At 37.2% G+C, this 139333-nt stretch overlaps 2 protein-coding genes across 2 annotated transcripts; both read left to right on the top strand.

Moving 5' to 3' along the window:
• The first annotated feature begins 57413 nt into the window (after positions 1 to 57413).
• Positions 57414 to 121571, top strand: LOC105035624 (type I inositol polyphosphate 5-phosphatase 13). The gene is made up of 11 exons (XM_010911235.4): positions 57414 to 58392; positions 64952 to 65204; positions 65344 to 66154; positions 68676 to 68800; positions 68963 to 69047; positions 99569 to 99734; positions 99921 to 99958; positions 100060 to 100315; positions 100555 to 100678; positions 100751 to 101111; positions 120858 to 121571. Exons 1-11 carry the CDS (start codon positions 57564 to 57566, stop codon positions 121188 to 121190), a joined length of 3381 nt encoding a protein of 1126 aa, XP_010909537.1. The 5' UTR covers positions 57414 to 57563; the 3' UTR covers positions 121191 to 121571.
• On the top strand, positions 93158 to 98614 carry LOC140851534 (uncharacterized). Its single transcript, XM_073243119.1, has 3 exons — positions 93158 to 94067; positions 94195 to 94289; positions 94372 to 98614. The coding sequence occupies exons 1-3, from the start codon at positions 93488 to 93490 to the stop codon at positions 94498 to 94500; spliced, it is 804 nt and encodes a 267-aa protein (XP_073099220.1). The 5' UTR covers positions 93158 to 93487; the 3' UTR covers positions 94501 to 98614.
• Positions 121572 to 139333: the final 17762 nt, after the last annotated feature.

Raw genomic sequence — 139333 nt, forward strand, 5'->3', positions numbered from 1 at the left:
GCTACTGTGTGATTGAGTTCCTCTATCATGAGTCCCGATGAATTAGGGTTAAGGTGAACTCGTCAAACCAACATCAGTCATATGAATCAATCGATTGATCCGAGTCCGATGTGAAACCCCAATAAAAATTTTTTCCATTATTTCACTTTGCCATGGCCATGGGCTTAAGAACTCGATCTTTCAATCATCATAGGACTACTCCTTACATCTATCAAGGTTGATAGATCCCATCTTAGTGCGATCTGATTCCTACAATGGATATGCTACAGCCAACATACACCTCAGGATTTTGAATGGCTAGAAGACCGAGTTATGGTGTAGTCAAACTATAACACACTCAAGGTGAACCATCGATGCACCTCAGGTCAAAGAACTAGACACACAACTGCGGCATTAAGCTAGTCATCGACGAGAAGGTAGACTTCCTTATGACTGCTCGAGGTGGTCATGCTCAGTACTCTCATTCTCAATGAATACCTGTACTCTCGCTCCGGTGTCTCCACATCGTAGACTCAAGACTCATCTACCCTAAGAAAGCGATCGTACACTAACCTTCCAGATCGATCACCATCCTCTTGATGATCCTATGGTCAAGAGCAGTTTATGAGTTAGTTATGTAAATTCATGCCTTAAATTTTCAACTCTTGAAAATATGAATTGACATTCTCACTAACTCAAAGGATGTATCACAGACACTATGTACATAATGTGATAGAAGAATAACTCTTTTATTTATTTATAGTCAAAATTATAATTTTGCCTTAGATTTGTACAGAAATGTGTCAGTCATCTGGCATCTAGGGCACACATCTAACACTAATTGAGTCCCATGTGATTTATAACTTCCTTTTATCCATGTGCAACAAGGAGTCCCACATTAACTAGATTTTGTGCGCCCAAATAAACCCACACCTACCAGGAATTAATGCCACTTCTCCTCCCTTATTTAGCATGTAAGAAAGAAAGATTTTTTTCTTGATTTACTGTGTAAAAATTGGGTTGAGATATGATTGTATATGGGCAGCACAAAGAGGATAGAGTCCAAGGCTCTTTGGACTCTATCTCCTATTCAAATTGAAACTCTTTTATACCTATAAAATATCACAACCTTGGGACAGCTAAGAGGAGATTTCTATCAGATTATGATGCCCAAAAGAGAGGTCTTGTGCATGGAGAAAAACAAAAAAAAAGGGGGTGGGGGCGGTGAAGAGGTCTTGGCGTGAGGTAAGGTATGAGTTCCCATATCTCTTCTTTCTTACACAACCAATTGTTGGTTGTTTGGACATCTTCCTCTATCCCTCTTGTCTATGTTTAGGCATGGATGTCTCCTCTCCCTTTGTCCAAAAGTTGGACAAAGTTATTATATCTCTATTGTAGAAATTTGGTGCATGGATTTTAGGAAGAAAAGAGAAAAAAGAGTTCTTCTCATGATCTCTAGCGTAGAGATCAAGATCCTCCTACATCTTATTGTTCTCTAAGAGTGTCTTAGGAGAAAAAAAAATTTCAACCATCAAGATGTGATCTCTGCAAGGTAGCTAGCACCCCAGTGAGATCAAAAGGCTTCTGATCAGATCAGAGTCTTGTGTGGATATCCGTAGAGGTCGGATGCTTGTGCAGCTACAAAGGACCTTCGGAAGACATCCATGATCATCAGTTCGCATTGAAGATTGATCCATGTCTAAGTATATTTTAAATTTATTTTTTTCTATTTATTTCTATATTTGAATCTTATCTCACATATGACGATCCTGTTTATGGTTTGAAAATTTGATCTTATGCATGCTTTGATTAAATTAGATTTAATCGAAAAAAATTTTAAATTCTGCTGCGTACTTGTTTTGAAAAATCATACATGCATGAAACTATAAAACTCCAACAGTAATATCAAAGCCACGTCATATGCATAGGATTAAGATATAGATTTAAAATCTGTAGAGAAAAATTTTAGATCTAAAAATTTTTGATGTCGTTCTGGCATAAAGTTGTCCTGACATAACTTGTTATGCTGAATGATTGTCCTAAAATGATATTAAAATTTCTAATTAGATTGAATTTTTTAGATCTAATTTTTACAGTATATATGTAATATATATTTTGTTATTTAGATCTGAAAAGAATTTTGAGATCAGTTTTAATTCATATATATGATATATGGAAGCATGTTTAGGGCTAAAATTTATTTCTATGATCTGAACTTATTTATATATGTGATACATATTTGTATGCATGATCTAAAATTATTTCGAGATCAAAATTTACTCTTCATGTAAAGAATTTAGATCTAAAAATTTTGATTTAAGATCTGAAATTAGTATTTGTATATGAGAGATTGGTCATGGGTAGATCAAATTAGGTGATGTAATTAGATTACATCAAAGGATTTCTGATTTGATCACATTAGGTTAGAATCGATTTAGCAGTTGATCAAACCAAGTCAAGTGTTGATTAAAGTAAGGTCAATAGAGCCTAAGATCATATAATTATTATTGATTGAATCGATTGACACCCATATGTAGAATCGATTAACCTAAGGATCTAATTCGGCTCTGTGGCTCGAGTCTAATTCACCTAAGCTAACTTATTCGAATCAATTATCCAATTGGTGTCTAAGATAAGTAATTGAAAGATGATTATTTAATTAATTCATTTATTTATCTGGCTAATTTATTGATGTCTAAAGAAAGCAACGAGGGGACCCCCACCAATCTCAACTTACTTGGTCAATTAGGAAGATTGAGTCTCAAATATGGTTGCTTGGTGGTTTGATTTAGTCCATGCCAATTACATCAGTCATGTGATGACGATTAGATGAGACCTAAACTAAAATCTCTCCACCAAATATTAAGTTCAGGGTCTTCCACCATTATACATGTGCGGGCGTGCTACCGACGTTGATTGTTCTCGGTTGGTCATAGTGGTTTAGTTGCATCGAAAATATGCAACCACTCTATTAGCAAAGAGTTGTTACAGGGTAAAGATGGGATTGGACCTAATAACTATTAGGTGAGGGACCCAATGATGGCTTTGCACCTGCTTGTGAATGGTGGGTCTGGCTTAACTAAGAAGTGCAGACAATAACGTTAGGTGAGCCCCATGACTTAGAGATCAAGTGGCTGCAATATGCTTAGAGAAGCATCGAGGCAAAGAGTTATCCATGCATCGGTGTACATTCGTGTTACCAATAACTGTTAGATGAGGTGCACGACATCGGTGGGACCGTAGCACCCACTAAAAACCTAATTATCGCATCAGGGTTTTCATTTCTCTATCCGAAGAGTGTGGAAATCTGATAAAATAGTGGGAGTCTCTTTTTTATTTAAAAGTCTCTAGAATAAATTACAAAATAAGTATAAATATCTAATTAGAATCTTTGCTCTCTGTTGTTCATTATGTCAGCTTCCAACCTTCTAGCTTGAATCCTAGATATCAACTGATTAACCGAAACTGATTACATAGACTGGCTCACAAACTTAAAAATTATTTTTAATTTTAAAAAATTAAGCAATGTTCTCTACCAGATTATTCGATGTTAACAATACATCCAACCCATAGTCAACGAGCTATACTTGATAAGTGGATGGACAATGACAATTAAGATAGGTACTATGCATGAGCACAAATTCACTGTGAACGATACGTTGATTCATCCATAAGTATTTGAGATGATCAGAGTCATATAGCACATGTGATGCATGATGGGCAGTCAGTCTATGATCATTATTTGGTAATGATTAAAGATATTAAGGAGCTTAAAGGCTCGACATGATCATGCATAAGGAATTGCTTATGGATTTGATCCTGCAATCTCTGATTAGTTTATATAAATAGTTTATGGTAAACTATCATATGAAAGACCATCATGGTATCTTATCTGAATTGATCAAAGTGTTGATAACAAAGGAACCTTGAAAGAGTTTAGAAGTAAATACCTGAAGAGCCTGAAGAAACAAAGACACGCCTAGAGTAGGCATGTCAAGATTGCTCAGTGCTATCCTTACAATTTTTTCTTCTCCCAGTTGAGCTGTGGACTCTAGTGTAGAGTCGATGGGAAGATAGAGGACTGAAGAAGTAACCCTTGAATTGGCTATAGGGCAACAGTTGCTACTGCGGCCATGGGTATCTATCCTTCGCAATCATCGTTTAGATTTAGTTCTTAGAGACAGTCTCTATCATTTGCATGGTGATGCATCTGTGAACTTATTGAGCAATTAGTGAATGCCATTGGATCTGAGATATCCAGAATTGAGATAAAACTTAAAGTATATGTGGACCCTTATGGCTAAGTTATATTGGAAAAGAAATGATTAACAAATTGGAGAATTACGAGCCTTTGGGCTCATTGACTATTGAGTCAAATCTAGTTTGTGTATTATCTCTTTGAGAAAATATGATCAAGCTATTCTTGTGAGATAAGAGAAAAAGGACCACTGTGATACTTATCCTTGTACACATTTGATGTGTATAGCCCATGTGATGTGTTAACCAAAGAGTGGTCTCACTTAGTATGTGAGATACAAATCTAAAATTTTTGAAAGGTTCAAAAAATTCAGATATAAGTAAAAAATAAATTAAAAAATTTTTAAAGGTACTTCAATCAGATCGAGGATGCAATACTATTGAAAAAAATTTTTTGATTATCTCATAATATGGCATAGTTTCATATTAGACTGCTCTTAGTATCTCAGCTCAATGAGATAGAAGAGTCATAGGACTATATGAGATATGTCTGGTCCATAATGAACTTCGCTGATTTATTTATGTTTTTTAGGGATATACTTTATTTCTATGAAATTGGGTTCTCTCTAAACCTGTTCCTACCATACCGTATGAGATATGGCATGGTGAGAACTGAATCTTGATCATTTCGAGATTCAAGGATGTCCTGTCTGTATCTTGGATAGCAGGTGGATATGTTAGAGGATAGGTCTATAAAGCTCATCCTAAAAGAGTTTGAGATATTACTTTCCGAAAGGATTACAATGTGATTGTGATCCGACATGCTATCTTCTTGAAAAATTATTTAATCAAGATAAAGTAGTGAGAGAAAAGTTAAGCTCGAAAAGAGTGTCTCTGTAGAGCAGCGAGCCTTGGAACCTTAAAAATTTATTTATCATGATGAGTCAGTAAACGTATATTCCTCCTCCACCTCGTACACATAGTAGGTCTCCAATCCTCTCGAAAGGTACTCAGGTATGCTTAACAGAGGATGTAGAGAAAGTCATTTATCATGGGAGATAGGAAGCATAAAGATGATCTCAGAACCTATAACGAGATGATGTACGACATCGACTCCAAGAAAAATATGTGAAATAGCTTTCCTGAGAAGAGATCTTCTAAAGATTTCTGCATGGAATAGTCTATGAATTTCACTTCTTGTGATGGAAGATCACAAAGTTTATAATAATCTTAGAGTTAGAACTATTATTTTGATGATATGATCAAATTGTTTAATCAGACATGAGGAATTATGGATTTCAAAAGGGTCAGTGGGAGTATCCAATACTGATATTGATTAAAATATGGTTGAATATAAATTTTTTCATAAAAGACATAAAATGAGTGTCCTAAAGATCTATAGTGATAGATACAATTGGATGCTTGTGTTTTCACAGATAAAATACAAAAACTGATGCTGAAGGGGTTCAGCATAGAAATCTCGAAGAGGGGTCTGCTACCCTCTCGGGCATAGTCGTATGCCATAAAATATTTGAATTGATTATACTGTGATTATCACAAGTAATATCAGTTGTATCCAGACTGTGAGAGCTGGATTACTGTGAAAATATCCTTAAGCTCTTAAGAAAAACTGAGGATATGTTCTTAATTTGGAGAAGGATCAAAGCTAGAAGTAGGAGGATATACCAATTCAAATTTTATGTCTGATATTGATGGTAGAATGTCTGCATCATGAGGTGTGTTCCTATATCGATATTTTGAAAATGTTCCAAATAATCGATCAATGGAAGCTGAGTACACTGTAGATGTGTAAGATATATTCTAGTTCTAATATTAGTTGCAGAATTGATTGTCATGCCATCAAATATCGTGACACTATACTACAAAGATAATGACATCATAGCCCTTGCTAAGGAGCCCAAATCTCGCCAGATATCCAAGCACATAGAGCAGCAGAACACGTGACTACCTCAAGTAGAAATACATAGAGGTACAGAGAGCAAACTCCACATGTGATGTGGATGACCCACTGGTAAGTCATTTAGCCAGCCTAAGACTAAAAGCTTATCTTCTGAAGATAGGGCTTGGTAAATGGCCGATTGACTTTAGTGCAAGTGGAGATTGTTGGATGTATGCCCTAGAAGCCAATCTTGGCTAACATATTTTATATTTTTAAAATATGATTTTGTACTTATTGAGCAGTTATATTACCATTCATATTTATGTGTCTATGAATCATCCAAAGGATTAACAAGATGATGACACATATTCTCAAAGAGTTAAAAATTTGAGACTTGTGTCATTCATAGTTGATTTTAAATTGCTCCTGATCATAGGATCATCATGGGAATGATGATTGATCCAGATAAATCAGTGCATGGATCACTTTCTTCAGGCAAATAGGTCTCGAGTCTGCAGTGTAGTGACACTGGAGCGAGAGTGCAGGTGGTTGTTAGAGAACAACTAGCACTGAGCATGACCAACACGAGAAGTCACATGGATGTCTGCTCACTCGTTAGTGACTTTCTCGATGCTGCAGTTGTATGACTGATCCTTTGATCTGAGATGACACTACTGCTCACAGTGAGACTGCTGAAGTTTGACTGACGCATTAATATGAATCTCAAGGAGTCCTTGTAGTGGATGTTGACGATAGTTGATCCACCATAGGAGTGGGGTGTGCATTAAGATGGGATCTATCGATCTTAGTAGAAGGGAGTAGTCCTATGAAATTTAAGAGGTTGAGTCTTTAAGTCTATGGCCATAGCTTTGTGATTGATGAAAAAGAGTTTCCATAAAGTCACATATGGACTCAAGCTGATTGAATCTATCATATGACCGATGTTGAGGTTTGACGATTTATCCATGATCTGTCATCTGGTTGGGACTCACGATAGAGGGACTGTATCATGTGTTAACTGCACCTAGAGGTTCATCTTTTATTCTACTGGATTACCACTATATACTGTAGGTATCACTGGTGGATTGTGGGACTCACAAGCATCATCTTGATGATCGATGATCCTTGGTGGGCTGAGTTAAAATTGTTGCCACCCATTGAAAAGAGTTTCAATGATATTGTGATGAGATCACAATATATCTCACTACCAGACAGAATAGAATCTATGGAGTCACACACAAAATAGGTTTTTGACTGATCAGATGGTTGAATTACGATTATGAATCATAATAGGATTTGATTATTAATTTGATTGATAATTGATCCAATGCAAATATTGCATTATGTAGCTTACTAAAGATTAGTGAGTTATAGAAGAATTAATTAGCAATAAGATTACTAATTCACTCAATTTGATTGAGCAATGAGGCTTGTATCAAGTTCAATTTGATTAGATTTAATTTGACTCATTATGTGTTTGATTTGATCAACCCTATAGATTATAGGATAACCCCAAAAGGATCGAATGATTAGTCCCAGTTGAATTAAGATTTGGATTTGATCTAATTTTTAATTAGACTAGGATGTATGTATGCTTAATTGGACTAGAAATCTTCATTTCATAGTGCACCAAATTTTAATTGGATTAGGATTAAAATTGAGCACCAAGAAAGAATCCAATAGGACTAAGATTCCTCCTCCAATTAAGAGACATCTAATTTAAATAAGTTGGCCTCCAAATCAGATTTGGTTTTCTATATTTTTGAGTCTAATCTGGTCCTAATATGATTAAGACTCATTGGTGTTTTATTTGATTTAAAACAGCCAACTAATTGAGTCCCACATGATTTATAACTTTCTTTTATCCATGTGCAACAAGGAGTCCCACATTAACCAGATTTTGTGTGCCCAAATAAACCCATGCCTACTAGGAATTAACGCTACTTCTCCTCCCCTATTTAGCATGTAAGAAAGAAGGATTTTTTCCTTGATTCATCATGTAAAAATTGGGTTGAGATCTGATTGTATATGGGCGGTACAAAGAGGATAGAGTCCAAGGCTCTTTAGACTCTATCTCCTATTCAAATTGAAACTCTTTTATACCTATAAAATACCACAACCTTGGGATGGCTAAGAGGAGATTTCTATCAGATTATGACACCCAAAAGAGAGGTCTGAAGCATAGGAAACAGTTTCTCTTCAGAATGCCCAGGTTGCATCTAAAAAATTTTTTTAATGTTCTACTTGTTTAAGGATCAAATCCCTACCTGAATCGCAGCAGAATCAGGAATCAAATCTCAAATTATCTAATATAAACCTTGCGGAGGTCTGGATATGCAGACCCCCTACTTCACATGCACGTCAGACGCCGCAGAAAAGCAGGATGAACTCCAATCCAATTGGCTTCGTAACTCAATCAATCGAAGGATGAGATGTGATGATGTGACACCTCACACAAGCAGATAAGATGCCCAAGAAGGATCCACACCCAAAGAGAGGAGGTGGCAATAAAGGGAGAGATGTAGAAGATGAAGGACCTCTCTCTTCACATGCCTGTCTCTCTCTCTTTTTCTCTTCTCTCAATTTGATTAGTTTGCTATTCTATTCTCTTCTTTCATCTATAGGTAGAAATCCTCTCTATTTATAGATATTTTTATGATCCAATGAGAGGAGGACTCTTTATTCAAATATGATTTGAATTGATCCAATACTCATAAAAGAAGGACTCCTATATGAGATATAATTGCCATCACTTTGACATCCACTTTACACCCACTCCCACACCCAATTAGGACGTCCCAAATAAGCACCAAACCAATTTTTGATCATGCTTCATGAGTGGGTATTCTCAGTGCAAGTAAGAATACTCATATCTCATCCAAAATATGTCTGATTCGAATTTGATTCGAAGTCGGTTCGAAATAATTTCGAAAGGCTATCAATCCTAAACTCTTTAGGACTTTTGTACCAAGTCTAACTTGGATTTTGAACCTATTTAAGTCTAATTAATTTAGATCTAATCTAAAATTAATTAGTACTTAAATCTAATCTTTCATATATTCTATAGATCATAGATAAAAATTGTTCATCCCTGGAATTGAACCTAAACCTCATATGTAGTGCTAGCTAGACATAGTCAACTCTTCGATCTCGTTTGATCCATAACTCAATTCTTAATCAAGTTAGCTTATATGTTTAATCAAGTCAGGTACTTTCAGATTAGATATATAAACATAGATCAATTTCTTCCTACTTTGTCTGACTTATGTGTGTGACTACATAGATTCAAACACTAAGCTGATAGCACAGAAATCAATTTCTATACTAATCAGATACCATCTAGCAATGATTTTCAATGTTCAGATAGGTCAAATTATTGTAAAAAAATATTTCAAAACCCATACTCATGGTTACCGCATAATTCATCCTTTTGACCCTAGATGCCCTAGGATGGTCTCAAGTTAACTGTCAATCGAGATTGCTTCATCCACATTGTATTTTAACTTTTCAAATTCATCTCATGGATTACCCTAGTCAAGACTTTACTAAATTGAAATACAGTGATACATCAACTCCAATAATTCAGAGGGATCAATCCCATCTTGATCCACACACAGACTTCGCAAGTACTTGACTGTACCCATAGCCTTTCATCATAGCATTAAAAATTCAGGTAGTTTGGCACCAAAGCACAGTGAGTTGCTTGCAAGTCACTATAGTGATCTCAGGTCTGAAGGATATTTATATCTATGTGTTTCGCAAGCAGCTCTTGACAGCAAAATGCTCAGCAGGCGAGTCACTTGTTCAGTAACAATGTACCCTTACATCTCACCTGTATGTCATACCAGTGTCACCACACTCCTTGGTTAAGAGGACAACAACCCATATGGCACACAACGACTTTCACTCGATAAACGTCATCATCCCGTAATGACGTATCATTTGATCATAAACTTATTTAAGAATTATACTATAAATCTTCTCTTTGTCATACACTAGCATAGTTCTAGAGACTTCATCACAGTACAAGAGTTCAAGGAAGATGTCACTTTATGATGAAAAATATCAGAATAACTATTATTCAATAATTAATAATTCATATACAAGGATGAACTCAATCATCACATGATTGGTTTTAGGACACAATTGCCAACAACTTCCACTTGGACTAAAACCAATCGAGGTAGTATCTTATACCCATCTTCCATTTGAAGTCATCGAACTCTTTGATCCCGAGAGCTTTAGTGAAGGGGTCGTTAGGTTCTCCTTTCCATCGATCTTCTGAAGCTCGATGTCATCTCAGTTCACGATCTCTTGCACTACGTGATAGCAGTGCAGAATATGTTTAGTGCGATGGTGTGACTTAGGTTCTTTTGCCTGAGCTATGGCATGGAGCTGTCACAATACAACAGGACAGGACCATTAATGGAAGGTACAACTCCCAGCTTGATAATAAACTTTCACAACCACACTGCTTCCTTTGCAGCATCCGATGCAGCAATATATTCTGCTTCACATACAGAATCGGCTACAGTATATTGCTTGAAATTTTTCCAACAAACAGCTCCTCCATTCAAGGTAAATACGTAGCCCGAGATGCTTCTACTGTCATCACAATCTGACTGAAAATTAAGATCAGTACATCTCACAAGTTTCAGATCAGAGTCTCTATAAATAAGCCATTGATCTTTAATATTTCTCAAATACTTAAGAATTGCTTTTGCAATCTTCCAATGCTTCTCACCTAGATCTGACTGGTACCTACTCACTACCCCTAGTGAATAGGCCACATCCGACCTCGTATATGTCATAGCATACATGATAGATCCTACTGTCGAAGCATATGGTATTCTACTTATGCACTCTCTCTCCTCAGGAGTTGTCGGACAATCCTTCTTGGAAAGAGTAATTCTATGGCCTATCAGAAGATAGCCTTTCTTGAAATTATCTATGTTGAACCGCTTCAACAAGGTATCAGTGTACGTGGATTGGGACAATCCAAGCAACCTTCTAAATCTATCCCTATAGATCTTCATCCCTAGATGTAGGATGCTTCTCCCAAGTCCTTCATGGAGAACTGTGATGACAACTATAGCTTCACACTCTTCAAAGTCGGGATATCATTTTCTAGTAACAGTATGTCATCCACAGACAGCACAAGAAAAATGACCACAAAATCGCAAGTCCATTTGTAGATGCAAGGCTCTTCTCCGTTCCTAATGAAGCCATACTTTTGATAACTTTATCAAAATGCATGTTCCAACTCCTCGATGCCTGTTTAAGTTCATAAATTGATCTTTTCAGCTTGCACACTTTCGACTCATCTGTAGATGTGAACCCTTCAAGTTGTATCATATACACCTCTTCTTCCAACTCTCCATTAAGAAAAGTGATTTTGACGTCCATCTACCAGATCTCATAATCTAAGTGTGCAGCGACAGCAAATATAATCCGGATGGACTTGAGCATTACCACAGGAGAGAACGTCTCGTCATAGTCAATATCATAATGCTGACGGTAATCTTAGCAACTAGACAGGCTTTACAAGTCTCTACCTTCCCATCCGCTCTTCTTTTTTTCTTGAAAATATATTTACACCTTATGGATTTTATCCCTTCGGACGGATCAACTAGTGTCCAGACACTATTAATCTCCATGGACTCAATCTCAGACTTCATAGCCTCAAGCCATTTTTGAGAGTTCGGCCTTTGCATGGCCTCTATATAGGTGATCGAATCCTCATCATTCTCATCAAGTTCAATAAGATCACCGTCCCAGGCCAGAAAGCTATAGTATCTATCTGGCTGACGTGGTACTCTACCAAATCTCCTTAATGGTGCCTCTACTGGCTCCAGATTTGATTCACCAATCAAACCCAATTCTGTATATATCAGTCCTTCCACCTCATAAACTTCATCAAGTCAAATTTTACAAGCATTAGCTCCTTCACTAAGGAACTCTTTTTCCAAAAAGACTGTCCAACTGCTAACAAACACCTTTTGTTCTACAGTGAGGTAGAAATAGTACCTTTTAGTTTTCTTTGGATACCCTATGAACAAGCATCTATCGGACTTCAGTCTAAGCTTATCTATCTTTAAACGCTTGATATAAGCTGGATACCCCCAGACCCTAAGATGTGAGAGCATCGACAGACTTGCTGGACACCTTATTCAAAATATAGCAGGCATCTCTAAAGCATATCTCCAAAAAGATATTGACAGACTGAAAAAGCCTATCATGAATCGACCATATCTAACAAAGTTTGATTTCTCCTCTCGGACACACTATTATTTGTAGTGTTCCAGAAGGGGCCCATTATAAGAGAATTCTATTCTCTTTCAGATATGTCAGAAACTCATCGATAAGGTATTCACCTCCTCGATCTGACCGAAGGATCTTAATACTTTTTTCAGTTTGTTTCTCTACTTCAGCACGGAATCGTTTGAATATTTCAAATGCTTCTGACTTATGCTTCATTAGATAGACATACCCATACCTCAATAGGTCGTCTGTAAACATAATGAAGTAGTAGTATCCTCCTCTGGCACTTATGTTCATAGGCCCACATACTTCAGTATGTATTAGACCTAGGACATCACTGGCACTTTCATCTTTTTCTTTAAAAGGTGACTTAGTCATCTTACCAAGTAGACAAGATTCACAGGTAGGCAATGATTCACAATCATCTATCTCAAGAATAATTCTTGATCAACCTGTCAATCCTATTCTTGTTCACATGACCAAGCCTACAATACCAAAGGTAGGATTTGCTGACATTATCTATTTTGGGGCGTTTACTAGGTGTGCACATTACACTAACAGGCCATGATATTACGTATATGCCATATTTTAATTATCCTTATATAATTGTAGTATCATTTATAATGATATCACAAAAATTATCTTTTATTATAAACTTGTAACCAACTTTGGCCAAAAAGCCTACGGAGATGATATTCATCATAAAGGAGGAACAATAATGACAATCATCTAACATGACACTACTAGACTCAAAGACAAGCTGCAACAGAAAGTCAATTTGCTAAGGCGTTCAATTGCTCAATCATGTATAATACATGATCGGTGACTGAAGCTCCCTCTCACATACGGGCATTGAACACTGCACAGGAGGTTTTATGTCTCTCCGTATCCTCAAGGGTGCCTAAGGACTCATTCAACATTTGAATCATCTCCTCAGGCTGTGCATCCTCGAACTTACAACTAAGTTCATCGTTCATAGCTGCCCTCATCACACAACGCACAGTCGTACAATCATTGAGCCACTTCATGTAAGTGTCTCTCGCAACACGAGGAGCATTGGCTACAGTTTCTTCAGGTGCCTGATTTGTAAGGATATACAAAATTCTCTCATGCTCCAACACGATCTTCAACTTTCGATACCAGCTATCGAAGTTGGGTCCGGTGAGCTTGTCGCTGTCCAACAGCGAACGGAGGGATAGTGTCTTGACCATAACTAAAAGGAAAAATATTAGCCTATTAGTATATAAATTATTTTTTTTTAATCCTGAAGATATGGATTTTAATCTAAAAGTCCTCTCACTATTTTTTGTGAATTGGTAGCCTCTATCTCTAACTTGAGGAATTACATTAATTTCTTAGCGGGTACTAGATGTTGGGAATAATGTCCAAAGCAATCGTCAGCCTGTTGACGATTGTGCTTCTTTTTATATTAGTATATGAATTATAAATTAATAAAAATTATTTTGGTATTTTTCATCACAAATTGTTTCATCTTCTAATGAACTCCTGTGTTGTGGTGAAGTCTTTAAGACTATTTAGACTCGACAAAGGAGGATTTTCGTTTAGTCCTTAAATCTATTCACGATCAAATAATATGTTGTTACCAAGAACAATAATGTTTATCAAGCATAGTTCGTTGTGTGCCATATAGGTTGGTTGTCCTCTTAACCAAGGAGTGTGGAGACACTAGTATGGCATATAGATGAGATGTAAGGGTACATCTACACTGAACTGACCGACTCAGAGCTATTTTTGCTGTCAAATTTTGCTCTGATGGGATATGGGTATAACTGTCCCTCCGATCTGAGACTGTCACAGTGATTTGTAAGCAACTCACTGCACTTAGGCACTGGACTACCTGAATTTTTAATTCAGTGACGGAAGGCTGCTGGGTGTAGTCAAGTACTTGACTTATCGGTGCGTGTGTCAAGATGGGATTGACCACTCCAGTTCAGGAGCTGTGTATAGTCGTATTTTAATTTAGCAAAACTTTGGCCAGTGTAGTCCTAGTGAGGAGTCACAAGACTTTGAATTGAGCACGATTCGGATGATCTAATCAGGATTGACAGTTTAACCCTGAGTGTCCTATACACAGGGTCAAAAGGGATGAATTATATAGTAACCATATTCATGTAGGTTCTGAATGTTGTGATTGCAACTATTCGACCTATCCAGACATCGGGTATCATTGCTAGATGGTCACTTCGATTAGTACAGGAATTGGTTCCTGTGCTACCGGCTTAGGATCGAACCTACGGGGTCACACACATTAGAGGTTCCTATCTGATCTGATGACTGGTGATGAGTCCTACATGTCTGAGACTCTGTGATCAAGAATCAAGATTCTCTGATCATGAGTCCCACACATTTTGGGTACCGGGGTCAAGAGTCCCACTGGTTTGGACTCTTCGATCAAGGTTTCATATCGATGGACTTTGATACCCGATTTCCCATCGAATTTGGACTCAGTATTTATGAGAGATTTAATTAGTGATTTGATCGCTAATTAACTCAGTTTGATTGAGTAATTATTTTTGGATCAAGTCCAATTGAATTGGATTCAGTTGGGTTTGACCCGATTAGGTTAAGTGTTGACCTAATCGTCGAAGTGGTTTGGTCCCTGATTTGATCAGGGGTTGGACTTAGTCAATTCCTGATTTGATTAAGATTTTATTAAGCCTAATTAATCCTAATTGTATTGGATTTAAATTAGTCTAATTGGACCTAACTTATTTTAATTAAGTTGGTTCAATTAGGTTGATTTAAAATTAGAAACCACCTTGACATCAACTCCCTGCGCCACCTCACTTCTTCTGCGCCCATTTGAATTCATGAGAAATAACTTTTCATTAATTTTTTTCCCATGCAAAGGCCTTCCCACGCCCACACTTGTGCCAATTATTTGGATAAACATGATTTGTTAGCCATTCAAATTCAAAGGGTGTTTGAATTTAAATGGATAACTAATCCCATGCACCATGTCCTTATCCTTTTGTGCGCCATTTTCTTTACACGAGAAAGAGTTTCTCGTGTAAACTCTCCATGCACAAGAGAGCTCACGCCCCTCTCTTCTCACATGTAGAGTGGATAGGAATGAGTTGGTTGGCATTTGAATTCAAATTCGATTTGAATTCAAATGAGCAACCACTTATCTTTATCCTCTCACGCGGTAAAAAACTGCAAAGATGCGGTCTTGCATCATTTTAAAAAGGAGATAAGAGAGGGCATGCACACGGGATATCTGAGAAAAAAGGGTGGTGTGCAAGAGGTTTCTTGCATGAGAAAAGAAAAGAAAAGGAGAGAAAAGAAAGAAACAAATGGGCGCTAGTTTCTTCGGAGTGTACCCTAGGGTTTTGGCTTAGGGTTCGGGAAGTGAGAATGTGAGCTACGAGTGTCGTAAGCCCACCAAACTTCAGGAAGAGTATCATCAACCTCTCTATCATCTTTGCTGATGATCTGGAGTATTCGAAGAGTTGGCAGACATCGATCGAAGAAATTCGATCAACATCGACCATCAAAAAGATGCAGTCACGAACTAGCATTCATGAGGAGCCGATCAAATCGAAAGCTTCATGTGGATGATCCACAGAGGCCAGACATACTGTGTGGATATATTACGATGATCAAACTCTCCGACAGTGATCAGATTGCAGTGATCGACTATCCGCACAAAGATAATGTATTCTGGACACATAACAGTAAATTATTTACTGTAGAAGTTTGAATTTCAAATTTAAATGCATGCATGTTATATATCATATTTAGATCTTAGTGTAGGATAAATATATATTAATTAATTAGATTAATTAATAATTTTCACTGTAAAATAGTATTTTGAAAAAGTTTTAAAATTATCATTTTACCCCTGCATTAAAATTCACTACAAATGGTATCAGAGCAGGTTCTAAAATATGATATACATTTGCATACGTAGATTAAGTTGTAATCTAAAAGTTTAAATTTAAAATTTAAAATTTAAAATTTAAATTTAATTTAAATTTAATTTTAAAATTTATTCAAAATTCAAGATTTAGAAATTTGAAATTCAAAAATCGAAATTCAAAATTCAAAAATTTGAAATTCAAAATTTGAAATTTAAATTTAAAATTTGAAATTTGAAATTTATTGAAATTTCAAATTTGAAATTAAAATTTAAAATTCAAAATTTGAAATTAAAAAATTTGAAATTTGAAATTTATTTGAAATTCAAATTTAAAATTTAAAATTTAAATTTAAATTTTAAATTTTAAAATTGGTATATTTAGATATACTTGATCCAAGTAGCAAGTAGTCTAATTGGGTTGGTTGCCATGATCGTCCGGTCATAGGAGAAAAGTAGGGTTTAAAGGTCTCTCCTCCCATTTGATGGGGTTCTCCTATGGCGGTAGGGGTGCCGCTGCAATTATATCCCATGCAGATGAAGCAACGAAAGGATTTAATTATAAAGGTTCAATTGTAAAATTTATCATGAATGTGTTAGATTAGATCTAAAGAAATATTCATGATTTATTTTGATTGAGTTATTTTCTATTATGTAATTAGCAATAGGATTGCTGTTTATGAAATGTGTGATCTATTTGTGAAATGAGTCAACACATTTGGTGAACAGAAAATAAAACCTTTCAAATTTAAAAATTATTTTTGAAATATCAAATCCTGACCCATCAGTCCAAATACTTAATTAAAAGAATTAAGTGTTGTCTAGTTGGTCTAGAATTATGAATTAAGACCTAAGACAATTGCATAAACTTATGGGTCAATGGGTTAGATGGATTAGATCCATAATTGGGTTAGACCTAAGGTTAGCTTAAAGAAATGGACTAAATTAGAGTAATTGATCAAATCTAATCAAAAGTTGAATTAGATTAGGTCAAGGATACTCTAGACTCAACTCCAATAGTTGTAGTTGAATGGGTCCATGTCTTTAACTAGACCAAGATAGACTTAATTCATGACTACACGGTGGAACCCTATTTACTAAGTTGATCAAATTAAAACTAATGAACCAGTTGGTGTCTAAGGTAAGTTCGGCAGTTTGACCAGTGATTTTTAAGTGGGAGCTACTCGCATTGATTCGATCTTTGACGAGTTAATGGCATATCCCCACCACTGATCTCACTTACTAGCCAACCTGGTGAGTTAGTTTTGATTAGATCACTTGGTGATTAGGGCTCACCCATGTCATTAGGTAAATCAGTGTGATTGATTTAGGTGCTCCTAATGCCGGCTTTAATTAAATCTTTTTAATCTGACTTGGTGAAGTCAGTGGGAGGATTGAAATTGGTTGGTTAATTTCTTCTCTTCTATCCTTTAATAAAATCCTCAAAAATTATTAGTCCTTAAAATGATTAAGTTATAGTGATAACTAAGTCATAGCCTCCTATTAAGTGAGTGATAATGAGTCCGTTAGTTTAATAATCACTGGAGGCCCAAAGGCCTGGTGCTTATTGACTAATGAAATTATCATTCATAGTATGATAATTTGGTTGAGTCTTTCTAATGGTGGTCAGGTTGGCTGACCAAAGTCGGGCTAGATCATTTATTGATCCGATTCACCAAATCAAGTCATGTTAATGGTTGGACCTAACCAGATCTTTTCAGTGGAGGCCAAAGTCTACTGATTAGGTTCTGGGGAAAATAAATTACTAGAAGTTGTTTGGAGAAACAACTGGTTATGAACCTACCCATAGATGCACATGGGTTGACCAACCAAAGTTGAGCTCGTGTGTAGTCTGTGTGAATTCTAGTACGCACTAAGGAATTAAAGTAATTTCTCGAATTGGAGGTTGAGGCTATCAGTTTGTAAAAATACTGAGAGAAACTTTAGACTAAAGTCCAAGTCTTTAGTATTAATAATTTATGTACTAATAAGATCTGATTTTCTTTTATGCAGCTATGGCCACTACCCTGTCGCTTCAGTCATTATTAGATAATGACAAGCTCATGGGATCTAATTTCGATAGCTAGTATCAAAAATTAAAAATCATCCTTGAGCATGAGCGGATCTTTATGTAGTAACGGATCCGCACCCGAGGAGCCAGCTCCGAATGCTAGAGGGACGGTCTGAGACACTTACAGAAGTGGCTCAACGACCGCACCATCGTTCGATGCATAATACTGGGGCAATGAATGATGAGTTCAGCCGCAAGTTTGAGAATGCCCAGCCACAGGAGATGCTTCAAATGTTGAACGACTCCTTTGGCACGCCTGACGATGTTAAAAGGCACAAAACTAATTGTGCCATTTCAATGCTTGGATGAGGGATGGGGCTTCAGTCATGATCATGTACTGTACATGATCGAAATGATTGAGCGCCTAAGTAAACTGGGCTTTCCCTTGCATGAGTAGCTCGGTAAGGATGAGATCCTTAATTCTTTGCCCAAGTCCTTCCTCTCCTTCCTTACTCATTTTCGAATGACAAAGCCTGCAATGAACTACTACGGCTTGTTGGGGTTGCTGCAGAACTTTGAGAAGGACTACCAGCTCCATAAGGAGTCAGTGAATGTTGTGGGAGGGTCTTCTTCTGATCGTCGACCCTTTAAGAAAGGAAAGAAGAACAAGAAGAAGAAGAATAAGAAGGTGCAGTCGCATACTGGGATGTCTGCACAGGGTCAGACCAAGAAGTACAAGCCCGATCAGAGCCAGGCGGAGTGCTTCTTTTGCAAGAAGTAAGGGCACTGGAAGAGGAACTGTCCTCTATACATTGCCTCCCTGGACCCGAACAGGCCGAAGAAGAAGCAAGGTAATTATATGATAACACCTTGCAACTTTTCCATTTGTGATACAACTGCCTGGGTATTGGATACCGGAAGCCCTTATCATATTTGCAATTCGATGCAGGGTCTGTAGATCAGTAGGAGATTTGATGAAGATGAGAGGTTCCTGAACGTTGGAGATGGAAGCAAAGTTCCAGTTCTAGCTTTAGGAATCATGAACCTTGTAATCAATTCTCGTAATATAATTCTGAGTGAATATCACTATTGTCCAAACTTTTTATTAAATATTATTTCTGTAAGCCTTTTGGCCATGTACGGTTATGAATTTTTAATAAAAAAAAATATTTGCAATATCATTTTGAATGGTGTTACAATGTTTGTTGGACAACTAAATAATGAAATTTACTTACTATCACAGCCTGTTAATGTGGTTCAAACCTCCGGTAAACGTCCTAGAATAGATAATATGTCAGAAGTCTACCTTTGACACTGTAGACTAGGTTATATCAATAAGAACAGGATAAACAGGTTGGCTCAAGAAGAAATTTTTGAAGTACGTGATTGTGAATCACATCCAACCTGTGAGTCATGTCTTCTTGGGAAGATGACCAAGTCACCTTTTACTGGAAAAGGTGAGAGAGCCAGTGAACTCTTGGGTCTGGTACATTCTGATGTATGTGGACCCATGAGTTCAAATGCAAGAGGTGGATATTTCTACTTCATAACCTTCATAGACGACCTATCTAGGTATGGGTATGTCTACTTAATGAAGCATAAGTTGGAGTCGTTTAAAATGTTCAAACTATTCCGAAATGAGGTAGAAAAATAAACTGAAAAGTGTATTAAAACTCTTCGATCTGATCGAAGAGGTGAATACATTTCCAATGAGTTTCTGACATATCTTGGAGAGAATGAGATTCTCTCTCAGTGGACTCCTCTTGGAACACCACAGCATAATGGTGTATCTGAAAGGAGGAATCGGACCTTGTTGGATATGGTTCGATCCATGATGGGGTTTGCTGGTCTGCCGATCTTCCTCTGGGGATATGCACTCGAATCGACTTGTTACCTTCTAAATAGGGTTCCGAGTAAGTCTGTAACCAAAATGTCATATGAGATATGGATAGGACGTAAGCCAGTACACTCGCACCTTAGGATTTGGGAGTGTCCGGCTTATGTTAAACGTTTAATTACGGACAAGCATGGACCTAGGTCTGACAAGTGTTATTTCATAGGGTACCCAAAAGAGATCAAAGGGTATTATTTCTACCTAACAGATGAGCAAAAAGTGTTTGTCAGCCTTAAGGCAAACTTTTTGGAAAAAGAGTTCCTTGGTGAAGGGACTGTTGCCTCTAAGGTCGAACTTGAGGAAGTTCGACAGGTGAAAAAATCGACACAAGTAGCTGAACCTGAACCAATTTGGTTAGATCAGATCCGGAGCCCATTGTTCCTGCACCCTTAAGGCGATCTGGTAGAGTACCATGCCAACTGGACAGATACTATGGTTTCTTGGTCCGGGACGGCGATCCTATCGAACTTGATGAAAATGATGAGGATCCGATCACCTACATGGATGCAATGCAGAGACCTGACTCTGAGAAATGGCTAGAGGCCATGAAATCCGAAATGAAGTCCATAAAGATCAACGATGTGTGGACATTGGTTGACCCATCCGAAGGAGTAAAACCCATAGGGTGTAAGTGGGTCTTCAAGAGGAAGAGAGACCAGACAGAAAGGTGAAACCTATAAAGCCCGTCTGGTTGCCAAGGGATATCATCAACGTTATGGTATAGACTATGACGAGATTTTCTCCTATGGCAATGCTCAAATTCATTCGATTATGCTTGCGATAGCTGTCCATCTGGACTATGAAATCTGGCAGATGGATGTGAAGACAGCTTTTCTAAATGGAGAGCTGGATGAAGAGGTGTATATGATACAACCTGAAGGATTCACATCCACAGATGAGTCTAAGGTGTGCAGGCTATAGAGGTCCATTTATGGACTTAAGCAAGCATCCCGGAGTTGGAACATACGTTTTGACAGGACGATCAAGACGTATGGCTTCGTTAAGAATGGAGAAGAGCCTTGCATTTATAAGTGGGCTAATGGTCTAGTAGTGGTATTTCTTGTATTGTATGTGGAAGATATTCTCTTAATTGGGAATGATGTCCCTGTATTACAGAAAATAAAGATTTGGCTGTCGTCACAGTTCTTCATGAAGGATTTGGGAGAAGCTTTCTACATCCTAGGGATGAGAATCTATAGGGATAGATCTAAAAGGTTGCTTGGATTATCCCAGTCCACGTACATTGATACTATGCTGAAGAGGTTCAGCATGGAGAATTCTAAGAAAGGCTATCTATCGATAGGCCATGGAATTTCTCTCTCGAAGAGGGATTGTCCGACAACACCTCAAGAGAGAGAGCGTATGGATAGAATTTCATATGCTTCGTAGTGGGATCTATCATTTACGCCATGACATGTATACGACCAGATGTGGAATACTCACTAGGGATAGTGAGTAGATACCAATCTGATCCATAGGAGAATCACTGGAAGATTGTTAAGACCATCCTGAAGTATTTAAGAAATACTAAGGACTAGTGGCTTGTTTATGGTGAATCGGACCTGAGACTTATAGGGTTTACAGACTCTAGTTTTCAGTCTGATCATGATGATAGCAAGAGTGTGTCGGATTTATTTTTACCCTTAATGTGGGGCTGTCTGCTGGAAGAGTTCCAAACAGCACACAGTGGCTGATTCAGTTTGCGAGACGGAATATGTCGCTGCATCAGATGCTGCCAAAGAAGCGGTGTGGCTGAGAAAATTCATCACCGAGCTCGAATAGCACCCTCCCTTGTTGGTCCAGTTCTGCTCTACTGTGACAGCTCTGGAGCCATTGCTTAGGCAAAGGAACCAAAGGCACACCAGCGGACGAAGCATATTCTGCACCGCTATCATCTGATCCGAAAAATCATGATCGAGGTGACGTCGATCTTCAGAAGATCGATGGAAAGGAGAACCTAGCCGACCCATTCACTAAAACCATTGTGGTGAAGGAGTTCGATGACTTCAAATCGAAGATGGGTATTAGATACTACACCGATTGGCTTTAGGCAAGTGAGAGATTATTGGAAATAGTATCCCAAAGCCAATCGTCAGTCTGTTGACGGTTGTGCTTCTTTTTGTATTAGTATATGAATTATAAATTAATAAAAATTATTTTGATATTTTTCATCACAAATTGTTTCATCTTCTAATGAACTCCTGTGTTGTGGTGAAATCCTTAGGACTATTTAGACTCGACAAAGGAGGATTTATCATTTAGTCTTAAACTTGTTCGTGACCAAATGATACGTTGTTATCAAGGATAATAATGTTTATCAAGCATAGGTCGTTGTGTGCCATATAGGTTGGTTGTCCTCTTAACCAAGGAGTGTGGAGACACTGATATGGCATACAGGTGAGATGTAAGGGTACATCTGCACTGAATATGACCGACTCCGGAGCTATTTCTACTGTCAAGATTTGCTCTGATGGGATATGGGTATAACTGTCCCTCCGATCTGAGACCGCCATGGTGACTTGCAAGCAACTCACTGCACTTAGGCACTGGACTACCTGAATTTCTAATTCAGTGACGGAAGGCTACTGGATGTAGTCAAGTACTTGACCTGTCGGTGCGTGTGTTAAGATGGGATTGACCACTCCAGTTCAGGAGCTATGTACAGTCGTGTTTCAATTTAACAAAATCTTGACCAGGGTAGTCCTAGTGAGGAGTCACAGGACTGTTTGAATTGAGCACGATTCGGATGATCTAATCAAAATTGACAGTTTAACCTTGAGTCGTCCTATACACAGAGATCAAAAGGGATAAATTATACAGTAACCATATTCACGTAGGTTCTGAATGTTGCAATTGTGACTATTCGACCTATCCGGACATCGGGTACATTGCTAGATGGTCACTTCGATTAGTACAGGAATTGGTTCCTGTGCTACCGGCTTAGGATCGAACTTGCGGGGTCACACACATTAGAGATTTCTATCTGAGCTGATGGCTGGTGATGAGTCCTATGTGTCTGAAACTCTATGATCGAGAATCAGGATTCTCTGATCATGAGTCAACACATTTTGGGTACCGGAGTCAAGAGTCCCACTGGTTTGGGATGCTTCGATCAAGGTTTCATATCAATGGACTTTGATACCCGATTGCCCATTGAATTTGGACTCAGTATTTATGAGAGATTTAATTAGTAATTTGATCACTAATTAACTCAATTTAATTGAGTAATTATTTTTGGATCAAGTCCAATTGAATTTGATTCGTTGGGTTTGACCCGATTAGGTTAAGTGTTGACCTAAACGTCGAAGTGGTTTGGTCCCTGATTTGATTAGGGGTTGGGCTTAGTTAATTCCTGATTTGATTAGAATTTTATTGAGCCTAATTAAGCCTAATTGTGTTGGATTTAAATTAGTCTAATTGGATCTAACTTATTTTAATTAAGTTGGTTCAATTATGTTGATTTAAAATTAGAAACCACCTTGACATCAACTCCCTGTGCCACCTCACTTCTTCTGCGCCCATTTGAATTCACGAGAAATAACTTCTCATGAATTTTCTCCCATGCCTACACTTGTGTGCCAATTATTTGGATAAATATGATTTGTTAGCCATTCAAATCAAAGGGTATTTGAATTTAAATGGATAACTAATCCCATGCGCCATGTCCTTATCCTTTTGTGTGCCATTTTCTTTACACGAGAAAGAGTTTCTCGTGTAAACTCTCCACGCACAAGAGAGCACACGTCCCTCTCTTCTCATGTGTAGAGTGGATAGGAATGAGTTGGTTGGTATTTGAATTCAAATTCGATTTGAATTCAAATGAGCAACCACTTATCTTTATCCTCTCACGCGATAAAAATGCTGCAATGACGCGGTCTTGCATCATTTTAAAAAGGAGATAAGAGAGGGCATGCACACCAGATATCTGAGAAAAAAGGGTGGCATGAGAAAGGTTTCTTGCATGAGAAAAGAAAAGAAAAGGAGAGAAAAGAAAGAAACAAGTGGGCGCTAGTTTCTTCGGAGTGTACCCTAGGGTTTTGGCTTACGGTTCGGGAAGTGAGAACGTGAGCTACGAGTATCGTGAGCCCACCAAACTTTAGGAAGAGTATCATCAACCTCTCTACTATCTTTTTTGACAATCCAGAGCATTCGAGGAGTCGATAGACATCGATCGAAGGAGTTCGATCAACATCGGCCATCAAAAAGGTGCAGTCACGAACTAGCATTCGTGAGGAGCCGATCAGACTGAAAGCTTCATGTAGACGATCTGCAAAGGTCAGACATACTGTGTGGCTATTTTGCGATGATCAGATCCTTCCGATGGTGATCAAATTACAGCAATCGACTATCCGTAGAAAGGTAATGTGTTCTGAACACATAATAGTAAATTATTTACCGTAGAAGTTTGAATTTCAAATTTAAATGCATGCATGCTATATATCATATTTAGATCCTAGTATAGGATAAATATATGTTAATTAATTAGATTAATTAATAATTTTCACTGTAAAATAGTGATTTTGAAAAAGTTTTAAAATTACCGTTTTACCCCTGCACTAAAATTCACTACACTAGAATCCACACGGACTGCATTCAAGTCCGAGTGTGGTTCGGCCAATCCTAGTGCATCCATGGGTAGGTTCATAACCAATTATTTCTCCAAATAACTTCTAGCATTGGGTTTTGCCCCAGACTTCCCTTCCGCAGGCGTGTGGCGCCTCCACTGAAAATCCTGGTTAGGTCCAACCATTAACATGACACATCAAGTGCATCTAACAAATGAATGTCCAGGCCCGAGTGTAGCTCGGCCAACTTAAGCATTGATCTGAAGGTACATTATGATGGTCACATGATGAATGACAATTCAATACGTAATAGACATATGTGTGGCACCTCCAATACCTATTTGGAATATTGGACTCATTATTACACACCTTAATGGGAGCAATGATCAAGTTATCTCATAACTTTATCACTTTATGGACTTAATAATTTAGAAGATTTGATTTTATTGATCTGAGAATAAGAGAAGAAGTCGACCTGCAAGCTACAAATCCTTCCACTGACTTCACCAAGTCATGTAAAGGATTAAACACAAGCTGGTCTAAGGATACCTAAATCAGTCACACTGATTCACCTTAATGGCGTGGGACTACACGAATCGACTAGTGACCTAATCAAAATATAATCTACAATATTGGCCAAATAAGTGAGATCAGCGGGAGAGATCTGCCCTTAACTCATCGTAGACACATCTAGGTGAATAACTTCCAATTAAAAACCACTTGATCGAATCTGCCAAACTTATCTTAAACACCAATTGGTTAATTAGTTTTGATTTGGCACACCAGAAAATTTGGGCTCAACCACAGAGCCATGATCATGGTCCATTTATTAGGGTCAAACATAAGGACTTGATCAAACTTTAACTATTGAGATTGATTTAGAGAAATACTGACCTAATCTAATTCAACACTTGATTAGATTTAATCAATTTTTCTACTTGGTCCATATGTGTTCCTAACCTAGGTCTAACCCATTAAAGGACCTGATTGATGCTAACCCTTTGCTCATCATATTATGCGTATCTTAATGATCTTCAATTCTCAATTCTAGATCATTCAAACTAAATTCAAAATTAAGTGTGTGAAATGTGTGTTTCGGTTTGTAGAACTATTCTACAAGGGTTTCGAGTGAAGCATACCATATGTTTCAATACATGAAAATAAATTTTCATAATATGTTTAACAATTAAACATACATAGGTATGATCTAAACTTTATTCGTACATCTCATGTATCATGATAACTTTTAGATCAATACCAATTTCATCATATTCAACATGTAATTCAGATCTAAAATAATTTTATATCTAAATTTTATCTTATTATAATGAATCATAAATTACTTTAGATCTAATCTAAATATATTTATGATCAAAATAATATATAAAAATCTGTTCACTTTTCTTCTTTATGAAATTGGATCACAAGACACCCCTATACGTCATAAGAGAACCCATCGAATAGGTAAAAGAGATATTAATCTCTTCAATCTTTTATGACCGGACGGTCTGGTGATCTCATCAATCCGAGTACTAGGCTACTAAGATCTGAAATCTAATTTTATATATAATTACATCAACATGCAATTATTGACAAAACTATTTTATGTCATGAATATATCCTTGTGTTGAAAAATATGTCCCAAAAATCAATCGTCAAGCTGTTGACGGTTGAGCAACCTTGTATTGTAATTATTTGTTAATAAATAAAATATATTTTTGGTTTTTCATCATAAGTTTTAATCTTCTAATGAACTCCGTTATTGTGATGAAGTCCTTAGGACTATTTAGGTTCGATAAAAAGAAAATTTATCGATTAGTCCTTAAAACTATTCACGACCAAATGATAGGCTGTTAATAATGACGACAGCTTCTATCGAGCATAAATCGCTGAAGGCCATATGGGTTGGTTGTCCTCTTAACCAAAGAGTGTGGAGACTCTGGTATGGCATACAGGTGAGATTAAAGGTACATCATCATTGAACGTGACCAACTCCAGAGCATTCTGCTGTCGAGAATGTCTCTGATGGAATATAGGTATAAGTATCCCTTAGACCTAAGATCACCTCAGTGACTTGCAAGCAACTCACTGTGCTTTGGTACTGGACTAACTGAATTTCTAATTCAGTGACGGAAGGCTTCTGGGCACAAACAAGTACATGAGAAGTCAGAGTGTCATCAAGATGGGATTAACCACTCTAAGAGTTGGAGAAGAATGAGTCGCTGTATTTCAATTTAGTAAAATCTTGGCCAAGGTAATCCATCGGATGGATTTGATATTTTGAAATATAATATGGATAACCTAATCAGAGTTAACAGTTGAACTCTGAGGTGTCCTATGAACATTTTGGTCAAGAGAATAAATTATATGAAAACTATATCCGCATAGATTCCAAGGATGTTGTTCTACACATTCGACCTATCCGACCGTCGGGTACCATTGCTAGATGGTCACTTCGATTGATACAGAAATTTATTTTAGTGCTACCGATTTAGGTTCCGACCTATGAGGTCACACACATTAGAGTTTACAATCCGATCGGATGGTTGATCAACGATTAAGAATCGTTCTAGGGTTAAATGATCAATATGATTGACATTTAACCTAGTGCAAGTGTTGCAGGAAGATCGATTAGCAATTCGATTGATAATTAGTTTAATTTGATTAAGTCAATAGGCTGAGATTAAGTCTAATTGGATATGATTTAATTAGATTTAGTTTGGGCTTGATTGGATCAAGTTCAATTGGTTTATTGGATAAGCCAAGTGCAAGAAAAAACTAGTCCTAGTTCAATTAGGACTTGGGTCAACCTAATTTCTAATTCGATTAAAAAATTAAATTAGATTTAAATATAATTTAATATATTAAATTAGATTTTTAGTTGGATTAAGATCAATTTTAATTAGGTTGATTTGATTTTGGTTTATTTGGTTTGAGAAATCAAATTTGAACAAGTCATAGATTGAATCCTAGTAAGACTAGGATTCCACCATGTGCCAATTTAGCCCCCATGCCCACTCTCTCTTATTTTGTGTGATAAAACTTCTCTCTCAAGTCTTCACACACGTCCAAAACTTTTCTCTCTTTCTCTCTTACATGAAAAGTGGTTGTGGATCAAGTCAAAGTAGGAATTAGTTTGGATTTCAAATTCTATGAGATAGAGTTTTAGGAAACCAAAACTCTTTCCTTATGGCACTGATTTTATCCAAATTTTTTTTGATATTTTTATGGCTTTCATGGCACATAATATATGCCCTTTGCTGGTGATCCACATACAAAAAGAAAGAGGGGGCACCCAAGAGTTGGGCGCCCCTTGTCTTGCCATGTTTGGATAATCCTTGACTAGGTATTTGATCTAGACAAAGACTCTATCATATCTCTCTATTTAAAATAAATTTATTTATAAAATTTTCATAAAAAATAAATAAAAGAGAGATCTTTGGGCATGCAAAAATAAGGGAGAAAGAAGGTTGGGGCATGGAGATACAATAGACACAAGACTAGGTGTCTAGGTGAGAGCAAAGAGAAGAAGAAGAGGGTCTTCTTCTAGGGTTGCTGTGTTCAAATCTTCTCTTTCTCTATCTTGAGTTTCTAAGAGTGTCTCAGATCTAAAACTCCTTCTCCTACTTCTCATCTTTGGAAGAGTCCTAATCAAGAAGAAGGAGGCATCTGATCAACCATCGAAGAAGGATCAGTGCAGTACTAGCATACTGTGCTGATTTTCTGGATCAGAACTTCTTATCGTGATTCGTGAGCTCGTGTGGATGACTCCTAGAGGTCGGACACATGTGTGGCTTGCAACATCATCCTCAATCCTGGATCAGCAAAGTTAGAATATCTAACTTGCAAGGTAATAGATCTGATCTATTATATTTTACATATATTAGATGTAGTACAAAAACATATTGATATGATCAACATGTAGTTCTTGCTCTTTATATTTTAATTTCTAATTTAATATCATGCAATAATCATGTAATAGAATCTTAGATCTAGAGATTCTCTAATTTTATAAGATAAAATTTAATTTATTTTAATCTTCTGCTGTCTGATCTTGAAAAAATTTCAAGATCTAACCCTGAAACCCTAGATCTGGTTCCTTCAATTGGTATCAGAGCCTAGATTATTTATTACATGATTATTTATACATGCTTAGATTATTTTTTAGATTAGATCTAATTTATAATCTGATTATTAAATCTAAAATTAAAATTTTTAGATCAATCACGAACTGTAGGTTGTCCTGCTGTAAGGTTTATCCCTTACAGTGCAAAAGTTATCCTAGTTCGTGTAGATCTATCTTTAATCATAAATTTGTTAGATGTGATCTAGATTAAATTTATGATTTATTAGATTTAAAAAATATTTAAATCTAAAATAAAATCTCTTTATTAATAATTTTCACACAAAGAAGTATCATATATTAGTCTGAAAAATTGGCGTAATTTAAAGTTGAAATTATTTCAATTACATGAACTGTTTAGATTAGATCTAAAGTAGTTTCATGCTTATTTCACTTGCATTTTGATTACGAATCAAACATGCAACTTGGTTGGTAGAACCATGTTGTAAAAATATTTTACAAATATTAAAATTATTTTCGAAAAGTCGAACCCTAACCCTCAGTCCAAAACTTAATTTAGAATTAAGAAGTTGTTTGATTAGATTCTAGGATTGTGAATTGAAGAACCTAAGACACAAACCATAACACATTGGGTTAATGGGTTAGTGAAAATTAGGTCCATTAATTAGGTTAGACCTAAGGTTAGATTAAAGATGGACTTAATTAAAGAATTGACTAAATCTAATCAATTGTTGCCTTAGATTAGGTCATGGATTCTCTAGATCAATTACAATAGTTATAGTTGGTCAAATCCATGTCTTTAACGAGAACCAAATGGAATTGATTCTTGGCTAAGCGGTGTAGCATGAACTGTTAGGTTGATCTAATCAAAACTAATTAAACCAGTTGGTGTCTAAGGTAAACCAGACCGGTGGTTTTTAATTGGTAGCCCGCTTACCTGACCATTTCTGATGGTGTCTAAGGCAAGCTTTGACAGACCCTCCCACCGATCGAACTTACCTGACCTCTTGATAAAATTATATTTTAATCAGATCACTTGACTATTCGAGCTGACCCATGTCAGCTAGGTAAATCAGTGTAACTGATTTAGGTGCTCCTAGACCAGCCCTTTTAATGGTCTCCCTTAAGCTGACTTGGTGAAGCCAGTGGGAGGATAATGATAAGCTGGTTCATCTGACCTCCTCCTCTAAATTAATTAAATCTTCTAAAATTATTAAATTTTTAAAATAAAATAGTTATGATGATAACTAGATCATAACCTCCCATTAAGTGGATGATAATGGGTCCATCAGTTGGATAATCATTGGAGGCCCAAAAGCCTGGTGCTTATCGGCTGATAGAATTATCATTCATAATATGATTTCTTGACTGTATCTTTCTAAATGATGGTTAGGTTAGCCAATCAAAGTTGAGCCTAATCATTCATTAGCTAGATGGGTCAAGTATGGTCATGTTAATGGTTGGACCTAACCAGACATTTTCAGTGAAGGCCAAAGCCTACTGATTAGGGACTTGGGCAAAATTTAGTTACTAGAAATTATTTAGAGAAACAATTGATTATGAACCTACCCTTAGATGTACATGGGTTGGCTAACCAAAGTTGGGCTTGTGTGCAGTCTAAGTGGATTCTAGTACCCACTAAGGAATTAGGGTAATTCTTCGAATTGGAGGTAGATGCTACCAATTGAATAAAATAGTGGGAGAAACCTTTTGATTAAAGTTCAAATCTTTAAGTTTAATAAATCAATTACTAATTAGGTTATGGTTTTTCCTTCTGCAGATATATCCACTTCTCTATTGCTCCGATCATTGTTGGACAATGATAAGTTGGTGGGACCCAACTTCGGTAGCTAGTATCGAAAGTTGAAGATAATCTTAGAGCATGAACGAATCCTCTATGTGATAACGGATCTTGCATCTGAGGAGCCAGCTGCCAATGCATGTGAAATAGTCAGAGACACTTACCAGAAGTGGCTCAGTGATCGGACCACGATGCGCTACATCATGCTGGCTGCCATGAGCAATGAGTTCAGTCATAGATTTGAGATGGCTCAGCCAAATGACATGCTTCAAGTGTTAGAGGATACCTTTGGCACACCCGATGATGTGGAGAGGCACAAGACTAGTTATGCCATCTTCAACATCAAAATATGAGATGGTGCCTCTGTCACTGATCATGTATTGTACATGATCGAGCTGATGGAGCATTTGAGCAACCTCGGCTTTCCTTTGCATGAGCAGCTTGGGAAAGATGCAATACTAAACTCACTTCCCAAGTCTTATCTCCCATTCCTCACTCATTATAGAATGTCAAAGTCTGAAGTAAACTACCACGAGTTACAGGGGCTGCTTCAAAACTTTGAGAAGGATCACCAACTCCAGAAGGAGTCGGTGAACTTAGTGGGAGGTTCGTCTTCTGGTTCTGACTCTTTAAGAAAGGGAAGAAGAACAAGAAGAAGAAAGTGAAGAAGGTGCAAGTTCAAGCAGGGACATCTATGTAGGGCTAGACCAGAGAGATCAAGCCTGATAAGAGTCTAGTTGAATGCTTCTTTTGTAAGAAGCGGGGGCACTAGAAGAAAAACTGTCTTTAGTACATTGCCTCCCTGGATCCGAACAGGCAGAGAAAGAAGCAAGCTGTTGCTGGGCAAGGTATTTATATGATAAATCCTTGCAATTTCTCTATTTGTAATATAACTGACTGGGTATTGGATATCGGTAGCTCTTACCATATTTGCAATTCGTTGTAAGGGTTGCAGGTCAGTAGGAGATTCGAGCAAGATGAGAGGTTTCTGAACGTTGGAGATGGAAGATCAATTCTAGTTCTAGCATTAGAATCTTGAAACTTGTATTTGAGTCTCATACCGTTGTTCTTAATGATTGTCATTTCTGTCCTAATTTTTTTTTAAATGTTATTTCTGTAGGCCTTCTGACCAAAAATGATTATGAAATTTCAATAAAGAAACAAGTTTATAATATCATTATGAATGGTGTTACTATATTTTGTGGACATTTGAACAATGGTGTGTATATGTTATCACAACCTGTTAACATAGTCTATTCTATTGGCAAGCACCCTAGATTAGATAGTGTATCAGATATCTACTTATGGTACTGTAGGCTAGGTTATATAAATAAGAACAGGATAAACAGGTTGACTCAAGAGGGAATCCTCAAAGTCAGTGATTATGAATCACTTCCAACCTGTGAGTCCTGTCTTCTTGGTAAAATGAGCAAGTCACCTTTTACTGAAAAAGGTCAGAGAGCTACTGAGCTCTTGGGCCTAGTACATACTGATGTATGCGGGCCCATGAGCATAAGTGCTAGAGGTGGATATTTTTACTTCATCACTTTCACGGATGATCTATCCAGATATGGATATATCTATCTGATGAAACATAAGTCAGATTCATTTGAAATGTTCAAACATTTTGAAGTGAAGTAGAAAAATAAACTGGGAAGAGTATTAAAACTCTTCAATCTGACCGAGAGGGAAATACCTTTCTGGTGAGTTTCTCACATATCTAGGAGAGAATGAGATTCTCTCCCAATGGATTCCTCCAAGAACACCACAGCATAATGGTGTGTTTGAAAGGAAAATCAGACTCTGTTAGACATGGTCTGATCTATGATGGGTTTTGCCAGCTTGTCGATATCCTTCTGAGGATATACACTCGAATCGACCTGTTATCTGTTAAATAGGATTTCAAGTAAGTCTGTAATTAAGACTCCATATGAGATATTGACAGGGCGTAAGCCAACACTTTCACACCTTAGGGTCTAAGGGTGCCCGGCCTATGTCAAACAGTTAGTTACAGATAAACTTGGATCTAGGTCTGACAAATGCACATTCATAGGGTACCCCAAAGAGACCAAAGATATTTTTTCTACCATGCTGATAAACAAAAGGTATTCGTTAGCCTTAAGGCAACCTTTTTAGAAAAAGAGTTTCTTGGTGAAGGAACCGTTGCCTCTAAGGTTGAACTTGATGAAGTTCAACAGGTAGAAGGACCGACACCAATAGCTGAACCTGAGTCGGATTTGATTAAATCAGATTTGGAGCTCAATGTACCTGCACCATTAAGGCGATCCGATAGAGTACCTGTCAGTCGGATAAGTACTATGGTTTCTTGGTCCGAGATGGTGATCCCATCGAACTCGATGAGAACAATGATGATCCGATCACCTATACGGATGCAATGCAGAGATCTGATTCTGAGAAATGGCTTGAAGCCATGAAATCCAAAATGGAGTCCATAAAGATCAACGATGTATGGATATTGGTTGACCCACCTAAAGGGATTAAACCCATTGGGTGCGAATGGGTCTTCAAAAGGAAGAGGGGTGCAGACGGAAAGGTGGAGACCTATAAAGCCCGTCTGGTTGCCAAAGGGTATCGTCAACATTATGGTATTGACTATGATGAGACGTTCTCCCTATGACAATGCTCAAATCTATTCGGATAATGCTTGCAATAGCTGCCCATCTAGATTATGAGATCTGGCAGATGGATATAAAGATAGCCTTCCTGAATTGAGAGCTGACCGAAGAGATGTATATGATACAACCTGAGATGTTTATATCCACAGATGAGTCCAAGGTGTGCAACCTTCAGAGACCCATTTATGGATTGAAGCAAGCTTCTCGGAGTTAGAACATACATTTTGATAAGGTGATCAAAACGTATGGCTTTGTTAAGAATGGAAAAGAGCCTTGCATCTATAAATGGGCAAATGGTCCAGTTATGGTATTCCTTATCTTGTACGTGGATGACATTCTCTTAATCGAGAATGACATCCCTACACTACAAGGAATAAAAGTTTGGTTGTCATCGCAGTTCTCCATGAAAGACTTGGGTGAAGTATCCTACATCCTAGGGATGAAGATCTATAGGGATAGATCTAAAAAGATGCTTGGGTTATCCCAGTCCACATACATAGACACTGTGCTGAAGAGGTTCAACATGAAAAATTTCAAGAAGGGCTATCTACCGATAGGCCATGGAATTTTTCTCTCTAAGAAGGATTGTCCGACAACTCCTGAAGAGAGAGAGCGTATGAGTAGAGTCCCATATGCTTCAATCGTGGGATCTATCATATACGCTATGACATATACAAGGCCAGATGTGGCATACTCACTAGGAGTAGTGAGTAGATACCAATCTGATCCTAGAGAAAACCCTGAAAAGTGGTTAAAGTCATCCTCAAATATTTGAGAAATACTAAAGACCAATGGTTGGTTTATGGCAAGTTAGATCTGAAACTTGTGGGGTTCACAGACTCCAGCTTTCAATCTGACCATGATGACAGCAAAAGCGTATTGGGATATATCTTTACTCTGAATGGTGGAGCCATCTGCTAGAAGAGCTCCAAGCAGCATACTATGGCAGACTCTGTTTGTAAGGCGGAGTACATCGCAGCATCGGATGCCGTGAAGGAAGTTGTGTGGCTGAGAAAATTCATCATCAAGCTCGGAGCAGCATCCTCCCTCGATGGCCCAGTCTTGCTCTATTGTGATAGCACTGGTGCCATAGCTCAGGTAAAAAAATCCAAAGCACACTAGCAGACGAAAAATATTTTGCACTGCTTCCACCTGGTCCGGGAGATCGTGGATCGAGGTGACATCGACCTTCAGAAGATCGATGGAAAGAAAAATCTGACCGATCCCTTCACTAAAGCCCTGATGATAAAGGAGTTCGACAACCACAAGTCGAAGATGGGTATTAGATACTGTACCAAGTGGCTTTAGAATAAGTAGAAGTTGTTGAAAAATATATTCCGAAAGTCAATCGTCAAGCTGTTGACAGTTAAGCAATCTTGTATTGTAATTGATTTGTTAATAAATAAAATATATTTTTGGCTTTTCCATCATAAGTTTTCATCTTCTAATGAACTCCGTTGTTGTGATGAAGTCCTTAGGACTATTTAGGTTCGATAAAGAGAGAATTTATCGATTAGTCCTTAAAATTATTTATGATCAAATGATAGGCTGTTAATAAGGACGACAGCTTCTATCGAGCATAAGTCACTGTAGGCCATATGGGTTGGTTGTCCTCTTAATCAAGGAGTGTGGAGATACTGATATGGCATACAGATGAGATGTAAGGATACATCATCATTGAACGTGACCAACTCCAGAGCATTCTGCTATCGAGAATGTCTCTGATGGGATATAGGTATAAGTGTCCCTTAGATCTGAGATCGCCTCAGTGACTTACAAACAACTCACTGTGCTTTCGTACTAGACTAACTAAATTTCTAATTCAGTGATGGAAGGCTTCTAGGCACAGTCAAGTACTTGCAAAGTTGGAGTGCGATCAAGATGGGATTGACCACTCCAAGAGTTGGAGAAGAATGAGTCACTGTATTTCAATTTAGCAAAACCTTGGCTAGGATAATCCATCAGATGGATTTGATATTTTGAAATATAATGTGGACAACCTGATCAGAGTTGACAGTTGAACTCCGAGGTATCCTATGAATATTTTGGTCAAGGGGATGAATTATATAGAAACTATATCCGCATGGGTTCCAAATATGTTGTTCTACACATTTGACCTATCGACCGACCGTCGGATACTATTGCTAGATGGTCACTTCAATTAGTATATAAAATTATTCCTATGCTATCGGCTTAGGTTTGGACCTATGAGGTCACACACATTAGAGTTCACGATCCGATCGGATGGTTGATCAATGATTAAGAATCGTTCTAGGGTTAAACGATCAATATGATTGACATTTAACCTAGTGCAAGTGTTGCAGGAGGATCGATTAGCAATTTGATTGCTAATTGGCTTAATTTGATTAAGCCAATGGGTTGAGATTAAGTTTTATTGGATATGATTTAATTAGATTTAGTTTGGGCTTGATTGGATTAAGTTCAATTGGTTTATTGGATAAGCCAAGTGCAAGAAAAAACTAGTCCTAGTTCAATTAGGACTTGGGTCAATCTAATTTTTAATTCGATTAAAAAATTAAATTATATTTAAATTTAATTTAATCTAATTAAATTAAGTTCTTAATTAGGTTAAGATCTATTTTAATTTGGTTAATTTGGTTTTGGTTTGATTTAGTTTAAGAAACCAAATTTGAATAGGTCATAGATTGAATCCTAGTAAGACTAGGATTCCACCTTGTGCCAATTTAGCCCCCACTTCCACTCTCTCTTATCTCACGCCCACTCTCTCTTATTTTATGTGACAAAACTTCTCTACCAAGTCTTCACACACACCCAAAACTTTTCTCTCTTTCTCTCTTACATGGAAAGTGGTTGTAGATCAAGTCAAAGTAGGAATTAGTTTGGATTTCTAATTCTATGAGATAGAGTTTTAGGAAACCAAAACTCTTTCCTTATGGCACTGATTTTACTCAGATTTTTTTTGAAATTTTCATGACTTTTATGGCAAATAATATGCACCCTTTTTGGTAGTCCACACATATAAAGAAAGAGGGGGTACCCAAGAGTTGGGCACCCCTTGTCTTGCCATGTTTGGATAATCCTTGATCAGATATTTGACCTAGAAAAGGATTCTATCATATCTTTCTATTTAAAATGAATTTCATCATGAAATTTTTGTGAAAAATAGAGAAAAGAGAGATCTTCGGGGAGTGCAAAAATTAGGGAGAAAGAAGGTTGGGGTGTGGAGATACAATAGACACGAGACTAGGTATCTAGGTGAGAGCAAAGAGAAGAAGAAGAGGGTCTTCTTCTAGGGTTGCTGTGTTCATCTCTTCCCTTCCTCCATCTTGAGTTTTCTGAGAGTGTCTCAGATCTAAAACTCTTCCTACTTCTCATCTTTAGAAGAGTCCTAATCAAGAAGAAGGAGGCATCTAATCGACCATCGAAGAAGGATCAGTGCAGTACTAGCATACTGTACTGATTTTCTGGACCAGGACTTCTGATCGCGATTCATGGGCTCGTGTGGATGACTCCTAGAGGCCGGACGCATGTGCAGCTTGCAACATCATCCTCAAGCCCGGATCAGTAAAGTTCGAATATCTAACTTGCAAGGTAATAGATCTGATCTATTATACTTTACATACATTAGATGTAGTACAGAAACATGTTGATATGATCAACAAGCAGTTCTTGCTCTTTATATTTTAATTTTTGATTTAATACCATGTAATAATCATATAATAAAATCTTAGATCTTAAGATTCTCTGATTTTATAAGATAAATTTTAATTTATTTTAATCTTCCACTGCCTGATCTTGAAAAATTTTCAAGATCTAACCCTGAAATCCTAGATCTGGTTCCTTCACCTTGATCTCATCAATTATGTTCTTCATCTAATCCAATTAGATTTGATGTATCATATACATCATATCAAATCTAAAATTTATCTTATATTGATTATAAAATACCAATTTTAGATTTGATATCAAATAGAAAAATAATTAGATACAAATATGAATGCATAAGGAATTAATTTTTGGTAAAATCTATTTTCGTGCAGTGCTGAATTATGATAGGATTCAGATCTAAATATCCATCGAAATAGATCCAATTTAAATCTGAGATAATCTTCACTTTAAAAAAATAATAAAATTAAAATTTTATTAAAATAGATTTAAGATAGATTTTTAATTCATATTATTTTTCATTAAAAATTCAGCAACAGCAGAATTCTGTTGTAACAAATTCATAACAACCTCAATCAACCATTGATTAGGCACCTCTAATCCAATCAAAATTAGATTAAAAAATTTATATAAATAGATTTAAATGAGATTTACTATCATACAAAAAATCTCAATTATATCTCATATAAATAATCATAAAAAATTTTATTTTATATGCATATATTTTAGATCTGCTCTGATACCAGTTGAAGGGAAGGAAATAGTTTCCCTCCAGAATGCTCCGGTTGCATCTAAAAAATTTTTAAATATTCTACTTATTTAAGGATCAAATCCTTACCTGAATCATAGTAGAACTAGAGATCAATCTTAAATTATCTGATATGCAGACCCTTTACTTCGCATGTACGTCAGACACTGCAGGAAAGCAGGATGAACTCCAATCCAATTGGCTTCACAACTCAATCAATCGAGGGATGAGATGTGATGATGTGACATCTTACACCAATAGATAAGATGTCCAAGAAGGATCCACGCCCAAGGAGAGGAGGCAGCAACAAAAGCAGAGATGTAGAAGATGAAGGACCTATCTCTTCACATGCCTGTCTCTCTCTCTTTTTCTCTTCTCTCAATTTGATTAGTTTGCTATTCTATTCTCTTCTTTCATTCATAGGTAGAGACCCTCTCTATTTATATATGATTCTCATGATCCAATGAGAGGATGACTCTTTATTCAAATCTGATTTGAATTGATCCAATACTCATGAAAGAAGGACTCCTATATGAGATATAATTGTCATCACTTATGACATCCATTTGCACCCACTCTCACACCCACTTGAGACACCCCAAATAAGCACCAAACTAATTTTTGGTCATATTTCATGAGTGGATATTCTCAGTGCAAGTAGGAATACTCATATCTCATCCAAAACAGGTCCGATTTGAATCTGATTCGAAATCGATTCAAAATAATTTCGAAAGGTTGTCAATCCTAAACTCTTTAAGACTTTTGTACCAAGTCTAACTTAGATTTTGGACCTATTTAAGTCTAATTAATTCAGATCTAATCTGAAATTAATTAGTACTTAAATCCAATCTTTCATATGTTCCATAGATCATAGATAGAAATTGTTCATCTCTGGGATTGAACCTGAACCTCATGTGTAGTGCTAGCTAGACATGGTCAACTCTTCAATTCCGTTTGACCCATAATTCAATTTTCAATCAAGTTAGCTTATATGTTCAATCAAGTCAAGTACTTCCAGATTGGACATATAAACATAGGTCAATTTCTTCCTACTTTGTCTGACTTGTGTGCGTGACTCCATAGGTTCAAACACTAAGCTGGTAGCACAAGAACCAATTTCTGCACTAATCGAGATACCATCTAGCAATGGTTCTCGATGTTCAGATAGGTCGAATTATTACAAAAGAATATTTCAGAACCTATACTCATGGTTACCGCATAATTCATCTTTTTGATCCTATATGCTCTAGGATGGTCTCAGGTTAACTGTCAACCGAGATTGTTTCCTCCACATTATATTTCAACCTTTCAAATCCATCTCATGGATTACCGTGGTCAGGACTTTACTAAATTAAAATACAGTGATATATCAACTCCAATAATTCGAAGAGATCAATCTCATCTTGATTTACACACAAACTTCGCAAGTACTTGACTGTACCCAGTAGCCTTCCGTCACTACATTAAAAATTCAGGTAGTTCGGCACCAAAGCACAGTGAGTTACTTGCAAGTCACTATGGTGATCTCAGATCTGAAGGATATTTATACCCATATGTTTCGCGAGCAGCTCTTGACAGCAGAACGCTCAGCAGGTGAGTCACTTGTTCAGTAATGATGTACCCTTACATCTCACCTGTATGCACACCAGTATCACCACACTACTTGATTAAGAGGACAACCAACCCATATGGCACACAACGACCTTCACTCGATAAACGTCATCATTCCATAATGACGTATCATTTGATTACCAACTTATTTAAGAATTATACGATAAATCTTCTCTTTATCGTACACAGCATAGTTCTAAAGACTTTATCACAGTACAAGAGTTCAAGGAAGAAGTCACTTTGTGATGAAAAATATCAGAATAACTATTATTCAATAATCAATAATTCATATACAAGGATGAACTCAATCATCACATGATTGATTTTAGGACACAATTCCCAACAAGATCTTGTGCGTGGAGAAAAATAAAAAAAAAGGAGGGGCGGTGAAGAGGTCTTAGTGTGAGGTAAGGTATGAGTTCCCATATCTCTTCTTTCTTACACAACCAATTGTTGGTTGTTCGAACATCCTCCTCTATCCCTCTTGTCCACGTTTAGACATGGATGTCTCTTCCTTTTATCCAAAATTGGACAAAGTTATTACATCTCTATTGTAGAGATTTGGTGTATGGATTTTAAGAAGAAAAGAGAAAAAAAAGGTTCTTCTCATGATCTCTAGCGTAGAGATCAAGATCCTCCTACATCTTCTTGTTCTCTAAGAGTATCTTAAGAGAAAAAAAAATTTCAACCATCAAGATGTGATTCTGCAAGGGAGCTAGTACTCTAGTGAGATCAAAAAGTTTTTGATCAGATCAGAGTCTCATGTGAATATCCGTAGAGATCGGATATTTGTGCGGCTACAAGGGACCTTCGGAAGATATCCATGATCATCAGTTCATGTTGAAGATTGATCCATATCTAGGTATATTTTAAATTTATTTTTTTTATTTGATTTTTGTATCTGAATCTTATCTTATATATAACGATCCTACTTATGGTTTGAAGATTTGATCTTATTCATGTTTAGATTAAATTAGATTTAATCTGAAAAATTTTTAAATTTCGCTACATACTTATTGTTGGGTATAAAATACATCCCGACCGAAGTTTGTAAAAGATCGACCCTTTCAGGGTTTTTTCGACTTCCGACCTTGTGTGGCGTCTCTTTGAACCCCCTCAGCTGTCCGAGCTTCCGGACTTCTCCGACAAGGAGCCTCTCCATCCATCTATCGGTCGCTCCACAAGCTCTCTAGGCCTCACTACCAGCCGACCTTCTATAATGATCAACTATTCTCCAAACTTCTTCCAGACTTCATCAATATCTGAGCTTCTTCGACAATGACATTTCTACAGTAATCAGACTCCATCCAAGTTCCTACGGCGGTTGACCACTTTCAGGATTCCAACCGAGCTCCCGCGAGAGCCAAACTTCTACTACGAGCGGTCTACTCCAAATTCTTATAGCGGGCTGTCTACCCCAGATATCTACTGTAAGCCAATTCCATTCGAGCCTCTACTATAAACAAATTTCTTTCGAACTTCTATTATAGGTAGACTTCAACCGAGCTTCTTCGTAGCTGGATCTCAGACGAGCTTCTACCATGGGGCAGGATCCACCGGCCAGGTCGTTACTCTGAGCTCCCACGATAATCGATCTTCGACCGAGCTCCTACAATAAAAATCGGACTCCGTCCGAACTTCCACAGCAGATGGATTCCGGATGAGCTTTTACAACAGATGGGCTCCAGCAGCTGGATTTCTACAATGACCAATCGTCTCTGGATCCCTCAGACTCCTCCAACAGACGAGCCTCCCTAACATCATCCGAAGTCCACCACCGACCGACCTTCCGCCAGATGAAATTGGACTCCTCTGATGGATAATCTTCAGACGAGCTTTCGCATCAGGCAAATTCCAGACGAACTTCCCTAGCAATTGGACTCCTATCGAACTTCGCTAATAGAAAGTCTTCATTCGAGCCTCTACAGCAGATGGTTCTCACCTGTAGCCTCAGTGCCCAAGGCCTCCGACAACAGTAGACTCATCAACAACCTCAGAAATGTCTGAGCTTTTCCTAGATCGATGAGACAGAGAGCCATTCCACTCCATCAGACATCCCAGCGAGCTTCAGCTGACAGATCCAAACTCTCTGGCAAGCCATGATGAGGGCCGCTACCCTGCTCCATTCTCTGTAATGGATTCCATGCGGCTCCACCACTCTCTGGCAAGCCACGACAAGGGCCGCTACCCTGCTCCACTCTCTGCAATGGATTTCGTATGGCTCCACCACTCTCTGGCAAGTCGCGACAACGGACACCACTCCACTCTCCGTAACAAACTCCACGTGGCCCTGAACGACCCCTGACACCACTACTTTCCGTAACAAACTCCGGATGGCTCTGAACAGCCCACTACCAGGCGGTTACAGACATCGCTGTCAATTAGTTATGCTCTCCGTCTATAAATAAGGATCCTCAGATACGTTCTTCTCTAAGCTCAAAACTCTATCTCAAGACTCTACTCAAAGTCCACTCGAGCACTCCATTTCTGTTGAAGCAGAGTACTGACTTGAGCATCGAAGGGTCTTGCCGGAGCACCCCCAACTCCAGTTTAGACTTTTCTTGCAGGTCCCGATGGTGGCGGCGGTCACCTCGACTCCAGGAACTTCGGCTTCGGTGAAATTCTGCACCAACACTTGTTTTAAAAAATCATACGTGTATGAAACCATAAAACTCCAACAGAACAGAAAGTGAATTTCGCGAGCACACGTGGTGGCATGGCAGTCGAGCCGGCTCGAGGTCTGATAGAGCCAGCTCAAGTTGGGAATAGAACAGTGCATGGATTCCAGTTTCGACTAGGATTGAATTTAATCTTAGGAAACTTGAAGCCTTGTTTGGGAGGTCTTAAGGAGGTTAACTCAAGGCTTGGGCTGGGATTAAGTCCAAGGGGTGAGAGCATGTGAGACATGGATGAGATATGGTTCAGTGAGTACTTTCATATATTAGGTTGAGCTAAGAAAAGTTTTTGGTCGGGCCTAATGACTGTGTATAAATATACATAGGTTGTATTAGGATTTTACATAATGAAAGGAGTGGAATAAAGATCTTTTTTCCTTAATTTTCTCTCCCTCTCTTGTTCCAATGCCAAACCTTAACATCCTTCTCTCTTCTTTATTGTTTGCCAGAGTAACATCCAGGTTTCACATGACGTGTTTACGATCAGGTATGGATGGATCGTATCGAAGTTTTCATAACATGGAGTACCATGCTCATGTTAGCTTCTTGAGCATGGCTGGGAAGGCAAGATAAAGGAGGGCGTTTAAAGCCCACTGGAGTATCATGAGGGCCTTGTAGCCCTTGAGATGGTCTAGTAGATCTAAGGAGCTATTGTACAGTTACACTTATGGCATTTTGAATCGAGATGGAATTGGTTCCTCCAATATCCTTTGAGAGAAAGATGGGTGTAAATTAAAACTGAGGGACTCATCATGCCTCCGATCTCTCTCCCAGAATGTCTTAAGCTTCCACTCGATCTTCTAGATCTTTCACTCGAGACCATCCTCACGATGAGAACCAACGAGATATGGAAAGTACACTGAAGTCGAGTCTCCTCTCGAAGACTCTGAGGTTCCCCATCGCCAATCCATTCTCTTGGGCTTCATCAAGGCATACGAGATTAGTGAGCAATCAATTTAGAATGATAAAACACCATAAGATCCTTCTCAAGCTCTCGGGCAAGATAGGCGGCTATGATGCGATGGAGCAGCTTGGCGAGCCGACTCACGTTGGTGTTGCTTCTTCATAGTTTGCTAGAGCTATTGTATGAGGATGGTCAGTGCCTAGACCTGCTGGACTAAGACATCAAACTACTATAGGTCTGTCATTACGACAGACTAGGTCAAAGGTCTGATTCCATCAGGACAACTGGTGGTGGGAAGTGGCGGAGCTATTTTGCATCCACATTCTAATCATTTCTTCTTTCTTTTTTCAAAAATGGATGATAAGCCCTTCTTCTAGTGCCAATTTATTGCTGCAAGTCTCCAGAAAGATATTGATCATCCGTCGATATGCAGTTCGAATCCGATCTGAGGGTATTTCCTCTTCCAAGAACTTGTAATGAAAGTCCACACTCATTAAAGATGCTCTGGTGGAGGACAATCTGATGCTTAAATTAGTTAGAGCTTAAAAATAGGGGAAGAAGAAAGAAATGAGAGAGTGTAGGCACTATTTTTTTTTGTTTGCTTACCTGAGGTCCTCTTTGTTGGAAAATATAGGCGATTTCATGTATGTATTTCAAAATTTTTCGAAATAAATCATAGTGAAAAGTAACTAAATTAATCTTATTAATTTAATATGCATATGATCAGTTAATAAATTAATCTATTCTAAGATCTATATATGATATGTTGCATATAAAATTTGAAAAATTCAGAAGATAGAATTTGCATGCATACAAGTGAACAGTAGATCAAATCTACATCTATCTGAGTTCAAAACTCGATACCTGAGTATAGATCAATGATCACTGCTACAAGAGATATAGTAAAAAAGATCCTCGCTAGTTGCTCATAGCCGCATATGTGTCTGACCTCTATGGAAAGTCCACTTAAAGCTCCGATCTGATCGGTCTCCTCAGGAGTGCTAGCTCATATGAAGACCATCTTATTGGCTGATTTGGATCCTTTCTTCAAATCTCTTGAATCTTTTCAGAGGTTGAAAATGGACAACTAGAGGAGATGAAGATCTGAAAGAAGTATGGAGAGGAGACACTCTTCTCTCTTCTTTTTTTCTCTTCCAAAACCCTTAGGACCAAACCCTAGAATTTAGGTTTTGCGGACACCCCAAGAGAAGAGGACTCTCCTCTTCTTTCATGCCATGAACCCACGCCCCAAGGCTTCTCACCATGAAAGACCTCTTTCTGATCTCTTACATGTACAAAAGAGAAATAAAATCCCTTTTGTTTTGGCATGTAAGGAGTTGGGTTAGAAGAGTCTAAGGGATTATGGACTCTTCATGAGTTGTCGCCCCTTCTTTCAATTCCATGCCCCAAAAAAAATATTGGATGCCCAAACCAAATGTTTTCCATGGTAAATTAGATCTCTATCTGATTTTTCATGGCAAAAAATTCTTCTTTTATCATACAAAAAAAAGAGAATAAAGGAAGTGGGCGACAAGACTTATAGATAAGGTCAAACCTTATCGTATATGGTAATTTATTCAAATCTAATTTGAACATACCATTTAATATCAGATTATATCTAATTTTGGATGTAAGAAAGGAAGAGTAGAAGGCCTTTTGGCATAGAAAAATCTCATGCAAAAATTATTTGTGCGTGATGAGAAGTGGCATCTAAAGTTTGTGGTGCAAGGGAAGAAGAGTCCAATCTTTTATGGACTCTTGGTTTCCTTATTTGACTCCAAACCAAATCATATTTGATTAACCCTAAATAAATAGATGAAACCTAGTCTAATTAGATTCATAATTTTTTAATCAAATTTTAATCAAATTAGGAATTGATTGAACCAAAGTCCTGATCAAATTAGGGATAATTCTCCCTTAGCGATTAGGTCATCTCATAACCCAATCGAGTCAAACCTAATTAAATCTAATTCAATTAGATTTAATTTAATCCTCTTTATTTAATCAAATTAAACTAATTAGTAATCTAATTGCTAATTAATCTTTTATTAATTCACTAACACTCAGTGAATAAATTCATTGTAATTTTTGCATAAGGTTAACCATCAATCAAATTGATAATTAAATCTTTGAATGATTCTCAACGTTGATCAGCCACATGATCAGTCAGAAACTTCTTTTGAGTGTGACCTCATAGGTTTGAATCTAAACTGATAGCATAGAAATAAATTTTTGAGCCAATCGATGTAACCATCTAGCAATGGGATCTGACGTCTGAATAGATCGAATGATGGCAAAGCAACATTCAAGAACCTACTGGCGTATGGTTACGTATAATTTATCCATTTGATCCTAATGCTCAAGGATGATGTAGGATTTAACTATCAACCTTAGATAGTCATCCACATTATATTTCAATCTTTCAAATCCATCACATAGATTACTCGGGCTTAAGTTTTACTAAATTAAAATACATTGATACATTAACTCCTACTAATTCAAAGGGATCAATCCCATCTTGACTCATGCACTGACTTGACAAGTACTTGACTGCACCCAAAATCTTCCATCACTAAATTAAAAATTCAGATGGTCTGATATCAAAGTATAGTGAGTTGCTTGTAAGTCATCCTGGTGATCTCAGGTTAGAGGGATCCTTATATCCATACCCTTCGCGAACTACTCTTGACAGCACAGTGCACCACAGTTGGTCATGTTTCATGATGATGTACTTCTACATCTCACTTGCATGCCATACCAGTGTATCCACATCATTTGATTACGAGGATAACAATACATATGGCACACAATGACCTACACTTGATATCGCTATCCTCCTAATAATAGCGTATCGTTTGGTCATGAACTAGTTTAAGAACTACACAATAAATCCTCTTTTATCAATCAAAGTAATCCTAAGGACTTCATCATAGCACAGAAGTTCATTAGAAAATATCATCTTATGGTGAAAAAGGTCAAATAACTTTTATTATTGATCAATTCATATACATTTATAATTAGTACAATCATCAAACGATTGACTTTAAGATACAATTTCCAACAACTCCCACTCAGACTAAGGCCAATCAGTGTAGTATCATATACCCATCTTCGATTATCATCTCAGAACTCCTAGATATCGAGGTTTAGTAAATAGGTTGGTCAATTTTTTTTTTTGTCGATCTTCTAAAGTTCGACATCACCTCGATCCATGATTGTCGAATAAGTGGTAGTGATGCAAAATGCTTGGTAAGCTTATGAGATTTCGCTCCTTGGCATAAGCTATAGCTCTGAAGTTGTATAATACAGCATAATCATCATTGAAGGGTACCACTCCTAGCTTGTCAGTAAATCTGTACAATCACATAGCTTCCTTGCAAGCATCGGATGCTGCAATGTATTCTGCCTTGCAAATTGAATTGGCTATATTATTCTGCTTGAAATTTTTTCAGCAGATTGCTCCATTATTTAAGATAAAGATGTATTCTGACTCATTCTTGCTATGATGTCCAACTAAAAATTAGAATCAAACTTTACAAATTTTAAGTTAGATTCTTCATGTTCGAGTCACTAGTCCTTAGTATTTCTTAAATACTTAAGGATGACCTTTCAGTGATTCTCATTCGGATCTTGTAGGTATCCACTCACTATCCTAGTAAGTATACCATATCTTTCTTGTACATGGTGTACATGATAGAATAAATTCTACACATAAACACCCTATGTACGTAGACTGGGATAACCTAAGCAGTCTCTTAGATCTATCTCTATAGATCTTCATCCCTAGGATGAGGGATGCTTTTTTCAAGTCCTTTATGGAGAACAATGATAACAGCAAAATTTTATTCCTTGTAATGTAAGAAATGTCATTCTCAATTAAGAGAATTTCATTCATATACAAAATAAGAAATATACTCACAGAACTATTAACCTATTTGTATTTGTAGGATTCTTCTTCATTTTCAACGAAGTCATGCATTTTAGTCACTTATCAAAATGTATGTTCCAACTCTGATTTTTTTTTTAGCATTGCCATAAGAGAAAATGTCTTATTATGGTCAATAGCATAATGTTGACGATATCCTTAAGTAACCAGACGAGCATTGTAGATTTCTACCTTCTTGTCTGTGCTCTCTGATCCTATTGAAGATCCACTTACATCTTATGAGCTTTACCTCTTTGAGTGGATCAATGAGTGTCCATACATCGTTGACCATTATGGACTTTATTTCGAACTTTATGGCTCTAAGCCACTAATCGGAGTCGGACCTCTGTGTGGCATCCATGTAGATGATTAAATCTTTATTGTTCTCATCGAGTTTAAGAGGATCACATCTTGAAATTAGAAACCAAAGTATCTATCTGATGGACGTGGTACTATATCAGATCCTTTTAATGGTGCCTCTACAATGAGTTTCGGATTTGATCTAATCAAATTCAATTCTATGGGTTCATTAGATTGTGTCAATTTTTTATCTGTTGAACTTCATAAGTTCTACATTAAAGATATTAGTTCTTTCACTAAGGTACTCTTTTTCTAAAAAGAATGCCGAGCAACTTTTGTCCTTTAGTAAGGTAGAAGTTATATCCCTTAGATTCTTTAAGGTTATCCTAAAAATAATATTTATAGGATCAGGATCCCAACTAATCAATCTACAGATGCTTGACATAAAATAAATACTCTCAAACCCTAAGGTAAGAAAGTATCAGCTTACACTTAGTCCATATCTCATATGGAGTCTTTACGACTGATTAATTCGAAATCTAGTTGAGAATATGATAAATAGTCTTAAGAGCATAATCCTAAAAAGAGACTGACAGACTTATAAAATCCATCATGGATCGAACTATGTCTAACAAAGTTGATTCTAATAAGAGAGAATTCTATTCTATTTTAGATATGTCAAAAACTCACCAAAAAGATATTCTCCTTCTTGATCCGATCGAAGAGTTTCAATATTCTTTTTAGTTTATTTCTCTATCTTATAAAAAATTATTTAAATATTTTAAATAATTTAAATTTATAATAAATATATTCGTAGATCCAATACATCAGTATGTATCAGACTCAGAATATCATTGGCTCGTTCATCTTTTTCAATAAAAGGTGACTTGATCATCTTACTAAAGAGATAGGATTGACATGTTGATAATGATTCACAATTATTGACTTCGAGAATTATCTTCTATTGATCCTATTCTTGTTTATATGACTAAGTCCAAATTGCTAAAGATAGGCATCCATAACATGATCTACTTTAGGACGTTTGATTAATGTGTACATTACACTAACAGGCTGTGGCTATTCATAAATGCATTTCTCAATTATCCACCATGATTTTGACATTATCTATAATGATATCACAAAAATCATTCTATGTTGATAATATAAATTCATCCTTGGCCAGAAGACCTACGAAAATTATATTCGTCAAAATAGATAATGGTGACAATCACCAAAAATGACATTATTAGAATCGAAAACTTACTTGAGAAATTCTATAGTCAGAACTGAAACATGACTTTCAGCTCCAACATTCAGGAATCTTTTGTATTTTCAATCTTTTTACTCACCTGAAGTCGTTGCAATAATTTGCATGGACTTCTGATATCCATTACCCAAGTAGTAGTATATAGATAGAGAAATCATAAGGTGTTATCATATAAGTACGTCGTCTAGCAAGCATTTGCTAATTTCTCTTCTTTAGCCTGTTCAGATTAAGGAACTCTGTCAGACTAGGTTAACCTTAGACTCTTTTGTCAGTTCGGACTTCTCAGCCTAAGCATGACTCTTTTGCACCTTCTTTTTCTTTTCTTTCTCAAAGAATTGTTGCCCCACTGAAGTCATATCTTTAGAGGTGCAAAGAACTTCTTCAATATTTGAAGAATTTCTTCCCACTGAGCATCATCGAATTTATAACTAAATTCGTATTCTTCGCTGCTCTCAAAAATACCATACGGTGATATGATCATTTGGCCACTTCTGATAAGTACCTTTGATCGCATCATGTATGTTGGACGTGGAAACTTTAGATGCTGGATCCATAATCATATGTAGAATCCATTCGTGCTCTAAAACTATCTGTAATTTTTGATACCGTCTATCAAAGTTAGGTCCTATAAATAAATCACTGTCAAACAGTGAACAGAGCAACGGACATCTAGCCATACCTGAAAGAAAAATATAAGATCTCTATGTTTATAAATTGATTAAGCCTAAAGACTTAGACTTTAGTCTAAAGGTTCTTCCACTATTTTAGTTGAATTGGTAGCCTCTACCTCCAATCCGAGGAATTATCCTAATTCTTTAGTGGGTACTAGAATCCACACAGTTACACATAAGCCTGACTTTAGTCGGCTCACCATGTACATTTATAAGTAGGTTCTTAGTCAATTATTTTAATAAATAATTTTTAGTAATTAATTTTATCTTAGATAACTTTTCAGTTGACTTTGGTCTTGTTTGCAAGCCCTGATTAGGTCTAACCATTAACATGATCATACTTAGGAATCTAATCATCAAATGATCAGGCCCGACTTTGATTGATTAATTTGAGTATTTGCTAGAGAGACTCGACTGAGTATCATATTATGAATGATAATTTCAATAGCAGATGAGTACCAGGTCTTGGGCCTCCAATGATCATCATACTAATAGACCCACTATCATCCAACTTAATGGAAGGCTATGATTTAGTTATCACCATAACTATCTCATTTTTAGGGACCTAATAATTTAGAGAATTTAAATGATGAATTAAGAGAAGAAAAGAGATCAACCAATAAACCACAATCCTTCTACTGACTTTATCAAGTCATTAAATTGGATCAGGGTTATGCTGGTTGAAATGGTACCTAAATCAGTCACACTGATCAACCTTAATGGTATGGATCAACTCAAAAATTTAGCGATCTAATCAAGACATAATCCATCAAATTGATCAGGTAAGTGAGATTGGAAGCCAAATTGATCAGGTAAGTGAGATCGAGAGAAGGATATGCTAAGTTTGCCTTAGACACTATCAAAATGGTCAGGTAAGCCGCTCCCAATTTAAAACTACCAATCAAAATATCAAACTTACCTTAGACACCAATTGGTTAATTAGTTTTGATGTGACCAGCCTAATGATTCAGATTTAACCACTGAGCCACAATCAAGGTCCATTTGTAATCAAAGACATGACTTGACCATCTACAACTATTGTATTGGTTCTAGATAAATTCTAATTTAATCTAATTCAATATTTGATTAGATTTAATCAATTTCTCTACATGGTCTATTAACTCTTTGATTCTAACTTTAGGTTTAATCCAATTAAGATTACCTAATTTGAGCTAACCCATGCCCCTATGTTTTATGCAATATCATTAGATCTTAAATCATAATTCTAGATCTAATTGATTTTATACTTAATTCTTAATTAAGTTTCAGCATCAACATGAGTTTAGATTAAGTTTTGAATAATTTTAACTTTTTATTTTTAAATAATTTATAATAAATTTTATGTAAATATTTTTTATTCTGAAACTGGATCGACTCAATCAGCACTGATCTGGCTACACAAGGAGACCAGGTCTGAAGTGAATTTTAGTGCAGAGATAAAACGGTAATTTTAAAACTTTTTTAAAATTATAATTTTACAGTAAAAATTATTAATTAATCTAATTAATTAACATGTATTAATCTTACACAAGGATCTAAATATGATATATATATATAGCATGCATTTAAATTTGAAACTTCTACAGTAAATATTTTACTGTTATGTGTTCAGAACACATTACCTTCGTGTGGGTAGTCGATCATCGCAATCTGATCACTGTCGGGAGGTCTGATCATCGTAATATAGCCACACAGTATGTCTGGTCTCTGCAGATCATCCACATGAAGCTCTCGATCTGATCGACTCCTCACGAATGCTAGTTCATTGCAGAATCCTTTCGATGGCTGATGCTGATCGAACTCTTTCGATCTTGATCTATCGATTCCTCGGATGCTTCGGATCATTAGCAGATATACTTGAGAGGTTGATGAAGCTCTTCCTGAGATCTGGTGGGCTCACGATACTCGTAGCTCACTTTCTCACTTTTCGAACCCTAGGCAGTAACCCTAGGGTACTCTAAGAAAAACCTTGCATCAACTCTCTCTTTTCTTTTCTCTTCTTTTCTTTTCTTTTCTCACGCAGAGGGTCTATCTGATGCTCCCTTTTCTCTCTTAGATCAGATATCACATGCCCACCTTCTCATTTCTTTTAAAACAGTGCAAGATGCATCTTTACAGCATTTTTACAGCGTGAGAGGATAAAGCTAGGTGGTTGCTCACTTGAATTCAAATCGAATTTGAATTCAAATGCCAACCAACCAATCTTTATCCACTCTTAGCGTGAGAAGAGAGGGGCGTGGGCTTCTTTGTGCGTGGAGAGTTTTCACGAGAAACCTTTTCTCGTGTAGAATAAGTGGCGCACAAAAGAAAGGGGTGGCGCATGGGATTTGTTGCCCATTCAAATTCAAACATCCTTTGAATTTGAATGGCCAACCAACCTTATCATTATCCACCCAAATGGTGCACAAAGAAGGGGCGTGGGAAGGCTTCTACATGGGAGAAAATTCATGAGAACTTGTTTCTCATGAATTCAAATAGGGCAGGTGAAGTGAGGTGGCACAGGGAGATAAGTCAAGGTGGTTTGAAATTTTAAAGCAATCTAATTGAACCAACCATATTAAAATAGGTTAGACACAATTAGACTAAATTAAATCCAACATAATTAGGCTTAATTAGGTTCAATAAAATTTTAATCAAATCAGAAATTGATTAAGCCCAACCCTTGATCAGATCAGGGACCAAACCACCTTGGTGATTAGGTCAACTCTTAACCTAATCGGGTCAAACCCAACTGAATCCAATTCAATTGGATTTGATCCAAAAATAATTACTCAATTAAATTGAGTTAATTAGCGATCAAATTACTAATTAAATTTCTCATAAATACTGAGTCCAAATTCGATGGACAATCGGCATCAAAGTTCATCGATATGAAACCTTGATCGAAGAGTCCCAAACTAGTGGGACTCTTGACCCCGGTACCCAAAATATGTAGAACTCGTGATCAAAGAATCCTAATTCTCAATCACAGAGTCTTCGAGCATTAAGACTCTTGATCGAAGAGTCTCAATCCAGTGGGACTCTTCACCAGCTATCAGATCAGATAGGAACCTCTAATGTGTGTGACCCCGCAGGTTCGAATCTAAGTCGGTAGCACAGGAACCAATTCCTGTACTAATCGAAGTGACCATCTAGCAATGGTACCCGACATTCGGATAGATCGAATAGTCACAATCACAACATTCAGAACCTATGTGAATATGGTTACTGTATAATTCATCCCTTTTGACCCCTGTGTATAGGATGACTCAGGGTTAAACTGTCAACCCTGATTAGATCATCTGAATCGTGCTCAATTTAATCATCCTGTGACTCCTCACTAGGACTACCCTGGTCAAAATTTTGCTAAATTGAAATATGACTGTACACAGCTCCTGAACTGGAGTGGTCAATCCTATCTTGACACACGCACCGACAAGTCAAGTACTTGACTACACCCAACAGCCTTCCGTCACTGAATTAGAAATTCAGGTAGTCCAGTGTCTAAGTGCAGTGAGTTGCTTGCAAGTCACCGTGGTGGTCTCAGGTCGGAGGAACAGTTATACCCATATCCCATCGGAGCAAATCTTGACAGTAGAAAAAACTCTAGAGTCGATCACGTTCATGCAGATGTACCCTTATATCTCACCTATATGCCATACTAGTGTCTCTACACTCCTTGATTAAGAGGACAACCAACCCATATGGCACACAACGACCTATGCTTGATAAACGTTGTCGTCCTTGGTAACAACGTATCATTTGGTCGCGAACAGATTTAAGGACTAAACGATAAATCCTCCTTTGTCGAGTCTAAATAGTCCTAAGGACTTCACCATAATACAGGAGTTCATTAGAAGATGAAACAATTTGTGATAAAAAATATCAAAATAATTTTATTTATTTATAATTATATACTAATACAAGAAAGAGCACAACCGTCAATAGACTGACGATTGACTTTGGGACACTATTCCCAACAAGGTCAACTCAGTTTAAAACTAGATCGGCTTCGTAATTGTGTGAACATATTTCAAATAGTTTCAGATTTGAAAAATCTTGCATAATCTTAAAATAAAATCAATTATAAACACCCTTTTAGATCATATTTAAATTTTTTATGATTTCAGATTTTATTTTTTCATGATTAAATAATTCTAATCATATAGATTAAATATTTTACTTTTCATACAATTTTGTATCATATACAACAAATCTAGGGTTTGATTTAGGATTTTGTAGAAAAGTAAGTTCTTTCTTTCGTATTCTTCTTCATGAAATTTAATCATATGGCACCCCCACATACCATAAGAGCATCCTATCGAATGAAAAGAGAGATTCTTTAAATCTTTCTTATTCCTATGATCAGATGGTCTGATGATCAATCCAATCCAAGTACTTACTGATCGAATCATCTAATCTAAGAATATATTATACATGCTTAAATTTAGATCTAATCTAAATTATATCAGATCTGATCACAATCTTAGATCATATCTAAATCAGATCATAAATATCATATACAACATATAAAATCAAATTTTATTAAAGATCAGCACAAACTAGGACAACCTGTTCATTATAAGGGGTAAACCCTACAGTAGGACAACCTTATTTCAGTTTGTATGATTAATTATTAATTAAATTTAGATCTAAAATATCACATATCAGATCTAAATAAAATTAAATTTTAGATTTAATATGCACATATCATATGTCATAATGAATATAGGTTCTGATACCATTGTTAGAAATCGTAGGTGATTTCATGCATGTATTTCAAAATTTTTTGAAATAAATTACAGTATAAAATAACTAGATTAATCTTATTAATCTAACATACATATGATCAGATCAATAAATTAACCTACTTTAGGATCTATGACATAATATGTTGCATATAAAATTTAAAAAATTCAGAAGATAAAATTTGTATGCATACATGTAAATAGTAGATTAAATCTATATCTATCTGAGTTCAGAACTCGATACTTGAATATGAATCGATGATCACCACTACTGAAAGATTTGGTAAAGAAGATCCTCGCTAGTTGCTTGCAGCCGCACATATGTCTGATTTCTATGAAAAGTCCACTCGAAGTCTCGATCTGATCGATCTCTTCGGGAGTGCTAGCTCGTGCGAAGACTATCTTGTTAGCTGATCTGGATCCTTTCTTCAAATCTCTTGAATCTTTTTAGAGATTGAAGATGGATATCTGGAGGAGATGAAGATCTGAAAGAAGTATGGAGAGGAGACACTTTTCTCTCTTCTTTTTTTCTCTTCCCAAACCCTTAGGACCAAACTCTAGAATTTAGGTTTTGTGCTCATCCCAAGAGGAGAGGACTCTCCTCTTCTTTCACGCCATGCACCCACACCCCAAGGCTTCTCACCGTGAAAGGCCTCTTTCTGGTCTCTTACATGCACAAAAGAGAAATAAAATCCCTTTTATTTTGGCATGTAAGGAGTTGGGTTAGAAGAGTCCAAGGGATTGTGGACTCTTCATGAGTTATCGCCCTTTCTTTCAATTCCATGCCTCAAAAAAATGTTGGATGCCCAAACCAAATATTTTTCATGATAAATCAGATTTCTATATGATTTTCCATGGTAAAAAATTCTCTTTTTGTCGCACAAAAGAAGGAGAATAAAGGAAATGGGCGGCAAGACTTATAGATAAGGTCAAATCTTATCTTATATGGTAACTTATTCAAATCTAATTTGAACATACCATTTAACACCAGATTATATCCAAGTTTGGATGTGAGAAAGGGAGGGTGGAAGGCCTTTTGGCATAGAGAAATCTCATGCAAAAATCTTTTGTGCGTGATGAGAAGTGGTATCCAAAATTTGTGGCGCAAGAGAAGAAGAGTCCAATCTTTTATGGACTCTTGGCTTCTTTATTTGACTCCAAATCAAATCACATTTAGTTAAGCCCAAATAAATAGATGAAATCTAGTCTAATTAGGTTCATAATTTTTTAATCAAATCTGAATTAAATTAGAAATTGATTGAACCAAAGTTCTGATCAAATCAGGGATAATTCTCCTTTAGCGATTAGGTCATCTCATAACCTAATCGGATCAAACCTAATTGAATCTAATTCAATTAGATTTGATTTAATCCTCTTTGCTCAATCAAATTAAGTTAGTCAGCAATCTAATTACTAATTAATCCTTCATTAATTCACTAACACTTAGTGAATAAATTCATTGTAATTATTGTATAAGGTTAACCATCAATCGAATTGACGATTAAACCCTTGAACGATTCTCAATCGTTGATCAGCCACATGATCAGTTAGAAACTTTTTGAGTGTGATCCCATAGGTTCGAATCTAAGCTGGCAGCATAGGGATAAATTTTTGAACCAATCGATGTACCATCTAGCAATGGGATCCGACATCCAGATAGGTCGAATGATGACGAAGCAATATTCAAGAACTACTGGTGTATGGTTATCGTATAATTCATCCTTTTGACCCTAATACTCAAAAACGATCTAGGATTTAACTGTCAACCCTACATAGTCATCCATATTGTATTTTAATCTTTCAAATCCATCATATAGATTATCCAGGCCTAGATTTTACTAAATTGAAATACATTGATACATTAACTCCTACTAATTCAGAGGGATCAATCTCGTCTTAACTCATGTACCGATTTGACAATACTTGACTGCATCCAGAAATCTTGTATCACTGAATTAGAAATTAGATGGTTCGACGTCAAAGTACAAGGACTTGCTTGCAAGTCATCATAGTGATCTCAGATTAGAGGGACACTTATATCCATATCCTTCGCGAGCTACTCTTGACAGTAGAATACTCTGCAGTTGGTCACGTTCAGTGACGATATACTCCTACATCTCACTTGCATGCCATACCAGTGTCTTCACATTATTTGGTTACGAGGATAATCAACACATATGGTACACAACAACTTACACTTGATATCGCTATCGTCTTAATATAGTGTATCATTTGGTTGGAATCAGTTTAAGAACTAGCGATAAATCCTCTTTTATCGATCAAAATAATTCTAAGGACTTCATCACAATATAAGAGTTCATTAGAAGATGTCATCTTGTGATGAGAAAAGTCAAATAACTTTTATTATTGATCAATTTAAATATATTTATAATTAACACAATCGTCAAACGATTGACTTTAAGACATAATTCTCAACACTCTCATTATATCTTTATATAAAGATGAAGCCACAGGCCATTATACCTGAATCGATAGGTCGTTGAGATAAAGAATCTATCCATTAACCCTCGGATCATGATTATTGGTCGTGGACATTATACGTAGATTCTGTCCACGTTCTAGAAGTCACAGAAGGTCGTGCGATATTATGGAAGATTCTATTGGATTGACCTTGTCGTTGAGTGGGCCGATGGTTTGAGATCATTAGAATACTGAGATGCCACTTTAGTATAAATCCAGGGTCGATTGAGTATGTGTGAAATTGTAAGCCTCAGGGCAGTGTTTATTTGATGTTTAGGTCGGTTTGTAACGAGCTGGAGTTGGTATTTATTTATTGGCTTCCATTTAGTAAGAAGATCGGTTGTTGTCGGGGGTCGTAGACTTGTTTTGCTTAAGCTTGAGCTATTTTTTAGTCCATGTCACCTAGTTCTAGATCGAAGTGCTCTGGTTGGTAAAAGATAACTCACATCCAATATCTTAGGACGAGAAATTTGGTGGTTTGCATACAAGTCCCTTTTTTTAAGAAATTAGTGGATATTTTATTTTTTTTGAAAAAGTAGGTGTCCAACAATCAAATATTTGAGAATTATTTTCTAGTGATTGATGCAACCTCAAAATTCTCGAAAATTTAGGATTTTCATTTTGCTTTGCAGCGACCAATTGGGTTTTTATTGTCTGAGAGTCTCCTCCTCTGATGTTTCTCAAGATCAATTTTGACAATAGTTTCAGAGGCAGGAGCAAATGTGCTGGTTTTGTGATATGTGACTATGCTTCCAGACTGCTTGCAGTCAGGGTAGTTACAGTTTTGAACCCTCGATCTTTGCCGCTAAGCTTCGAGTTGATACTAGTTGAATCTTTCATGCTAACCAGCTGATCAGCGGAGGCGACTCGAGCACCATTGTAATTGGATCCAGAAGAGTACGTAGAGAGATGCCAGCCATTCTTTACTGCACGATACATCAACTCTGTTGTCAAGTTGTGCACAACCATTAGGCACATCTTCTGAAAGATAAACACAACAGCAGACTTTCTACTCAAAAAAAAAAAAAAAAAAAAAAAAAAACGCAACAGCAGACTGGGAGCGGCTTTTATTGCGGAGTCCCCGGGATCAATGGCGTTTTTGGACTGACACTTGTGAGACTCTCAGCCCTTTCAAAAATATTTTATTTTCTTATTCATCAAATAGTATCGATGACCCGTCTTGTAAAAAAAAAAATTTTCTCATATATGAGCACCGACTTCTTCAAAAAAAATATTTCGGTGAGGTAAAATATTTTCCGCGAAACAAAACGGATCTGTACGCTGACCAACCTCTCTCCTCTTCAAAATAATCATACATCTGACCTCATTCGACGGATCCAACCACCTCAAGCTCTTCCATCCCTTCGGTCTTCCCCCGTCGCCGCCACCACCAAAGAAATGGGCGAAGGAATAGAAGGCGATGACTGGGCTCAACGACTCACTAAACTGCTCGCCCCCGATATAATCTCCCAAACTCCCCTCCACCGGCACAGCCCCGACGAGCCCCACCCCACCGGCTCCGCCACCGCCGCCGCCACCAACAACCCCTTCATCGACATCGACGACAACACTGTCAACAGCAGTAACTCTAATTCCTCTCCTCCCCCTTCCCTCTTTGTCGATCCCCACCTCCCTCCCCCTCTCCCACCCCACCGCCGTCCACACGGATCTGCGGACCACCGGAATCCTCCTTCCTCCGTCTCCGTCGTCGCCGACGGTCGGTCTCCTGCGGGAGCACTCCCGGAGTTCACCGGCAGGGGCGGCGGGATGGGGATCTTCCAGGTCCCCCCGCGGGCCGCGGTCCATCCCGGCCGCCCGCCTTCTCTGGAACTGAGGCCCCGCCCTCTCCGCGAGACGCAGGTAGGGTCCTTCCTCCGGACTATCGCCTGCTCGGATTCCCAGCTCTGGGCCGGCCTGGAGTCCGGGGTCCGGTTCTGGAATCTCTCTGATGTGTACGAGGAGTGGAGGAGGGGTGTGGTCAAGAGAGGGGATGAGGAGAGTGCTCCTTTCTGGGAGTCGTGCCGCACGTCCCCCACGCTTTGCTTGGTTGTTGATGAGGGCAGTCGGTTGGTTTGGAGCGGTCACAAGGATGGGAAGATTCGGTCTTGGAGGATGGAGCAGCTGGCACCAAGGAATTCGCCGACAGGTAAAGGTGGGAATTTTCAGGAAGGGCTTTCCTGGCGAGCACACGGCTCTCCTGTTCTCTCCATTGTCATCACTTCATATGGTAATTGCCATTCAAATCATCTATCTGTCAGCTTATTTCTGTATTATATGGCATGAATTACCCTTAGTTAGAACAAGAAAAATACTCATATTTCAAAGTGAATATGAGATGTAGCTAATAAAAACAACTGATGAGAGAAGTGGTGGATGTGTAGCACAATGATCACATTTGCTTGCTAAAATAACCCATCTACAATCTAACTCAGGTGCCTTGACCTAGATGTTTTATTAAATTTCAACGTACTTTTGTTGAGGGATGACAAATACTTCAACATTTTGTTGCTTTCTAAGCTGTTCTGACAGTAGTCTATATAAGTGGAAGATCAACCAGGACAATTTATATAACCATGTGATTTGGGCATCTCGATTTTGTTGCTTTGGCTTCTTAGCTATCAGGAAGGATCAAGGATGCAATATAGAGGAAACATCTTATCTTGGCACCATGTAGGTAATTTTGATGAGTCTTCCAAAAGATTTCTTTTGAGGCATTAAGGAACGAGGATTCTCTCAAGGGCTTGTCCTTGGGGGGGGGGGGCTGATACTTACCTGGAATCCCCATTTTCTTGGATGAGTGTTACCTAAGCAATACTTGGAGAGGAAAATAATATACCCATGTTTTTTTATGCATTGGAAAATGACTATGGAATCTGTTACTCTTGTTCTTTGAAGGCCTATCGGCACTCGTCTGACCATGAAAAGTCGCTTGTTTGCTGCAAAGTCTTAAAGAAAGGTAAACATCTTTCGGTCAACTTCGAATGAATCGGTTAAGTGCGGCAATCCTTCCATTTAGTTGTTGTACTTTTCTTAGAATTGGGATGCTTCATGTTGAGTATAGCCTTTATTTTTTTCGGGTTAGCTTTGGTTCCTCGTTGCGATACAAAAAAATCGAGGAACTTTTTGACCATCACGCTAAATGCACACTTAGTCGGATTTAGCTTCATCCGATGTCGTCGAAGCATGTCAAAAGCTTCTTTTAAATCCCAGACATGATCACGGATTTCGGCATTTTTCACTAGCATATTGTCGATGTAGACTTCCATGTTCTGTCCAATTTGTGACTTAAACACTTTGTTGATCAACCGTTGGTAAGTCGTTCTGGCGTTCTTCAAGCCGAACGGTATCACTTTGTAGCAGTAGATGTCCATGTCGGTTGTGAAGGCTGTATGCTCCTCATCTTCGGGCGCCATTCGAATATGATTGTAGCCCGTGAAAGCATTCATAAAACTCATAAGTTAGTGCCTGACGTTGCATCAACTAGTTGATCAATTTTCGGTAAAAAAAAGCTGTCATTTGGACACACTTCATTCATATTGGTATAGTCGATGCAGATTCACCATTTTTCATTGGCTTTTTTCACCATTACGACATTGGAAAGCGAATCCGGATAGTTGGCCTCTCTGATCAAGCCGGCTGTAAGGAGCTTGTCGATTTCTTCTTTAATGATTTTCTGCCTCTCAGGGATGAAGGGTCTTTTTTTCTGTCTTATCGGTTTAACTTTTGAGTCAATATTTAACCGATGAGTTATTACTTTCAGGAGAATTTCAGGCATGTCGGTCGCCGACCAAGCAAAGACATCGGTGTTTGCTCTCAGTAAGTCTATTAGTTGCTTCCGCTCTGGATCAGGAAGTTGCGATCCAATTTGGATAGTCTTGTAGGGTCTTCTTTTAATGGGATCGAAACCAACTGTTCAGTTGGTTCGTCCCTTTCTTTACTATCCCTCTGGTCTAATTTATCAACCGACAGAGGGTCTTCAAGCTTGTTGCTTTCAGTAGAAATCATGAAACAGTGTCGGACTAGTTGTTGATCTCCATGCATTTTTCTGACTCTGCTCTTTGTTGGAAATTGAACAAGTAGATGGTAAGTCGATACTACCGCTCTCAACACATTGAGTCCTGGTCGTCCGAGTATGGCGTTATAAGTTGAAGAAACTCGGACAACCGTAAACGTTAAAAAGATGGTGCTTTATCGTTGTTCAGTTCCTGCAGTCAGAGGGAGAGTAATTTCTCCTTCCACACTGACTGTATCTCCAGTGAAACCGACTAAAGGTGCAGAGACTCTTCTGAGTCGATCAGTCGGTAGTCGCGTTTGTGAGAAAGTCGAGTAGAATAACATGTTTGTGGAGCTTCCATTATCTACAAAAATTTTTTTTACATCATAATTTGCTATTATCGTCAAGACGATGACAGTGTTATCACGAGGAGTTTGTATTCCTTGAACATCATCATCCGAAAAAAAAATTATATTATCATCAAGTCATTGCTTCTTAGATGATTCTTCTTCGGAAGTTGCCCCTCCAGTCTCTCGGTTACTTTGAAATCATGTTGATGACTCTCGTCATTTGTCGATTGTTGTTTATCTCCTCAGGTTGGGGCTGAAGTTGTTGGTCGGTAGGAGGTTGAATCGGATGATCGTGTCGAAACTTTCCGAGATAGCGCCGTTGAATGAGATCTTCTATCTCGCCTTTCAGTTGAATGCACTGTTTGATATCGTGATCGTGGTCACGATGGAACCGACGCACTTCCTCTTGTTGTGGTTCTTCGAAGGTACTTTCATTGGCGGGGCATCGAAGGTAATCTTCTCTCTCTATCTCCATCAGGATCTATGCATGAGGAGCGGAGAGAGGAGTATAGCAGTCATACCTGTAACTATAGTTTAGTTTTGGACTCCGTTGGTGAGGTGAAGCTCTCTTGTTGATTGGTGGCCGACTAGATTTGGCCGAAGCTCCATTCTTTTGCTTCTTTTTTTGATCTTTCTTTTCTGATTCATGTTGGTCAGAAGCACTTTCCTCCATGCACACGACTTGTATGCATGCTCCAGAAGTTCGGGGTAGGTTCGGAGAAGTATTTTATCGAGCGATCAGGAGAACCTGGAGCTCCTGAGTCCCCTCTTCATGGCCGAGATAGCCATGTCTTCATTGAGGTCCCGAATCTTAAGTGTGGCCGCATTGAATTGTGCCACAAAGTCTCTGAGTTTCTCTCCTTTCCGCTGCTTGAGGGAGAAGAGGCTGTCGGACGTCTGTGACATCTTCCTGCTGGTGCTAAAATGTGTCACGAACGATTGCTCCAGCTAGTCGAAGGAGTGGATGCTTTCCGACTGGAGCCCAAAGTACCAAGTCCGAGCAGCTTTCTGAATGGTGGCTAGGAAGCCGAGACACAGGAAGGCGTCGGTCGCTCCTTGGATCATCAGGAGAGCCTTGTAGCTCTCCAGATGATCCATTGGGTCGGTGGAGCCGTTATAGGGCTCTATCTGTGGCATCTTAAATCGAGTCGGGATTGGCTCATTCAAGATGTATCGAAAGAAGGGTGGAATGGTGTGGATGGCGAAGTCATTGGATGACCCTCGGCCATCTATTCGGAGTTGGGCGAGTTAGCGTTTGAGATCCTTGAACTTACATTCATAGTCGTCGAATCATCGTTGCTGAGAGAATGCAGGGGTGGAATCCCCTGAAGAACTGGAGGATGAAGAAGTCGAAGGGCGTGCGGTCTCTTCCCCTTTTTCATACTGTGGCGGAGAGGAGGAGACCGCCGCTGGTGGTGGTCGGGTCGACTGTGTGACTGACGTACAGTCGGCACACTCGGGACACGACATACAGTCGATATGCCAAGATCACCAACACATAGTCGGCATATCAGAAACTGCCAGCGCAGAAGGCGCATAACAGCAACATACCACAATTATCAGTGGGCATTAACTGTCCATCCCACGATCACATAGTGTCGGAATAAGCGGGATCCCACGTGCCTAACCGTTACAGATAGTTATCAATATTTTGTCTATAAAAGAGAGGTAAAGGAACAGTGATGGTAGGACACTTCTGGGCTAGATTCTGGCATTCTAAATTATCTGCTGTTCGATTACTTCTCACTGACTTAAGCATCAGAGGGTCCCTGTCGGACACAACTCCGGTTAGTGGACTTGTTTTGCAGGTAACTCATACCAACGATAGGCACAGCAGAGAATTGGCCGCAACAGATTAGCGCGCCAGGTAGGGGCGAGAGATTCCAATCACGATGGCGAAAACTAGAGCCCAAAACAACACCGGCTCCGTCAGACAGTCTTCCTGTCGGAAAGATTTTCCACCCCCACCTCCAAAGTCACAGCCTAATCCGTCGCATCCGATCGTTACGACGGACGCCCAACAACTTGCTGTACTAGTGCAACAAGTGAAAATCTTGACGGAGGCAGTCCACAGCCTCCAGCAGCAACAAACACAGCAACAGCAACCAATGGCGGAGAGGCACCGCATACTATGCCATCCAGGCACAATCGTCGTGCCCCTTGACAATCTCCTTCTCCATCCCTGGAACGGTGATCGGCTCGACATTCCCGCCATGTCGAGCCACCACTATCCCGACACTTTGACCGTGTCGAGGCCATTGAGATAAGTCGCTATCTGAGAGATAGTCAGGAGCCATCGTATATTAGTCGGGTTGCCGATTGATAGCCGGCCATGTCTCATGAAGTCGATATTATGTCGGTGATGAGCATTGTAAATGTTGTAGTTGAATCGGAATTCCTTTGGTGATCTGGCTTTGGTTATCCATCACCAGTTGCCGACACATAGCCAGAAAACCGAACGTGAATCAGGGGAAGCAAGTCCAGTTGTCCCAATAGGTATGGCTAGGTAAGCAACCTTCTTTCTATTTCCTTTTTGTTGTATGAGCCTTGGTTGGGTCAAAAGAAGGTTAAGATTTCTTAATGTTAGCAGGTTAAGAGATAAAGAACTAGATATATAAAGAGAATAGTGTTTGAAGTAATGTAATGAAGGTTCTATTTTAGAAGCCTTTTCAAAAGAGCCTAATTAATGGGAAGCATGGTTTCCTTTATTGAATTTCAAAAGGATGCAAGAGCATATGTGTAGGGTCTTGTTGATATCCATTGAGGTATGGATTGGAAACACATGGTGAATGTTAAGAACTTAAGATGGCTAACTAGCTTCTATATTGAAATTTTAATAATAGGAAAACTAAATGATTGAAGGAGATATAATATTGCACCTTTCCATAGAACTAAATCTGATATACAAAACTTCTCAAACTTTCATTGAAGTAAATTTCTGAACCATGAACCACTGCAAGAGATTGACAAGGTTCTCAAACTGTAAAGGTAGTCGTGGTGAATGGCCCATGTAAAGGCCATGTAGAATATCTTGGCATGAATTGGAGTTAATATTATGTAAGGTTTTATAATTTACATATAGATTTTAAATGAATTAACTTTGTGATGAGGAAGAAAAGGAGGACATGAAGGAGTTGATTGATAATATTGATCTTATTCACTAGCTAAGTGTAGACAAATTGACCCAAACTTCAGTTCATATCAAGGATTAAGAAAGGGGTATTGGGAACCTATACCAGTTTGGAACTAGAATTGTACGATACCATTATGGTTAGGGATGGACTGAAATGGTTAGTATCAACAAAAAATAAGCTACTAGTACATACAAGTCCATCCCAAGCTCCCAACCCAAGGTTTGTTATGCCGGTATCAGGGCAGAATTGGTTGGCTGGTGGCATGGTGTGGTATGCCCCTATGCCATTCCATGCTGGGTCCATACCAACCTAGTAGAGAGGGTAGGGGAGAGGGAAAATGGGGGAGAGGAAAAGAGAGGGGGGAGGGAGGGAGAAGGAGAGAAAAGGAGAGAGATATGCTGAAGGCCTGCGGAGCATGGCTCGACATGGCAGAGAGGGCAGAGGAGAGGAAGAACATAAGAGAGGAAAAGAGAGTGAGTGGGAGCTATTGGAGGGTTGTTGGAGGCTGCTGGAGGGTCGGAGGAGGGGCTTCGCCCTCCTTTTGATTGAAATAGGGGTCGTTTGGCCTTTTTTTTATTTTGTGAACTTTCAATGAAGTTGGCAACAGGGCTCTCAACTTCACTTTTTTTACCTAAATTTTGCATAATTTAAGTGAAATCAACAACCCTGTTGCCGACTTTACTTAAAGTTCATAGAATAAAAAGAAGGGGGCAGACGACCCTTGCCATCTCCCTTCCTCCCCCCTCTCTCTCTTTCTTTCTTTTCTTCTCCCTCTCCTTCGTAGGTTCCTCATTTTGATTGTCGGAACCATCTTGGTCCACCATAGGCATGGCTTGATATGCTCCGAACCAGATGGTTTGGGATGGCTTTGCATTCTATGGTCTGAACCATTTTTATGCGTCCCAATTGTTGGAACTGTAGCTATATATCTTAGCCTAAGGCTCTAAACCTGTATAGTTGCTTAAATATGACCTATTCTTTTCAAAAGAAAGAGTTGTTGTCCATATTGTTATTATCTTAATGCTCGACTCTTTTGCCCCGATACATGTATCACTTTAGCAATATCAGCAATAACTAAATTTTTTCTGATGTGTAGTTTTCTATTATCTAACTCATACTGACTATTAAATTTCTTGTATGTTTGCATTATTATACTTCATTAAGTGCTTTTCTAATCACATCTTTTTGGTAGTTTTTTTTTCCAAAGTATGGGTTCAGCTGTGTCTTATGTGGCTTCAAAGATTTAAATTAGTAGTACGAGTCAATCTAATTCATTTCATGCTGTTGCTCCAACTTTTGTAATTTCAGGGGAATTGTGGTCTGGTTCTGAAGGTGGAGTCATAAGAGCCTGGTCTTGGGAGGCCATTGAAAAATCCCTCTCTCTAACAATGGAAGAAAGGCATGGGACTGCTTCATTAGTTGAGAGGTCCTATGTTGATCTTAGAAGCCTGGTGACTGTTGGAGGGGCATGTATGTTGCCTAACATAGATGTCAGATATCTGTTATCTGATAATTCTAGGTCAAAAGTATGGAGTGGTGGTTACCTCTCTTTTGCCCTGTGGTATAACTTCATGAACTTTTCTTTTTAATAATTACTTAAGACTAGTATCTTACAGTATGTAATTTATCTTCATCTTGTGTTACTGGCAGTTTGGTTGTTTTATATTGGCAGTAACTTCCCATCCTGGTTGATATCACAGGGATTCTCGTACAAAGGAACTGCTGAAAGTTTATAACATAGATGGACAGGTTGAGACTCGGTTTGGTACCTTGGCAGTCCATGATCCATTTGAAGAACATGAGATGAAGATGAATTTTGTTGCTATTTCAAAGAAGGAAAAACAACGAGGTCCTGTTAGCTTTTTCCAGCGTTCATGTAATGCCTTGATGGGAGCAGCCGATGCTGTTCGGAAAGTTGCAGTCAGGGGAGCATTTGGAGATGATAATCGAAGAACAGAAGCATTGACAATGACAATGGATGGAATGATTTGGACAGGATGTGCAAATGGCTTGCTCGTGCAGTGGGATGGAGATGGCCATAGGTTACAAGAAGTTCAGCATCACTCTTCTTCAGTTCAGTGTCTTTGTACCTTTGGGATGCGATTGTGGGTGGGCTATGTAGATGGCACTGTACAGGTGATGGATCTTGACGGATGTTTGCTCGGAAGATGGATGGCCCACAGCAGCCCAGTAATAAAGATGGCTGTTGGAGGTTCTTATATCTTTACATTGGCTAATCATGGTGGTATTCGAGGATGGAACCTGACATCTCCAGGGCCTCTTGACAGTATCTTGCGATCAGTGCTAACCCATAAAGAGTCATTATATACAAAAATGGAGAATCTTAAAATTTTGGTGGGCACTTGGAATGTTGGGCAAGAAAAAGCATCTGGCGATTCACTTATATCTTGGCTGTGTGGTGCATCATCAGAGGTTGGAGTGGTGGTGGTTGGGTTGCAAGAGGTGGAAATGGGTGCTGGTTTTCTTGCTATGGCTGTGGCAAAAGAAACTGTAAGATTGCTGCAAGATCTCGCTCATTTTTGGTTTTTTCTTTGCATGTATGTATATATATGTACATGTACATGTATATGGAACAATTCTCTTCCTGTGACATATACCTTGTTTTACTTTACCTTACAATTTGAACCCTAGAACCACTTACCACTGGAGTTTTTTCGGGCTTATGCTGCAATCACCTGAACCATCTCAAATGGTTTTTATGGCATTGTTCTCTACATTTGTTGTTTTCCATACCTCCACAGCAGATTTATTATTTGCCTGGCTCATTTAATGCCTATGTGCAATTTTTCCAAGTCTTGAAAGATATATTTCCATTTTCTATATTTTATTCCTTTCCAGTCTATGGGCATCCTTGCATATCTTTTTCATTCTTTTATATATTACAGTCTATATTTTCTCTAGTGAATATCTTCCTCTCAAATTATTAGCATTCTTGAATTCCACACTTGTTCTCAATGAAATTTGCACCCATATCTGTCTTGATCTGATGTTTTATAAGCTTTTATTCTCAATATCTCCCTTTTAAAGTACATGCTTCTCTTTATCTCATTAGCCGTACAGATTTCTCTAAGTGGCCTGCATCAGTGGGCCTCTTCTTGAATATGGAATCAATAAGAAATTTTAACAGGCCATTAGTGAAGAGATATTGCTATTGGGGACTCCAAGCCCTTCATAAGTTATCTATAAATCTTTGGCTGTTTTGTGCACATCTCATTGTCAATAAATACTTTAAAATTTAAATCCTCCTTATCTCCTATGATTGTGTATGTAGATACAAACTATAAGTTTATTCAGATAAAATTAGAATGATTTTTGTGTCTGTCCTTTTCGCTTTAAAGTACATCAACTTCATAAGCCTGTCAATCCATTATTACATGCAAGAAGCTAAATTAAGTGTTGCATTAAGGTTTGCTGGTCGAGGATAATATTATATTAAGCATTTGCTACCTAGTCGTCATATAAGAAGCCATTTGAATATTATCATAATTCTATGTATTTTTCTGAGTTTACTATGCATTGCATCCCCAACTTCTCTTTTCATCTTGCATGCTCTAATGTTTTAAATTTTGTAATTTCCATTCCTTAACCAAAACGATCTCTATGGTTTCATTATTCTTCATTTTAACTGATTTCTTGTCATAATTTCTTAAGCCTTTTATCCTTACTATGTTTTTTCTATGTTTGTAACTGATTCTACTTAGAAAAATTCAACATGGTCGCACCTTAACATTTTGCACACGTTATGCTATGCTGTGCTGTGCTTGATACACAAAAGCTACAATGAATAAATGGAAGACTAAACCAATGTGCAAAAAATATTTTTTTGGGGGATCTATCTAAATCAAGTTGGGGAGGGGGTTAGGGGTGGGAGGCCTCCAGATTGAGAAAGAGAGGTGTCTCTCTCCTCTGTATCGAATCCTGGACATCCAACTTTAAAGGATAATATTCCTCTGTGTGTTGGTAGGGTGGCATGACTTAAATTTTTTCATGATCGCAAGGCATAGACAACTAAATTATACCCTAGATTTAGATTATGTGATGGGACATCCAAACCAATGATCCACATCATTCATCATGATCCCAAAACATTCGTAGTGTCCATAAACAAAAGTATTATATGCTTATGCTTTGAGGACCTATCATCGATGTGTCAATTGTTCATTACATGAAGTTACGGATAATATTTCAATATTAGAATGAAAAATAAGTGTGAATCTGTTGGAAATAACTATCTGAACAGCTTGAATTTTGTTCCAATTTTATTTCAGTATATGTAAAGCTTGATGATAAAAGATATGAATTATTCACTTGGATGTTCTGGTATGTCTTTTTACGTATGGCATGCGCACAAGCATGTGCACATGCGTGCAACTGCACATGCACCCATACATCTGCACGTGCACCCATACATCTACCTACAGATGTTACCATGCATGCAAGCATGCACACACACGGTGCATACATGTGCACCCACAAGATATGTGCTATTTGGCATGCAAGCACATGCACATGGAAATATAAATGCATTTGCTTTTAAACATTTTTTTATACTAATGAGGAGCAGTAATGAAAGAAACAATGGGCAGAGTAGAGAAAAGAGCAGATAGGAAGAGAGAGACACAGACAGCCAGATAAGGTCAGATCAAGAAAGAGAGTATGAGTATGATGATTATACTGGACGGGAGTCTTATTGTTAAAAGAAAAGCAAGAGGCATGTTCTTATAGTTTTGCCCATGAAAATAATCTAGATATATTGAAGTTTTGTTATCTTCCCAACATGGGCAGCAATGATAGACTACCTTTTCTAACTTAGGCTGTGTGATTTTGATTCTCATGAATAATATTTAAATTTAAACAAGGGACTTGCTTTCCTTGCTATACATTGAAGGATTCGATAGGTTTGCTGGAAGCATTTGAAATCTTTGGGGTCAAATAACCCATAATTTGCCTTATTTTGTGGAAATCAAGTCCTATCTCTGTAAATTTATTATTTTGATGGTTTTTGCTTTAGGTAGGACTTGAGGGAAGTGCAAATGGACAGTGGTGGTTGGATGCCATTGATAAGATTTTAGGTGAAGGAAATTATTTCGAGCGTGTTGGTTCTAGGCAGTTGGCAGGACTGCTTGTTGCAGCATGGTAAATCCATCAACAAAATAAAATGTGAACTTCGTATTATTTCCTTAATATAATTTGCAAGCATATTATAGAGCATCCAGCTGTAATTACTTGTTCTTCTGTGTGCTTTTCATCCTTTTCTGTTCTTGATTTATTTGTTTATAGATTTATAACTTTTTGTAGGGCTAGAAAGGATCTTCAGCCATATATTGGTGACGTTGACACTGCAGCAGTCCCATGTGGGTTTGGACGTGCACTTGGCAACAAGGTACTCATTTCTTAAACCTGTTCATTGGTGTTGGAAACTATTGTTTTCTTTTGCTGTCTTTGGAATCTCAAGGAATGGAAGTGATGTTCGACTAATGAATTTTGATTTAAGTTCTGTCTTTTCTAGTATGAGAAAATAGGGAAAGAATTTAAACCGTGACAAGTTTCAAGGGTGAACATTCAAGAAATATAAGTGAGCACTTACACTAACTTGTATGAAAGAATATGTGCTGTATCTATTGTTTTTGGATTTAATAAACTACAAAGTATGAAAAGAGAAGCTAGACTTAGAAAACATGGTTTTGTTTGTGGCAACCTGAAACCTGGCTCTAACCAGTTCTGGGTATGACTGTATGTGTCAGTTAAGGGCCTGATTGTCAATTAATCAAGAAATACTTACAAACTTATCCTCCAGATCATTTATTCACAAAAATAATTGGCCATATGTAGCCAACTAATATGTCATCCAAATTGAACTTTTAAAAGTCATTAATATCCAAAACTTTTAAAGTTTTAGAGAGGGATAGGGAGAGAAGCACAACATCCAAACTCTAATCAATTCCATCTGAATCGTTTTGCAAATTTCTTAGTTATAGGTCAACTTGAGGCCTTGTTTCTACATCCTCCCCTATCACAAATTGTTGATAACCTATAGGTGATAATTGGTTAAAGCACCTTATAGTTGCTCCGATAAGAGACTATTTTTGTGCCTTGCAATGATTGACGCCCATGCCCATAATTCATTATAGGTTAAATGTGGATGAAAGAAACTTATGAGAACCCAAAGGTTTGGAAGGAATCCTCTTAGTCCATCGTGACAATTTGAAGAGGCTCTTCCAAACAAAAGCTTCTGAGGTTTCATGCCATTGCCTTTTTAATAGAGAAATCCTGACAAGTGCTTGAATAGCAGAAGGTGTGAGATTATTCTGAAATATTCCAATGAAAGATACTAAAATGAGCCATTTCCTAAAAAATGAATTTAACTTTTTCGAAAAGGTATGCTTCTGGTGTTTCATCTCCATATTGTGGCAATCAGTGAAAGTCTTTCAATGGAAGGAACAAATAATATTTTATCTAAATGCTTTCCAATTGTGTTTTTGGCTATGGGAACCGCAAACTAGTACCTTGATCAACAATATAGGTCGTTTAGTAAATCTAGAGCTTGAGGAATGCTGAGAAACATCTGCGTATGAAGTATGTATTCTTCAGTGTTTAAGACCTAGTTGTAGGCATCGAGATTCATAGGGCAGCCTCAGAAGAATGATGATGTAAATTATAGTTTGAATAATCATTGTTCAAGTAAAGTTTTTGATAATCTTTTTACATTAAATGAGAAAATTCATTTGGTTTATCAAAGTTTCAACTTTAAAATAACTAAACATAAGTGGGAAAGATGAAGATCTTTTTTGAAACTGCTAACTAGCACTTACGAATACATAGTTAATCATCTGCTATGAACAACCATGGGTGTAGCTTGATGAGCTTCACTAGAAAATTACAAAATCTGCTATTTGTTGAGTTTTCTTGGTCAATTTTGGTGTGAATCCAAAAGTTATTTTAGCTGCAAGTTATTAATAATTCTCATTAGTTTGGGTTTTCTCTTTCTTTTACCTGTCTGGTGAAAGCAGAATGCTGGAATGTACTAGATATAGGTAACGCATGGCGAAACTCTATTGTCACACTCAAATGCTTTAGTACAACATGGGCTGAAAAAAATACTGAAGCCCTGTCTTTTGAAATATCATTTCTTTTAAGGAAAGAAAAAGAAATTAAAGCCTACAGGTTGGAATTTTAGACCATGCCTAAAATGTTATAATCAGTGCACAGAATTATATTGTGAACCAAGTGATGAATTGAAATCAAAGGGAAGAGGAATCAAGTTAGGAAGTAAGGTAGGATGATGGTGGAGGGGCAAAATTTCTCAAGGTTGATTGTATGTCATTGTTTGAATTTTGAAAACACTTCCACGTCTGAAAGCATAATGCAGGGATAATTACCAATAAATTCATACATTGACAAGAAGTAAACAAATCAATGGGAGTGCAAGGGCAAAATACATATCAAATTTAACAAAAAAGTGGAGACTAGATTAGCTTATTCTCCTCTAAATAGAGAAAGATATATAGACTGCAATTTCTTCATTTTGATCTAATTTAGGAATATAGAAAACGCAAAACGATAGAGTTGATACAAGAGAAATATACTTGCAACCCTCCCAACCTCCCACCACCCTTGTTAGATGTATGCCCTAGAAGTCAATCTGAATGACATATTTATTCTTTCTAGGACATAGTTTTGTACTTGACCTTATTATTTATTAATAAGATTGGGCAGTTTATTTTCATGTTGTGTGTCCATGAATCGTCCAGAGAATTAATAAGATGATGACATATATTTTCAAGAGTTGAGAATTTGAGGCATGTGTTATTGATGATTAATTCTTAAATTACTTCCGATCGATGGATTATCACGGGGACGATGATTGATCTGATAAGATTGGTGCACGGATCACTTTTCTTTGGACAGACGAGTCTCGAGTCTACAGTGTGGGGATACTTGAGCGAGAGTGCAGGTAGTTGCTAGAGAACAACGGACCGAGCGTAAGCAAAACAAGAAGTCACTTGATTGTCTACTCAGTTGTTAGTGATTTTCTCGATGCTGTAGTGGTGTGACTGATTCTCTGACCTGCGGTGCCTCGGCTATTCACAATGAGATTGCTGTAGTTTGACTGTACATACACTTGATCCCTAGCCATATGGATTCTTGTGGTGCATGTTGGCTGCAGTACGTTCGTTGTATGAATAGGGTGTGCATCTAGATGGGATCTATCGATCTTAGTAAATAAGTAGTCCTATGTGATTTATGAGACTAAGTTCTAAAGATCATGGCTCTGACAGTGTGAATAATAGAAAAAGATTTCCATAAGATTCACATTATGAATTCTAGTTGAATAAATCTCACATATGATAGATGATTGGGTTTGATGAATTTTTCATAACCTCCATCTTATTGAAACTTATGATAAAAGAACCATATCACATGGTAACTACACCTAGATATTCGATTCTTTCCATTCTGCTAGGTTGCCACTAGATGCTGGTAGGCATTACCGGTGGATTGTGAGATCAATAAAAATTATTTTCATGATCAATAATTCTCATTGGGTGAGTTGGAAATATTTCAATCTATTGAAAGGAGTTTCAATGATATTAGTGAAGATCATAATATATCTCACTACCATACAGAATAAAATCTATGGGATCACACACATAAGGGTTCTGACTGATCGGATAGTTGAATTGTGATTTCGAATCGCAGTGGGATCTGATTATCAATATGATTGATGATTGGACTGATTTGTAAAAGTTATAAAAGAAAACTTGCTAACAGTTAGTGAGTTAAAGGACTTATTTGCAATTGTTGCTATATTATTTGATTTGTTCAAATAATTTGGGTTGAGTCCTAGTCAAATTATATTAGGATTTAATTTGATTGGACTTGATATGAGTTTGAGTCAAATTGGCTTTCATAGGTCTAAAGGGTTTAGACTTAATGTTATTATGAAACCAAACCTAATTAGATTTGGACCAATCCCTTGACCAAGTGTTTGACTTGGTCCAAGAGGAGTTCATGCTCCAAGATATGTTCACGCCAAAAGGAAAATCGTCGTGGTTTTTGTTTTGGTTTGTACGGTGGAACAAGAGAGAGTCCTCTTTGGGGACTCTTCCTCATGCCTCTTCCTTTGTGCGCCATTTTGATTCCATGCCAAAATAAGATGGGGCGGAACTCCATCTAAGGAGTCCATGCGCCCTGAGACTCTTATACCTAACCTTGATTTGAATTTGATTTGGATAGGGACGTGGAAGAAATCAGATGGCGCCTTCTCTCATCTCACGAAACAAGGGAGATTAGCGTGAAGGGTTCCCGCACATATAAAAGGAAAAAGAAAAGGAGGGCATGACTACCTGATCTCACGTCTCTCTTCTTTCTTCTGTGCCACGTCTAAGGAGTGGGACGTCCCCTAGTCTCCAAGCCCATCTCCTCTCTCATATCCCTCTTGATCTCAGTTCTCTTGAGAAGAGAAAGAATAAATTCAACATCCAAAAAGCCATCTCTGCAAGAGAGCTAGCATCTTGGTAAGATCAGAATTTTCTGATCAGATGATTCTCGTATGGATACCTGTAGAGGTCGAACGCGTGTGCGGCTTCAGAGGAGCCTTAAAGACATCCACAATCATCGAATCACGGTGAAGATCTACCCGCGTAAGGTGAAGATTAGATCTTCCTCTCTTTTTTTTAATCTTAATCTTAACTACGAGGGATTCTGATGTTTTAGAGATGCGATCTTGCATGCTTGTTTGATTAAAATAGTTTTAATCTTCTATACTTTCCGTTGTGTTTTAATTTTTAATCTTGCATGCTATCGGATATCCTTCAAGTGGTATTAGAGCCACCTTCATATGATTAAGATTAGGATGTTAGATCTGAAAATAATTGATTGTGTTTGCTGATTTCTCGTAGTTCTGTTGCTATGATGATTGATCACAAGCAATTAGAATCATGAATCGAATGATCGACATATCGTTTAATAGCATGAAAATCAATTGTATTTAGATCTGATTTTTAATTTTATTTTTTTATATATAACACGCATGAGGTAATGATCATGGATAGACTCTTTTAGATTTGTGATGTAATCTTGGGTGCCTGCACGTGTCATATGATTCATGTAATTTGGAGACCTGTGAGTCTCATTGTGAGTCTCATTAAAAAGGATTGTAATAATTGTTATTAATTTGATCTTTTGGGTTGTATTCTGTGATGTGTTTGCATGTTAATGGTTGATCGAATTGCAAACCTATTGCACATGTTGAACATGAATTGTGTCGAGCGGCTGATCGATGCCAGATCAAGGAGTTGATCACGATCGGATTAAGGGTGCTTGAGATCGGATCAAAGAGTTGAAGACAATCAAACCGATTGACGTGCATATACTTGTAATAGTGACCCTAAGATTCGATTCCAACGCAGTGGCTCGAGCCTGAATCATAAATCCATGATCATCACCAATTAAATTTTTAGCTGATTAATTATTTGCATGAGATGTAGATAATTAAATTAGTGATTAGTTATTTACATAAGATATAGATAATTAAAAAATTAGATGAGACCTAAATTAAATCTCCTCGCATATATTAAATCGAGTGGTCTTCCACCATTGTAGATGTGCGGGTGTCCTACTAGTGTTGATGGTTTTCGATTGGATATAGTGGTTCAGTTGTATCGGAAAGACGCAACCACTCTATTGACATGAGATACTGCAGAGTAAAGATGGGGTTGGACCCAAGAATTGTTAGGTGAGGGATCCAATGACGGCTTTGCATCTGCATTTGAATGGTGGATTTGACTTAACTAAGGAATGGGGCCAATAACTATCAGGTGAGGTCTACATAACTTAGAGATCGGATCTCGCTGCAACATGCTTGAGAAGCACTGGACAAGAGTTGTCTACTCATTGGTTTGCATGTCATCGATAATGGTTAGATGAGATGTGCGTAAATTAGTGGGACATAGTGTCCACATGAAATCCAAGTTGCGAAGGGTTTCCATCTCTCTATCTGAGGAGTGTAAGAGATTCGAGAAAATAGTGGGAGAAATTCGTTTTAAAAGATCCTAAAATAAATTTTAAAAGTCAAGTACGAATATCTAACTAGAATCTCTACTCTCTGCAGTTCATCATGTCTGCTTTCAACCCTTTAACCTGAATCCTCGATATCAACTGTTTAATCGGAGCTAACTATAAAGATTGGCTAAGAAATTTAAAAATTATTTTGAGTTCCGAAAAGCTTAGTCATATACTCGACCAGGATACTCCTATATTGCCAAGTCGTCCAACTGCTGATCAATGGGAAGCGCTAGATAAATGGATAGATGACGACAATAAAGTTAGGTGCTATATTTTGACGTCGATGTCCAATGAACTTCAACACTAGCATAAGGACATAAAGACTGTCAAGACTATGCTGACTCACTTGCAAGAGTTGTATGGTGAGGAGAGCCGATCTGCGTGCTATGAGGTGTCAAAGAGACTTCAATGCTAAGGTGTGCGAAAGGCATTCTGTCCATGATCATTGTTTGACAATGATTAAGGACTTGAAGGAGCTTGAGGAGCTCGGTATGACTATGCATAAGAAACTGCAAGTAGATTTGATCTTGCAGTCCCTTACTAGTTCATATGGATAGTTTATAGTAAACTACCATATGAATAAGATTGATTGCACCTTGGTGAGTTGTTGAATATGTTGGTGACTATTGAAGGAACCTTGAAGAGTTCAAGGGGCTCGGTTTGTTAGGAAACGCCACCACATAGCAATGTGGTATGTATGTAGAGATTTCAAAAATTTTAAATACGCAATGGAAGGAAATTTCAAAAACTTTTCAACATCGTTTTAGGACAACCATGCAACATAACATACCAATGTTATGTCAGGGCAATCTTATGTCAGAACGATGTTAAAATAAATTTTTAGATCTAATCTAATCAAGTATGCATATAGAGATCATATCTCAACATAACCCACGCATCATCATTTGTACAAGATTAAGATACAAGCAAAAATAAAAATCTGATTTTTACCTTTGCGCAGGTAGATCTTCACCGCGACCTGATGATCCGTGGATATCTTCATGGTTCATTGAAGCCGCGATCCGATGATCTATGGATGTCTTCAAGGTCTTTTTGAAGCCGCATAAGTGTTCGGTCTCTACAAGTATCTACATGAGCTGATCTGATCAGAAGATATCGATCTTACTGAGGTGCTAGCTTTCTTGTAGAGATCACTCCTTGGATTATCGAATCTTTGATCTCTTTTGATTCTCTTCTAAGGAAATCAAAAAGATTCATAGGAGGATTAAGAAATCAGATCTAATCTGATTTTTTTTCCCTTTCTCTTCTCAAAAGAGAGAAGATCTAAAGAAAAGAAGAACAAGAGATCCCATCTCTCTTTTTTTTTTTTTCTGACCAACTCTTGGACTGATCATGGAGAAGACATATCCAACTCTTGGACATCTATGGAGGAGAAGACATGTCCAACTCTTGGACATCTATGTAGGAGAAAGGAGGGAGAAACCATGTCCAACTGTTGAATAATAGAGAGAGATCTTCCTTCAACAACCAACTCTTGGTTGTAAGAAAGAAAGGATTTTTTTCCCTTGTGCGTGAACATCCTTCACGCCCAAAAAACTCTCATGCCAATCTAATTTCTCACGTTGAGAGATTGGTTGTAGGTGCTCCATGTTATCCCCTTTTAAATGGGGATTAGGGTTTTTAGTTAAGAGTCCAAAGGAGATGGGACTCTTAAAGTAGCCGCCCCTCTTCCTTGTGCGCCTCATCTTATTTAGCGCTCCCTTTCTCCTTTTGTGCATCCACTATTCCTCACGCACGCCCCCTTTCTTTTTTCTTCACATTGAGATGTTTAGAGGCGCCCCATCTTATCCCTTTTAAACCAAGAATTTAGGGTTTGGGTGGAATTTGTTAGGAGTCCATCAAGAGGACTCTAGGTGCCACCTCATAACTAATAAGCACCATCTCCTTTTGCACCAATTAATTCCATGCACAAAAACATAATGGCATGGTCCTCTTGGGCGTGGATAAAGGGAGAGAGTCTCAATCTGGTGGGACTCTGATTTTCTAACTTAATTTCAGTCCAATTCGAATCTAAATTGAGTCAAATTCAATTAGAAATTAAGTCCAAATCCTATTTGGATTAGAAAATTCAAATTAAATCAAATCCAATCAGATCCAATCTGATTTAATTCAACCTATATTTGATCAAATCAAATAATTAGCAATATTTGCAAATTAGTCCTCTTATAACTTATTAACTCTTAGTAAGTCCTTCATGTAACTTTTATATGTTAGTCTAATCATTAATCACATTGATAATTGAATCTTTTTGTGATTCAAAATCGCTATTCGACATTTCGATCAGTCAAGTCCTCTTTTGTGTGTGATCCCGTAGGTTTTATTTTGTCTGGTAGTAAGATATATTTTGATCTCCATCAAAATATCATTGAAGCTTTTTTCAATGGATTGAAATAATTTCAATTCTGTCCATCAAGGGTCATCGATCATCAAAATGACGCTCGATGAGTCTCACGATCCACCAGTGATTCCTAGCAGTATGTAGTGACAATCCAGCAGAATGAAAGTAATCAACGTCTAGGTGTAGTTATCGTGTGATTCACTTTTTTTATCGTGAGTCTCGATAAGAAGATTATGAAAAACTAATCAAATTCCATCATCTGTCATATGCAAGATTGGCTCGACTTAAGTTTATTTGTGAATTTTTGTGGAAACTCCTTTCCAGTATTCACACTTGCTTTGGCCAAAGACTTTGTGAACTCAATCTCGCGAATCGCATAGGACTTCTTCTTTTCTACTAAGATCGATAGATCCCATCTAGGTGCACATCCGATTCATATAATGAATCTACTGCAGCCAACATACATCTCAAACTTTTGTGTGGCTAGAAGATTGAGTTATGGTGTAGTCAAACTACAGCAATCTCATTGTGAACTGCTGAGGCACCGTAGATCAAAAAACCATTCACACTACTATGGCATTGAGAATGTCACTAACGAGTAGACATCCAAATGACTTTTCATATTGGTCACGTTTAGCATCCTTATTCTCTAACAAGCACCTGCGCTCTCGTTTAGTGTCCCCATACTGTAGATTCGAGACTCATCTATCCATAAGAAAGCGATTCGTACACCAATCTATCTGGATCGATCATCGTTTCCATGATGATCCTATGGTCAGAAGCAGTTTATGAATTAATTATTAATGACACATGCTTCAAATTCTTAACTCTTAAGAATATGTATCATCATTTTGTTAATTTATTGGACGATTAATGGACACATACACTATATGAATGGTAATTAATTGCCCTAAATAATTAGATCAAGTACGAAATTATGTTCTAGAAAGAATTAATATGTCAGCTGGATTGGCTTCTAGGGCATACATCTAACAGTCTTCCACTTGCACTAAAGCCAATCTACCATAGACTTAAGCCTCATCTCAAGATATGCTTTGATCTTCTGCTGGTAAGATGGTTTAGTCTGTGGGTCCGTCATATTTTCGTGGGGTCTACTCTGATTCTCGCAGTCTTCTAAAAACAGTCGTAAATAATCGTTCTTATGTGCTAGAAATTTTGGTGGGATCTAGGCTCCTTAGGTAAAGCAATGGTATCTTTGTTGTCGCAGTATAGTGTTGTGCCATCTGATGATATAACATCCAGTTCTGCAACAAATCCTTTTTTAACCAAAAGACTTTTTTAGCATCCTCATAAGCAGCGACATATATGACTTTTGGAATTTGCAATGATCGGTTGTTTGGAACTCTTTCAACTTATCGAATCTACATTGCATAAGAAAATACCTTTCCTGATGTAGACTTTCTACCATCATCATTAGACAAAATTTGATTCATTATATCCTTTTACCTTCAACTTTGATTTTCTTTAAAGATCATATCCTAAGCGCTTCTCAAGTACTTAGAAATAATATTTCACAGCTATCCAATACTCTCAGTTTGGATTTAACCGATATTTGCTCGTAATACTCACGATAATGATATATCGGGTTATGTACATAGTATACACGAGGCTTCTACTAGTTGAAGCATAAGGGATCTAGCTCATGTACTGTATCTCTACAAATGTATCCCACATATCTTTTTGGAGAAATTAATCCTATGCACAAGAGGTAGAAATCCTTTTAGGATTTTTTATGCTGAACCCATTCAGCATCTCTTTCATGTGCATTTTTTGTGAAATTAGCATCCTAATAGATCTATCTCAAGACCTATATCTATCTCATAGATTTATATAGGATGTTTTCAAAGGTCTCTTATGGAGAATTTTTTTAGACAACTATATTTTAACCATAATTAGTATGGGAACAACATTCCAATCAGGAGGATGAAATCCATGTACAATATAGGGAATGTAACATGACTCCCATTGACCCCTTTTATAAATTCATGTTTCCTCCTGTTCTTGATGAGATCAAATCTTTTGATCGTATTGAGTATCCTTATTCTGAGATGCTTGCTTTAAAGATCTCTACCTTTACATCTCTTCTTTTTGTAGATCCATTTGAATCCAATGGGTACTATACCTGCTGGTGGATCTACTAAGGATCATACTTGGTTAGAATGCATCAAGTCAACTTTGGTCTTCATTGCATTCAACCACTTCTCAGAATTGATGCCTAACATCGACTTGTAGTAGTTTTGGGATCATCTCCATATTCCCTATCTTTTATGAGGTATATTTCCTCTATATCCTCTATTAGAATACCTAAGTATCTTTCAGTAGGATGAGAGATATTACTTGACCTATGAGGTGGAGGTAATACATGTACTGGCTCAATATGAATATGTTCTTATAGGTTCTATGACTCGTTACTCTTCAGAGGCTTTTTCTTTGAGCTCAATTTTTCTCCCATTATCTCCATCTTGAATAAACTATTTCTTCAAGAACATAGCATGTCGAGTCACAATCACATTGTGATCATTTGAAAAGTAAAAGTAATATGCCCAAACCTTTTAGGATACCTTAGAAATGAGCTCTCATGGACCTAATCTCTAATTTGTCCATCTGTTGTCACTTGACATAGGTCAGACATCCTCATCATGCCACATCTCTTACGGCATGATCGAAATAAACTTAAGAGGGAACTATTCAGCAATAAAGCTTATCCCTAAAAGTATAAGGAAAGATTAGTGATGTTCATCATGGATTAGATTATATCAAATAGGGTCTCTTTCTTCTTTTTCGACACCTCTTGAGGTGAGATGCACTAGAAAGAGTCGATTGCGAAACTATATCATTTTTTTTTAGATAGATTAGAAACTCTCACTAAGGTATACATCTCCTCGATCTCATCGAAGAACCTTAAGGGTTTTTTAGTTTGCTTCTTTACCTCATATCTGAATTCTTTGAACTTTTCAAAGGTTTCAGATTTGTCCCATACATGTACCTATACCGTGAAAAGTCATCGATAAAAATAACAAAGTAAAGATAATCACCCCTGGCTTGTACATCAAATGGGCTACACACATCAGTGTGTACCAGGTTAAGTATCTCAGTGATCCTCACCCTGTCCCACGAAAGATAGTTTGGCCATTTATCTTTGAAGGCAGAATTTACAAACCAGAAACGACTCGAGAGTCAATGAGCTTAAAAGCTCATGCCATTCTTTTTTGTTTATTCTGTCCCCTCCAATATGACTAAACCTGAGGTTCCATATATACTTCGGATTTATCTTATTTCTAGATCTCTCAGATCCTACGGTACTCACTATCTGCTCAGATATCAATATCGAGTAGACCCAACATGCCTTCTGAAGGCATGTCCCCTTTCTTTTCTTTAGGCTTTCTAGGTATACAGAACAATTCCTTCTTTGGCTTGCTCTCGAACTTATGTTTCTTCATGGACTTTTTCTTCTTCCAAGTAGATCTTCTCTTGAATGTAGAAGCCCACTCCATAGCGAGAATCCTGTCTCTTGAACTCTTCAAGGTCCCTTCGATAGTCACCAAGATGTTCAACATTTTAATCAGGTGCAATTGATTTAATTTATGTGGTAGTTTATTATAAACTGTTCGTATGAATTGATAAGGGATTGCTGGATCAAATCCATTCGCAATTCCTTATGCATGGTCAAGCTTCTCAAGCTCTTAATTATTGTCAAACAATGATCATGAATCGATTGCCTTTTGGTTAATTATCGGATGGTTTGGTAACATAGGAATATCCTAGACATGATATAAGCTTAACCCTTTGGAACCTAAAACTATTTTAGATTCTTGAGCCCATCTTTATAACTTGTTTGGTTAGTCAATTGGTTTCTAATATGTGAGCTAAAAGATTTGAAGCTGATATTTTATTCTAACAAGAGTAGATATTTTAGTTAGATTTTCATACTTGATTTTAATATTTGTTCTAGGATCTTTTAAAACAAATATACCTCCCACTATTTTTTTGAATCTCATACACTCCTCAGTAGAGAAACGAAAATCTTTGCGACTAGGGTTTCAAGTGGGTACTATGGTCCCACCGATTAGCACACCACCTCATCTGACGGTTATTGGGGATGTGTCAACCAATGAGTGGATAACTCTTGTCCAATGCTTCTTTAAGCATGTTGCAGCGATCTCTGACCTCTAAGTCCTAAGGCCTCACCTGACAGTTATTGGTCTTATTTTTTTGTTAAGTCAAACCCATCGCTCACCAACAGGTGTAAAGCCGTCATTGGATCCCTCACCTAATAGTTATTGGGTCCAACCCCATCTTTACCTGGAGTATCTCATGCTATAGAGTGATTGCGTCTTCTTTGATGCAACTGAACCACTGTGACTAGCCGAGAATAGTCAATACCTGAACGACCCGCACGTCTACAACGGTGGAAGACCACTCGACTTAATATCTAATTAAGGAGATTTATTTAGGTCTTCTTAGATTTTAATTATTTATTTACATCACATGTAAATTCACAATTAAATTGGATCTACAAGTGAGATCGTGTCTTGACTCATCAAGATCAGACTCATGGTACAACATAATCGTGGTGAATTCAACACTAAACATTCCAAATCAGAGTTTGATCAACCAAATTGGTCAGATAAGTGATGATTGGTGGGAGGCTCTCCGCTGCTCATGCAACGGTTCTAATTAAATAACCACATTTCAAAGCACTTGCCTTAGACACCAATAGGTCAACCTATTTCAAATTGGGTTTGGCTTTTAGTTTCTCACTACAATTTAGATTGCAACTATCTAAAGTGTATTTATAATACAACCTTACTCTTAGGCAAGGATTTAAGTCCCATCAGGATGGGGGCCATCCCGATCGTCCCGTCTTGTTTCTCTACGATTCTGGCATCTAAGACGGGTGTGGGACCCTGAAACGAGCATCCGGCCTTGTCCCAGCCATCCTGCTTTGTTCCCGATCGGATCACGTGTCGATACAACCATCTTGGTTGGGACAGACACTGTTTTCCTATTTCGATTGACGAATCGGGAGAGAGGACTAGAGGAGAATGGGAGGGAGTGGTATTGACTCTTTTTGCTTGTTCCATCATCATCGGAAGGGAGTACAGTCAGGAGGGAGGAGCTAGGAGAAGCACGGATGAGAGGGAGTAGCCGCTCGAGGAGAAGGGAGGAGAGAAAGGAGGAAGGAGGCGTTTGGATCTCCGACGAGGAAACAAGGGAGAAGGAGGGAGGAGGAGGGGAGTGGAGGGGAGGAATGGCCGATCCACTGAAACTCTCGAAACCCTCTCACCATTTTCGTCTCTTTCGGCTCGATGCCAATTATAAGGCCCACCCGAATCTCAAAGCATCAAACGGCCTGTGCTTTCCTTTGCGCGTGTGCACGTATTGGCTTTGCGAGTGCGTGATTCGAGTATGCGCCCGTGAATCCGTGAGCGTGTGATCGCTCTCCACGCATGCTTGCGCATGATTCGACCGATGCCTGCGCGCATGATCGGTTCTTCCCCTGCCCATATGATTCCCAGAGCACTCGGTGGAATATTTACCTGTCCTTCACGCGTGGCTTTTTGATTATACACATCCAACGGTCTTCACAATAGTCTTCATAATGGTACAATTTAATTCCTATATATTCTTACATCCAGCTCTTAGTTTTCATATCCATAACATTCAGTGAATTCTTACGAACGAATGTACTTTTTTTGAGTATTTCGGAATCTTATCTGAGAAAGAAGAGGAAGGGAGATTCTGCAATTCATACAACGGGCATGAAAGGACTCGCCAATGGTATTTCTACTCCGATCCATTATTTTTATATTTTATGTTTATTATCAAATAAATTTTTTCTTATTTTTAGTAAATAAGCTGATAATCTGATACAAAAGTGTGCCCATTAGTTTTATAGCACTATCCTGCCACTGTGAACCATACTCTTGATCCATATAATCAACCAAATATTTTCGAGATATTGGCGCTAAATATTATAAAATATTTATAAATAATAAAAATATATTTTAAAGATTACAAAAAATCCTAAACGTAGAAATGGATAGATAATTGGATATAATAAATATAATAAATAATTAAGATAAATTTTAGTAATTATAAAAATTTGTAGAAATTATAAAAATATATTCCAAACCTAGAAAAGGGTACATAATGAATGTAATAAATATATTAAATAATTAAAAAATTATTAATTATAAAATATTTAGAAATTATAAAAATATGTCAACTATATTATAAAAATCCTAAGCATAAAGATGGATAGATAATTGAATACAATAAATAATTATTAATTTTAATTTTTTTTAAACTAGATGGATCCCGAAAGCAAACAACAAAAGGATCTGGATATTGGGTGGCGTTTTGGAAAAATGGGAAAGGATTGGCATCAATGGAAATGTAATTATTATGGATTAGAAAATAGAGGAGGTGGAGTCATCTGATTGAAGCAACACTTGGTGGGTGGCTTCAGTGATGTCAAAAAATGTCCAAAGGTACCCGCAGAGGTTTGAACGATGATGAGGGATCATCTACAAAAAGAAAAGGAGGCAAAAATAGTATCCAAAACTTGAAGAGAAGCATTGGATTGTCAAACAGCTCAATCATATGCTCATATAGACTTAGATGATAATGATGATTATTTTGATCCAGATGATTTAGTGGCAGCTTATCTATAAGAGGCTATTAGGGCCTCTCGACAAGACCAATGGCAACATGAGGAGGTATTGAGACATAGAGCACAGTTTGGACGTTCTCAATTTGAGAAGGGTGGTGGTTCTGGTGCAGGGGAAAGATCATGTTCACATTTACACTTTATTAGATTAGATAGGAGTCGATCCACGAGAATGGAAGGATCTTTAATCAAGTCATTGTTCGGTGCTTTTGGGAAGAAGTCGAAGAAGAACTCAAGAGGTCCCAATATCCATGATCTAGATCCTACGATATATCCAGATCCAGAGTCAAACCAACCATGAATTGATGACTATATAAATAAGGACAAGAAAAAAACAAATAGGAAGGGCAATTGCTAATTAGTTTCACTTTAGCCATATTCTAGCATGGACAGTGGCAAATACATACTTTCGATCGATGATTAGTATGGTGCAAAAAGCCGGTCCAGATATTGATCCTCCTACACCCTATGAGTTGCATGGACCATACTTGCAATAACAAGTCGTAGATATAAAATCTTGGATTGAAAGTTATAAAAGGGAGTGGAAGACTTATGGAGTGATATTGATGTGTGATGGTTAGTCTGTGCCTATCAGGAGTATTATCAACTTTCTAGTCTATTGTGATAGAGTGACCAATAGGCGGTCTCTCATTTCCCCCATTCAGAGTGGAATGCGAGATATTGGTGGAGATGATGATGATTGGACAGCAGGCAATTTGAAAATTCTGATCAACAATTTGATCGTGGAATGTTTAGTTCAAGACATCAAACAAAGATCTCCAAAGATAGCCAGGGTATTGGGATCAGTAGTAAAGGTAAAATAAGTCAACAAGCAAAGGCCAATCAGAGCTCGAGAGGGAGTCAAAGAGTTGCAGTTGAGGAGAGATGCAAAGTCCAAATCAAAAAGAAAGGCAATAATTGATGCACTAGAGGCTATTAATGATGTGCAGGTTCGAGATGGTCATACTGAAACATCTGAGCCCTTAGATTTTGCATTTCCTAGATCATCTCGTGATAATAGTGATGATGATAATGCTAGCAAAAGTGATGATGGATCTGATGATTAGGATGGTCAGGGTAGAGGGTGTGGTGAAGCATATGGGATCAGTTTTTTCATTGAAGAAGCATATTTCACCCATGCTACAAAGGATTAGGACTATGGAGCTAGATCCAGATCTAGATATCAAGATGAGTTGCTGGCCTATAGGAGGGGAAAAAGAATTATTGCAGGACGTGGCACAGGCTGCATATATTTTGAATCATTTTCATGAAGAGTTGAGAATAACTAAAGAACGTCGGCGTCGAGCGTATCAAGAGTTTATGGCGTGGATGGATCAAGAAGCTTTGAGAAGTAAATTAGAGTCTGAGCAAGCTAAATCATCATCATCATCAACCAGAATAGGATCTATTGGAGTATCAAATAGCCAAAGTGCATATCATGACCTTTCTTTTTCTATGAATGATACAGATGTATCCTTCCAATGGTCATATCTTGAGGAATACTCTCATATGCAGTATCCATTTTTATTTGGATACTTTTTCGGACTATAGTTGGTATTACCTCTCATTATCCTAATCAGGGATGGGCAATCTCTTACCTAATGTACTATCAAGAGGGTTATCCTGGACAACATCAAATATAAGATGAACAAGGATGGGCTCAGTATCAAAATTGGCATCATATTCAAGGCCTGGATCATGAGCAAGATCCAAATGTTTATGAGCATCATAGGCATTCCATTTGGAATTAGTAGTAAATTTGATATGTTTATCTTAAATTGATGAATCTATTTTGTATAATATTGAAAATTAAAATTATTAGCACATTTATATTTTAATATACAAGTGACTAAGCTTAAATTGTATGGATTATAGCTTTTTCATCAAATTTCAATTTTTTTACTTTATCAAATACTCGTGGATGCATCAAGTATGAGAAATTTTCGCTTCGTAATCCACAAACGATCTTCAATAACCTAGAAGATCATAATGCATCAGAGCGTTAGTATTAGATAAAACCGATTTATTATAAATATATCACTTTTAAAGTTCAAATACATTTAAACAATAAATAGACCAATAAAATTTCAAGATAAATTCAAAAACATACTATCTATATATATAAAAGGGTGTCCCAAGTGCGTACCGGGACTCTTGATGGGGATGGCCACTAGGATGGGGCGGGTGTGAGGTGTCTTGTTTCGAGAGAAAATTGTGATGCCCCCATCCCACGGGATTTAAAACCTTGCTCTTAAGGTTTGTAGTGATTCATGGAGATCACCATGTGTATCCATGAAAAATACATGCGTGACTATCATATAGTCCTTATGTTCATGTTAATTCCTTATGATGTTTTATGTATCAATGTGTTTTCATCTTAAGACAACCATACCACATAACGACTCTCGTTATGCCAGGGCAACTTGATATCAGGATGATCTAGGATTGATTTATAAAATCTATGTTCAATCAAATTACTCTAATTTGAAAATATCCATATCATTACAGATCACATCAAAATGATCTCATCTATAAACATCATCTCATGCATGAACATATAATAAAGATAAATTCAGATCTAACAGGATTCATATCATATGAAAATTAGATACCAAATTTATGGATGCATGAACATAAGAAATCAAATTTTTAGATTTTAAAAATAATTTTTAGATCTTGAAATCAATGCATGAACATAAAACAATCTGAATTTTAGATCTAAAAACAGATTTTCAGATAATGAAATCCATCATATGAATTTTAATTATTTAGATTTTTAGGTCTTGAACTTCATCTTCTTTTCATAATCCTTCATGATTTCAGATTTGAAAATAATTTTTAGATCTGAAATCTAATCTTAATCTTGTAATAGTGAGATGGTTTTGATACCACTATTAGAAAATGCTATCACATGGCGATCCAGTATGCATGCAGAGATTTCAAAAATTTTAAATACGTAGTAGAAGAAAATTTTAAAATTTTTTAACATCGTTCTAGGACAATCATGCAACATAACGTACCAACGTTATGTCAAGGCAACTTTATGTTAGAATGATGTTAAAACAAATCTCTAATTAGATCTAATCTAATCAAGCATGCATATAGAGATCATATCTCAACATAATCCAGGCATCATCATATGTACAAGATTAAGATATAAGCAAAAATAAAAATCTAATTTTTACCTTTGCGTGGGTAGATCTTCACTGCGATCTGATGATCTGTAGATATCTTCATGGTCCATTGAAGCTGCGATCCGATGATCTATGGATATCTTCAAGGTCCTTTTGAAGTCGCACAAGTGTCCGGCCTCTACAGGTTCCACACGAGGCCGATCTGATCAGAAAAGTCCGATCTTATCGGGATGCTAGCTCTCTTACAGAGATCGCTCATTGGATTGTCGAATCTTTGATTTCTTTTGATTCTCTTCTCAAGAAAATCAAAGAGATCCATAAGAGGATCAAGAAATTAGATCTAATTTGATTTCTTTTCTCTTTCTCTTCTCAAGAGAAAGAAGATCTAAAGAAAAGAAGAACAAGAGATCCCATCTCTTTTCTTTTTCCATCCAACTCTTGGACTGATCATGGAGGAGAAGACATGTCCAACTCTTGGACATCTATGGAGGAGAAGGGAGAGAGAAATTTATGTCCAACTCTTAGATAATAGAGAGAGAAGAAGATCTTCCTTCAACAACCAACTCTTGGTTGTAAGAAAGAAAGGAGGAAACTCTTTTCCCCTATGCGTGAACATCCTTCACGCCCAAAAAACTCTCACACCAATCTGATTTCTCATGTTGAGAGATTGGTTGTAGGTGCCCTATGTCATCCCCTTTTAAATAGGGATTAATTTGGGTTTTTAGTTAAGAGTCCAAAGGAGATAGGACTCTTAGAGTAGCCGCCCCTCTCCCTTGTGCGCCTCGTCTTATTTAGCGCTTCCTTTCTCCTTTTGTGCATCTACTATCCCTCACGCATGCCCCCCCTTTTTTTCCTCATATTGAGATGTCTAAAGGCGCCCCATTTTATTCCTTTTAAACCAAGAATTTAGGGTTTAGATAGAGTTTGTTAAGAGTCCATCAAGAGGACTATAGGTGCTGCCCATAACTAATTAGCGCCATCTTCTTTTGCGCCAATTAATTTTGCACACAAAAACATAATGGCATGGTCCTGTTAGGCGTGGATAAGGGGAGAGAGTCCCAGTTTCGTGGGACTCTGATTTTCTAACTTAATTTCAGTCTGATTCGAATTCGATTCGAATTTAAATTGAGTCAAACTCAATTAGAAATTAAGTCCAAATCCTATTAGGACTAGAAAATCCAAATTAAACCAAATCCAATCAGATCCAATTTGATTTAATTCAATCCATATTTGATCAAATCAAATGATTAGCAACATTTGCAAATTGGTCCTTCTATAACTTATTCTTATTAAGCCCTTCTTATAACTTTTACATGTTAGTCCAATCATCAATCACATTGATAAGTGAATCCCTTTGCGATTCAAAATCGCTATTTGACATCCCGATCAGTCATGACCTCTTTTATGTGTGATCTCGTAGGTTCTATTCTATCTGGTAGTGAGATATATTTTGATCTCTATCAAAATATCATTGAAACTCCTTTCAATGGATTGAAACATATCCAACTCTGCCCATCAAGGGTCATCGATCATTAAGATGACGTTCGACAAGTCTCACGATCCATCAGTAACACCTAGCAGTAGTGGCAACCCAGTAGAATGGAAGTAATGAATTTGTAGGTGTAGTTATCGTATGATTCAGTTCTTTTATCGTGAGTCCCAACAAAACGAAGGTTATGAAAAATTTGTCAAATCCCATCATCTGTCATATGCAAGATTGGCTCGACTCGAGTTTATTTATGAATTTTTGTAGAACTTTTTTTAGTATTTATACTTGCTTTGGCCAAAAATTTTCTGAATTCAGTCTTGCGAATCGCATAGGATTTTTCTTTTTCTATTAAGATCGATAGATTCCATCTACGTGCACACTATATTCCTACAATGAACCTACTACAGCCAACATATGTCTCAAGGCTCCATATGGCTAGAAGATCGAGTTATGGTGTAGTCAAATTACAATAACCTCATTGTGAACAGCCGAGACACCGCAGGTCAAAGAATCATTCACACTACTACAGCATCGAAAATGTTACTGACGAGTGAGTAGACATCCAAGTGACTTCTCGTGTTAGTCACGTTTGGTATTTTTGTTCTCTAAATACCTACACTTTCGCTCCAGTGTCTCCACACTGTAGACTCGAGGCTCGTCTATCCATAAGAAAGCGATCTATGCATCAATCTATCTGGATCGATCATCATTCCTGTGATGATCCTATGATTGGGAGTAGTTTTTGAATTAACCACTAATGACATATGCCTCAAATTCTCAATTTTTGAGAATGTGTCATCATCTTGTTAATTCATTGGATGATTTATGCACACATACACTATATGAATGGTAATTAACTGTCATAAATAATTAGGTCAAGTATGAAATTATATCTTAGAAAGAATTAATGTGTTAGCCCAATCTTAGGATGCCGACAAGAGAAAGTATTTCCACTGCAATGTCAACAGTCATTGGAAAAGAAACTATCCTGTATACTTGGAGAGCTTGAAGAAAAGCAGAGGAGACTTGCCTTCAGAAGGTGTGTCAGATATGCTCGTTATTGAAACTAACTTTATGATTTTTTCTACTTCTAGTTGGGTTATAGATTTTGGTTTAAGTGCTCACTTGTGTACTTTAATGTAGGGTTTAAAAGAAAGTAGAGGGCTGAGAGAAGGTGAAGTGATCCTTCGGATTAGCAACAGGGCAAGATTTGCTGTTGTAGCTGTGGGCACCTATCCTATGCGATTATCATCTGGGTTTAATTTGATACTTAGAAACTATTACTATGTACTTGTTGCTAGCTGGAATTTGATTTTATTTCATCATTAGCACAGGATGATTATGTTTTTAATTTCAATACAGATTACTGTATGATTTATTTTGGAAATGAATTGGTTGCAGGTGATTTTATGATTGACAGTCTCTATCACTTATATATGGATGTATGTGTGAACGTATCTGAGCAAGTAGTGAGTGCCCTAGGATCTAAGAGATCCAAAGATGAGATAAACTAGAAGTATATGTGGCACCTCAGGTTTGGTCATATTAGAGAGGACAGAATAGATAAATTAGAAAAGCATGGGCTCTTTCGCTCATTAACTTTTGAGTTATATCCGGTTTGTGAATCCTGCTTTCTAGGAAAGATGATCAAACTACTCTTTGTAGGATATGAGGTGAGGATCACTGAGATACTTGCCTTGGTACACACTAATGTGTGTGGCCCATTTGATGTGTAAATCAGGGATGGTTATCTTTACTTCATTACTTTTATCGATGACTATTCACGGTATTGGTATGTATATCTTATGAAATATAAATCTGAAGTTTTTGAAAAGTTCAAAGAATTCAGATATAAAGTAGAGAAGCAAATTGAAAAATCTCTCAAGATTCTTCGATCAGATCGAGGAGGTGAATACCTTAGTGGAGAATTTTGGAATTATCTCAAAAAAAATGGTAGTCTCACGATGGAGTCCTTTTGATTCACCTCAACTCAATAGGATGTCGGAGAGGAGGAATAGGACTTTATTGGATGTGGTCCGATCCATGATGAGTTTTATTGATCTTGTCTTATTTATTTAGGGACATGCTTTTCTTACTGTAATTTACATACTGAATAGAGTTTCCTTTAAGTCTTCCTACGATGCGGTATGAGATGTGGTATGGTAAGAAATCGAATCTTGGTCATCTCAAGATTTGGAGATGTTCGACCCATGTCAAGCAACAACAGGCGGACAAGTTAGAGGCTAGGTCTATGAGAGCTCATTTCATAGGGTATCCTAAAGAGTTCTTGAGATACTACTTTACTAACCAGAGGATCACAATTTGATTGTGAGCTGATATGCTATATTCTTAGAGAAATAGTTTATCCAGGATGGAGGTAGTAGGAGAAAAATTGAGCTCAAAGAGAAAGTCTTTGAAGAGCAATGAGTCATAGAACCTGTAAAACTTATTTATATTGAGCTAGTACATGTAGTACTTCCACTTTGTAGATCTAGTAGAATCTCTCGTCATCTTGAAAGATATTTAGGTATGGTTACAGAGGATGTAGAGAAAATATTCCTCACAGGAGATAAAGAACATAGAGATGATCCCAAAAACTATTATGAGGCGATGTTAGACATCGATTTTGAGAAGTGGTGCAATGAAGTCAGAAATGGACTCCATGCACTCCAACTAAGTTTGGACCTTAATGGATCTGCCAAAAGGTATAGTATCTATTGGTTGCAAATGCATCTACAAAAGGAAGATAGGTTCGGATGGAAAAACAGAGACCTAGAAAGCAAGGCTCGTGGCGAAATGTTATAGTCAACGCGAAAGCATTGACTATCAGGAGATTTTTTCGCTTGTGGTCATGCTGAAATCTATTTGCACATTGCTTGCTATGCAGTATATTATGATTATGAGATATGGAAGATGGATATGAAAACTGTTTTTTTGAATGGATATCTTGAGGAAGATATCTATATCGAGCAACCTCTAGATTTCACTTTCAGTAATGGAGATCACAAAGTTTGCAAGTTGCAAAGATCCATATATGGACTAGAGCAAGCATCTCAAAGTTGGAATATTTGTTGCGATGACGTGATCAAATCATTTGATTTCGTCAAGAACGAGGAGGAACCATGTATTTATAAGGTCAGTGGGAGTGCTGTCACGTTTTCGTATTGTACGTGTTGACATCCTCCTAATGGGGAATGATGTTCTTATGCTGACTTCAGTTAAAATATAATTATCTAAAGAATTCTTCATGAAAGATCTTCGGGAAACATCCTATATTCTAAGAATAAAGGTTTATAGAGATAGATCTAAAAGGATATTGGGTTTCTCACAAAAAATATACATAGAGGAGGTGTTGAAAAGTTTCAGTATGAAAAACTCTAAGAGGAACTTTTACCCCTTAGGCATGGAATCTATCTCTCCAAGAAGATATATCCCAACATATCTGAGAAAATTCAGCACATGAGGAAGATTTTTTATGCTTCAGTTATTGGGAGCCTCATGTATATCATGCATGTATACAATTTGATATATCTCTTGTTGTGAGTGTCACAAGCAGATATCAGTCAAATCTAGATGAGGAGCACTGGATAGCTGTCAAGAACATCCTTAAGTACTTGAGAAGGATTAACGATTTATTCTTGATCTTTGGAGGAGGATCAAAATTGAGGATAGAAAGATACACTGATTCAGACTTTATATCTGATGTTGATGATAAAAAGTCTACATCAGGATGTGTTCTTGTACAATGATGGATCGATAAGTTGAAAGAGTTTCAAGCAATCAATCAGGGTTCGCCGTACTGGGCCGAACCGCCCGGTACGAGGCGTATCGAGCTGGATCGATACTTTACCGATCCGGTTCGGACCTTTTTTTCGAAAAACTCCCCGAACCGCACCGAACCGCTCGGTTCGGTCGGTTTGTTTCCATACCGCCCAAAATCGGACGGTATGGATCGGTTCGGTCCGATTCGGCGTGAACCGAATCGTGCCGACATGCCCATATGCATAAAGTGGGGAGGGGGGAAGGAGGGTGGGTTCGGAGATCTTTTAAATCATTGAGCCTGTTTAGAGTTCTCTGAGAAGTCTCAGAGAACTCCCGAGGACCCGAAGTTTATGAAGGTCTCAACGAAATCGTTGAGACCTCCGAAAAATTAAAAAAAAGGAAAAAACTCCGTCAAATTGTACGAGTGGTTCGAGGAGAGGCTGATCTTTAGTCGGAGATAAGATAATGTGTTATTTTCTTAGTAAATATTTTTTTTTTATTTTTGTTGTTAAAAATAGGATAAGAATGAGAAAGAATGAAAATAAGAGAAAATCATGCCAAAATCTTGTGATTTTGGAATGATTTAATTATATGTGATAGATCTTTGGAAGATCTACACGATGATACCAAAATTATTAATTTTTGTTAATTATATATTTTTTTAAATTTTTTAAATATTTATTTATTTAAAAATTAAAAAAAATAAATTTTAGAGAAAAATCAGAGTTTGGGAATCATGTTTAGAATGATTCAAGCTACTTAAATCTAATTTTAATTTTTTTTTAAATATTTGAAATTAAAAAAATATTTTTTTAATTATTTAAATTAAAAAATTAATTATAAAATAAAAAATATATAAAAATAGTATTATTTTTAGTTAATTTAAAAATATTATTTGAAGCATATAACATATTTATTTTGAATTTATAAGTTTTAAAATAATTATTAAAATTATTTTAAAATTATATATAATTATTTTAATTATCGTTAAACTATCGTGTTTTGTTGTACTTCTTGACAGTAATAAGGAGGATCTGTAGAGATGGATTGCTTCTTACAAAAATAAATGACCTACATACGGTCTGATAGTGATGTGTGATGGTTGGATAGCTCCTTCTAGGCGGAGCATCGTTAATTTTTTGACATATTGTGATGGAAAAATATTTTTTCACAAATCAATCGATGCTTCAGATAAGATGCACGATGCCACATATATCTTAGGTCTGATGGAGGAGGTGATTGATTCAGTGGTGAGCAGCATGTCGTGCAGGTCATCACAGATAACGGACCACAATATAAGGCTGTTGGGGAGTTGCTGATGGAGCAGCGATCGCAGATATACTGGACCCCATGTGCTGCACATTGCATTGATCTTATATTGACGGATTTAGGAAAGATTCACAGGATGCAGCAGGTAGTGGAGATTGCCCATACCATTACTAGATTCATCTACAACCACATATGGGTTCTTTCATTGATGCAGACGTATACTGGGGGGGAGATCTTACGATCGGATATCACACGGTTTGCTACCAACTACATAGCACTTGATAGTCTTCTTCAGAAGAAAACAGCTCTACGTCAGATGTTTGTCAGTGCCGAGTGGCAGGAGAGCAGATATGCAAGGGCCGGCACTGATGAAAGTCATGTGAAGAACTTGGTGACGAGCCAGTCATTTTGGCAGCGGGCTGAGAAGATAGTGAAGGCTATCAAGCCTTTATATGAGGTACTTCGCGTCGTGGACAGCGAGAGATACCCCCAGATGGGCTTCTTATATTACATGATGGAGAGGATAAAGAAACAGATCAGTGAGAATGATCCCAAGCATGCTCAAGAATTCATTAACATTATTGAGTGCCGTTGGGACTATCAGATGGGCAGAGATTTGCATCTAGCTGGTAAGTTTGGATTCAAGAATGTTTTAAAATATTTTTTCGAAGCATGAAAATAAAATTGTGCTTAATATGTCTTGAAATTTATCTGCAGCTTATTACTTGAATCTAAGATTTCAGTATAATATTCCAGGGATAGATATGGATAGCGAGCTTCTTGCTGCTTTTCGCAATGTCATATATAAGATGGTGTCCGATCCAGAAATCGTGTCGTTGTGTCTGCAAGAGGTATGCTAGTTTAAAACAGATGTAATTATTCAACTGAATTCGATCTGATATATTTATAAATAATAAATTTATTTTGTTTCAGACGAAACAGTTTAGAGAGGAATCAGACAGTTTTGGAGTCCCATCAGCTGTCGTAAGCAAAAAGCAGATGAATCCAGGTAAATTACATATCAATAATGAGCAATGTAGATTGATATGTAATTTTGCTTAATAATATCATCAAATTTGATATGTAATTTTGCTTTTGTAGCTGAATGGTGGATTCATTTTAGAACATCAGCAGAAAATTTGAGACATATGGCTGTCCGTATTCTTTCTCAGACGGTCTCTGCTAGTGGCTGTGAGCGTAATTGGTCCACTTTCGTCCTTATCCACAGCAAACAGAGAAATTGTCTGACACAAAAACACTTCGACGATCTTATATATGTTCACTACAATCTGAGGTTGAGGCTAAAATATATTCATGAGGAAGTTCAGTTGAAGTACACTAATCCGATGCTGGATGATTATGCCGACAAGGATGACGACGCAGGAGTCAGAGCTTGATGAGCCAGGATCCCCTCCACGATCAGTCAGTGTGGTGGCGAGGGAGATCAGGGTGGATCCAGGGCAATGGGCAGAAAAAAATATTCCACATAGGGTTCCAGCTGATCAGCCACAGTCTGAGGGGAGACAAGGGACTCGTTCATCACATGACTCACTATCCGATACATCTTTCCAGAGATTCGAGCGACAGATGTATAGACGATCCTTCCGGCAGCCAGCAAGAAGGCATCCATCCTCCCAATCACAGGAAACTCAGTCACAGAGGGGCACAAGGGGGAAAGAAAAAGATAGTTGTACGTGCATCACTCTCGAGAGTACAAGAGCTATCTGGTTCAGATACGAACATCAGGGAGAGTGATGATGATACTGGTAGTAGTAGCCATGGATCTGATGATCAGGGAGGAACTGGAGGACAGGAGATCACCGTTTATGAGATAGCCACAGGATGATATTCGATTCACCGGTGAGTCTCAGTTTACGCAGTCACACAGGATAGGGATCATGATGGACGAGTTGGTAGAGATCGTGGGGAGCCAATTTCATATAGACGACGAGCTCCTAGAGGTCGTCTAGCACATGATGCAGCTGCAGACGATCTTGCACGTGGAGTAGGATCCATGGATGTATCTGGATCATCCTCGTATTATGGATCTTATGATCCACAGCCACCTTATGATCCATATGCATATGGTGTATCCGAGGCATCATCTTCTAGTGGTTACTACCCTATGCAGTCTGGAGCATCTTACGGATCAGATTTTGCTACTGGCATATTTGGATGGGCTCCTCCACAACCGTACCATTATCTCGAGGATACTTCTCAGAGTCAGAATTTTAGCGAGAGGTCTGAGATGTCTTACAATTCAGAGAGGATGTCTTATGGGATGATGAATATTTTAAAGTACGGTGCAGCTTGGCTAGAGGGTTGGACTGATGTCCCTTCAGACTATGTTGATGATCCAGACATCTACGAGCGTTACAGACATTCGACAAGAAATTAAATGCAGAGTACATCTTAAGGTTCGTATATCAGTTATTGTGCTTTGTACTTAAATATTTAGATATATTTTAATACGTATTTTATATATTTTTTCTTTAGTTTTAAGATGACATAGTTGAAATATAATGTAAATAAATATATGTTTGAAATTTTGGATCAAGAGTCTTTGTACCGCAACCTAACTCCAAATTGAACCCAAATATGTCAATAATATGCAATATAATGCCATATTGAGGTTGTATTTATCAATTATTAATTTCAAAAATCTAAAAAAAAAATTGAAAATCGAAAAAAATATTGTACCGGTACGGACCGGTAGCCTAAGCAGACCGTGTGTCGGTACGGTACGGTATCGGTACCGTACCATATCGGTCCGGCACCGGCATGCCATTCGGTATCGGTACAGCGAACCTTGCAATCGATCATTGCGGACTCTGCTATGGAACTGAATATATCGCTGCCTCAGAAGCTGCAAAGAAAGCCTTCTGAATTAAAAAGTTTGTTGCAATACTTAGTGTCATGTCATCAGATGCCATCACACTATATTGTGACAATAATGATGCCATAGTTCTTGTTAAGGAGTCCAGATCTCATCAAAAGTCTAAGCATATTGAGCGGCGGTATCACATCATACGTGACTACTTCGAAAAGAGATATATTGAGGTATAGAGAGTAGATTCCATGGATAATGTGACGGACCCACTGACTAAGCCATTTAGCCAGTAGAAGATTGAAGCCCATCTTGAGAAGATGGGGCTTAAATATATGGCAGATTGACTTTAGTACAAGTAGGAGATTGTTAGATGTATGTCTTAGAAGTTAATCTGGCTGACACATTAATTCTTTTTAGGATATAATTTTGTACTTGATCTTATTATCTATTAATAAGATTGGATAGTTTGTTTTCATTCATGTTATATATGTGTCTATAAATCGTTCAGAGAATTAATAAGATGATACATATTTTCAAGAGTTGAGAATTTGAAACATGTATCATTGGTGATTAATTTCTAAATTGCTTTTGATCGATGGATTATCACGAGGATGGTGATTGATCCGATAAGATTGATGCATGGATCGCTTTTTTTAGATAGATGAGTCTCGAGTCTACAGTATAGGGATGCTTGAGTGAGTACAGGTGGTTATTAAAGAACAAAGATATCGAGCGTGACCAAAACGAGAAGTCACTTGGATGTCTACTCACTCATCAGTGACTTCTCGATGCTGTAGTGGTGTGACTGATTTTTTGATCTGCGGTGCCTCGGTTATTCACAAGGAAATTGCTGTGGTTTGACAGTACATACACTTGGTGTCTAGCCATATGGATCCTTACGGTGCATGTTTGCTACAGTAGGTTCGTTGTAGGAGTAGGATGTGTACTTAGTGGGATCTATTAATCTTAGTAGATAAGGAATAATCTTATATGATATATGAGATTGAGTTTTGAAGATCATGGCTATGACAGTATGAATAATGAAAAAGGGTTTCTATAAGATTTTATAGTATGAATTCGAGTTGAATAAATCTCACATATGACAGATGATAGGATTTGATGAGTTTTTCATAACCTTCGTTTTGTCGGAACTCACGATAGAAGAATTGTATCACACGATAACTACACCTAGAGGTTCGATTCCTTTCATTCTACTGGGTTGCCACTATATGCTTGTAGGTATCACTGGTGGATTGTGAGATCAATGAGAATATTTTGATGGTCAATAATTCTCATTAGGTGAGTTGAAAATGTTCTAATCCATTGAAAGGAGTTTCAATGATATTAGTGATGGAGATCTAATATATCTCACTATCAGAAAGAGTAGAATCTATGGGGTCACACCATAAGAAGTTCTGACTGATCAGATAGTTGAATTGTGATTTTGAATCTCAATGGAGTCCGATTATCAATATGATTGATGATTGGACTGATTTGTAAAAGTTACAAGAGAGGACTTGCTAACAGTTAGTGAGTTAAAGGAGGACTTATTTGCAATTATTGCTATATTATTTCATTGGATCAAATAATTAAGATTGAGTCCTAGTCAAATTAAATTAGAATTTAATTTGATTGGATTTGGTTTGAGTTTGAATCAAATTGAGTTTCATAGGTCTAAAGTGTTTAGACTCAATGTTATTATGAAACCAAACCTGATTCGATTTGGACCAATCCCTTGGTCGGGTGTTTGACCTGCTCCAAGAGGAGTTTACACTCTAAGATACGTTCATACCAAAAGGCAAATCACCATGGTTTTTGTTTTGGTTTGTGCGGTAGGATAAGAGAGAGGTGCCTCAAAAGAGAGTCCTCTTTGGGGACTCTTCCTCACGCCTCTTCCGTTGTGCGCCATTTTGATTCCACACCAAAATAAGATGGGGCGGAACTCCATCTAAGGAGTCCATACGGCCCGAGACTCTTATCCCTAACCCTGATTTGAATTTGGAAGAAATCAGATGGCACCTCCTCTCATCTCACGAAACAAGGGAGATTAGCGTGAAGGGTTCACACACAAATAAAAGGAAAAAAAAAAGGAGGGCGTGACTACTTGATCTCATGCCTCTCTTCTTTCTTCCATGCCACATCTAAGGAGTTGGATGACCCTAGTCTCCAAGCCCATCTCTTCTCTCATATCCTTCCTCGTGATCTCTGTTGTTCTTTTGAGAAGAAAAAAAAAGAATAGATTTAACATTCAAAGAGGATCTCTACAAGAAAGCTAGTACTCCGGTGAGATCAGGATCTCCTGATTAGATCATCCTCACGTGGATATCTGTAGAGGTCAGACGCATATGCAGCTTCAAAGGAGTCTTGAAGACATCCACGATCATCGAATCATAGTGAAGATCTACCCGCACAAGGTGAAGATCAGATCTTCCTCTTTTTTGTTTTAATCTTAATCTTAACTATGAGGGATCTTGGTGTTTTAGAGATGCGATCTCTTGCATGCTTGTTTGATTAAAATAGTTTTAATCTTCTATACTTTTCGCTGCGTTTTAATTTTTAATCTTGCATGCTGCTGGATTTCCTTCAACCCTCTCCTACCTAAAAAAAAAAAAGAAAAGCTAGATCTAAACTCGTGCGGTAAAACAAATAATTTACTAGTACAGATCCATAAACTTCTGCATCATATGGTCTAAGACAAATTTCTTTACTACATCTGAAAGTTATTGAGCTTCTGGATGTTAGTTGATATTGTTCTTATGCATTAATGTGTATTAAGATGAGCAAATAGGCATGAAGAAAGGAATATGCTGAAGGAAATTTGTTTTACTTAGATGGTGTAACTGCATTAGCAGTTTGTATTCTTTCGCATCAGTATCTGTTTATATGAAAACCTAGTTTATTCGCTATCTGTTCTTCAGTTTCTGCACTTGGCTTGTCGTATCCATTGTTTCACCTATCCTAGATTTATTAAAATAGTACCTTTAAATTGCTTTTAGTTTTTCTGATATATCATTACAAAAATCCTAGTTATCCATTTGTTCTTTTGCTATTGATGGTTGCCTATGTTTGTTGGAAATTGTAAAACTTAATGTTGATTTTCCAATGAAACTCTCAGGATATTTTGTTGTTATACTGTAATCATTGTACTTGATTGTTTAGAAGCTCTTGGGTAATCTATATCCTATATTATATATCATGGGTAATTGGACATGCTTGAACAGAATCCTTTTCCACCTTCTTAGTTTATTTAATAGGCCATTGACTAAATAACAAGCTATATTGATGAATGATTTTCTGCAGGGAGCTGTAGGTTTAAGGATGAGAATCTATGATCGGAAAATATGCTTTGTGAATTGCCATTTTGCTGCACATATGGAAGCAGTTAACCAGCGGAATGATGATTTTGATCATGTTTTCCGAACAATGAATTTTGATCGCCCTTTCATTGCAAACCATGTTGCTGCAGGTTTTGTACCAAACCTGTTCTCCTCTTAGATTTTTCCGGGCTTGTTGCACACTCCAAATCAGTTTTGTCACTTGGAAATCATGACCATACAACATGGTCATAAATTGACATGCATGCATCTACATGCCGAAATTCCAAGATTTTTGGATTCATGTAACATCTTGACATTGAAACATTTTGATGCAGCGGGTGTTTGTGCTATTCAATTGCCTCGAGGATCAAATGTATGTAAATGATCTGGTTGTGTTGTAACTCTTATCTTCAGATTAGTATTTTCTGGGGATTTTTTAAGGTTGTAAGAAAACCTATGATGTGGCTGTGGCAGACCCCAGGTGATGGAAAACCTGAACTATCAGAAGCAGACATGGTCATATTTTTTGGTGATTTCAACTATCGGCTGCAGGGTATCACATATGATGAAACAATGGACTTAATTTCTCGAAGATGCTTTGACTGTCTTAGAGAAAGGGATCAGCTCCAAGCAGAAATGAAAGCAGGTAGAGTCTTTCAAGGGTTGCGCGAAGGAGAAATCAAATTCCCTCCAACATACAAATTTGAAAGACTCCGAGCAGGTCTATCAGGTATTAAAAGAGATACAACTAACATGTCTGAAATTTATGGATTGAGCATATGTCAGTTTACTACTTGGATGAAAAATCAGCTGCACATATATTTATGATGTAAGGCCTCTATTGACTTGCTAATCCGAGTCAATTATGAACCATCTGTGGGTATGATAATACTGCTGTCATAAATATTCTCCTTTTTCACAGTATTTGTATAACAAAATTGATGCTAAAGCATCATGACTGTTTTGTAGCATATGATTCCAGTGAGAAGAAACGCATTCCTGCCTGGTGTGACAGAATACTATATTGTGACAGCCATTCTGTTTCAGGGGTTCAATGCTCACTAAGAAGTCCTGTGATTTCTTCAATCTTCCTGTAAGTTGTGTTGGTAGAGATGTATGTTGAAACACTACTTTAGAACTTGAACTAACATCTTTGCTTTATCAGGTATGATTCTTGCATGGATGTGACAGATAGTGATCACAAACCTGTCAGGTGCATATTCAATGTTGATATTGCATGTGTAGATGAATTGACAAGGAGGCAAGAGTTTGGAGATATAATTGCTTCAAATGAGGGAGTCAAGTGTTTGCTTGAAGAATTTCAGTATATTCCAGAAACTGTTTTTAACACTTACAACATAATCTTACAAAACAAAGACACCTCCATCTTGAGAATAACTAACAAATGCAAGAGGGACAAAGCTATGTTTGGAATTACATGTGAATCTCATTCAATTGTCAAGGATGATGGACAGATATCTAAGCTTCGTACAAGAGCTTCCTTTGGATTTCCTAACTGGCTGAAGGTAAGTTTACATATATTCTGGACTTTTCAGTTACTGTCATGATAAAGTTTCAAAGGATGCAAAGATATAAGACTGGTGGCACTTCAGCATGTGATCCACACCGGTCATCATGGTCTCCAACATGCTAAAATTTCTAAAAACAGAACTTTAGATTTTTTGGTAGCTTTTTCTCTATGAATTAGGTAATCACTAAATAATTAGCTTTTTCAAAAGAACATGACAAATTAATAGTGCTGACATATGCTTGAGAATATCCATGCCACTTAAATTTGGATCCAGATTTTCTTTCTTTATTTTTTTTGTCCTTTTTGAGATTAGGAGGGCCTAAGCACAACCTTCTATGCTGCACCCACCCACCTCGCAAGGGCCGAACCCAACTGGAATGAACCCCTGTTTCCTTGCTCAAGTGGCAAGGTGTGATAACATTTGAGCCATTGCTTGGTGGTGGTCCACATGTCTTTTGAGATGATGAATGCAAGGACTAGCGTTCGTCATCAACTTGGATTGCCCACTGTACATTTTGTCACAGAATGGAGCCTAGTTGGTTATGCCCTTGGATAAAGCGATCTATATGGAATGTCTATGTGTTTATATATCTTAGCATGTGATTGATATATCACGATAGGTTAACAAAGATATGCATAATGACAAATCAAATGAATTGTAGTTTAACTAGTGGAGAAGGGAAGATGCAAAGGTGGTTGGAGTGACGGTGCTGCAGATGCAATAAGGAAAGATGCATAGTAAGATGGTTTCTGAAGATATGGTTGTCTACACTTGTGGGAATTGGGCCATATAGTTTCCACATCAGGGCAAAAGGGTAATTCCAAGGTTAAAAAGGGCAGGTCATAGCTGATGGAAATTTGTGGGTGAGGAACTGGAGGGAGAAAACCATGTTTCTTTTGCAAGAGGAAGAATGAGATCTTTCAAGGATGCGGCATGATATCTACTGGTGGAATTATAACTGATGATAATACCAGTCCTGTTAGCATTTGATGAGGGTTGAGATTGCCGTGAAGAATATAACTGAAAAAAGAGATCATAAAAGATGATACGAGTATTGGATAAATGGCAGCATGACTAATTAAACTGTCTCAAATGGTAGCAAACTGGATGCCACATGCAGAACATTGGCAATATGTGGCTGGAAGATGGTGAAATCACTTTGGACAACTGACAAGCTGATGAGAATTAGAAGCAGCTTACCATCACCTAGTTGAATGTCTATATGCCGTTGAATTAGTGCAGGGGCAACTGGGCATTTGTTTCATGTTCTATGCTAAAAATCAATTCTGTACTTCTTCAAGGTTAAGGGATATATGTAACACTAGGCAACGAGGAAGTAAAACAGACCAGTTTCAACTCAAAACAATCCTTCTCAACTGAACAAATATGATTCAATCACTCCAATCATGATAATGTCATCCACACAAGAGTAATGGGACCATGAGCCATGTTGTAGGCAGGCATAGTCACTATATGATAACTTGTTTCAAAAGACATGATCGACATTCTAAGTTCACGCTGAGGGCCCACTGCAAACTGTAGATTGGGGAACAAAGATGACAAAATTCCAATAGATGCCAATGGTAAGAATTTGACTTCCTCATCTTTATGAAGAAATCAGTCTCCATGTCTACATATGGTTCAGAAGGCACTGACTGGCATTGGACAAGCTGGGTCATTTTGACAACTAGATTAAATGGCACTCTCAGTTAATATATCAATAGGTAATGCTACATTCTACCGATTGAGCACTTGTTTGGATTGTTAGATGTATGTCCTAGAAGCTAATATGGCTGACACATTATAATAAATGTAGGACACAATTTTATACTTAATATATTGATATGATTAATAAAAGGGTAAGTTCTTTTTCATTTAAGTTGATGTGTCCTTGAATCGTCCATGGAATTAGTTTTGATACATATTCTCAAGGTGTTGAGAATTAGAGACATATATTTAATTCCTAAATGCTCCCGGTTATAGGATCATCATGAGGACGATGATAGATCCGGATAGATTGGTGCACAAATTGCTTCCTTCGGGATAGATGAGTCTTTGATCTACTGTGTAGAGACACAGGATGACGAGTGCGGGTAGTTGTTAGAGAAAACTAGTACTGAGCGTGACCATACGAGAGATCACTTGAATTTCTATTCGATCGTCAGTGATTGTCTCGATGCTGTAGTTGTGTGACTGATCCTTTGACTTGAAATGGTACTGCTACTCGCAGTGAGCTGCTGGAATTTGATTGATACATAAACATGGGTCTCAATGAGCTCTTGTAGTGGATGTTGGCGATAGTTGGTCCATTGTAGGAGTGGGGTGCACATCAAGATAGGATCTGTCGATCTTGATAGAGAGTAGTCTATGGATTTAAGAGGCTAAATCCAAGAGTCTGTGGTCACAGCAGTGTGATTGATGGAAAGGAGTTTTTATAGAAGTCACAACTGAACTTGAGTTAATCGAATCTATCATATGACTAATGATGAGGTTTGACGATTTATCCATGATCTGCCATCAAGTCGAGACTCACAATAGGGGGATGAATCACACGTTAACTATACCTAGAGGTTTATTTCAGTTCTACTGGATTGCCACTACATACTGCTAGGTGTCACTGGTGGATTGTGAGAGCTCACTAGGATTGTTTTGGATCGATAATCTTTACTGAGTTAGAGTAAAATTATTTTGATCCATTGAAAAAAATTTCAATGATACGATGATAGAGATCATTGTATGTCTCACTATCAGATAGAACTGAACCTATGGGATCACACAACAAAAGGATTAGGTCTGGAATAAGCAATTGAGCTTATAAAGTATCAATTAGGTTTAGAGAAATCCATTGGGTTCATGATAACCTTGCTAGCATATGGTTGGATCCAATTCCTCTTTTCGTTAGGATTACTTATGTGATAAGATAATTCTAACTGAATTACGTGCTAATAACCTACATGAATAAGATTCATGAGACTCCAATTATTGGGTGTCTAAGGTTATGGATCATATAAATTAAGGGTGCAAGTCCTTAATTAATTTTCTTGATTGTTATTCTTGGGCGCTACCTTGATTTGATCAAGTTGGGCGTGTCCATTGATTAGAGGACTTTTAGTTTTCCTATAGAACGTCTCTTGGGTGTGTTTTGGGGTGTCTAATTATGGGTGCAAGGGTTCCAATTGTTGGCGCCTAAAGAGTCTCCTAAAGTAAGTTGGATAACTTAAGTTAATAGAAAATCCAATGCAAGTAGGACTTGTATTATGAGATTGAATAAGATTCAATCTTTGTGTCTATTTAAAGGGACCTCCTTTAAGATCCCTAGAGCATCCAAACCAGCAACCCCACATGCCAAAAGAGAAGTCCCACGCCCTCTCTTCCTTTTCCTTTCTCTTCTCTTGGGTGTCCTACACCCCCTTTCTCTTGGGATGCGCGTCCCAAGGAGTCCCATGCCCAAAGGCTGTTGGATGCCTCTTCCTTGTTGGTTTCTAGCATCTGATAGCAGCACATAGCAAGGAGAGAAACTCTAGAGAAGAGGAGAAGAACAAGAAAAAAGATCAAGCGTTAATCGCGATCCAGATTTCGTTCAAATTCAGCTGGCTAAATTTTGGAGAACAAAATTCAGATTAAAGAGGGCTGTTCCAGACTGATCCCGAGTGGATACTCATAGAGGCCGGATACTTGTGCGGCTAAGAGAGAACCTCTTCTTTTTCAGATCCAGATTTGAAGAAAGGATTGCGAAATAGGTATGTGATTTGATCACAATCTGAATTTCAGTATATATCAATTTCAGCATATGAAATAGATCCATGTGGTTTTATATTTTATGCATGCATAATTCAGATTAAAAGCATTTTAATCTTGTTCTCTGCTGCGGTGTTTTGAAAATAAAATTTTAAAACACATATGCATACATCAAATCTCGAATTCCAACAGTGGTATCAGAGCCATGAGTTTTTATATGCTAAATTTTGATATACATATTTTTGAAAAATTTTAAAATCAGATTTTTCTTTAATACATGAGATATATAGATGGATCTTCTCATCTGGAATTTGATTTTAGGTTTAATTTTAGAACATATAGTTGATATGTATTTACATGCATAGATTGAATTTTAATCTAGAAAGAGTTCTAGTTCATGTTCATGTGATACATAGATGCATGCATAAAATCTGAAATTTTTATATGATTTAAATTTTGATTCATATATGTGATATATGATTGCATATTTAGATCATAAATTTGCTTTTAATCTGATCCATGATTAGTATACGAGATATATGATATCATGCTTAGATCTGAAATTTTGTTTAAATCTAATTTTACATGCATATATATGATATATATTTGTATGTTAAAATATGAAAATTCTTTTTATATTTTAAAATCTGCTTTCATGTAAAGAATTTAGATTTGAAATATGATTTTAGAATTTAAAATTTGTGTTTGTGCATGATGGTTTTGGTCATGGAAAAATCATTAATTAGATCATGTAATAGGATTGCATCTTAAAGTTTTTGATTTGAGTCATATGGGTCTAATTCGATTAAGTAATTGGTCAAACCGAATCAAGTGTTGATTAGGATCAGATCAATTAAGTTGTTGATCAAATCAATTGAATCTCATATATAGAATCGATTAACCTAAGAACCTAATTTGGCTCGTTGGTTTGAGTCCGATTCGCTTGAGCTAACCAATTTTGATCAATCGATCTATTGGTGTCTAAGATAAGTTAATGAGACGTGGTTATTTAATTGGTTTCATTAGCCAATCTGGCCAATTTATTGGTATCTAAAGAAGGCAACGGGGGGACCCCCACCGATCTCCACTTATCTAGTCAATTTGAAAGATTGGATCTTGAATTAGGTTGCTTAGCGGTTTGGTTTAGCCCATACCAGTTAGATCGGTCATATGATAACTAATTAGATGAGACCTAAATCCAAACCTCCCTACCAATATTAAGTCCATAGGTCTTCCACCGTTGTAGATGTGCGGGTGTGCTACCGACATTGATTGTTCTCGACTGGTTACAGTGGTTCAGTTACATCGAAAACACGCAACCACTCTATTAGCAAAGCTGCCTAGGATAAGGATGGGGTTGGGCCTAATAATTGTTAGGTGAGGGACCCAATGACGGCCTTGCACCTGCTTGTGAACAGTGGGTCGGACTTAACTAAAAAGTGTGGACAATAACTGTTAGGTGAGCCCATATAATTTAGAGATCAAGTCGCTGCAACATGCTTAGAGAAGCATCTGGATAAAGAGTTGCCTACGCATTAGTGTGCATGTTACCAATAACTGTGTCGCGTTAGGATTTCCATTTCCTTCTCAGGAAGTGGAGGGATCCGATAAATTAGTGGGAGTTATTGTTTGAATCTTAAAGTCTTTAGAAGCAAATTAAATATTAAGGACAAAAGTCTAATTTGAATCTCTACTCTCGTAGTTGAACAATGTCAGCCTCAAACCCTCTAGCTTGCATCCTTGAAATCAATCGTTTGACCGGTAATAATTTCAAAAACTGGCTCAGAAATCTCAGGATTGTCCTGACCTTAGAAAAATTAAGCCATGTTCTCGATCAAGATCCCGTAATGCTACCAAACCGTCTTACTGCTGAGCAAAGAGCTGCTTTTGAGAAGTAGATGGATGAAGACAGTCGGATCAAGTGCTATATGCTGGCATCTATGTTAAACGAGTTGCAAAGCCAGCATGAGCATAAGCCCACTGCCCAGGCCATGATCACTCACAATAGTTGTATGGTGAGCAGAGCCGTATTGCGCACTTCGAAGTATCCAAAAGACTCTTCAATCTGAAGATGCGTGAGAGGCAGTCTGTCCATAAGTACTGTATGACAGTGATCAAGGATATTGAGGAGCTTGGGAAGCTCGACCTAGATATGCAAAAGGAATTGCAGAATGATCTGATCCTTCAATCCCTTACTAGTTCATATAGTCAATTCATTGTGAATTTTCATATGAACAAACTTGACTGCATTATTTCCGAACTCATCAATATGTTGGTCACCACGGAGGGTACCTTGAAGAGTTCAAAGGGCACTGTTCTCGTTGTGGAGAGGACTTCTTTCAAAAGAAAGTCTATTGGAAGGAAGAAGGTTAAATCCACAAAGAAGCAGAAGAAAGAGAGCAAGCCGAAGAAGGATGGTCCAAAGGCAGCTGAGGCAAAGAAAAAGTGTTTCTACTGTCATGCTGAAGGCCACAGGAGGAGGAACTGTCCTAAATACCTGGAGAGCCTAAAGACCAAAAAGGGTGATAAGCCTTCTAAAGGTATGCTCGTTATTGAATCTAACCTTACGGTTTCTTCTACTTCTAGTTGGGTATTAGACTCTGGTTCGAGTGCTCATATATGTACCTCAATGCAGGGTCTGATAGAAAGTCGGAGGTTGAGGAAAGATAACATGATCCTTCGGATCGGCAATGGAGCAAAGGTTGCTGCAGAGGCCGTTGGCATTTATCCTCTTCGATTACCGTCTGGTGTTAGATTAGATTTGAAAGACTGTTATTATGTTCCTGTAGCTAGTCGGAATTTAATTTTCGTGTCTATGCTAGCACAGGAAGATTTTGAAATTTGTTTCAATAAAGATTTTTGTTTTATTTATTTACGAAATAAATTGATTGTATGAGATCTTTTAATTGACAGTCTTTATCACTTGCAAGTTGATGCGAATGTGAATCTAAACGAGCAAATAGTGAGTGCTGTAGGCCAGAAGAGATCCAGAAATGAAATTAACCAGAAGTACTTGTGGCACCATAGACTAGGCCATATTGGAGAGGACAGGATAAACAGATTGAAAAAGGATGGGATCCTTGGCTCTCTTAATTAAAGTCGTATCCAGCTTGCGAATCTTGTCTTCGAGGAAAAATGATCAAGTTATCTTTGTAGAACATAGGGAGAGGGCCACTGAGTTACTCGCCCTGGTATACTCCGATGTGTGTGGGCCATTTGATGTGCAGGTTAGAGATGGTTATACTTCATTATTTTTATCAATGATCTGTTTAGGTACGGATATGTGTATCTCATGAAACACAAGTCTGAGGCCTTTGAAAAGTTCAAGAAATCTAGATATTAAGTAGAAAAGCAGATAGACAAACCCATTAAGGTTCTTCAATCTGATCGAGGTGGTGAATATCTTAGTCGAGAATTTTTGGGATATCTAAAGGATAACGACATAGTCTCTCAGTGAATTCCTTCTGAAATACCTTAGCTCAATCGGATATTCGAAAGGAGGAAGAGGATCCTATTGGATATGATCAGGTCCATGATGAGCTTTACTGATCTACCCTTATTTCTTTGGAGACATGCCTTGTTAAATTCCATTCACTTGTTGAATAGGGTTCCATCAAAATCCGTTCTTACTACACCGTATGAGATATAGATCGATAAGAAGTCGAGTCTGGATTATCTTAAGACTTGGGGATGTCCGGCTTATGTCAAAAGACAGATGGTGGATAAGTTGGAGGATAGATCTATTATAGCTCGCTTTATAGGGTATTTAAAAGAATCCATTGGATACTACTTTTCACAAGATCACAATGTGATTGTGAGTTGAAATATCGTATTCTTAGAAAAATAGTTTATTTAGGGTGGCAGCGGTGGGAGGTTGTGGAGCTCGAAGAGAAAGTCTTTGAAGAGCCAAGAGCTATAAATCTTCATGAAACCACCTCGTAGATCTAGCAAAATCTCTCGACCTTTGAAAGGTACATGGATATGCTTACGAAGGAAGTAAAAAAAATATTCTTTATGGAAAATAGGGGTCATACTCATGATTCTAATACCTTTGACGAGGCGATGTCTGACATCGATTCCGAGAAATGATTAGATGCTATGAAGTCAAAAATTGACTCGATGCACTCGAACCAAATCTGAACCTTAGTAGATCCACCTAAGGGTATTGTATCCATTGGGTGTAAATGGATGTACAAAAGGAAGATAGGTGCCGATGGTAAAGTAGAGACCTATAAAGCTAGGCTTGTGGCTAAAGGTTATAGTCAGCGTGAGGGCATTGACTATCAAAAAATCTTCTCGTCCGTAGCCATGCTGAAATTCATCCGCACTCTGCTTGCTGTTGCAGTTTACTATGATTATAAAATCTGACAGATGGATGTGAAAACTGCTTTCTTGAATGGATATCTTGAGGAAGATATATATATGGAGTAGCCTATGGGTTTCACGTTTAGTGATGGTGATCACAGAGTCTGCAAGCTGCAAAGGTCTATATACGGATTAAAGCAAGCTTCTCGGAGTTGGAACCATCGTTTTGATGAGGTAATTAAATCGTTTGATTTTATCAAAAACGAAGAGCAAGAGGGTCAGTGGGAGTGCGATAACATTCCTCGTATTGTACGTGGATGATATTCTCTTCATTAGGAATGATATTCCCATGTTGACCATGTCAAAAGATGGTTGTCCAAAGAATTCTCCATGAAAGATCTAAAGGAAGTGTCCTATATTCTCAGAATAAAGGTCTATAGGGATAGACCCAAATGGATGTTTGGTCAGTCACAAAAGCTATACATAGAGAAGGTGCTGAAGAGGTTCAGCATGGAAAACTCCAAAAGAGGTCTCTTACCTCTTAGGCATGGTATTAGTCTTTTCAAGATGATGTGTCCGACCACATCTGAGGAGGTTCAATGCATGAGTAGGATTCCTTATGCCTCGACCATAGGGAGCCTCATGCACGCCATGGCTATGTACTCGACTTGATATTGCCCTTACTGTGAGTGTCACGAGCAGATATCAGTTGAATCCAAGCGAGGAACACTTGATAGCTGTGAAGAACATCCTTAAGTACTTAAGGACTAAAGATTTGTTCTTGATCTTTGGAGGTGATTCTGAGTTGCGAATCAAGGGATACACTGACTCAGACTTCATGTCCGATCCTGATGATAGAAAGTCTGCGTCAGGATATGTGTTCGTTTGCAATGGTGGCGCGTCAGCTGGAAGAGTTCCAAGCAATCCATCATAGCAGATTCGACCACGGAGACTGAGTATGTCCTGCTTCGGATGCTGCAAAGGAAAGCTTCTGGTTCAAGAAGTTCGTCGCGGAACTTGGAGTTATGACATCGGATGCCATACCACTTTACTGCGACAACAGTGGAGCCATAGCACTTGCTTAGGAGCCGAAGTCTCATAAAAAAATTAAGCACATCGAGCGATGATTTCATATCATACGCGACTATCTCGAAAAGAAATATATCGAGGTGCGAAGAGTAGACTCCACGGATAACGTGGCAGACCCGCTGACTAAGCAGTTGAGCCAACTGGAAATGAAAGTCCATCTTGAGAAGATGAGACTTAGATTTGTGGCCAATTGGCTTTAGTCCAAGCGGAAGATTGTTAGATGTATGTCCTAGAAGTCAATATGGCTGACACATTGTAATAAATTTAGGACATAATTTTGTACTTAATATATTGATATGATCAATAAAAGGATAATTTTTTTTCATTCAAGTATGATATGTCCTTGAATCGTCCATGAAATTAGTTTCGATACATATTTTCAAGGTGTTGAAAATTAGAGATGTATTTAATTTCTAAATGCTTCGGTCATAGGATCATCATGAGGATGGTGATAGATCCGGATAGACTGGTGCACAAATCATTTTTTTCAGGATAGATGAGTCTCTGATCTACTGTGTAAAGACACAGGACGACGAGTGCAGGTAGTTGTTAGAGAACAACTAGTACTGAGTGTGACCATACGAGAGATCACTTGGATTTCTATTCGATCGTCAGTGATTGTCTTGATGCTGTAGTTGTGTGACTGGTCTTTTGACTTGAGACTGTACTGCTACTCGCAGTGAGGCTGCTGAAGTTTGACTGATGCATAAACATTGATCTCAATGAGCCCTTGTAGTGGATGTTGGCGACAGCTGGTCCATTGTAGGAGTGAGGTACGCATCAAGATAGGATCTATCGATCTTGATAGAGAGGAGTAGTCTATAAAATTGGAGAGGCTAAGTCTAAGAGTCTGTGGCCACAGCAGTGTGATTGATGGAAAAGAGTTTTCATAGAAGTCACAACTGGACTTGAGCTAATCGAATCTATCATATGACTGATGATGAGGTTTGATGATTTATCCATGATCTATCATCAAGTCGGGACTCACGATAGAGGGACTGAATCACACGTTAACTATATCTAAAGGTTCATTTCAGTTCTACTAAGTTGTCACTACATACTGCTAGATATTATTGGTGGATTGTGAGAGCTCACTAGGATTGTTCTGGATCGATAATCCTTGCAAAGTTAGAGTGGAATTGTTCCGACCCATTGAAAAGAGTTTCAATGATACGATGATAGAGATTATTGTATGTCTCACTACCAGATAGAATTGAACCTATGGGGTCACACAACAAAGGGATTAGATCTGCAATAAGCAATTGAGCTTATGAAGTGTCAATTGGATTTAGAGAAACCCATTGGGTTCATGATAACCTTACTAGCACATGGTTGGATCCAATTTCTCTTTCCGTTGGAATTACTTATTTGATAAGATAATTTTAACTGAATTACCTGCTAATAACCTATATGAATAAGATTCACGAGACTCCAATTATTGGGTGTCTAAGGTTATGGATCATATAATTGGGTGTTTAAGGTTATAGATCATATAAATTAAGGATGCGAGTCCCTAATTAATTTTCTTGATAGTTATTCTTGGACGCCACTTTGATTTGATCAAGTTGGGCGTGTCCATTGATTAGAGGGCTTTTAGTTCTCCTATGGGGTGTCTCTTGGGTGTGTTTTGGGATGTCTAATTATGGGTGCAAGGGCTCCAATTGTTGGTACCTAAAGGATTTCCTAAAGTAAGTTGGATAACTTAAGTTAATAGGAAACCTAATGCAAGTAGGACTTATATTATGAGATTGAATAGGATTCAATCCTTGTGCCTATTTAAAGGGACCTCTCCTAAGGTCCCTAGAGCATCCAAACTAGCAACCCCACATGCCAAAAGAGAAGTCCCATGCCCTCTCTTCTTCTCTCTTTCTCTTCCTTTGAGCGTCCCATACCCCTTTTTTCTTGGGATGCGTGTCCCAAGTAGTCCCACGCCCAAAGACTGTTGGGTGCCTCTTCCTTGCTGATTTCTAGCATCTGGTAGCAGCACATAGCAAGGAGAAAAACTCTAGATAAGAGGAGAAGAAGAAGATCAAGGAAAAAGATCGAGCGTTGATCGCGATCCAAGCTTCATTCAGATTTAGCAGGTTGAATTTTGGAGAACAAAATTTAGATTAAAGAGGGCTGTTCCAGGCTGATTCCGAGTAGATACTCGTAGAGGCCGGACACTTGTGCGACTAAGAGAGAACCTCTTCTCATCCAGATCCAGATTTGAAGAAAAAGATTATGAAATAGGTATGTGATTTGATCACAATTTGAATTTCAGCATATGAAATAGATCCATGTGGTTTTATGTTTTCATACATGTATAATTCAGATTAAAAGCGTTTTAATCTTGTTCTCTACTGCGGTGTTTAGAAAATAAAGTTTTGAAACACATATGCATGCACCAAATCCCGAATTCCAACAAGGATGGCCTATAAAACTAATTTGTAGGATACTTGTTTCCTTAAATGTTTCTGAAACATTTCTTTTTGCACATGGATCTCTTTGGATATGCTTTTAGAGTCTACAGAAATTAAAATAAAAATCCTATTTGACTAGGGAAAAAAATCCACCTTTTCCTCTTATTCTCTATTCCTCAAGTGGAACAAGACAAACATATCTTTGCCTTTTTCTCCTTTACCCATGTTGATGTTGCTGAGCCAAATACTTCCTGGCAATCTTCAGGTGGCCATGGTCATCGTAGAGTTCTCATTCATGCATGATTGTGTAGGCTGCTTGCTTTGAAACTAAGACCCCCTTCTGTCACGTCCTCCATCCAGTATAAGGATAATGCACCTGTTCACTTGAGAAATTATTTCTTGGTCCAGCCTTTAGTTTTGATGCTTTGCAATTTTGCATTTGGAAAACTCCCATTAGATGATGCTGGTTCGCGGGGTGGGGGTGGGGGTGGGGGTGTGTTCTATTTCATGGCCAAGCCAACCATAGTGGTGGTGTTGGCAATGACCTGCCTGCCTTCATGCAGAAGCCCAGATAACTATGGTAATGGACGGCGGAAGATCATTTGGTCCTAACTGAGCTATATCAGGCAAACCTTGTCAGAGTTTTATTTGATGAAGAAAGAGCATTTTAATGTTTTCTTTCCTAGTCTCAGTTCTGCACATTGATGAGGTTGTCTGGTGTTCTTGTAGAGGGTAGGTACTGGAACAGGGGTGGCATATTGTTAATCTATCATTCAGAGTATTGGATTGGAATTCTATGTGGCTGAGAAGAATTGTGTGAAATGAATTTTAAAGTATCCATATGGGCAGAAATGTAGAAGGGAAACAATGGAGTTTTAGGAGGAAAACTATGAAGTGGATTTGAGATAGCTGAGAATGCTTTTGAACCGGTCATCAACTTAGAATTGTTCTAACAGGTAAAAACTGAGGAGAAGTGCAATGAGAGACCCATGAACAGTGATAAAAAATACAGGGTATGAAAATATGGATAGATATATTTGATAAATATCTCAATAAACTACAAAACCCTGCGGCTCTCAATCATATGACTAAGGATATTGGGCAAAAAAAGATTATGAAGACAACAGTTAATTTCTCATTGCTAGTTTCTATCAGGTAGTTTTGATTATGGTAAATTATCCTAAACATATTCTTGCAATCACTTGTTACAGTGTATTCTGAATTATAGAAAAATTCTCCAATTATTCTAAGTTTTTCTTTTGATCGAATGATTCTCTGAATTATTCTCCATGAATGAATTGATATAGAACTATTTGATTATTCTTGAATTATATACAAATTCTATGATTTATTCACAAATTATTCTAGACTAATGTAAGAATTTATTATTATTTTTTTGTTACAAATTTGTGTTACCTCGTATTATTGGTAGAGGTGATTTTTTTTTTGTTTGTATTTGTTCTTTTTGCCTCTCCTACACTTATTTATAAGTAAACAAATTTATAAATATCTTGGAATTATTACATTTTTAGCGTTATTCTTTATTTTATTTATTTTTTTTTACTGTCCAAACTCTTGCCAAACTTTTGATGAATTTTCTTTAATTTTTCTTAACTTTGAATCATTATGTCCAACTGAATTATTTCTGGATGCCAAACCTGTCACTATGATTACGTATACAAAATATATGATAGAATTTTCCAAGAACCTACAATTTTTACTCATTGCATGGTCATGTTTTATATGTAATCCAAAACAAAGCCTGAGTTTTGCTGTTCTCAATTGAATCATCCAAGTGTGCCTTGATCATATATATCAACCTGCATGATACAGAGTTCTTGCCAACAAAATTTAGAGCATGAGTTCATTCAGGAGTAAGGACTCTTTTCAAGAGTTCATTCAGGAATGAGGACTCTTTTCTAATGGATTCTTGCCACTAAAACAACTTATGAGCCAATCCATTTGTTTGCGACTGTCATCTAAAACAACTTGCTATTAGGAGATACCAATGATCTGTAGAAATGGTTTTTTTCCTTTTTTATTTTTGTGATAATTGGGGAAGGGCATCTTGACTTAATAGGAATAGAATAACAATGAGTTGTTCTGGAAGTTCACAGTTATTATCAGTTAATCCCTGTCTGCTCAAGAGTACCTGCTAGAAAGATGCATAGAACGAGTACTAAGTTTGGTTTTCATTGTACGTGAAAGAATAAAAAAGGGGAAATGCACCAATATAGAGTTAAAGGTAATTGAGAAGCTGAAAATAATCAAGTTAAAAAGGAGATATTATGTTGTTACCAAAGATTTTCTGATTAAAACAGTATCCCACAACAACAGTGACAGAAGAAGAGGATACTCCTGTTTGGCCATTTGTTAAAATGGGAAATTTTTTTCTCTGAAATCAGCTTGTCATTTCTTTAGGCAATACATTATGATTGAAAAAAGCCCCATATGGACGAAACCATAGTTGACAATAGCCTGATCAGAAGTGTAAAACTTTCTTGGAAGAGTATTCATCATACATTTCCAACTTCCAAGCATGAATTATATTTTTGATAGATATAAAATTATAAATACTGTTCTCCTGAATGCTGTTAATGTTGTTCACCAACAGAGTCTATTTCACATATTTGAGGAAAGTGCAGAAATACTAAAATAGGGTGGTTGCATCTTTTGATCATAATTGGTTTGCAAAACCAACTGCTAGATGTCCATTGGATTCTATTGTGCCCGTAAGATAGAGAATTGGGAGGAGGGGTTATCATGTAGTTTAGGAGAACTGCATTTGTAGACTTGGCTACTTTGGAAGAACAAAGAGGGAATGAATTTCTTATTTGCCAAGACATTAAGGAAGCATTTTGGTTCCAACCTTCTCCAGGGAGAATCCCATTGTGTATTGATTTCCTATGGAGACTAACTGAGTTGGGTGGAGTTTTAAGAACAAATACAAAGTGGCTGATTAGAACACGAGCTGGTTGATAGCAGCTTTTACAAGCTTTTGATATTTCAGAGGAAGAAGCCAAAGCTCCTCCAAAGTTTGTGTTTAAGCTCGAGATTTAGATCTAAATCAGATTGTAAGCCCATTGCAATAGCCGAGCTCTTAAGATGCCGGTTTATGATATTAAGGTCCTATGTTGGAACAGCATGTTATTCTTATAAATATTAGAAGCATGATCACAAATTTGCAGATCTCATCATGCAGATTCTCACAGTGAGAATCCAATAAAGCTGACTGGTAAGTGAATTATGGAGGACAAAATATGGAAAAAATATCTTTCTTCTAATGTTGAGGAATTACCACCAGCCCTAAGGGATGAATTTAAGGAGGAGCTCTTTCTTATTATTTGCTTCAGCTAATGAAATAAATGCTTCAGCCTCATTCACGAGAAAGAGAGAGAGAGAGAGGTGCATGGCTTGCAACAATCCTTTTTGTTATTCCTATAAGGTAACTAAAACCAAGGTGAAGTGCCTGAAGAAAAAAAGAATGAGTGAACACCATCGGGAAAATTCTTCTGGAAAATCTGAAGAAAGCTGTAATGTTGTTTTAGAATCAGATAAAATCCATTTATCATAGTCCATTATGTTAAAATAAATAGTGCTTTTCATGCATGAGAGACGTCAGCAGGTTCTTGTAAACATTAATCAACAAAATACAATATTCATTGCTATCTGTCAAGAGAATTGGAGAGAACATAGTATCTAGGCTAGAAGGTGTGATAGATAAAATGGTGCTACCACCTATAATATAGGAATGAGTATTCATCTATGCTACTATAACAAGTTGAACCTAGAGTTGGGTAGGACGGGGCACCGCGGCCGGGGGGAGGTGGGGGGGGGGGTGTGCACGCAGCGGAGGACTGCTCCTTATTTCTTATGGATGGTGAGGCTGCATGGAGAGTCAAGGATTCCTGGTACATGTATTCTTCATGCTGAATACTGGTAAAGTTATGATCAATCTAGAGAAATAATTAGGTTATGATATAAAGCCAAAGGAACCATTATGATACAAGGCCCGTATATAGAACTCCACCATTGATGTTAACATATGTTATTGTAGATCAAAAGAATTCTAGGGATAGGATGCGCCTGCAAATCTCAGAGACAAATATAAATGATGTTTGTACAAAAGCCTACCCTGTCTAGGTTTCACCATGCATCTTCTCTTTGAAACTGTTTCTTAAAATATGAAGCATGATAAGCCGACCATGCAATGCAGATGAAATAAACTGTTCAATAGAAGCTGTGTTCATGGTAAGTATAGCCATTTGCGTACATGAAATAGAAAAATTGCCTGAGGTATTGCATAAGTTTGTAGATAGTTTGTACTTTGTAGATAATAGCCTTTGCAAGCTAGGAACTTTGCAATATAATTTCTCAAATGGCAACAAAATGTTGAAGCATGGGCCAAAAAAATGGATGCATCAGAGGGGCATCTGATGAGATGCGCCATATGCTGCAACATGCCTCCACATACTTGAGGAAGAGAAACAAAAGCTAAGGGCATAATCATGACAAGGTGGCTGTGGCTAGTCTTAGTTTAATTATTTGCATTCCATCGATAAAGACTATATAACACCTCAGCAAGGTTTAGAGGCTTAACTTTCATTCTAGAATTGATCAATTTAATGATCACATGATATCATGCAATTTAATGATCACATGATGTCATGCAATTTAATGATCACATGATATTGTGTTTCATTGTGCTCATATGAAAAGGATAGGTTATTTGTAGAAATTCTTAAGAATCATGGTTCGTCGAACTGGATAGTTTGGGGCATGCCAATCGTACCAGCGGCTAATTGGTGCGGGTTGAGCATGCGATTTGGAATGCCGGTGAAAATGAAGTGAGGGAGAAGAAAAGAGAGGAAGAGAGGGGAGGAGAGGGAAAAGCTGGTGGTGGCCCATCGAGGCCGTCAGAGGGCCATTGAGACTTCGGATCTCTGCGGTCCTCCACGACACTAAGAATATAGGGAGAGAGATAGAGAGGGGTTTTCATTCCCCTATATCTCTTTTAGTTTCTCTCGTGGAGGACTGCGGAGCTCAGGAGGTCTCGGTGGCCCTCTAGCGGCCTATACGGCCCTCTAGTAACTATCGCAGGCGTCTCCGTCAGCTACCTGTTCCTTCCCTCCCTCTCCCTCCCTACCCGCTCTATCTTTTTCTCTCTGGTTCATCCTCCGTTTCCATATCGGTTCGGATCCGGTATGGTCTGATCCCATCCGTTATGGAGGTGTACCGACTAATACCGTTGACCTCCTGGCATAGAGTCTGATTCCAAGTCGGCGATCTTTGCTTGAGATATGTGAAGAAATGCAAAGTGGTAGCTTTTCTTCTATTTAAAATTGCCTAGTGTTATTATAATGGAATTGTATGCATTGAGAGATGCAGGACAATGTAGAGCATGGGTTTGCAATGTTTTGGAGGGCCTATGCTAAAAGGATTCCTTTAGATGCTAGAAGCCATAAACCAAAGGTTTTCAACAATTAGAAAAAGTCCTATATTGATGCAAAAAAAAATTCAGCTTACACCAAATTACTATTACCGAACTTGAGGATAGCAAAATTTGTTGAATTGAAGAATTAAGTGTTTAGTTGCAAGAATTATTGCTGACTAATGGCTTCTAGGAGGGCAATAGGCAATGGAAAAAGGAATACAAAATCAGATATTGAAAGAGTGATGACCGTAGTCAAAATCTTAATGTTCTATGGCAAGCTGTGAGCAGATTTGTTATACAATGACCTGATTCTTCACAGAAAAGATGGACAAAAATGAAAATTGATGATAATTTAAAGTTTGAGTTTAATCTCCAGGCATTGTTGAGACTATTTGTACAAATAAACTTGTGTTCTAGAACATATTTGCTCATAAAATAAGCATGGCGATATGATCCATTCCAAGATTCGTGGACTCGGTACCGGAACCCGTATTGGTTGTCGGTCGATACGATACCGTACCATACCATATCGGACTGTACCATACCGATAATAAAAAAATAAAAAAAAAATTTCACCCACCGGCACTAACAAAAAGGAAACTGGACCGGCTGATACCATACTAAATCGATCGGTTCGGTCCGGTTAGCCCATTTTTCGAAAATTCAGTCAGAACCGGACCGGCTCTCCGCCGGTATGGTTCGGTACAGGATGTACCAGCCGGTTCGGACCGATACGGAATACCTTTTGATGCAGAATACATGGACATAAAACTGCGGATTTACCATTTAAAGAATAATAACGAAAGAGAGAAAAATGGCAGAACCTAGCCTTCTTTCTTTGATTCTTCTCTCCAATGAAAATCAACATTCATTTTATTAAGGAATGTGGATTATATCTGAGAAATTATCCCTTGCTCAATGTCCTTGTCTTGAAGCCACTTAATTTGCTTTTCCAATCTTTTCAGTTTTTTGAAATAAGTTGTCAATATAATTCTTATTCCACTTCAATAGAGCCTTCGTGCTTTGGAGCATCTTGTTGGCCCTAACTCCGTGTGATACATTGCCATTAAAGTGCACGCTACACTCCCTTCTTGCAATCTCCTGAACCCTATCACAAGAGAGCCAAAACTTCTCAAATCTAAATGGGGTACCAAACACTCATTTTTTGCTTTAAAAAAGTACTTTTATGATTTTAAAGCAAAGTTACTACCATTTGCTTTAAAATCATAGTACTTTTTTAAGCAAACATGAAATGCACTCCAATATATAATTCTTATTAAATTGTTTTAGATTTGGTACACTTCTTGTAGTAGCATTATTGCTACAAAGTAATCAACTATACTAGGAGAGTTGATCTCTTCTTATGAGAACAAAGTCAGGTGTAATAAATCACTAAGTGTATTGAATGAGAAGTCATGGAAAAATTTAGAAGGGTCTTATACAAAGTCTACGGAGCCGAAATCGGGATCTGTGCCGGCCAGTTGGCTGTATGAGTCGGTACGGATCCATATCAGACTGAACCTATGCGAACTGACAAGGCAGAGAAGGGGAGAGGGGGAAGAAAGAGAGGAAGAGCGGGGAGAAGGAGAAGAAGAAGAAGAGGGGGAGAGGGAAAGGAAGAGAGGGGCTGGAGGCTGTCAGAGCTCTTTGCGAGCTTGGTAAGGACAGAGGGAGGGAAGAAGAGAGAGGGAGAGATCTCACTGGATCATTGGAGGCCTTCGAAGGCCTCTAGATGGGCAGTGACGCCGCGTGAGCTCTTCGATGGCCGGTGAGTCAGCGTTGAGGGAGTGGAGGGCGATTCTCTATTTCGAACCGAAGGGTGGAGGCCCTCCTCCAGCCTCGGCCTCCCTCCGCTCCCTTGGTGCTGACTCGCCAGCCGTCTGAGAGCTCCTGCCGGCTTCGCCGCCTATCCTCTTGTCTCTTCCCTCCCTCTGTCCTTACCGAGCGTGGAAAGAGCTCTGATGGCTGTTGGAGGCCCTTTCTTCCTCTCCCCCTCTCTCTCTTCCTCTCTTTCTTCTCCCTCCCTCCGAGATAGTCGCTGTGCCGTTTTTCATGCCAGAATCGGACCGGTTCCCGCTGGTATGGTTTAGCATGGCTTGAACCGTCTGGTTCGGGATGGTTCAGTGAACGGTGGTTTTATAGGATGAAACATGTAGTTGTGTTTCCAACTAATTATGCCAGTTAGTATCTCATTATGCTCCACTACAAGGCTTTGACAAAAAAAGATTAAATAACAATTTTAGAAATAGGGTTACAGTTCCTATGAGGGAGTTGCAAACATTGGGTTGAACGAAATGGTGATAAAGATAGGTGAAAAGGGAGTTTTAGTTTGTAGAAGTTAGTTATTTCTTGAATAGTACTCAGTGTTAATTCAAGTGAGGGAATAGTATGCACTATCATTGTTTGCTGGGCAGCTTGTGTTTGGGGAGTTTTTTTTCTGTTTCCTTTCATCTGGATGTTTGTTTAGTTTGGATTTTATGGTCTCGGTGTTGGGCCTAGCTAGATGGTATGTATTGCAAATTGAGCTCTCCACCTGCTGCTTGGTCCATGGTGGTCAACAAGATGGTCTGTTGGGGTGTTCATTTCTAGCCCATTTTCCCTTCCCTTTTTTTTTTTTTTCCGAAGAAACGAGAATATCTCCTGCTGATACGAAGTTTATCTTGAAACATGGCCCTTGCTCAGAAATTCACATATTTGAGCTATGAAAGTGCATGGATTTTGTACTGCTTTTCCTATAGGGACTAACGGTGATTTTGTTATTATGTTGTGCAGATTACTCCGACAGCTGGTATAATCAGGCCTGGCCATATTGTAGATGTGTCTTTGCACCATGAAGATATTGATTCCCTAGAGGAGTATGTTGATGGGATCCAACAGAATAGGTGGCTTGAAGATACAGGAGGCAAGGTAGCAATACTGATGGTAAACATCAAAGGCAGTTGCTCAGTTGAGAGCAAAGCTTACCATGTCCAAGTACGTCACTTCTCTTCCACTACCTCATTCAATGAATCAAGAGGCACATCAAGAAAGGTTCAACCAAACCTTCAAAGGCCTAATTTCGCAAATTCTGGTGGGTCCTCAGATGTAGTAGATTTGCTGCTGTAGAGATAAAAGGAAGAAAGCAAAGATCTGAGACCCCTTCTTGAAGGACACAGTTTCTTACCCCTTTTTTCTTGTTTGTACATAAACCCATCATATGCAGAGCCCCAATTTCTTATCCCTCAATGGGAAAAGGAATGAAAATATCTGATCACTTCACCCATGCTGTGTGTGTGCGCGCGTGCGCGCGTGTTTTAATTCATTGTGGCAATATATTTCAAATGATTTGGTTTGTTTACTCAGTCATATAGTACTGTCTGTAAGAATTTGTCTTTTGGCTTTTGTGATGCTATGTTTTCTCTATCCATTTGCAATTGTTTGTTCAGAAGCAACTATGTGACTATGTCAGAAATGTTTCTTTGATAAATGTACAAGTTATTCTGTTGATTTGGGATAGAAAGGGTAACTGAGATGACCATGCTCTCCTCTCCGAGTCTAAAATCAACAGTGGATCATTTAAATTGAAGGTCCACAATTGTCTATATCATTAAAAATGCCTGGAAACCTAGTGTCATGTATTTTAATGTTCTTTCATTTATGCATCATATGGACATCAAAATGGATGGTTTCTATTGTGCTAGCATACTAAAAATACATGATAAAACATTTCAATTAAGAATCCATCTTTTATATCATGATTTGCACATTTTAAAGTATATATTTAAAAAGAATAATTTTTTTGGTAGAAAAATTAACAAATCTTAATGCTTAGATTATAGCACGCTACGGTCATTTGCACAACATAATGCATATATAGAAGCTATCAGAACATGTAATTTTAGTTTATAAGCATTTTCAATAGCGCAGATCTTGATGAATGGTGTAGATTTTTAGTTTGAATGATTCATTAGTGATGTTGGAGCATGAGAAGTAGATACACTCTCCTTTTGAGAGGAGCAAACTCTAAGTACTCATCTGTTTGACGTTATTCATGGATTAAACAAGAAGCATAATTAATATTATAGTTATCATGTTTCTAATGCTCCCCAATGTTATCTTGTAAATTGTGTGTCAATGCAATGACCCTGGGTGGCTAATGAGAAGCATCTTTGTAGGTTCTAATCTTGATCACCATCTATCTTATATCGGTGCTTGGGAGAGCCTAGGTCAATACTTTTTGTGTATAAGCACAAAGTTGCATCATATATATCTACAATTGGATTAGTTCATCCAATGACTCTTTTGAATTGAAAGGTACTGATCTAATGATGACCAATAGAGGGTACAAATTGAGCAAAATTGTGTCTTAAATTCTGGAATGACTAATTTATGGGTCCAAATGAATTGGTGAGACCCAGTTAGGATTTCTTGTGAAAATCCAGCTTAGACTTGACGAGACCCAAAGATATGAGCCTATTGAGACTCAAATATAGCATTCACCTTGAATTTGAGTTGGCTATGGATCTTTCAAGCTGACTGATACAGACAAATAAAAGCACCGAATAACACCTGATAAAAATTAGCTCAAAAGTTCAAAAGATTCTATTGAGCACTTGATGTGTACTTGACTGTCCCTTTTTTTTTTTTTTTTTAATCTATTGCCAACACGGGATTCTTTTTCAGACTAGTCATGTCTAATTGGAAATCCACTCTAAAAGTGCTCCCTCCAAGGCTGTTAATCCCTCACAATTTAGGCCTATCAGTTTGTGTGCAACGTTAAAAACTTCTGGCAAAGACTTTGGTTAATAGATTCTAAAATCATTGCACTAGAGTCAGCTTGTTGCAAGATCTATAACTGATGATGCATGGTTAAAACACATCTTACATTCTCTTGAAAATGCACTGCCATTTTATTCTCTTGTAACTCTCAAACTAGATATGGAGTGGGCTTATAATCGTATATAATGGATTTTTATGGAATTAATGCTTGTTTGTCCTGGTTTTAAAATAGATTTCTTGGATCAAAGGCTGTCAGCCTCTCCTAATTTATATGTACTGTAAAATGGCTCTTTTCAAATCTTGTACATCCTGGGATTTAACATGGCTGTCCACTGACATCTTATTTATTTATCATTTATCTCAATATATTGTCAAGAAGCGTGCTGCTTCATATACCCCCTAATGTATCCGAATGAGTGCCAAACTAGGTTTTTGTGCACAATACACAAGATGCGATGGTTCTTGAAGGGCCTTATTGCATATTTAACTAGTCGCTACTCACGAAAATCACAAACACGTAGGCTATAGAGTTTCAAAGTATTTTCCTTGTCAAGAATTCTACGATAGAAGGTTGTTTACGGAGGCGTATCTGCTGTATATCTAGGGCAAGTTGCTAGACCTGTTATTCATCTTTGCTATGCCCACGATTCTCTTATTCTCTAAAGCTAATTTTGAGCACTGTGATCCTTTAGTTTATACCTAGGATACCTATTGTTCTTTGTCTAGGCACAAGGTGAATTTTGATAAGTCTTCTATAAAGGACACCGACGTTTGCTAGCAAGATATCTTGGAGTCTCTTGGGCTCAGTATAAGATCATGTAATTCAACATAAGTACTGGGACAAGCCAAAGCTTCAGGTGCTATTTTTGGCTGATATTATGAATGAAGTGCTTTTGAATAAAGATTTTGAATTTGAATTGATGATATGCCAAAGCAGGAAGCAAATCAGAGAAATAATCCAGATATAGATTTGTAGAGAGGTGGTCAAGAAGCCCATGACAGGTTTCCGCATAGAAGCAAGTATTGAAATGAAATTGTGATGAATAAAGAAGCAAATCACAAATTTGGTCATAAATGGAAAAAATTCAAACATGCAAAAATAATCATCCTATAATGTTCTAATTATGTGTTATTTCCATTCTTTTGTAACTATGTATTTATGAATTTCACATGATCCCTGGCTTTCTTGACAATAAAGAAACCCACAAAATATCTTTTGTTTCCATTTTTTTGTTGTTATTTGTCGCGTTTTTGCCCTTTTTGTCCCTTCTGGGTGTGCCGAGAAACTTGGTGGCTAACTGAGAGGATGATAAGTCAAGTAGCAGCAGATAAATAGGTGTGCAGGTGTGCCATCGATTTAACTTTGTTTTATTGAAATTAAATCAGTCCAACTATCTTGTGGAAGGCCCAATTCTTTCTTTGATTGAAATCCAAGAAGCAGAGGGCCTTATCTTTGCTAATACTCAACTATGATGTTCATGCACTAGACTTAAAAAGGAGGGAAATCAATTCGAAGTTTATATCATAGATGAGAACCGATGGATTTGTGAAGGCATAGATAACAAGTATCCGAAGGAAGAGATTAATACTTCGGAAATATCCAGCCATAGAACCAGGGAGCATCACAGTTGTTACAGTTGCAACTATTAAAAAAAAATGGTCCATTCACCAGGTAGGTGCAAAAAAATGCTTTCTTGCATGGTTGTCAGAATGAAATAGTTTCTGTTGATCTGCCTCCTAGGTTTATTGGCCTACAATATCTAAAACTTTGTTTGTGTTGTTTGAAGTGGGCCTCAAAAGGGAAAAAACAATTCCATGGGCCTGCTTTAATCGATTTAACTCGTTTCTCTTGGGACTTGGATTCTCTGTAGCATGGCTGATTCTTTCCTCTTTAACGTACTTTCCAAGGCATGATTGTTTTATTCCTTTTTGTTGATGATAGGATATTAACTAGTGATAATATTATTTTTTTGGATTCATTTGTTTAAGATTTGGGACATGACTTTTCAAGTTTTGACAACGCTTGTACATTTTATTCAGGTCTTCCCTTTTCTTTACACCTTAAACTTGAAGACAGTTCATTTTCCTAGGAAACACCTAGTGATTCACTATAAAATGGTGGAAACGCTTGTAGTTGACATTCTCCATTCTGACTCAAGTTTGAATGGAGGGGCACTTAATCTGCCATCATTGGCATTTGGCAGATGTCATTACAGTTGCAGCATGCGGTTCTCCGTAACTTCAGGGAAAGCAGCCAACCTGCACATCAGATGGCTGACCATGGAGCCAGCAGCAGCAACTGCATGGTTTTAGAAGAAACTTTTCTGAGGGAACTACAAGATTTGTTTTCATGGACCCTGTAAGCTATTTATAGTCTTGTATTATCTGAGCAGTCTCTCTTATCAAAATAAGTAGGGCTGAAATTCGATCAGATATGGATCAGTTACTGATATATTTATATCAATATATATTTAGTTTAACGAAAATAAGTATGGATATAGATATTAGTCGGATGTAAATATTCATATCCATATTTGTTTCAAACAGATATGGATATAAATCGGATACCAGAAGTAAGATTGTAAATACGAATATATAAGTCAGATAATTAAATTTTATGATCATAGAATCAAAAATATTATTAATTAGATGATAAATTAAGTTAATAGCATGTTAATATAGTTATTTTTAAAAAAAAAATCATGAGTGCTATATAAAATTAAATAGGATTATACATGAAATTAGATGTTTGGATATAGATCGGATAATTCTCTATTTATATCTATATTTATTTTTCTATAATAGATTGATATGGATGTAGATATGGATATTAATTAGATGTTCAAATATTTATCTATATTTAGATAAATTTAGATATAAAAATAGAATCGAACGGATTTTATCCGATCAACTTTCATCTAGTACTTTTGATTTACATTTTGCTTATTAAGGTGGGCAAGTGGTTATTTTTTTTTTTTTAATTTTTTCAAAGCTGATAATTTGCACCTACTTTATGCATGCCGCATGCCCTTGTGCAGTTGGGTATGCACGTGCATTCACTTGCCAAATAATCATGCCAACTTGATCCACAACTATGACTTGCCCATGCATAGGATTGGAATGAGGCTTGGGTCGGCCCAAAATTTATCGAGTTAGCTCGATTTCAGATCGAACTTCGAGTTAGATCCGAAATAATTTAAATTAAATTTGGATCTAATTATAGGGCCGTTTGTCTTTCGAACTAGGTTTGGATATATCTTCAGCTCAGCTCGAGTTCGAGTTCAAATTTGGACCAGATCAATAGCCCAAATATCTGGCCTGAGCCTGATCTCTAGTCAAGTGGGTTTAGCCATTTAGAATAAATCATGAGTTAGTCCGATCCCAAGCCAGTTAGCTAATTGTGACGATAAAATGTTAGAATATTTGTAAACTTTTAGATTGTTGTTTGCTTTCTTTGTTCATATATTTTTCTTTCATTTTTTTGTAGATTTGGGTCAGTCTAATATTTAGCCCAAATAAGTAATTCGGGCCAGGCTTAGATTTGAGCTCGAGCTAGGCTTGGGCTTGAATTTTTAAAAAAATTTTGGATCTGGCCTGAAATCAAAAAAAATATTTCAGATTGGGCTTGGGAGGAGGTGTGGCCTGGCAGCCCGATCAGGGATGTAGATGGCTCCTTTTGACCACATTTAAGAATTACTTGCACAAATATTCCAGCTTATATGTTTGGTGTGTATGCGTTTGTAAAATTCAGCACAATTAGTTTAATAGAGTGCTGGACCTAGTCCAGTTGACCAGATATAATAATTGGACTATAACAGAAAGCAGAAAGAAAATATGCCAGCATATGATTGGCACATGCACAAGGGGCTGAGATGCATGTGCACCACATGCGCCATGAAGAGAGGCCGCCGTTGGGGCCTTTGCCAGCTCCATCTGGATCTATTTAAGCAGCTGAGGCATCTTTCGACCTCCACCGTGGACCTTAAGCCTCCACCATTGAACCTTGCCGGTGTTCCATTCTTGTTTTTTTCCTGAATGCTAGTGTGTGATGGCCCGGCTCATATAACAAACCCCAGCCCAAACGATAAAAAAAAAAAAAGAAAAAAACATAAAAGAAGACTCTCAAACTTTCTCCTCTCACTGATTCCCAATCGGAGTCGAAAAGAGGCCCCCTCCGGCCCTATTTAAGGAGGGGATCCCTCCTCTCTCTCTCTCTCATCGGAGAACCCGAAGTCCATTGGCGGTAATTACCGAAAATCATCACGGAAGACTAGTTCTGTGTCCGTCTAATTTTCACACCGAAAAGCCTTGCCGGCGTCGAAGGTGAGCCTCCTCCCCTTCCTCTCTTCTCTTCTTTTCTTCCCGTGCTAGTGTGCACGCTCACCGGTGATCGAAGTCGTCGGATTTCTTTAAGAAAAAAGTTTCGATTGGGTTTTAGCGCCGGTAGTCGCACCGGCCACCGGATTTGTGTTTTCTTGGACGGTGGGTCGCCGCCTCCTGTCGATGGCCATCCCTATGCCGGTTGCACCATCGATCGGCCAGCCAACAAAAAGATTTGAGATCTCCTGCTTTGGCCCAAGGCAAATCGCGGGAAGAAGAAAAGAAAAAGAAGAAGGAAAAAGAAAAAGAAAAAAAAAAAGAAAAAAAAAGAAAAGAAAAAAAAAAGGAGAAAAAATAAAAAAAAATATAGACTCTCTTCTCTCTCTCCCTCTTTTTTTCTTTCTACTTTCTCTTTCTCTCTCTAGTCTCTCTCTACTTTCTCTCTCTAAGTTATTTCTCTCTCTAGATTATTTCTTTCTTCTAAGATTTTCTAAAATTTTGAGAAGAATGATGCTGAATTTAAATGATCCTAGTGATGAATTTTTGATCTGTGATCGTCGGATGGTACATCGGCACCCACTTTGATCAGATTAGGTATTTTTAAGATTCTATTTTTTTATGATTTTATTGAATTATCCACATAATAGTCTCAGCATGATTTGATCTGATTGATCGGATTTGTTGAATCATATTGTCTGAGAAGTCAAAGATGAATTTTTTTTTCTCTAAAATTTTCTCTCTCTAAAATTATTTCTCTCTCTTGATCGATTTATCAATGAAATTTTTTTTTTAATATTTTTGATCTGATGAAGAATCCTGATCTATGATTGTCGGGCAGCATACTGGCACCCATCTTAATCAAATCAAATATCTTTAGATTTTATCACCCATGATTCTATTAAATTATATATGTGGTAATTTCAGCATGAATTGATTAATTTATCTTGATCAGATCAATCGAATTTATTGAACCATATCATCTAATTAGTACAGATTCATCTTCATGAATTTTTCTCTCTAAAATTGTATCTCTCTAGAAGTTTATTTTTTTCAAGAAAAAAATTTTTATTTTGATGAGTTTGAATGATTCTAATGAAGGCATCCTGATCCGTAGTTGTCAGATAGTATGCCAGCACCTTGATCAGACCATGAATCCTTAAATTTGATCATCCATGATCCCGATCTAGCCATGACTTGATTTGATCATGTTGATTTCACCAATCGAGATATTGGACCAATCGTAATGTTGGATTGTGTCACCTGATCAATTCGAATTGTACCTTAATGAATTCTCTCTCCTTTGATTTTCTCTCTCTACTTGATTTTATGAAATCAATGAAGAAACCTCGGTCCTATCACTTCGAATCTGATTTGATTTGATAGTCAAACTTTGGATCGTTTATGTCCTAATTAGATTTTGATTAGATGAAATTAGATGATCGGATCCAATCTAAATCATTGAAATATGATATTCGTATTCTTTCTGATTATTGAATTTGATCTCGTATAGGTATCATTGACACCTGATAATCAGATATTGTGATATGGTTTATGAACTGAAGAATTTTAGAAGAAAATGTATAGAATTATGTGGATTTATTGGAATGCGCTTGAGGTAAGTAATATTTTATTTTTTTTAGATTTATCGATAAATTATAATATATTTTTCTGACATAAATTATGAAACGATGCATGAATTGAATGAATAATATTTTATTATGAAAAATATCTTATTCAAAATGTTATGATGAAGCATGATTGAACATATTGATTTTATGATGCATTATATTGATTAATTTTGATACTACATGATTATATATTTTCTTATTGAAATTAGAATATGAAACATGATTTATGAAGAATTCTGATATAAGAATAATATGAATTGACAATCTAACTATGTAAAGGACCCCGCCAATGGGAGTATATACGTTGGCAATTGATTTGTCCCGAGAGTTTATGTCGTCAGAAAGACCAGCGACAAACCGTCAGAGAGACCAGTGTTTCGAAGGACTTTGCTGCCAGATGATTCGCAGCTCACCGCAAAAAGATACACAGTGTTATGACCCTGCTACAGAAAAAATATGGTCATAGCTCATGATTGACGAAAAAAATTTAAGAATGAAAGAAATTAAAATCTCAAAAAAAACTTGAATTTAAAAAAAAAAAATTTGGTATGAACTATATTGCATAATCGAAATTGATTTTAAATTGATGAACTCGATATGCTTATTTTTTATAAATGATTATTTACTTTAATACCTGATGAAATCTATTGAAAGTGATCATTGCTTACTGGGTTGTCTAGCTTATTACCTCATATTTTACTATTTTTACAGATGTTGAGAAATTAAGATAATACAAGATATGAATGAAAGAGTGATCAGAAGTAGAATCTCCATACTTTTATTTTAGGTTGAAAGTCTTATTGAATTTGATATAAGGCCTATGAATCATTGTTGAATTTATTGAGATATCAATTTAGAAATTTAGATTGTTATGGATTTAAATTATTTGACTAATTATTCTGCTGTTGTTTTAGGATAGCATGATAAGATACCTTCCATGCTAATGGAAAAAGTTTTCTATGAGTATGCGGTAGTTGCCATGACCCTGATTCTTAATCTTGGGTCGGGGGCGTGACAATTAAAGTCGTATCAGAGCATTAGTGGATGAACTAAGATGTGTATAGAATGAGTGTTAGTGGATAGACACTAGGGACATTATGGTGTAGATCTTTGATGATTGTAGTGGGAAAAATCTTTATAATTTTTAATTAAACATTGAGATTATATATGAACAGATCATAAGAGATTATGGCATATAGAGTTTGAAATATGATGGATGATCTATAGATTATGATATAATTAGTTAGATTTTGATCGAAAGTAATTACAAAAGGATTGACATGAAATTTTATTGTGCATTGTGGTTATTAATTTGATCATTGATTATTCAAGTGAATTGTAAGTTCAAATTTGATGTAAGAATAATACTATGATATTACTTCTAGTTGAGAAGTTGACTAGTATTGGCAAGATAAAGATTTGATGATAAAATGTTATTCTAGGATGGATTAAGAAAGTCTTTTATAATGCTTGATTGAAATATTTATTGAAATTGAACTTAGTATGTGGATCATATATAAAGTGGCATATTAGGATGAATGCATATTTGATAATATTGCAAAGAAGTCTATTTCTTATTGATAAAATGGATTATGAGATTGTAAGATATTCATTGTGCTGGAATCTTTAATTATCATCCTTGGATCTAAATAATAGATCTTATTTGTGTCTTTTAGAGACTACATAATATATATGAAATTTCAAATTAAAGATTTCGTATCTAAATTGATCAAGGGATTTTCTGATATTATTGTTGAGATTGTTAATAAAAAATTGATATCTTTAGATTAAGATAAAAGATCTGATTTATATTTATTCGAGATTATGGGATCTATGTGAATTTATAATTTAAAATTTTTGGATTTAGAAATTGACACGGAGTTCCTTTGCTTTTGTTAATGAGGTCTCTAATTGAATCTGTTAAGTAGAGAATTAATTTTTTTGAGGTTTGTATGATTATTATGAAAGGATACTTGATAGATATTAAGGATCTTGATGATAAATTTTTTTTTAAAAAAATAATAATTTAAAATTCTTATATATTCTGATTATGTCCTAATTTGGTGGAGCATTGAAGGATTTTCTCATTGATTTGACTTATAAAGATTTTGATTTGAAAATTATCGAATTGAATTGATATGAGAATTAAGATTTGATTCACATTGATTATAGTAAATCTATATGATGGTTTTAAATATGATATTGGACTCAAGGGTTAATCAAGATTATTGTACACCAGTAAAAGTATGAATGAGAATCGAAAGTTAATCTTTGATTTCAATTGAAATTTAAAATTTTAAATTTTTTTTATTGATAAGATAAAGAAATAATTTGATCAAAATTTTTTGGTGAATCTAAAAAATTTTGATAGTTAGAACAGAGTGCGCAGCGGAAGCATGGTGATCTGCATTATTTTGAGTAAGTCAGGAATGTTGACTCTTTGAGTTAAAGAATTATGATAGGTAATATGATTTGATACAAAAAATTTATTGATATTAGAAAGAATAATATTTAAAAAAAAATTGGATATCCTTAATGTGATTTTTAAAAGTAGTGCTTTCACTTATTATGCTACAAAAATATTTAGCATCCTAATTCTAGGATGAGTGGACCATTGATTTTTGATTTTAGATTTAGAATATTTATAGATAATTTTTCTCTATCTTAGAATTGAATTTTATAATTCTCTATTTATTAGAAAGAATTTGAGATTGTTTATCGAATAATGATTTTGATCTTAGATTATTATACTCAAATATTTATCTCCAGAGTATAATAAAATTTAAAGTTTGAACTTTTTTGATCATTATTATTTCTCTGACTGAATGAAAAAGATTGAGGTTATCTATTGATATTGACGATTGTTTTACAAAAGATGGATTAGAGTTATTTATAATTTAATTTGATAATGAATCGATTAATTAAGAATAGTTAATGTTTAGATAAAGTGTTGCTTCTTGGATTGATTTTGATGATTACAAAGCATTTGAAGGGGTTACTAATGATTTTCGCTTGAAAAAGACTTATTGCATCTCAGGGGCAAAATCATAATTTTACCAAATCCTGATTTGAAAGCATCAAGTGCTAGAACAAAAGATTTGTGATCTATTGAAAAAATTTTATAGTTTTTTGACATGTATTTTGAAAGATATTCATGTTTGAAAATTTGAGTCGACCCCATGAGTCGACTCATGGCACAAAAGGCTGATTGGCACGCAGAATTTTTTGGCTGGCACAGTCTGTGAGTCGACCCCATGGGTCGACTCCCAGGCATGAGCCGACCCCATGAGTCGACCTCTGCTATTTTTAGGCTAAAATTACAGAACCATTATTTTCTGCTATTTTCTGCTATTTTCTGCCATTACAGAATTCTGCAACGGCTAGTTTTTAACCCGTTTAAGTATATTTAATACTCATTTAATGTGGTCTAACGGCTCTATTTCAGCCCAGATTACTCTCCACCAATTCCAAAAAGTTATAAAAGGGACAAAAAGGTGGGAATCATCAAGAAGAGAGATTTTTGAAAAGAAGATTTCAAGCATATTTTTCAGTCCTAAGTAAGAGCTCACTCAAAGCATTCAAGAAGCTTTTAATTCAAGCTCACCAACTCCTCAAGTGCTCATTCAAGTCTCCAACCACCTTGAGGAAATCGAAAAGAGTCTTCTTCTCTTTGAGTAAAGTGTATTTAAAGCCTCATTCGCTTATTAAAGGAGCTTCTTTTGTATTTTCTGTGCTATTGATTGTAATACTCTGTTTGAGTTATTGTTTTTGTTTTGGAAGGGTTCCAAAACAAGAGAAGGTTGATCCGAACCGTGAATCGGATTGTATTGGGTTGGCTTGTACCCGAAAAATAAGTGGACTAGCTTGGGATAGCTAGAGTCGGAGTTTTCGATGAGTGTATTCAGGTTGAATACAAGTTAGTGGATTGACATTCTCAAGTAGGAGCTTGAGGAGTGGATGTAGGTGCAAGGTTGGCATCGAACCACTATAAATCCTCTTGTTTGTGTTGTGCCTAATTGCTCTTCTTTAGAACTTCTTTATTCTCTTGCCTTCTTGCATTTAACCATTTGTTTTGGATCAACTATACTCTCCTTATCTTTCTATCTATTGTTAAACAATTTTTATAAGGTACAAGTTAAGTTTAAAATTTTTAGAAACCCAATTCACCCCCCCTCTTGGGTTGCATAGCTGGGCAACAAGTGGTATCAGAGCCCGGTGCTCTAGCCCTACTTTGATCTAACCAATCAAAGAGCTAAAGATCTATGGCAACTCAAGTTGGCACTTCTCTAGCCGAGGGGCAGTCCACTAACCGACCTCCACTTTTCAATGGGTCCAACTATACCTATTGGAAAGCTCGGATGAAAATTTTCATTCAAGCACTCGACTATGATATGTGGAGTATCATAGTAAACGACCCTCACACACCCACTAAAATTATTGATGGTGTGGAATCAGCCAAATTTGAAAAAGAGTGGGATGAGGTTGATAAGAAAATGGCTCAACTAAATGCTAAAGCTATGAATATTTTGTATTGTGCTCTTGATGCTAATGAATTTAATCACATCTCAACTTGCTTGTCGGCTAAAGAAATATGGGATAGATTAGAAGTAACCCATGAAGGAACTAATCAAGTAAAGGAGTCCAAAATTAACATGCTCGTGCATAAATATGAACTTTTTAAAATGGAGCATGATGAATCTATTACTGAAATGTTTACTCATTTTACTAATATTATAAATGGTTTAAAGAGTCTTGGTAAGTCCTATTCTAACAGTGAGCTTGTAAGAAAGATTCTCAGATCCTTACCAAGAACTTGGGAAGCCAAAGTGATCGCTATCCAGGAAGCCAAAGATCTGAACATCCTATCTTTGGAAGAGCTTCTTGGATCACTGATGACATATGAGCTGAGCATGAAACAACATCAAGAGGAAGACTCGACTGAATAAGCCAACTTGTGCCTTATGGCACATGAAAATAAGGTAAATTCTGAAACTCCTAGTGACTTTACATTTGAAGAACTACATGAAGCTTTTTATGATTTAATTGATGAACTAAAGAAACTAGGGATAAAGAACAAAGATCTAAAATCAAAAAATCAATCTTTACTGAAATAAAATGAAAGCATTTCAATTGAAAAATCTATCCTGTTTCAAGAAAATTAAAATTTAAAGAATGAAATTGCCAAGCTAAAATCAATAGTTGAAAAATTCACCTTGAGTTCTAATAAACTTAATATGATTCTTGAAAATCAAAAGGCCGTATATGATAAAGCTGGACTTGGCTATAACCCCTTGAAGAAACAAAAGTATTTGAAAAATATCTATGTAAACTCTTCAAGTAACAAGTTTTCTAATTTTACTTGCTTCAAATATGGTAGAGTAGGACACAAGTCATACACTTGCTTCTCTAACAAATCTGTAAACTCAAATGTAAAGAAAATATGGATTCCAAAAGGAACCATTATGACTAACCAAAAAGGACCCAAGAAAGCTTGGGTACCTAAAACAAAAACTTGACTTTTGCCTGCAGGTGTGTCTAGCATCCCAAGGAGAAAATAGAAAATGGTATCTTGATAGTGGATGCTCGAGACACATGACTAGTGATGAATCCCAATTCATCATACTTGATGCTAAGAATGGAGGGATGGTCACCTTTGGAGACAATGATAAAGGAAAGATCATCGGTATAGGTAATATTAGTATCACTCCCTCCAAGTACATTGAAAATATTTTGTTAGTAGATGGTTTAAAGCATAATTTACTAAGCATTAGTCAATTCTGTGATAAAGGATACAAAGTTATTTTTGAATCTTCTGTTTGCATTGTAACTAGTCCTATTAATGAAGGCATCAAATTTGTTGGACATAGACATGGTAATATTTATATGGTAGATTTGAATGATCTATCCAAGATAAACATGCAATGCCTAGTATCCTTGAATGCCAAGATTAATGAGACTAGTTGGCTTTGGCACCGTAGGCTTGCACATATTAGCATGCATTCACTTTCAAAACTCATTAAGAAGGAATTGGTTCTTGGTTTGCCAAAATTGAACTTTGAAAAGGATAGAATCTGTGATGCATGCCAACTAGGTAAACAAACAAGAGTTTTATTCAAATCTAAGAATATTATTTCAACTTCTAGACCATTAGAGCTATTGCATATGGATTTATTTGGACCTACTAGAACTACTAGTCTAGGAGGTAAACAATATGGTTTTGTAATTATTGATGATTTCTCTCGTTTTACATGGGTTTTCTTTTTAGCACACAAGGATGAAACTTTTCAAATTTTCTCTAAATTTTATCGAAAAGTCACAAATGAGAAAGGATTTTTAATTCAAAATATTCGAAGTGATCATGGAACCGAATTTGAAAATCAAGATTTTGAAAAATTTTGTGATGAAAAAGGAATAGGTCATAATTTTTCTGCACCTAGGACATCCCAACAAAATGGGATAGTAGAAAGAAAAAATAGAACCCTAGAAAAAATAGCCTGTACCATGCTATGTGAAAGCAACCTTCCAAGATACTTTTGGGCGGAAGCTATTAACAAGTATGTTACATATTAAATCGTGCTTTAATTAGATAAATTTAAAAAAAAAACCCTATGAGCTTTGGAAAGGAAGAAAACCTAATATTGCATATTTTCATATTTTTGGTTGCCGATGTTTTGTATTAAACAATGGTAAAGAAAGACTTGAAAAATTTGATGCAAAATTTGATGAAGCAATTTTTCTTGGTTACTCCTCCACTAGTAAAGCTTTTAGGGTTTTTAACAAAAGAACCTTGGTAGTAGAGGAGTCAATACATGTTGTCTTTGATGAAACTAACGATCTTTCTTCAAGGAAGAATGAAGGTGTTGATGATGCAGATCTTCTTATAGAAGGGATGAAGGATATCACTCTGAAAGATTCAACAATTCAAGATGATGAGGAACATGAAGACAAACAGGATGAGGGAGGTGAAGAACAACAAGAACAACCTCAAGGTACAAATGATCTACCCAAAGAATGGAGGTATGTTCACAATCACCCCAAGGAACTAATTATTGGTGATCCTTCATAGGTGGTAAGAACTCGTTCGTCTCTTAAAGATGCATTCAATCATTATGCTTTTGTCTCTCATCTTGAACCTAAAACTATAGACGAAGCTGAAAAAGATTATAATTAGATTAATGCAATACAAGAAGAACTTAATCAATTTGAGAGAAATAATGTATGGACTTTAGTATCAAGACCTAAAAATTATTCAATAATCGGCACAAAATGGGTTTTTAGGAATAAATTAGATGAACATGAAAATGTAATAAGAAATAAGGCAAGATTGGTTGCCAAAGGTTATAATCAAGAAGAAGGAATTGATTTTGATGAGACCTTTACACCTGTTGCTAGACTAGAGGCAATTAGACTTCTACTTGCATATGCTTGCTTTATGAAATTTAAACTATTCCAAATGGATGTCAAAAATACCTTTTTAAATGGATATATTGCTGAAGAAATCTATGTAGAACAACCTTCAGGTTTTGAAAATCATGCTTTTTCTAATCATATTTTTAAATTAAATAAAGCTCTATATGGTTTGAAACAAGCACCCAGGGCTTGGTATGATAGGCTTAGCAAATTTTTACTTAATAATGATTTTTCAAGAGGAAATGTAGACACAACCCTTTTCATTAAAAGAAATCAAGATGATATATTAGTTATACAAATATATGTTGATGACATTATCTTTGGGTCTACTAATGAATCTCTTTGTCAAGATTTTGCAAAGCTCATGTAGGGGAAGTTCGAGATGAGCATTATGGGAGAACTTACATTCTTCCTCGAACTTCAAATCAAACAAACAAAGGAAGGAATCTCCATCACCCAAAGCAAGTACACAAGAAAATTACTCAAAAGATTTGGAATGGAGAACTCCAAAGCAATTGTCACACCCATGAGCCCTTCATGTAAGCTTGACAAGGATGAAGAAGGTAAAAGTATAGACTTAAAATTTTATAGAGGTATGATTGGCTCTCTACTATATTTAACTGCTAGTAGACCTGATATTATGTTTAGTGTTTGTCTTTGTGCTCGATTTCAATCTAATCCTAAAGAATCTCACTTGAATGCTGTTAAAAGAATCCTTAGATATTTGAATGGTACACAAACTTTAGGATTATGGTACTCTAAGAACTCATTAATTGATTTAATAGGATATTCAGATGCTGATTTTGCTGGATGTAGATTAGATAGAAAAAGTACTAGTGGAACTTGCCAATTTCTTGGAGTTAACCTAATCTCCTGGTTTAGCAAGAAACAAAATTCGGTAGTACTGTCTACGGCTGAGGCCGAATACATTGCAGTCGAAAGTTGTTGTGCTCAAATCTTGTGGATTAAGCAACAACTTGAAGATTTTGGTATCAAACTTAATGAAACTCCCATAAAATGTGATAACACTAGTGCTATAAATCTTACTAAAAATCCAATTCAGCATTCTAGGTCTAAACATATTGAAATCAGGTATCATTTCATAAGAGAACATGTTCAAAATAAAAATATAATTCTTGACTATGTTTGTACTGAAAAATAATTAGCTGACATCTTTACAAAGGCCTTAAGTGAAGATAGATTTTGTGAAAGTAGGAGAGAACTAGGAATTCTTGATCCATCTGCTTAAATGTCTGTCTGATCCTAAGGGATCAATGTCAAAAACTCTTTGAACTCAACTCTCATCATTTTTCTTGGGCTCAAAAGCTTAAAATTATCATTCTCATAATTGATCATTGAGTAAATATCCTTCTCCTAAAGTTTCAAATTTTTCAAAAATTGATTCATCATTTTTCTGAATTTCTGTGAGCCATGAGTCGACCCCTAGGGTCGACCCAAGGGCAAACTTGCAATTTTTGGCCAAATCCACGGGCTCTCTTTTCTTTTGTTGAAAACCCCTCCTTGAGCCGACCCGACCCGACCCATTGTCTTCTTTCTTCCTCCAAGCCATAGGTCCCCTCCTCTTCTTCTCCAAACCCATGTTTTTCCTCAAGACTCTTCTCCCATCACCCCTTACACCTCAAATCGACCCTTAGGAATCAAGTTCTTCCCCTTCTCCTCCCTTATTTGGAGTGGATTGAGCGTGCCCTAGATTCCACCCATCTCTTCCAAATCGGGATATCACTCTTCCAAAAATCCCTATCCTTCCACTAGAAACTCTACATCTCACCCTCACATTTGCTCTCCCAAGCTCTGTGATAGTCTCATCAGTACAAATGGCTCCGAAAATGAAGCTCCCACAAAGAAGAAAATCGATCCACGAGTTGGAAGAAGGCGTGCGCAGGAAGAGACAGGCAACCCAGACCTCATCAGCTTCAATCCCTGCTCCGGCATCTGCTCCAGCTACTTCTCGATCTCCATTAAGCTCCAGTAAGATTTTCTTATCTGATAGAAAGGTAGAACCCGAGAAAAATATAGATTTCAGATTTTTTGAAAAAGAGGGGTTCTCTATCGGTTCAAAAATCAAAGATCAAGGTTGAGAATTCTACTGCTCACTTAAAGAAATTACCTATGTGGATTTGGTTAGAAAATTTTATTTGAACTTAAGCTATGGCAATGGAACAGTAAGATCCACTGTTAAGGGTATAGAAATCTGTCTAGATCCTGTGCTTTTGGGAGAAATTCTTCATTTGCCCTATGAGGGATACTCAAACATGGAACTCCCAGTCAAGGAAGAAAGAATTAATGTGATTCTAGGAAAAACCTTCTCGGGAAGCCTAAACAAACTAGAGGCCAAGATCCTTTCCATTGAGATGAGGATACTACATCAAATGGTAACAAAGCTTTTCTTCCCTAGAAGTGGTAGACATGACCTCCTCTCAGGCCGAGACATCTGCATTATGTTTCATGTGATTACCCAAACCCCCTGAACCTTCCAGCATTAATGATTGAGGCCATAAGAGAAACCCTGAACAGATCCAAGGCACATCTGCCTTTCGATATGGCCCTCACTTTGGTTCCTTTCCATTGAGATGAGGATACTACATCAAATGGTAACAAAGCTTTTCTTCCCTAGAAGTGGTAGACATGACCTCCTCTCAGGCCGAGACATCTGCATTATGTTTCATGTGATTACCCAAACCCCCCTGAACCTTCCAGCATTAATGATTGAGGCCATAAGAGAAACCCTGAACAGATCCAAGGCACATCTGCCTTTCGGTATGGCCCTCACTTTGATATTCAGGAGGTTTGGAGTTAGTTTTGAGGGAGAGGCAGTAGCTAGACTTTCTCACTATGACACCATCAACCAACATACTTTGCACCGCATGGGATTTATTAAGACTGATGGTGGTTGGACTAAAGGTATGGAGGAGAGAGCTGAGGACAGAGCTGAGAAAGAAGGACCACCCTCACCCCTACGTGATCTCAGGGCAGCATCTCCAGACATTCAGTTCGTTTCAAATCACGAGGCTAGCCCATCAGAGTCTACGAGGAGGCACACTCCAGTCCAGCAGCCAGACAGCAGAGCACTTCCCTCAGAGATCAGATTGGCTGATGATCAGATAGAGATGA

This window comes from Elaeis guineensis, chromosome 9, assembly GCF_000442705.2.
Source record: "Elaeis guineensis isolate ETL-2024a chromosome 9, EG11, whole genome shotgun sequence".
Lineage (NCBI taxonomy): Eukaryota > Viridiplantae > Streptophyta > Magnoliopsida > Arecales > Arecaceae > Elaeis > Elaeis guineensis.

Bases quoted from the DNA above. Each gene is read 5' to 3' on its own strand.
- LOC105035624 (XM_010911235.4), top strand. From the start codon at position 57,564: ATGGGCGAAGGAATAGAAGGCGATGACTGGGCTCAACGACTCACTAAA. The intron at 68,801-68,962 runs GTAAATCCATCA...AACTTTTTGTAG, and splicing joins GGACTGCTTGTTGCAGCATG to GGCTAGAAAGGATCTTCAGC. The intron at 101,112-120,857 runs GTAAGTTTACAT...TATGTTGTGCAG, and splicing joins GATTTCCTAACTGGCTGAAG to ATTACTCCGACAGCTGGTAT.
- LOC140851534 (XM_073243119.1), top strand. From the start codon at position 93,488: ATGGAGCAGCGATCGCAGATATACTGGACCCCATGTGCTGCACATTGC. The intron at 94,068-94,194 runs GTAAGTTTGGAT...ATAATATTCCAG, and splicing joins CAGAGATTTGCATCTAGCTG to GGATAGATATGGATAGCGAG. The intron at 94,290-94,371 runs GTATGCTAGTTT...ATTTTGTTTCAG, and splicing joins TGTCGTTGTGTCTGCAAGAG to ACGAAACAGTTTAGAGAGGA.